At 42.8% G+C, this 144,179-nt stretch overlaps 4 protein-coding genes and 1 long non-coding RNA gene across 17 annotated transcripts in view; 4 read left to right on the top strand and 1 right to left on the bottom strand.

Moving 5' to 3' along the window:
- The first annotated feature begins 23,303 nt into the window (after nucleotides 1–23,303).
- LOC126543121 (venom metalloproteinase antarease-like TserMP_B) lies at nucleotides 23,304–50,381 on the top strand. The gene is made up of 11 exons (XM_050190268.3): nucleotides 23,304–23,390; nucleotides 28,591–28,729; nucleotides 31,120–31,259; nucleotides 32,257–32,331; nucleotides 32,407–32,540; nucleotides 34,673–34,722; nucleotides 37,318–37,426; nucleotides 38,452–38,619; nucleotides 39,748–39,883; nucleotides 45,661–45,771; nucleotides 50,240–50,381. The coding sequence occupies exons 3-11, from the start codon at nucleotides 31,152–31,154 to the stop codon at nucleotides 50,330–50,332; spliced, it is 984 nt and encodes a 327-aa protein (XP_050046225.2). The 5' UTR covers nucleotides 23,304–23,390; nucleotides 28,591–28,729; nucleotides 31,120–31,151; the 3' UTR covers nucleotides 50,333–50,381.
- Nucleotides 50,382–53,026: 2,645 nt separating this feature from the next.
- Nucleotides 53,027–75,428, top strand: LOC129388257 (uncharacterized). 3 transcript variants are annotated; one of them, XM_055078399.2, is made up of 7 exons: nucleotides 53,027–53,273; nucleotides 54,190–54,293; nucleotides 58,379–58,571; nucleotides 59,788–59,940; nucleotides 63,246–63,331; nucleotides 68,892–69,108; nucleotides 75,307–75,428. In XM_055078399.2, exons 1-7 carry the CDS (start codon nucleotides 53,175–53,177, stop codon nucleotides 75,325–75,327), a joined length of 873 nt encoding a protein of 290 aa, XP_054934374.2. In that variant the 5' UTR covers nucleotides 53,027–53,174; the 3' UTR covers nucleotides 75,328–75,428. The 3 variants fall into 3 exon arrangements, with proteins under 3 accessions (XP_054934374.2, XP_054934376.1, XP_054934375.2); XM_055078401.1 differs by lacking the exon at nucleotides 68,892–69,108; XM_055078400.2 differs by lacking the exon at nucleotides 59,788–59,940.
- Nucleotides 75,429–78,944: 3,516 nt separating this feature from the next.
- On the top strand, nucleotides 78,945–97,631 carry LOC126543138 (uncharacterized). Of its 2 annotated transcripts, XM_055062269.1 has the most exons (8): nucleotides 78,945–79,070; nucleotides 80,699–80,851; nucleotides 85,206–85,370; nucleotides 92,772–92,921; nucleotides 93,659–93,814; nucleotides 94,305–94,469; nucleotides 95,443–95,580; nucleotides 97,360–97,631. In XM_055062269.1, exons 1-8 carry the CDS (start codon nucleotides 78,998–79,000, stop codon nucleotides 97,419–97,421), a joined length of 1,062 nt encoding a protein of 353 aa, XP_054918244.1. In that variant the 5' UTR covers nucleotides 78,945–78,997; the 3' UTR covers nucleotides 97,422–97,631. The 2 variants fall into 2 exon arrangements, with proteins under 2 accessions (XP_054918244.1, XP_054918245.1); XM_055062270.1 differs by lacking the exon at nucleotides 85,206–85,370.
- Nucleotides 97,632–102,116: 4,485 nt separating this feature from the next.
- The window catches only part of LOC126543115 (uncharacterized), a 72,465-nt gene continuing 30,402 nt past the window's right edge, over nucleotides 102,117–144,179 (top strand). For 3 of the 9 annotated variants that reach the window (XM_072284829.1, XM_072284831.1, XM_072284834.1), the window contains exons 1-17: nucleotides 102,117–102,248; nucleotides 105,642–105,794; nucleotides 110,274–110,438; nucleotides 113,473–113,583; nucleotides 114,872–115,030; nucleotides 116,966–117,115; nucleotides 118,397–118,546; nucleotides 123,382–123,531; nucleotides 125,238–125,402; nucleotides 128,945–129,100; nucleotides 129,628–129,783; nucleotides 130,989–131,144; nucleotides 131,671–131,826; nucleotides 132,356–132,511; nucleotides 133,730–133,885; nucleotides 140,069–140,224; nucleotides 143,185–143,265. In XM_072284829.1, coding sequence (XP_072140930.1) covers nucleotides 102,176–102,248; nucleotides 105,642–105,794; nucleotides 110,274–110,438; nucleotides 113,473–113,583; nucleotides 114,872–115,030; nucleotides 116,966–117,115; nucleotides 118,397–118,546; nucleotides 123,382–123,531; nucleotides 125,238–125,402; nucleotides 128,945–129,100; nucleotides 129,628–129,783; nucleotides 130,989–131,144; nucleotides 131,671–131,826; nucleotides 132,356–132,511; nucleotides 133,730–133,885; nucleotides 140,069–140,224; nucleotides 143,185–143,265 — 2,449 coding nt within the window. In that variant the 5' untranslated portion in view covers nucleotides 102,117–102,175. The remainder of the gene's footprint in view (nucleotides 102,249–105,641; nucleotides 105,795–110,273; nucleotides 110,439–113,472; nucleotides 113,584–114,871; nucleotides 115,031–116,965; nucleotides 117,116–118,396; nucleotides 118,547–123,381; nucleotides 123,532–125,237; nucleotides 125,403–128,944; nucleotides 129,101–129,627; nucleotides 129,784–130,988; nucleotides 131,145–131,670; nucleotides 131,827–132,355; nucleotides 132,512–133,729; nucleotides 133,886–140,068; nucleotides 140,225–143,184; nucleotides 143,266–144,179) is intronic. The other 6 variants (XM_072284828.1, XM_072284832.1, XM_072284830.1 and 3 more) reach the window with 5 other exon arrangements.
- The window catches only part of LOC129380637 (uncharacterized), a 42,096-nt gene continuing 15,451 nt past the window's right edge, over nucleotides 117,535–144,179 (bottom strand). The window contains exon 3 of one of the 2 annotated variants that reach the window (XR_008608815.2): nucleotides 117,535–117,699. This is a non-coding gene — a long non-coding RNA (uncharacterized lncRNA). Of the gene's footprint in view, nucleotides 117,700–143,684 lie in introns of those variants that run through there. The other variant, XR_008608814.2, reaches the window with a different exon arrangement.

Genomic DNA, 144,179 nt, shown 5'->3' on the forward strand with positions numbered 1-144,179 from the left:
TCTGTGCTTGTAAACTGGGTATAGAGATATACAACGTTACTGCAAAAGAAGACGACATTCAATGTTAAAGGCTTCCTGGAAGTGGTAAGGTGATGCAATCAACAAACCCCGAACAGCCACAATGAATACGAATATCAGCAGAAGGCAGAAGAAGCTTGTCATATAACCTACCAATAAATACAGACCCCTAGTAGCCAATTAGCTAATACATATTTAATACGGACGACAGCGGCTTCAGGAGGCGTCCACTGTAGTGGAAATTTATGAGCATTTGAATAAAGTCTGTGAGTTAGGGGCTTAACTGTCTTACGGAAATAAAAGTAGAGTGCTTGTGACTACGCTGAGTGGCACTGGTCTACTGCGAGCTTTTGATTTCAGAGGTTAAAGGGAGCATCAACAAAAGTACACTATTGCTCTGCACTTCTGGAGCAGACGATATAGCATTGCATGGAGCAGTGATAGAGGAAATAAAACAATGTCTAGAAGAACTAACATACGGAACCAGACAATTATCTTGACTACCAATATCAGTAACGACAATTGACGGCAATCTTACGGCATTGCGAAAGTATTGGGTACTAATATAGTCGCATCATCGATGTATCAAAGTTCGTCCAGAACGACGCCACAAGGAGGACTAGCGTGTCGCATGCAGGCGTTCAAGCTACGCGACGGCGCCATCTATTATTGCGAATGCGAAGGAAACGATCTGCTACAGCTACGCACAGGAATGCTTGATGACGCAGCCGTGGCCGGAGATGATGGTACTCAATGTCAGGCGAACGCTACGCAAAAGCTCTGTGACATTGTTCCGCCTTCGCAGTCCGCCCCTGTGCAAAATGTTCTAAAGTTTGCTCGATGGAGTATGAACGTCATTGTCGTTCGCAGATAGGCTACGTGACATACACACACGCTTCTACGATTCTGTAAAACTCAGTCGCAGATGTCGCTTCTCTCACTATTGTTAGAAGCTAACAATTGCACATGTCGTAAACTGGTGCGGAAAGGCAGAAAAAAAAGCATACCGCCGTCTCCGTGCGATCGCCTCACCGCCTTTGTCGCCTTGCTGCTGTACGTAGGCTCGAATCAAACCCGCAGCTGTTCGGTTCCAGAAACGTTCTTTTTGAAATCTCGTAATGCTGCGCTGAACCACAAATGATGTAGGCTAGCCAGCTAATCGCAAAATACTTCGAATAACTTACATAGTCACGGTGCGCCACATTTGCATAATACTTAGCTCTTCAATGCACTCGTGCGCGTCAAGGCTCCTCTGGAAATTAATTTGTGGCCACCTAGTCCCCTCCTATATTGCTAGCAGCGATACTGGTACTATTCGGCTTCTAACGTAATAATTTCTCCAAGGGACTCGCAAGTACCACCCAGCTTTTTTTGCTTAAATCAAGTGTTATTATGAAGAGTTGGTTGACACCCAATTTTATAGGGAAGCCGGCCCCGCGTAAGAAAACAGTCTAAACGAGGGCTGTGGCAGGTGAGCCCCGTCTGTTATTCGGCAAACGTGAAAACTCAAGAAATGTAATTCGCAGAAAATTAGGCCGCGATTGATATTAGTACACCGTGAACTTATAACAAAACCTAATGCGAACATGAAAACGGGAGTACCAGCGAAACACAAAGGACGCGCACACAAGAAAAAGGTGTTAGACACGGACGGACGCTGGACTTTCAACTGTACGTCCGTGTCTAACACCTTTTCCTTGTGTGCGCGTCTTTTGTGTTTCGCTGGTACCCCCATTTTTAAGTTCATCATGCACCAACTGGCCTAACAGCTTGCGTTAATGCGAACACTTTTGTCTACTGCCGTTGGAATATAACAAATGTACCATATGTTCAATGTTCATGCACTCAAAGACACCATGGCCGAGAAAAAGTCATGGCAAGTTCCTGCATTTTTTGCTTGTTCTTTCCGTGCATCGCATATTCATAATTAAGAAGAAAAAATGATCAACTGATTGTGTGCTGGGCCCTCCTATTCGTATTGCAGTTGACCGTCAGCTTGTATATTTAGCTACTCTTGGAGACCATCACTGATACTAAAGTTCTATTCATAAAGAGGTCGTTTTATTTTCATGTTATCTTTTTTTTACAGTTTAGTTGTCCCGTTTCCTTATTTTGCACGCCTGCACGTGTTAGCCTGCGGAATTCTTAAGAAAAACACAGCGCGAAGAAGTTCAGTCACGACTTGAATAGGCAAAACTTATGAAGGTTGTATTTCTGTTATATTTTATGTATGAGAACGTCACTGAAGTTTTCGGAGTCATTGCACTATGTTCAGCTGTTTTACTACCGGGTGACCTGTGGAGTTCGTTAAGCAGAGAAGGAGTATCCCAAGCGGCCAATAACCCTATCTCACATTTACTCACTGTACTCGAACTCACTGTGCTTGCTAGTATTTCTTTCCTAGTGTTCTCGAGGAGGGCTCCCTCATTTACTATCAAACCAAGGCGCAAATTGCTCGGTCTACATTGAAAAAGCACTGAAACCAAACCAGTGTAAATAGATTTAAAATATATTCCTTTTTATAAGCAACCAGTTTAGCCAAATGTTGAAATGTAAAAAACAACACCTGAAAATTTGCTGGTATCCCGACTGCACAATGAAAACACTCTGTCTTGAAAAAATTCGTTTATTCAGTTAAGCGAAGCTTTGAAAGGATGGGCAGATATGACTGAGGTGACTCTCCCAGCTACATGAGAAGCAAATGTCATTTCTGTTGCTGTAAAGAGGTACGAGCAGCAAAGCCTGAACTGAGATTTGCAGCATTTGTGCGTGAAAGCTGTATAAGGTACTGTTTGTATTTTTTCTTATGTGTCTGGTGCCACATTTACTGCCACGTGTTTAAATTCGTTCCTCTTTGTCTTGGGTGATTCTGCTGATTCCTTGGTACGTCTGGCTGACCTGTGCCCACATATTTGTCGACAGTTTGGTGAGCCTGCCACGATCGGCTTCGCTATCTTGCCAACAGGAACGTGAGGGACGTCCCTGCCGACGCATACGATCTGCAGGGACATGAGCCTAGCTGGTTCCGCTCTCAACAGGTGGGTTCAAGCGCAACGCATGATACGATTACGAATTACTTCATGTTTGTTCGAAACATGGGGAAATGGAAGAAAAAGCTGCTGAACAGCAGCTTGACAAGCTCCCACCAGCCTTGTAGAAAGGGACCTCCACGCTAAAGCTCGTGAAGATCAGCTCTATGAATTGGAGTAAGACGAAAAGCGAATACAAGCCGAGGAACGCGTTTTCCATTTGAATCTAACACTATCTGGCACAGATGAACGATAGCACTGTCGCCCGCATCGAGACCGTAGTGCAATTTGCAGAGTGAAAAAGAGGGGGAGGAGCATGGGCTTCTGGTAGGTACTAACAAGTCTATCGTCAATAATATTGATTTTTGCAATAAACATCCTTTTAGAGCGTAGCTCTCTGACACCCGTTGCTGCGTTGAGCGTCGGCGTCCTCGAGGTAGCAGAGCAAAGGAGCATGGTGAAGGATGACAGAGCGAACGCGGAGCGCAGCGGGGGATGAAAGACGGTGATAGTGCAGAAAGCACTAGGGAGCGTAGTGCCGCGCAAGACGGCCTCCGTCTTGATAACCGCTCTGATATATCGCCAGAGTAGCGCGCCGTCGTCTGTTCACCGATGACGCTATCGATAAGGCATGCGGCGAGCACGTGCACCCGGACCATGCATGGATGGATGGAAACTTTATTTTGAATTAGGCAAATTTCATGACCCAGGCTCAGGTCTCCCATGAGGGTACTTCGAGGCCTTGCCTCGTCGCCGCCTCTCGGGCTTGCTGGACAGCCCACTCTTGTGTCTTGAGGTTGGAGCTGCGCAGAGCGGCGGCCCACTTCGACGCACGAGCCTCCGGAGCTACTGTCATTGTAGCTGATGTAACACGACACTCCCACAACATGTGTGACAGCGTCGCTCTAGTTTCCTGACATAATTTGCAAAATGCAGTCGGCTATTGCGCGGGGAAAGTGTGCTACAGTCGCACCGGGCTGGGGAATGTTTGTGGTTGCAATTGTCACCAAATGACTGCCTGGTGACGTTTCAGCATGCGGTGAGGTGGGGGCAGCAACCGCCTGCATAGCTGGTAGTGCTTCGTGATATCATTCTACCTGACCAGGCGTTCTCGCGTGTTTTGAACCAGGAGTTCCGAACTCGAAGAGGCGGTCTCCGATTCTGCGCGGCGGGTCAGTTCTCGCGCAGAGCGGTGTGCTACCTCGTTCAAGTTAGGGGGGCCCTCATCGGTGGGGAAGGCGACGTGCGCTGGAAACCACATAATCGCGGTGTTATCGAAGTGCTGTAGACCAGCTTTCCTTAGAATCTGGAGAGCTTCGGAGGAAATGCGCCCCAGCGCCTGGTTGCGAACTGCGGATTGTGAGTCGCTAAAAACTACCTCGCAGAGGAGGTCGGTAAGCGCAAGCGCAATCGCTACCTCTTCCGCTGTTTCGGGGTATTCCGTTGCGAAACTACACGCATGCGTAAGCCGGGAGCTAACGTCTACAACTACCACCATGAACCGGTGTTCTCGTGTGTATTCTGCGGCGTCTACAAAGCGCGTAGTCCTCTTTCCACCCAAGGAGCGCAGCAGTGTCTTGGCACGGGGCTGGCGTCGGCCCCGATTAAATTCGGGGTGCATGTTTCGAGTGCTAGGGGCGACAATCAGCGCGTCGCTGAGGTCGGGTGGAATGGCCTATTTCTGACCGTGTTGGACGTGGTAGTTGAAGTCGAGTTTCTGGAGGATGTACCGGCCCATGGCTGTCAGAGACATGCGTTCGAGTTGAGAGGTTCTTTGGGCATCCACGATTTCCTCAAGCGTGTTGTATTCCTGCAGCTGTAGCAGACGAGCAGTGCTTGTGGACTCCGGTAGGCGAAGGGCGATCTTGTAAGCCTTGCGCATAAGGGTGTTGAATTTCCCCCTTTCGGTGACATTCCACTTGTGGAAGGCAGCCACATAAGTGATGTGACTGATTGCGAAGGAGTGTATGAGTCGCATGACACTGTCCTCCTTCATGCCCATGTGCTTGTTTGTAATGCGTTTGATCAGGCGGGTAGGCGCTGTAACCTTGCCTTCGATTTTGCGAATAGCTTCTATGTTTGACCCGTTGGCTGTTATATGCATGCCTAGGATGCGCATCTTCGGGACTCGGGGAATGCAGGAGCCGTCTTGCGTACAGAGGATTATGTCGTCACATTGGCGCGATTCGGCTGTAGGCTGCATCGTGCGTACTATTCTTACCCGGACCATGCATGGAAAGAAAGCGCTGCGTGAGGGCAAGTCTGTTTGAGGCAGGTGCTGTGAACCGCACCCACGCGTCACCCATGCGCGGCGTCTCGCAATCTCTCGACTAGCGAGGCAGTCACACCGTACTCTGCTCCGTTTTCAACGTGCCGTGCGAGACAGATAGTTCGTGACGATTGTCCGTGCCAGCCAATATACTGGGAAGTGAAAACACATATATAGCTGCGCTTAAATTCCGCATCGGGGAGTATCGTAATCGTCGCTTAATATTTTGTGTGCGCTTTTTGGCATAATGATGTTTCATGAATTTCTTGTTGTAGGGTACACGTGAATGGTGGGCGTCCGGACTAGCAGATTTCGAGTCCTATAGAACGCTTGTATAAACATAAAATAATTTTGAAGGTCACTTCTAGTCTATTTAACGAGAGTGCATTTTATATTTCACAGTCAGTAACTGGTCACCACTAGTGAGAGAGCTTGTTGTTTATGAGATATTCACGGAAGGGTCAGTATAGGACCAAAGCTTTAAAACTAGTGTGAAAATGCCGGAAATATATTTTACTTACCCACCCATCCGCCGAAGACTGCTCAATAATTAGGAAGGAATCATGGTCACAAAAACAGCCCAAAGGGCACCCAAATGGTCTGCTTACCATCGATGAAGCCACCTTTTATGAAAGCCTTACGGTTTTCATATCCAGTGACAGAAATTTGATCAGAAGCAAGCTGAGTGTGGTGTAAATATTTGATATTGAAGCATGCTGGTTGTCTGATTCTCGTAGGTCGATCTGATGACATACGCTGGCTGAAACGTTTATATGGCATCTTTACAGAAAGTTCTTGACAGAAAAAAGTTTTTCTGGAGAGATGGTGATATCTAGAAACCGCATTATATGCCAATTCCCATTTGTTTCCGCGCGCCAGAACCTGTCCCTTTTTATGCATGAGCTCAAATTGTGGGTTAAGAACTGGCTTAGCACTGATTTTAGAGTGCATATAAATGCCTATTTGCGTCGTTTGCGCTTTTAAATGCTCAATTTTGCTACTAGCACCTGAAAGCGCTTTTTGAGGTGCATTTTAATTGAGGTAGGAAATATATATACACTCCAGCGCGAATTCTTGCCATGGGCGTCGGTGTCGCCGTGAGTTTTTGCACCACGCCCAAGTGCAATAAGATCATCGCTACGCGTTCCGTATGCTGTTAGTGTGAAACAAAACGTGCGCGGTTGAGCCGAAAACGATGGTGGCGCGATTCATGCCGTCTACACGCACGCGCAAGGGGGGGGGGGGGAGGGAGCGAGGGGAGCGTGTGAGCGCGCGTTTCTTCTTTTAACCTATTCAAGGCTAGCGATGGTGGACATGAGCGTGCCATGAGTGCGCGCTGTAATGGAGGTCGGCACGGAGGGGAGTTCCGTCACCGCTGCTGCCGCTTTTCATCACGCCACCGTTATGACAGCGAGTGTTCACGGTCATTGAGAAAGACATATTCATGTTTGCCTTTGCGATGATGATGATGATGTGTGGTGTTTTGTGGCGCAAGGGCCAGGTTTGGCCAAAGAGCGCCATGACACGTGGTAATGTTGACGACGAATTATGGAAGATGTGACTTGGCTGTAAAGTGGCCTAAAATTAATCGCTGTAAAGTGCGTAAAATCTACGTGCTATAAAATTATGGCGATGAATAATGACGAATACTATGAACATTAAAATCCATCGTAGAAGAATGATGTAAAATCAAGCGCATAAACGCTATATGTAATAAAGTTATAGCAATGACTAGTGAGTACTACTAAGAACACAAAAGATACGTTGTGATAGAATGATGCTATTTAAAAATACATGAAGGTAAACGTTTGCAAGAAGCACTACTGCCTAAGAGAGCCCTTGGAACAGAAGGGCCTGAAGGCATGTGCTGTACAAAAATATTTTATTGCAGCAGCATCCTCTGGAAAGAGGATGTGCTACAAATTCGTAGGGCTAACAACATGTAAGACAACATCGTTTAGGAAATTTAGGACTGCTCTGGTGTCAAACAACGGTTCGTTACTAAGAAACATTACAGGATGAAGGGGGATGTACTGCCGGTATGCTAGCGGAAAGTGTTTCTTTCTCTCTGTTTCGGCTTCCCGACACTCCAGGAGAGCGTGGAGGACGGTGAGCCTTTCACCACATCTACCGCAGGATGGTGGTTCATTTCCAGTTAGCAGAAAACTGTGTGTGGCATATGTGTGTCCTATTCTGAGACGACAGAATAGGACTTCTGTTCGTCGTGTTTTTGATGCGGGGGGCCAATAACCCAGTTTTGGCTTAATCAAGTGAAGCTTATTATTTGTTTCAGCATCCCATAAGCTCTGCCAGTGGCTTCTGAGTTTCTTTCGGATGAAAGGTTTTAGATCTAAGGCAGGTAGTGCAGTGGTAGGATGGATATCTTGTGATGCAATTGATGTGGCTATTTGGTCAGCCAGCATATTACCCTCAATGCCCCTATGTCCAGGTACCCAACATATTATGATTTGCTGCTGGGACATGTACGATGTGCAAATGACAGAATAAAGCTCGGTAAGGACAGGGTTTCGATGATTTCGGAGGAACATTAGGGCTTTTACGACGCTTAGAGAGTCCGTGTATATAATGGCTTTGTGCAACTTTGCTTTCTTGATTTGTTTAACAGCTCATAGAATTGCATAAGCTTCCGCAGTGAATATGCTTGTTTCCGGATGCAGTCCGCCGGACTGGGAGAAGGATGGTCCGATTGCAGCATAAAACACGCCGGCATGCGACTTAGAAGCGTCAGTGTAAAATTCTTTGCACGAGTATTTAGATTGAAGTTCCAAGAAATGCATTCGAATATGTGCCTCTGGGGCGTGTTTCGTCACATCTACGAATGATATATCGCATTCTATGGGCTTCCACTGCGTATGGCGGCAATGGCTTAGCTGGGGTCATCAGGTTTTGCTGTAGAATTGGTACTTGCATATTCTCAGCAAGCTTTCTAATGCGCCGAGAGAATGGTTCTGTAGTTGCAGGTCGGTTATTAAAAAGCATTGCAGATGCCACGTCGTTTATGCTTACATAAGAGGGATGGTCGCGGTTTGCGTTCACGTTTAGAAAGTACATGAAACTGGAGTATGACCTTCGAAGATGAAGCGACCACTCATTAGCTTCAACGTAGAGACTTTCTACAGGACTTGTCCTGAAGGCACCGGTCGCCAAGCGGATACCTAAGTGGTGAACAGGGTCAAGCATCTTCAAAGAACTTGGGCTGGCAGATTGATATACTATGGCCCCATAATCTAACCTTGTGCGTATAAGACTTTTGTACAGGTTCATCAGACACTTCCTGTCGCTGCCCCATGTTGTATGTGATAAAAGTTTAAGAAGATTCATTGTTTTTAGACATTTCTGTTTCAGGTACTTTAAGTGTGGAATGAAGGTCAGTTTTGAATCTAATATGATTCCTAAAAATTTGTGTTGTTTGACAACTGGTATGTGCTGTCCATGTATTTCTACACTGAGCTCTGCAAATAATCCTCTTTTTCGTGTGAAAAGGACACATGAGCTTTTAACGGGATTCAGTTTAAAGCCGTTTTCTTCTGCCCATTTACAAACTTTATTCAAGCCAAACTGGACATGTCGCTCACAAATAGAAAGATTGCATGACTTGAAGCCTAATTGCACGTCATCGACGTATACCGAATAAAACATGCTCTGCGGTATAGATGAGCGCAAGGAATTCATTTTGATTATAAAAAGGGTGCAGCTTAATACCCCTCCTTGCGGCACGCCAGTTTCTTGTGTATATGGCCTGGATAGAGCGTTGCCCACCCTAACGCGAAATGTACGGTTTGATAGGTAACTTTCAATTACATTAAGCATATTCCCTCGAATACCCATTTCTGATAGGTCTTGCAAAATCCCATACCTCCAAGTCGTGTCATATGCCTTTTCCATGTCTAAGAAAACAGAAAGAAAAAACTGCTTATGGATAAAGGCGTCGCGAATGCCTGCCTCAATGCGCACGAGCTGGTATGTAGTCGACCTACCCTCTCTGAAACCGCATTGATAAGGGTCGAGCATTTTATTCGATTCAAGGAAATGTAAAAGACGACGATTTATCATTTTCTCGAAGAGTTTGCATAAGCAACTTGTGAGTGCTATTGGTCGGTAACTTGAAACGTCGGATGCGTCCTTGCCTTGTTTCAAGACCGGTACTACGATAGCTTCTTTCCAGGAGGATGGGAGGTATCCAGCAGCCCAAACGGAGTTAAAGAGTGCCAGAAGTGTCATCTGTGTATCAGTGTGTAGGTTTTTAATCATGTCATACATGATTCTGTCAGCTCCAGGTGCAGAGTTCATACACGAGTGCAACGCAGCTCTAAGCTCGGCAATATTGAAAGGACAGTTGTACGGTAGATTAGGTCTGCATTTCCGGTTTATTGACCTAAGTTCAGCTATTTGCTTATATTAAAGAAAGTTTGTGAGTAGTTTATGGAACTAGATATACGAGCAAAATGTAATCCAAGGGCATCGGCCTGGTTTTCCAAGGTATTTCCTCGCTCATCAATCAAAGGTAATGGATTGATCTGCTGCCCTTTTAGCCTTCTCAGACCATCCCATACTTTAGCCTCTTGGGTATAGGAGTTGATACCTGAGAGAAACCTCTCCCAGCTTGCTCTTCTAGCCTGCCGTCTCGTGCGCCGTCCTTGCGACTTGACATGTTTAAATGCAATGTAATTTTCCGCCGTAGGGTATCGGCGCAATCTGCCCCATGCCTTATTTTGTCTTTTTCGTGCATCTCTGCACTCTTCATTCCACCAAGGAACTCGTTTCTTAGATGAGTGACCATTTGTTGGTGGAATGAACGTTTCAGCTGCATCAATAATAAAATCGGTAAAATATGCTACAGCGTCATCCATGCTAAAATCGCGTATAAAATCTTGTGATATGTAAGTAGATTCCTTAAAACCCTTCCAATCAGCGGAGTCAAGTTTCCAGCGACGTACCTGTGGGCGAGTGTCCTGTCGTGTTAGTAAGTTTATTGTTATCGGAAAGTGGTCACTCCCAAATGGATTTTCTATAACATCCCATTGTAAGTAAGAGAAAAGTATCGAAGATCCAAGGGCTAAATCTATGGAGGAATATGAATTATGCGCAGCATTGTAGTAGGTGGGTTTTTTCCTATTAAAGAGGCACACGCCGGACGTAACAAGAAAGGATTCGATCAGTCGACCCCTCGAATCAGTCCTGGAATCTCCCCAGAGACTGTTGTGCGCATTAAAGTCCCCGGCAATAAGAAATGGCTCTGGAAGTTGATCAATGAGTTCGTGGAATTCAATTTTACTCATGTGTTAGTTGGGAGGTATGTAAATAGAGCAGACGGCTACTAACTTATTAAAAAGAATTGCGCGAACCGCAACTGCCTCGAGGGACGTCCGAAGCGGCAAGTGTTGGCAAGCAACAGTCTTATGGGCAATTATCGCTACACCACCGGATGAGGTGTTGACCTCGTCACGATCTTTACGAAAAATAGTGTGTGACCGGAGAAAATTTGTCTGTGTAGCTTTTAAGTGCGTTTCCTGAACACACAGTACCTTTGGATTAAGTTTGTGTAGGAGTTCTGGTACGTCGTCAAGATTGTGGATGAGACCTCTCACATTCCATTGCATAATTTGTGTATCCATTTTGATGGAGTTGGATACTGTGTGTTCTGGAAAGGAAAGGTTAGTTCACCGGCGCTTTGCAGGTACCGTGACGGGAGTTTTCTCTCTTTTGGAGCGATCGAGAGATCCTCGCCGCTCCTTAGGCGCTGGTGGCGCCGTCTTGCTGGTGGTTGTGTCCATTGCCTCTAGCGACGCGCTGGACACGCGCTCTTCCGAGCGCTTTGCTTGACGTGAAGGCCTCGGCACGTTGGACGACGAGACCTTCGAGGTCACCTGCCCGGAGGTAGATGGCCCAGTCTGCTGGGGTGACGGCGCAACGCTAGCTGCAACCGCCGCGGGGGCAGGTGGCGTAACTGCCGACTCACTGCTTGCGGGTCGGACAGCCGCCGGAAGCCGTTGTGTCGCTGCCCCCTTACGCGCCACATGGGCAAAACTGCTCTTAGACAGGTATGATACCCGCCTACGTGCCTCCTTGAAAGATATGTTTTCTTTGACTTTGACTGTCACAATTTCTTTTTCTTTTTGCCAAGACGGGCAGGACCGCGAGTAAGTGGCATGCTCGCCATCACAGTTGACACAATGTGGAGTTTTCTGGCACGTTTCGGAGGAATGTTCATTGTCACTGCACTTGGCACATGTCAGCCGGCCTCGACAGTTCTGTGAACTGTGGCCAAACCTTTGGCACTTGAAGCATCTAAGAGGATTGGGCACGTACGGCCTGACACGGAGCTTGACGTACCCGGCCTCGATTGACTCGGGCAGGACACTCGAACCGAAGGTGATTATCAGATGTTTGGTTTGGATTTCTTTGCCATCTCGTCTCATTTTAATTCTTTTGACATTTATAACATTCTGTTCACTGAAGCCCTCCAAGAGCTCAGCCTCAGTGGGCTCCAGCAAATCATCGTCCGAGACAACGCCGCGGGAGGTATTCATCGTGCGGTGCGGGGTTACTACTACTTGGGTCTCCCCAAATGATACTAGTTTAGGCAGTTTCTCAAATTGCTTCTGATCGCGGAGCTCCAAGAGGAGGTCACCGCTAGCCATCCTCGAAGCCTTATATCCTGGACCAAACACTTCGGTGAGAGTCTTCGATACAAGGAACGGTGAGATTGTTCGCACTTGTTTAGCTGGTTTTTCTGAATGGATCACGTGAAAACGAGGAAAATTGTGGACTTGCCGTCCGAAAAACTGAAAGACTTCTTCGGTGCGCCCTCGTTTCTGAGGGCGATCAGGGAGTTTAGGAAACGCGTTTTCCATAGGTACAGTTGGGTTTTCGGCCGCAATGCCGACCACCCACCATGGAGCCCAACAGGGGGACGTGACAGAAGTTCCTGCTAGAGGAACCCTGCCAACGCCAGCCGTACATCGCTGCTATAACCAAATACAGCATAACCAAGGCTGGCTAGCTACACAAGGTTAACCCTTGCCGCCGGGAAACTAGGAAGTGAGGAGAAGTGATGAGAAGACAGGAAAGATGAAAAAGGTGAGAGAGAAAGACGAATACTAGAGAGGAGGAAAGGAAAAGGCGACTGCCGATTTCCCCCGGGTGGTTCAGTCCGGGGGTGCCGTCTACGTGAAGCAGAGGCCAAAGAGGTGTGTTGCCTCCGCCGGGGGGCCTTAAAGGTCCGAACACCCGGCATCGGCTCAACCTCCAGGATCACCCTTTCCCCGGACACGGCTAAGCCGCGCACGGCTACACGCGGGAGGGTCCAACCCTCGTGTGCTCGGGTCCGTGGTGTCGCAACGCACCAAACGCCTGCTGACGCAGACGCCCCTGCGGGGTGCCTTTGCGAGTGGTACATCCTACTTGGTAATTTAATTTGCACGCGAATGTTTGCAGGAATTTACACGGCCGACAAAATTCCGCCCCATACCTCAGGTCGTTGTTCAATTCTTTGCTAGTGCAATCAACCTGTCGCGATTTGGTGAAAATTTTGCCTTTGTCTTTGTTTAGAAAGCAGTGGCTTACATATTTCCACAAGAACTAGCAGCATTAACAGACACTGCTGCTAATGGCAGCGCACCTGGCAATCTGACCTAGAATATAAGCGCTTGCGCAGACCAAGTTTCTGAAGAACGCTCACCCTCTTCCTCATATTGGCTGGTCCGCACTGTCGGAGAAAACGAGAACCAAAATATCCTTATTCGACAGTGGACGCGCAAGTCTATTTTATATCGCACGCGGGGATTCGATAGACAAGGGTTCAGAATTGAGAAATGTGTTTCGCGGACTTTTGCTTGGGAACACTTTTGACGTAATACTGCACTATGCGTGTGTTTGAAGCATGGAAAGTTCCCTAGAACTACGGCCGACCATGTTTATGTGGTCGCCCTTTTCGGTTCCTCCACTTCTTTTGTCGTTGTGCAGATATAACTCGCCAGGACGGCTCATCTGAACTCTTTATTACCAGCGAATTACTGGGCTAAAATTAACTCGACTACAGCATTATCTGCCTTTCACCTGGCTCTGCCTTGCCATTCGGCCGGTTTCCTACCGTGTTTCATATTTGGTGCTTGCTCCACTTGCTGCATCAGTATAAGCAAGGATGTTTGACATTACGCTTCCTCGTGATATCAAGAGAAACGTATTAGGCGTGTTGCCTACAGCACGCGGATTGGCAAAAAGCGTCTGCTTAGGAGAGCCCTGTGAAGCGATGGCTTGCAAAATATTGCAGCTGCTTTCCAAATTTCCCATGTGAATGCTATGTCAATTTCCTGACTAAAGAAGTGGGCTACACGCTTTCAATACATAAGATAGGTCGCTGCTGGCGAGCAGTTTAATGTCCCGCTTTCGATCCCTAGAGCACCTAAAACAAAGCTTTAGGCGCCTGTCTTATGCCCCCAACACCCGCATTTTAGTGGCAAACATCCGCGCTCTATATATAACTTATGCAAAGTGAACGCGCCTGTCCCTCATCACAAACACTCCCTCTGCACGCAGGGAGGCCACACGTTTCCTCTTACTGGTTCAATAGGTTTTAGTTACACACTCGCGTACAAATCTCAACCGTTTCTCTGCCTTTGCGTTAAGAATAAGCTGTTGCTGCAATTTCATAAGGCTGATATTGCACAGAGCTGACCCCAACAGAAATGGTCCAGACGTGTTTGCGACTTCGTTAATGCACTTTTAAGGACAGTTAACCAGATTGCCGGCCCTTTTCAATATCGACACTTCACACTGAGCATAAATGGTTTAGTGAGACACTTTCTCGCTAGTGATTATTTCACGCCACCCTAATTAGTTACTCTGTCATAGCCACCTGGAGTACAATTATTTGTCATTGTGACACTCTTTTTGGAAAATTTCGATATCGAATTTTCCGGGCGCCTTAAATATGCAGTTCACGCACTTGCATTGAAAGAAAACATATTCAGAGCTTTTGGATCTGTGCAGAGTCTGAACGTGTAGTTTTGCAAAACCTGCTAGCCGAAGACTAAATGCCAGGAAAGATACACACACACGCATACACACGTATAATATATATATATATATATATATATATATATATATACATACTACTGTGATGTTGTCTGACTAATTTAGAAAAAATAGGAGCACGCCGCCTTGAAGAGATGTTGATGTGACAGCAAAATATTATGAGCGAACTGGAAAGTGCGTTTTACAGAGCAACATCTGCTATGAGGAAATTTGTCAGCCTCTGTCAGATTGGAAAAAGGCTTGGACGTGTCATTTCTGATATAGCACAGGAATTATGGCAGTTTCAGGAAAAGGGCCATCAGTCGCCACCGGCATATTCATATAGTCATCACAGCCTCTTTTGTTTGACGTTTCTGTACACTGTGACGTTGGCGACAACCTTTGAATTGCAACACTTGGCCTTTTGATACTTTTCAGACTTGAGGTCGTAATTTTGTCTCAGAAGATAGCTATATGAACTCATAGCCACCACAGTGCACTTTGAATGTAGGAGTTCAAAATCTGCTCCTGACAGGATGTTAGCCAGTGTGTTTTCTGCTTTAGAAACAGCATGAAACCCAAAACAGGACATCTTGAATTCTATCTACCGAATGTCTTAAAAGTTGAAAGCAAGTATAACTCAGGCTATGTTGGAGCCAAAATGGACAGTAAGCATTTGCGCTGTAATTCTACAGATATCTGTAGTTCGGTCATTCTCAACAAGAACGTTCATTTCTCAACAACAAAAATCAAATAAGTTTCCGCATTGGCTAGTGAAATATCGATAAATTGCAATCAGTATGAGTTACATGACATTTTACACACGATGGGTGAGTGTGAATTATTCGCCGTTTAACTTTACAATCTTTATGGTAAACAACGGCAACTTTTCTTACAAAGTTGGGCCAAGTAACAGAATACACATGGCAAAGCCCTTCCAGCAGAGACTTTTCTCCGAAGGCATTTGCATTTAACGTTTCAAGTGAAACCTTAGTAGACGGAGGTATATGTCTGCACTCGACTTAAAGTGCATGAGAAAAAAAAACTAGACAGCTATGAAGAAACAACAAAAGTAGTGCGAAATAGTCCTTAGGAACAACGGCGTTTTGATAGAATACAGTTGTTTTTCACGGGTACAACCATAAGTCGCGACAGGCAGTGCTTGGTTTGAAACCTTGCAAATGTGTAACGTTCAAGAGAATAAAAGCTCCGAACAGCTGTCTATGTGTATAGGTTCCTGCATAATAAACACGACAAATCCTTCCACTTTGATCGAGATATAGCAGGTTGAAGGTTAAATGGCGCTCGAGAATTTGATGAATACCATGAGCTGTGTAGTCACTTAATTTCTCAGTCAGCTGGGACCTTACCGCAGCGCTACGCTGAACTGCCACGCAGAATTTTGACTCAAGAAGTTATTCTTCTCAGCCTCCGTACTACTGCTAGACAGTTTTTTTTTTCACTCAAAGGACGACAGCCGTGGGTAGTAGAAGGTTGCTTCACACTCCACTCTCTCGAAATGTCGGCGCTCATCCACGAAGAGACTTGCAAAATATAAATTGCGATACTTCAGCCCTAAAGGACAGCTCCGGCTATGTTCTTCGCTGTGCTGATATGGTTCCTGCTTGGAAGCGTGACAGGTAAGCGGTGCACAAGCCAACTTACCCTTACTGGTGCTAAATAAATTAAAGTGGCAGTCAGATGCTAAGAAGCGTTCAATTCTTTTGAGAGGGGAACACGTATTGATGCTCCTAAATATCACACTAGGAGTTCGGACCAATACGCGAAGAAACAATGCTGACTGTGGCTAGAACATCATAGATATATGCGAAGCTGGGCTTCTTCAAGTCGCGGACGTTAATGTTTTAAGGATTAGTAGTGATAGTGGCGTACCAAAACGCAAATAAATTTTCCAAAATCGGATTGTTGGGATAATTCGTTCGTTGGAACAAGAAGCAGTCCCAGAAACCACGAAGACTAAGCAAAAAGACAGAAAAAATAACATTGGTTATGTGCCTTGTAATCCTCTCAATCTCCTCGCTTGAGCCCAGGCTGGAGCACCGACACTCCTTATACCTTTATCGAGAGTAGACTCTGCAAGAGAGCTTTTCAGTCTCGCCCGTACCATCACGTTCAGTTACTGGCGTACACCACAAAACTCCACCTGTCGTTTATACAGCCTCGATCCTTCACTGAAACTGAAATAACCAGCAATCCTTTCACGACGTGACGCAACACTGCTGTGGCGGCTGTGGGTAGGAGCAGCATTCACTAACTCCTACAGCTATCGTATTGGAATGGAGAACTCGCCGATGTGCGCTAAGTGCAAGTGTGAAGATGCCATCAGTGATCTTCCGTGCCCCTGTTCCCGCTTTGATAACCAACGTCAGACTTTCCAGTGTGCCTTGAATAGACCACACGATAGGCCATTCACAGAAGCAAAGACCTTTGGAGCCTGGCCTCACAGTTCATTAGTCCAGAAATCAATTCGAGCGCTTCCTCACTACTCAAGACAACGAACTTGAGTGCTTGACTGTAGGCATGCTGCACCTTAGTGCATGTGAAAGTGGGGTATAGACTCAAGTTTTCTGTCTAGTTTTCACGCCCCCTTCCCCTCTCTACGCGTTGGGTAGCAAATTGGACTCAGCCTGGTTAACCCCCTTCCTTTCCTTCCTCCATGCTCTCTCTCTCCCCTTGGTTGCCGTTCGGTTATTCTAGCACGAGCTTCTGCCAACATAAATGAAAAAAAAATATTACCTCCAGTAAGAAAAAGACTGTTACAGCTGCTGCAGGGCATTTGATACTAAACCTACTTTCCTGGAGCAATCTCTAACGCAACGTAGCTGTAAAAAAACACACACATTTAGACGATTTCGATAATTAGAATACACATTGTACACGCCCTTCTGTCCTTAACATTACGGCTTGAGAGGGGCATTTTCCGAGTAATGAGCCATGAAGGAGAAGATAGTACGTCCATTTTATATCACCCCTCGTTTCGCAGGAAAGTACCATGTGCGAACAGTCTACCCGATGATCCTCGAAGAACGCAGTCACTACGGGTCTTTGGTACTGCGCATTCACCACAGGCTGTCACTCCGCCTCACTAAGGTTTCAATTGCAACTGAAGCGCTTCACCTTAGAAGCTATCTCAACGGCAAGACTATCGACGAAATTGTAAGTAAAGGTTTTTTTCTTACAGACATGACTTTCGTATTATTTCTTTATTTACCTTTCTGTTCCCATATCTTGTTCCTATTCAGATTCATTTAAGATTTCTCACATTTGACACTCACTAACACTATTAATTCAAGTTTTAAAACTAGTGCACTGAATAAAGAAAAATATGTTTCAAACAAAAATTTATTACCACCCAATTGGATCGATGAACGAATAGCAATGAAGCTTACGGTTTGAAGTTGTTACATAACCTTTTAAAAATCAACGTGCAAGAAACTTTGGTGCAGAGGGAAATTATTTAATGCCAATTGGCAATATTTTGCTGAAGGTCTATTACATATATAATGTACATGTCACCCACAAGCGCGACTGTGCTGGGTTTTTTATTTTTACTTTTTTTATCAAATTGATCTGTTTGCTCCTTTTTTATCTGTCGAGTATCCCCTTCCTTTTTAAGGAGTCTTACGATGCGTTCCTTTAATTTGCTTAATAAATGCGTATCTGCAATTAGCTTCGTGTGCGGAACTTTGTCAGGCGCTGGGGACATCAATTAGCTTTTGCTTCTGTCCTTTTTTTTGTGAATGTATGGAAGTAACAAAAACAGCACTACTACAACTACTACTACTGCGACTATTACTTCTGCGCCTAGTCCTTACCACAACTTTTACTACTACTACAGAAATCAGCGATTTCTTCAGGCATTGCGTCTTTCCTTCCTATCACGCCATCATCTTCATGCGGCTACGGCTTCGGTCATCAGCCGATTAGGCCACCAGCTCAACCCACGCTTCACACTCCTCTGCCGTGGGAGCTGTAAAACAATTTTGCTTACCACTGTAATTTTGGATGTCACTCATTCCCAGCAGTACCGCACACTTTAGAGATGGAAGTGCTAAAAACTGACCAACTGCAGAGCATGGTCAGCGTTATTTGTGCACCACTTCGAGCGAGCACTAGGGCACGAAAGAAACAAGAGCAAACTGTCAACTGGTTTGATTGGCAGGAAGTCAAGTGGTTACATAGATATGTTAGGCGGAACGACAGACGCGCAGGCCATTGACATGTGTATCTTTGGTATGATTATTTAGAATTTATCTTGATATTGCGAATAAACGTGCGCAAATATGTACACTTGATTGCACGTGCATATTTTTTTGTCTTTTAAGTTACGTCACATTTATGTATGTATACAAGCCATTTGACTTCCCACCAATAAATTAAGTTGAAAGCTTGCGTTTGTGTCCGTCGTTCCCCAGTCCTCGTTCCATCTGGTGTGCAAATAACATTGATCGCGAATTTCTACCAACTAGGCTAACCTAGTATCCTTCTAATTGCAAAGCATTGGCCCTTAGTCATTTGTGCAGGGTAGTGCTCCTCATGTAGCCATAGAGATATAAGACTTGAGGATGTATTTCAGAAGTCAAATCAGGAAACCGTAGCGGAAAAAAGTGGGCTGTCAGCTTCCTAAAGAAGAGCATTGTATATTAAAACATGTTAGTGTTGCTGGTGAGACCCTGTTGTGGCCCCAGTAAGCGTTTTCTGACTCGGTGGAAACACTGAAGTTTATTTTTACTCCAAAAAATTCTTAAGGCTTATCCACAGGTCTTCGGTTTCCTCATTGGTCGCCGAGGTAGCCGCTGTACCGCAGCCTGTTGTATTATGAGCATATGTCCCATTTGACGTCATATGCATTATTCTTTGGCATCTGGAAGATTGCGCATCGAGCCTAGCCTTTTGTGATCGACGCCACATTGCGTTATTTACCGCAAGGCACTTCTTTTTTCTTACCGGACAAAATGGCGTCCGCGAGTAAGTTTGTACTTATTTCGGACCGCTTGTGACTGCTCTACTAGGTGAGAGTTGACGCAAGGCCTACCAGCGTACTAGTCTGTTGCCCTACTCAATAAGCCTCTGGCGCCCGAATGACATGAGCGACAACCTTACGACTCCTTCCTTCATGGAACTGAGCGCTATGAGATGCTTGGTGTGTGGGTCGCATCAAATAGTAGCAAATTACTCACGAAACGTGAAAACGAACAAATTTCATGCATAGTTCATCGCTGAAGCAGCTAATACTCTGAAGCGCTTATTCGCATTGTGCCTTCAAAGGCAAGAAGCCAGGTCTCAAACACGTTGTATCGATTTTTCTCCGAAGGCATATAGTCCTTGCGACATCATCATAGCTGCCACAATACCGTCGTCACTGTCATTGTCGCACATCTGCTTTTGTCGCAAAGATGTTCGCTTCGCTGAACAATTGCTTGACTCACACATGTGTTTTTCTCTTTGTGAACTGCTTTTTCTGAAAGCCAAACGATGCTTAGTAGCAAGAGGGCCGCAATTTCTTCAACGTGACATTGATTCTGGCGGTGTGTTGGCGCTGCATTATTTGTGTGCCTGTGTTTGCGTTGTCTGTGTGCCTTGGTTACCTTCTTTTGTCCTACATGCTATTTCGCGCTTTGCCTCACGTACTGCAGTACCAACTAGCCTACCAGTCACTTGTCAAATATCTGATTGCATCAAATATCTAATGTCAGGGAGGTCAACCATAGCTAGCTCTGCCTTGCTACCCTACACGGAGGAAAGGCTATTAAGGAGAAAGAACAAAAGCAAGTACAAAGAAGGCCTCGAGCATATGCCAGCGATATCAGGCACCGTTCTAGAACTATTAAGTAGGTCTCCAGACCTTACGAACTTCAAAAGCGGGGACACAGCGTTCTGTGTCATGTTACCTGACGAGTGTGAACCTGCGACGTTTTTGTGACCTTGAATGACTGGCTCACTAATCGTTGTGCGCTAAAATGCAATGGAAGGGGTCATAAGTGAGCTCATGTCTCCCCTTCTACCCTAGCCAATACTGCACATGGCGCAGTTAGCACGGTCCTATTCGGCCTTTCCTGAAGGGAATCTGAAACAGACGCAGACGCTAGGGAAGTCAACATGACTTGTGTCTTCGTGTGCACTCAGGTCTCGCGTGCCCAGTGTTCGAGGTTGCGTGATCACTTGTGTCGCGAACGCGCTCAAGATACAGACAGCACGAAGGACAATTTAAAATTATGGGGTTTTCCGAGCCAAATCCACTTTCTCATTATGAGGCACATCGTAGTGGAGGACTCCGGAAATTTCGACCACCTGAGTTTCTTTATCGTGCACCTCAATGTAAGTACCATGGGTGTTTTCGCATTTTGCCCCCATCGAAATGCGGCCGCCGTGGCCAGGGTTCGATCCCGCCTTGTCGTGCTCAGCAGCCCAACACTGTAGCCACTGAACAAACACGGGAGGGGGGCAAGGGCAATTCGCTCGCTGCTGTTGCCTCTCTTCATCGCGCGAGTGTCCGCGGTCTGTTCATATGTCCTTGAGCACGTGCAACACCAGGCTTGTAATTTAGTTAGTAAGAGACTGTACGCTGCGGTTTATACTGCAGACAGAAGTGTGACTAACTTCGTGTAGTTGTCCAACCACTGCCTGTAGGAATGAATTGTTAACCTTTCGGGCGAAAATTTAACTTTTCAATTATTTTTTCATGTGCACAATGTACAGCTTCAATAATATCAATCAGTGCATAGTAGTATTAGGTTACGGAAGTCACACTTAAATATATATTGACAATACTTATAAGAAAGGCAGTGATACACAAACTAGATGGCTTCTGAGACCGATTTTATCTCGACATGTCTAATTTTTTTAAATTTTGGCGCCACTCTTGGTTCGGCGATTACATCACCCCTGCCTGTAAAGGCGCCGTCTCGGCGCTAGCTATAATGGAAGTGAACTCGCGGCAAAGTCAGGCTTAAGCTGAAACAGACACACAACGTCGGTGATACGCAAATGCAGCGGATTTATCTCGTAGTTAACATCATCAAGCGGACTCAATATAGCGTAGGGCCCTGCGTATTGCGGAAGCAACTTCTCAGACAAGCCGATGCAGCGACATATTGCCCATGTGATCACAACGGATCCAGGAGGAAAATGGACGCCCCGATGTCGGCTGTAGTACAGGGTCTTCTGCGCGTCCCGATACTCAGTAAGCCGGGAGCCAGCAATCTGTCGTGCCGTGCTAACACGGACGAAGACATGTTGAACGTACTCAAGTGTTCGTCTCGGAAGGAAGCAGTATTTCAAAAGGCAATGTAGGGTGGCGGCGGAACAGGAGGCGAAGGGGAGAAAAACCAGCGGTCTTGTGGCGCGACGAATTGTAGGTGACGGTCACGACGGGTAACGTGTTTTCCTGATCACTGTGGCTGTCACAAACGTACACAGACAGCATTTCTGATAACTTGCCATTGAGGTGCTCTACGAGTCCGCTTGTCTTCAGGTCGTTGGCAGCGGGAAGCTTGTATTCGGCAGAAGAGGAAGGAAGTCCGTCTTCAGGAACTTGGGACAACATTACAGTGCAACGAATAATTGTATCAGAATATATAAATATAAGAACATAAGAACATTATGAATACATCTTCTTATGTGCCTTCCGTGGCGTAAAAATATTTTCATAGTCACTTACCCACATGTTTTATTTCAATAAAAACCTGCATATCACGCTCAGAAATATATTTATAAGTAAAGCGAGAAATGAGCACTGTGAGGCTGACTTACCTTATCTTGCACAATGCTTTTAAGTCAAAATATCTGCGTTGCATAAAAATGTGTCTTAAATGGGTAAACTACCTTATAAACATCTGCTAAGCCGCCTACAACGCGGCATTATTATGGGCCTAGCTTCAAGCTTGGCTATGCGCGTTGCAAGCTCAATGCCTTTCCTCCGACAATTGATGATTAACATTTATCATCCCCTCAGTCGGCCTTGGGTACTACTTTATCGTATTTTAGAAATCATTAGTCACAATTATTTTTCAACTTCTTACTGCACAGTATCCATATTGTGTATTTGCATGCGTTGTTAAAAACACAAAACCAAGATGTGATATTTTTAAATTTGCCTTATTCTTGGTGAAAAATTTCACTCTTCAAGAAAAGCCCTACAAGTAGGCTCCAGTGCGCTCAATTATTTAAAAACAAATAATGCCACTGCAATTCTACAAGGAATTCATTGTCTCAAACTGGCTTATCACGTAAATGGCACATGATGAAACGTCATTTAATAATGCATGTGCCCAGAGAAATTATGTGCTTACTGAATTATGAATTTAGTGGCTTCATTTTACTCTTTCATAGCTGCAGTCAGGCGGGATTGCATTACCTTCTCTATTTCAAGCAGAAACAATTCCAAAACTACCGGAAGCCAGGTTAACTTACATTTGTAAAAGAGAACAAAGTCACGCTCTTACAACTTTGCTTGAGACTACTAGATGCTCAGAAACAATCTACAGATTATTTGCACGTCGCAGTTAAACGTAAATAGGTGGTATAGGTGTTCCAGTAAGATAGTTCCTGTTTTGGTTTTACCACATGGTGATGGCAGACGGCGTGAGATAAATCTTATTTCTATCACGCCGAATTTTCATTTGCCGTAATATTTAGCTATGATAAGAAGGATGTAAGAGGACAAGTTGATGGGCTCCTCACGAGAAAATGGTGCAATACCCTATGAATTTGGAGAAATGGTCACTGCGTAGGTTATTTAGAAAGCCTACCATTTTATTCTTAGCTCCTAACTAAACCCCTAGTACCTATAGAAAGTAACGTTTGGAGAGAGCAAATCAACTAAAATATGAAGTTGACACAATCTATTGATGTACTGTTTTGATATTTATTCGCTCATTTCAAATCGTCTGACATTCCGGCGTTCTCGCTTGCCATTACTTCAGGTAAATGGATCTGAAGTCCAAAAAACCTTGTTCGAAGATAAAGACAATATTGCTACGGTGTCTCTCATCAAGACTTCTGAAGGCGTTAGAGTGGTAAGGCTGGGTATTTTCAAATCACAGTAGCCGTTGAATTTGAGTTTCAGAAATTCTATTGAACCATGTCGTGCCATCGATAAATAAATGTTTGGTAGTAAAAGTCCCACTAATCCTTATTGTCTTCTAAATCACTAGTCTGCAAATTTTGCAAAACAGGAGGACTGTTACAGATGCTGTGCTCTGCATTACAATTTCGGCAAAAATTATTAAGCTCATGATTTTGGCTTCTAGCGCGAAGTGAAACACGGACACAGAAAGGAGCAGACAGGACGAGCGCTAACTCTCAACTAAATTTTTATTAAAGCGAAGAACATATATATAGGTGATTGCAAAAACCGTAGCAAAAGAACATGACAAGGTAAAAGGCATCAGTTTAACATATCAGGGGGTATAGAAGTCAAAGAACAAAAATTACTACAGATTAGTACACGTATTGCGAAGGTACTGAAATTCGCAATCTAACAGAGACAACGAAGCATGACTGACGCAAGTGTCTCCTAATCTTTTTATGTGGAATGCCTCGATAATTTCCGGCGTGGTTTGGCATCTGTGTCTAGAAAGAATTTTCGTGTCTTCAAAGAAAGGTTTGCAACCACACTCGAAACAATGTGCCGCTAAATGTGATGCATTGGGGTTGTTTAGTGAATGTTTGTGTTCTTTTAGTCTAATGTTAATGCGCCTCCCACTCTGTCCAATGTAAGCTTTCCCACACTCGAGTGGAATCTGATAAACTATACCCGTGTTGCAAGGCACTAAAGGGGACACATGTTTAACTCCGCAATCATCTTTTCTTTTTTTGCCTTCCTGTTCAAGTCTCCTATTTATCAAAGGGCACATGTTAGACAACTTGCGTGGGGCCGCATTGCGGCACATTGTTTCGAGTGTGGTTGCAAACCTTTCTTTGAAGACACGAAAATTCTTTCTAGACAGAGATGCCAAACCACGCGGGAAATTATCGAGGCATTCCACATAAAAAGATTAGGAGACACTTGCGTCAGTCATGCTTCGTTGTCTCTGTTAGATTGCGAATTTCAGTACCTTCGCAATACGTGTACTAATCTGTAGTAATTTTTGTTCTTTGACTTCTATACCCCCTGATATGTTAAACTGATACCTTTCACCTTGTCATGTTCTTTTGCTACGGTTTTTGCAATCACCTATATATATGTTCTTCGTTTTAATAAAAATTTAATAATAATAATAATATATGGGGTTTTACGTGCCAAAACCACTTTCTGATTATGAGGCACGCCGTAGTGGGGGACTCCGGAAATTTTGACCACCTGGGGTTCTTTAACGTGCACCTAAATCTAAGTACACGGGTGTTTTCGCATTTCGCCCCCATCGAAATGCGGCCGCCGTGGCCGGGATACGATCCCGCGACCTCGTGCTCAGCAGCCTAACACCATAGCCACTGAGCAACCACGGCGGGTAATAAAAATTTAGTTGAGAGTTAGCGCTCGTCCTGTCTGCTCCTTTCTGTGTCCGTGTTTCACTTCGCGCTAGAAGCCAAAATCATGTTACCGTACCAACTCGCCCAACTGTCTATCCTTTTGCATCATTAAGCTCGTTTTCAAGATTAAGCAATTGTACAGTAAAACTTGTGCTTCGAGTTCTTATTATAATGGATAAATAATAAATAGGAGCAACACAAGGCAGGCCACAAAAAGACCCCTTCTGTGCTGCATGCTTACATAAGCCAGGAGTAATGCATGCACTGTCACCAGGATTACCTTTCTTTTAGCCTGTAACACTTGAGGTATTTTTAAGTATTTCGTTCAATTTTTATTTGAGCATTCAAAATACGTTTAAGCTAAGGTATGTTTGCCTATTAAGAAGAGAGATATTAGTGGAAGATCCTAAGTTTATTTGTACTATGGGCTTTAAGTCAATGCTTTAAGACTTTAAGACTCTGGACCTAAAGTCAATGCTGCAATTTCTTTCAGAAATAAAGAGGCAAGTAATGCTGCAATTAGTTCGTTTACTTAGAATGGCGTTATCGTGCTTTATTTCTTTGGAAACATTTTAAGTTTGGCCACTTCTAGCGTTTGTCAGAAATAAGTTAAGCGTTAGACAAACGTTCATCATCATCATCAATATCAGCCAATTTTATTTCCACTGCAGGACGAAGGCTTCTCCCTGCCATCTCCAATTAGCCCTGTCCTGTGCCAGCCGATTCCAACTAGCGCCCGCGAATTTCCTCATTTTATCGCCACACCTAGTCTTCTGCCATTCTCGACTCACCTTCCATTCTCTTGGTACCCATTCTGTAACCGTAAAGTTCCAACGGTTATCTAACCTGGGCATTACATGAGCTGCCCATCTCTTTTTTGTTCTCTTAATGTTAATTAGAATATCCGCTATACCCGTTTCCTCTCTGATCCAAACCGCTCTCTTTCTGTGTCTTAACGTTATGCCTAGCATTTTTCGTTCCATCGCTCTTGGCGCGGTCCTTAACTTGTTCTCAAGCTGCTTTGTCAGTCTCCAAGTCTCGGCCCCCAATGTACGAACTGGTAAAATGCATCGATTGTACATTTTCCTTTTCAATGATAGTGGTAAGCTTCCAGTCCGGAGCTGACAATGTCTGCTGTATGCTATCCAACCCATTTTTATTTTTCAATGAATTTCCTTGTCATGGTCGGGGTTCCCTGTGATTAATTGTCCTAGGTAAACATACTCCTTCACAGACTCTACAGGCTGAATGGCGATCCTCAACTTTTGTTCCCTTGTCCAGCTATTCGTCATTATCTTTGTATTCTCCATCTTAAACTGCAACCCCACTCTTGCACTCTCTCTGTTAATGCACCTCAATCATTTCTTATAACACGTCTGTAGTATTGCTCAATATAACAATGTCATCCGCAAACCGAAGGTTCTCGAGATATTCACCCCCGATCCTTAGTCCAAAGCCTTCCCAATTTAATATCTTGAACAATTCTTCCAAGGACGCAGCGACCAGCATTGGACAGACATTAGAATTGGAGAGAAATGTTACTCAAGCGCAAAGACGTAAGAATGAGATATAGTGTACATGACTATATCCAATACATGAAACGTATTTACGCATCTCGCTACGGAAGCACCTCTAAAAAGCGACCATCCATAATTTAAGAAGCATTGTTAATAACGAAGAAATAATACGACAGGTAGGCAGACACACGTGTGTCTAGTTTCGGTAGCGTTTATCATTTTAGTGCTGTTTAGTGCCCTATAATCGGAGGCCAATATGCCAAACTTTACGTGCTGCCGGTGCTGTCCTATTGCGAAAGTACTTAAGTCACTGAGATTTCACACTCAATTGTGCGACTGTATTACTCTTGCTTCAGATAAAAGCCACGGAAAGGTTTCATTTCTCTTTGCTCCCTACATTATAACTCTGGGTACTTTCTGAATAGATGATATCGAGTGCCCAATTCGGCTTCTGGCTTAGAGGAAAAGTAGGTTGCATTTAAAAAGAATAGCTTCTATGAAAAGCTCTCATAGCCAATGTATCATAGGCCTACAAGAATAACGCCCGCATGTAATGGTGGAAATTGCACACATCCTGAATAGGCTAAATCTATAAAATAATGCGGTTTAAGTTGGCCGATAAAGGCAATGTTAGGCAATGCATTTGCAATGCATAACTGCATAGGAGTCGAAAATATTGGGACAGGCGATTTGCGTGGCCAGAACGGCGTTATAAATAGTTGAATGAAATAAATATGCAGACGTAATTATGTCAAAAGAACCCGAGTCTGGCCGTCTAACCAGGACAACGCGACTTCTGCTACATCCAAGGAGTGAAAAGAAAATTGCTCACAAGATAAAAACAAATAAACTATGAATTTCTCTTTAAAAATCGACACTTGTACTTCTTGAGGGTACGGCAGCTGCTTGTAAACATCTCTTAAATATTGTGGGGCTGTGCATATTTACCAGTAGGGTGTTTATTTTTATATCCGGTGTCCATCTTTTAGCACAGAATGCGTCTAAACGAAGTTGTACAACATGGTTTACTGTACAGAAATAATTGCATCGACTAGATCTTGGTTACCCAAATACACTCAACGTAACGTAATTTTTGGAATAATTGGGCGAAAGTTAGAAAAATTGCGCTTCTCGACGTTTATCTTGCTGTTGATATAATACATGAAATATATACAGTTATCTCATAAAACTAGGAGCACAGAAATTACATTCTTTATTCATCTTAAATTGACAACACATCGCATTTCCTAATTTTGCGGAACGTTTCATACTATATTATTAGGTTACTGTTCTTCGAGCAATGTGCCCTCGTATGTAACCTGTAGATAGATAGAAATTATGTTTTCATAAAGAAGGACGCTTTCTCTTCTGAATGTGACAATACAGTAATACTACCTGTATGTTCAAAGTTTATGTTCAAACTGATGCTACCTCTAACACTTTCGGAACCGGCAGTTTTGTGCTGCCAATGAGACACAACCTCAAATTTTTCTACCATACCATTATACGGATTTAAATGACCACTTCAGTAATGTTCTAGGAAACCGAACCAAAACACTTCGATAACAATAACAATTGCACTAGAAAACAAGAACACATCACCTCCCCCCCCCCCACTTTCTAACATACAAAACCACCACAACTACCGTTGTTCAGTAACTTGGCTTTATACCTTTCTTATACCAATTCGTATGTTGAGTGTATTCATGAGTTTATATTTAGTACATTTGATGCTGTAGGCAATCTTATTCAACATACGAAGCTACATTGCACATAAAAGAGAGTAGAATAGTGAGATTGTGCCTGACACTATGTAAGCATTGAATGGTTTGTGTATTATTACTTGTCCGGAATGCTACAACTAAAATATTCTACGCAGTGGCACAAAAATGAATATTTGTTGCAATGATCTGGTTCTAAAACACATCAAAGCCTGCGTGACTTAACCGTGTCTTGCGACTACTGTTTTATTTCACTCAAAATTTGTAAAGGAAAACTTTACAATTCTGTGGGCAGCACACTAGCAAAAGCTCTTGAACAATTGTTTTATTATTAGCTGAAACTGCATTTTTTAGCCTGACTAATATAAAGGTATCTATGAACTCTGGCTATTGATGGCATTACTTAAAGAAGACTTTTGCCTGTGTTGATGTTACATTAAAGCACCAGTAGAACAAAACTGATCAAAATATAACACGTAATGACAAGTCTTGTTGGGGGCGTGCAGACCGGATTGCTGAACCCGAGTGAAAGAATAGAGCCTGCTCCCTATGAAGCGAGACATGTTTCCGGAGGTCTACCGCATGTTGTGCAACGAATTCAACGACCTCTAGGGTCAAGAGAGGTTACACTCGAAGAAAGAAAAGGTAGGTAAGGTGTAGTGATCGAAGAGCTGCTTCCGAGATGAGAAATAAGGCATTTAAAGAGATCGAACCGAGCAATGAGCAACTGTTATTTGTTGCACAATGTAGGTAGAAGGTAAGGTAATATGCGTCAAGTGGGCATAGCAAAGTATTGCAGTTACACACAGACGTTTTACGTTGCTTGTCTGTTCGGCATGTTTAGAGCTACTTGCACGATTGCTGGAAATACTCGAAAATGTTTGTATCTTGCGTGTAGGTGCTTGGTGGATGCTAACGCTGGAAGTTCGTAGAATAATATAATACCTATAAATTTTCTATTTTCTAGATACAATAATTTCACAGAAAGCAATAATGCCCTAACCGCAATAGAAAAACCAGATGCACTACAAATGGAAATTTAGAAAACAATTATGAAAAGGCGAAATACTTGTCGAATTTTAAACGGCTTGTTATTTGCGAAATGAAGAAAAAGAAAGCCGGACAACTGTCGCACATGATAACTGAAGGCTGCATCACTACTCCTTGGCGTATGCGCCGCGCTATTTGTCGGTGTTACCTGTACGTGTATATTAAGATGAACATGCCAAATTTTTACCGAAACAAATAATTGATTTCGGGCTTTCTATTCTTGTGCTTCAACTGTAATTTCTAGAAATGCAGCTTCTCCGCGAATTGTGTTCGTGGTGCTTCAGTTGCGGTATATACTAAACTCTGACAAGAACTGTGCATCTAAGGACTATAATGGGACTCATGTCGATTTTAAATATTCACAACGCTATTGCTAATTCTGTTACCTGCAAGAACCATAGAATAAACACCATAAAAAGGCAATAATTTGGCGTTGGAGTAGACGTAGCATAATTTGTGAAATGCTCAACTACCAAACATTAAATCTCACTAGTATCGTGTGAGTCTTTCAGTGCTGCATGATCACCCCATGTGTCTAAAGTTAACTGTACGTTTGTTATGACATACAGTAGACCAGTTCACGACGTGCCAATGGTGGTAGAATAAGGTGAAGCCTCACTTCATATATTCTAGAAATGGCTAACTTAAAACCACTTTATTTATTGGATATAATGCAGTTTCATAACGTTTGCTTTCATGAAACTAAAAATTTGCATCTTTTCTTTCGCCTGGGAAGTTGAAAGTTGTCCATCATTCACGATATTGAAAGGCAGATGTGCAAAAGCGGACAAAAGTGAAAAATAAATAAAAGATAATGTGATTGGGTCGTCATTTTACTTCTACATGTCTCCGTTGTTGCTTAACTGTCTTTCGTGTCTACAATTTCCCGATGATTACAAACTGAATGTCTATTGTCACAGTGAACACCCACACGAATTTAAAAAAAAAATTAATAAATAAAAATTGTGATGCATGAAGGTAGCAGCTGTGGTAATAAAAAATCAAACAAACCAAGATGCGTATGTACACAAAGTTTATGCGAATAACTAATGCTTAAATATTTAACACAATGTCCACGATTGTGAAAATACCGCTAATCGCTCAACAGAAAATCCGCAGAAGTAACGTGAAGAATGTAAAAGAACGTGTAGTTTAAAAGCAACAATTAAAACATCTTCCGGCAATATGTTCACATCTCTCAAAAAGAATGCGACGTAGTTTTGAAATATCACCGACACAGCAATTTATAACACTGCAGGGTCGCAATTGCGTTGCTATTCATTTTTCGATGCTATTCCTTAAAGCTCTTTTTGAATTGCTTGAGTTGTCTAAGCGACGCTCCACCATTGTTATCAATGAGATCAGCGGGTCCGTAACGGTGTATGACAAGAGTACCATAAATCAAGCTGAAGGCATGGCTACAGTGCCGTGGCTCTTGTCTCTGTTAAGACATCATTATGGGGTAGCACAACGGGTCCTACGCCAATATATTGCAGCGACTCCTTTCGCTGAAGTCAAAGCTTTTCTTAACTACCACTCACGACCAGCCGATTAAAGTGACAACATAGGTGTTACAGCATTTGTATCACTGATGAAGCCCGAGGACAAAAGGGTTGGGTTAGAGTTGGGACATTATCCCGGGCCCCTAAAAATGTAATAATTCTTTGAAGCTTGACCCCCTTCACGTGCTGTAGTTTATTTTTCAGAAAGCGAAAATTGCTGTTGTGGTAGCTAGCAACTTTTTTGACGTCTTTCTTGAATATACTGGCCATACGCAATTCGTATCGCTGATATTTGTACAACCCTTGGTATTTCTAGAAAGTTTACAGAGGCATCTGTCACGCGTAATTACTACAATTACGTTCCCTACACTTCTCCAATATTCAATGCTTTCCAATGCTGTTTGTACGGTTTCTCGATGTCCAATTAGTTCGCATTCCAAAAGGGCATCATTTATTACTATGCAATCCTTGGCGTTGTTTCAGATACTCTACTCAGCGGGTATAACGACACGAACATGCCGGGCACAGTAACTGTTGAAGTCTACGTCGTGTCTGATCTCATCCACAACAAGAAATTCACGAACAATGACCTTTTGCTTTATATTTGCATATTCATGAATACCGTAAGCACGCAATGACTAATTTCATTCTGTACCTCTTCTCAATTAAGAAATTTTAAAGCGGGACGACGGTTCTATAATATATATTATGTCAAGAAAGACGAGAGGGATTTCATTGTTTTGATTGTAATCGAATGCTTTAATAAATACCGACATAATTAGCTGAAGAGAATGCTTTTCTTACATAGACTAATGAAAGAACTCGCAAGAAAAAGCTATGTGTGAGATACTTTCTGTGTCCCCCGGCCATGGCGGCCACATTTCGATGGGGGCGAAATGCGAAAACACCCGTGGTACTTAGATTTAGGTGCACGGTAAAGAGCCCCAGGTGGTCAAAATTTCCGGAAGCCTCAACTATGGCATGCCTCATAATCAGGAAGTGGTTTTGGCACGTAAAACCCCATAATTTAATTTTTATTGTAACTTTTTGTGTGTCATCGCAAGTTCTCTTTTTAAATTCTTAAGGTGTCAACACTATGAAGTTTGAAGTTCATTTGTTGATTGCTTTCTGTACATCAACAGAAATGAGACTGGTATAGCTATCATTCAGAGATATCAGCACAACCCATGCACGTGAAACGTATTGCTTCTCTATGTGACGACATTTCTGACAGAGTGGCAAGTATGTGCGCCAATAGGATCAGATCTGTTTTACTACGGGTTGGGAACATGGCTGGTACTACTGTTGGAACTCTTTAAAATGTGTTAGTGCCCTTTCAGATACTTGTGACAACCTTTTTCTCGTACTCTTTTACTAGGTAATTTCTACCACGTGCTATGCATTTATGCTTAATACGTTCGTGTATGTCAGCGCTAATTTATGCTTGATGATGTACCTTTAGTTAAATTTTTGTCCGTGATATTTTCTTTAAAAATAATTATGTGCCTAAATATTGTTTTTCTTCGTTCTCAGTATATTTAGTTTTATTTTATGCTAATCGGACCAAGACCGAAAGTTACAAGCGATAAAAAGTGCGAATTTTTTGAAGTATTTTTTCAGATAAACGCCATATTTATGAGCTTGACTTGCCCAAAGGTCCGAGTAGCACTCGTTGGAGTAGAAAAAAGCAGCCGGGTGAGCACAATATATTTCAATATCAAGATAATGATGATTCACAAACATACACTAATGAGGTGCTTAATTTTGCAGATCGATGAGAATGAATACATTTTTGGTAATGACAAACTAATGAACGACATGACCTCTCTAAACATGTTCAAGCAGTACGCCTGGAATAAGAAGAAAAAATACGGAAATCCGGATATTGTCCTATTGCTTACAGGGTAAACGTTCAACAAAACCACAAGAACGTTTGCTTACCTAATAATATTTCCTGTTTTCTGCTTCTTTTACTATGTTTGAGTGTACGGGGAGTGTCGCGATGCACATGGGTCCACGTTGCGCCAATTCAATATACCTGTTACAGACAAATACTTTCCGCAATAACCTCCCCATTGGTAAACTGAATGGAAGCTGACTTATGTATGAAATCTCCCGACACGCTGACAAAAAGATCTTGTTAAAGTGGTCAACATGAATTCAAAGGGGCTGCTCCGATTTCTTTAGTATGTTCGTTGCTGTCAAACTGATACCGAAGTTGGTGAACGGAAACTTTTTACACTGCTGAAAAAGTAATAAGGTGTGCACTAGGAGAGATGAACATTAGGCCATGACAACAGTGGCCATACCCAGGGTTGCGGAAAACATAAGCAAATATTTCTTTTTCCAGAAGCGTAAGCGGCAGCGTAGAGAACCAATATATGCACTTTTGAAGAAACGCCACTGCAGCGAAATACACTAAATATGTGCAAGCACGACGGCAGATGTACCAGAAAGTCATTTCTCGGTTCAGAACACCTAATTCCAGGCACTTTCGACATTGGGGCCTCCCATTTACCAGTCCTGTGTTACCAAAGCACAGCCTATAGGAAACGTAGCTAATCCATTGTATATCGTACGTTGTCAGTATGAACTCTGGCTTTCGAAGACAAAATAGAAATGTCAACCCAAGTTGTGTAATAATATAATAACTGCTAATTATATTTAATTATATTAATTATTAGTTATATGATTTGTTATGTTATGTAAGTAAAAATTATTTACCAGAGTGCTCAGAGTTTGTCGTAATACGAATTTTCCTGAATGTCAGAAACCTGGAACACCTGCGTGGGTAACCAATGATGATTTTTCTCCACCCGCAGGGACACTACACTGTCCCAAGGGAGGTATTTCGCCTCCACTTGTAGTTTCTAAGGCCAATTTATCAAAAGATTGCTGACGTTTAGCAGTACTTGCTAATAGCCACAAATCTCTTGATGTAGTAAGCCTGATCTTAACTGACTGAAGGCCTCCTAGGTTTGGTCTATCTAACTGCCTAGTTACCGACTTCTTACAGCGTTCGTAGTAATGGACAGACTCTAGCGCCTTCTCTTGGTAGACTGACGTACCTCATTGTTTAAGTGAACGGGCACGGCCGCATAAAAAACGCACTGCTACTCAAAACGAAGTAACCAGTTATGATATTATTTGATATTTGAAAAGGCCCCCTTAGGAACATACTCAAAAAGGCTGAGCAGTATGACAACGACGCTCCAGGCTCCCGAGCAGTTGGATCATTGCTGTTGTGTTTCACAGAAATAAAGAACCTGCTCTAAAACTCAGAACGTTTTTACGAGAGTGGTCGACCATTTTGAAGTTACCAAATATCTCTTTTAGAAACATTATTCAAGTTCTTATTGATAACTACGATTTTTCTAGAGATTCAACTGCTTTTACTGCTGCAATTAGTTCATGACGCAGCACTGAAAGAATAGAAACGAAAAAAAGAACTTATTTTCTTTATTTATTTGTATTTAGTGATACTCCAATCCCAGGAAGGGATTTTCGCAGGGTGGGCGTACAGATACAAGCACTGGTCAAATATTCACAAAAGAAGCTAGAAAAAAAGGGCCGCAAGTGATTAGCAAACAAACAAAAAGGATCAGCATTTGAGAGAACAAAGATCAATGATGGCAGTGCAACATAGGAGTAGACATAGCAGCACTGTAAGGTTTATGGCATACCTTAATTATTCAGGAACATATAAAATATTGAGTAATACAGTAATACAAAATGTAAGGGGCATTAAGTTGATAACAATACGAAATCAGTAACTATATAGAAGCACTAGAAGACGGCGTCTAGTGCGCCTTATGTCCCAAAATTTGGACATAAATTGACATGCTTATGCGTAGTATAACTCCGTGGCATGCTTAATAATAACGACTTAAAATAAATGAAGCAATTGCTGGTGTGCCTTTGAAAGACTAAAGCCGCCTGCAGACAGCAGCAATCTCTTTTCTTCACAGTCATTATTTCTGAAAGTACATTTGGAGCCACAACTCAATAAAATTGTAATTCAATACTCCTTTTCTAGGCGTGACGTTTATGAGAGTACCACTCAGGGTCTGAACAAAAATATTGCAGGTGGGTATAATAGTCTGTTTTCGTGAGCTGTGCTCGGATTGCTGAATAACAAATCTGAATGCAATTAACATTATTTGCCTACTTCACGCATTTTGAGGCTGCCTGCCTCCCTGCCTGCTATCTATCTATCTATCTATCTATCTATCTATCTATCTATCTATCTATCTATCTATCTATCTATCTATCTATCTATCTATCTATCTATCTATCCGTCTATCTATCTATCTATCCGTCTATCTATCTATCTATCTATCTATCCGTCTATCTATCTATCTATCTATCTATCTATCCGTCTATCTATCTATCTATCTATCTATCCGTCTATCTATCCGTCTATCTATCTATCTATCCGTCTATCTATCCGTCTATCTATCTATCTATCTATCCGTCTATCTATCCATCTATCTATCCGTCTATCTATCCATCTATCTATCCGTCTATCTATCCATCTATCTATCCGTCTATCCGTCTATCCGTCTATCTATCTATCCGTCTATCTATCTATCCGTCTATCTATCTAATCTATCTATCCGTCTATCTATCCGTCTATCTATCCGTCTATCTATCCGTCTATCTATCCGTCTATCTATCCGTCTATCTATCCGTCTATCCGTCTGTCCGTCTATCTATCCGTCCGTCCGTCCGTCCGTCCGTCTGTCTGTCTGTCTGTCTGCCTGTCCGTCTGTCCGTCTGTCCGTCTGTCCGTCTGTCTGTATTTGTCTGTCTGTCGATCTATCGACCCATCTGCCTACCTACCTCGCCGCCTACCTCGGCAGTGTCCCAAGTTATCTACCAGCTTGAATCACTAGTCATGTGCTCGCGGTCAGGATGGCGTCGTCGTCGCCTCGTTGACATCATTCCAGTTTCGTTTTTAAATCTTGTTATTTCGTCGTTGTGACGCCTTATAAACCAACTCAGTGGCCTAAGTTGTCTACTAGCTTGAGCGGTCCGACATTTCCTCTTGGTAGTGATGTCGTCACGATTGTTTCATCGTCGTTCGTCCTGCTTTATCGTCCGACTCACGTCGTGCCGTCGCCGTCACACCATTGTCGATATAGAATCGTCGGGCATTCTTTGTCACACTTTGTCGTGATGTGTTGCAGACATTCTACCGCCACCAATGCAGCGACGTCATTCGACTCTCCTCATGCCATCATCGCCACACCATAGTCCTTGTAGATTCCTTGAAATTGAATAGTCGTGGCGCTACCGTCATGAACTGCTCGTTGTCATCCCATTCTCCTCATATCATTGTCATGTCCTCTGCCTCATTGCATCTATGGCAAAAAGTCATGACGGTGTCAGTCTCTTTCCATTGCCGCCACTCTCGTCAGCCCTCTCTGGTCTTTACGTCATCGTCACGCCAACGCTATTGCACAGTCGTCATACCATTGTCTTCATGCCGTCATTTTCACGCTGTCGTTTTACCATACTTCCTCACTTCAGAAACGTAAAATTTGCCATGCAAAAGGATGGATAGGTGGGCTAGTTGGTAACGCATAATATTAAAAAAATGAGAGAGATAAAAACACGGAAGACGCAGAGAAAGCCACCCTTACCAAACCACACGAGAAATCTCGGAAGACTATCATATCTTCAAAAATGCCGCGCTGTGTGTAAGCCAACCATTCATATTACTAAATGATAAATAATTCGATTTCATGAATGGATATTCACTCGTGCGTTAGATGCATGCTGTTTTTATACCTTATGTTGACATGCGCGAAGCGTCCAATTTCTATATATGTAAAAAAAGCGCGTGTGGTGTGTGTTTCTTTCTGTGCGTTTCTCGTGTTTTTAGCGCTCTACGTTTTTATTAGTTGTCATACCGTCGACGTCATACTGCCTTAGTCGTTCCGTCGATGCCATCCCGTGTCCGTCATTCTAGTGTATGAAACTGTAATCATTGGACCTTGGTTGATCACTGTGCCGTTGTCATGCTATTGTCGCAGTCAATGACTACCTTGGTCATAACACAGTCATCTGGGGCTCATTTTCATAGGATGTATCTGATACTTTAGCGGTCGTTCTATCGCTGAAAATGCAGCTTTGTTTTCCGACATCCTCCCGCCATCATTGTCACGCCTTTTTTGTCAAGTGATCGTGGCCATAAAGCCTTCATGTTGCAGTGGTCCAGCTTCGTGATCCGCTTGCTCTCATATACTTGAAGCTATCCCATGGTCCTCATGCGGTCGTTCTGATGTCATTGTCATTATTTCCGAATCGTCATCTCATTGTCATTATACCATCTCTGTCACTTTTATCAACGCCGTTATTCGTCATTCAACGTTGTGAATGCGTTGCCTTCATACAGTAGTCCCCAAACTATTATGCTCATCAGCGACCGCGGCAAGCGAGTGCCATGCCAGAGAGGCCCGGTGCTGCAGACAGTGTATGTCGTACATAGGCGAAACAAAGGAAGTATATTTTCCCCCGCTTTCCAACATGTGCATAAATGTTCTATATATACAGTGAATTTTACATTCATAGGTTGCTGATAACTTGAAAACAACTTTTCAGGACGTACGCGCCCTGAAGTAAACATGCAATGATTATGGCGAAAGCCTCCATTTACTCTCGGTGGTTATTCTGCAGGAATTGCGTACGAAGGTGGCATATGCACCGACAGCTACGTGGCTCTAGCCGAAGACGTTCCTGGTTCATTCAGCGGCGTCATCGACACAGCACATGAACTTGGCCACAGGTGAGGAATAACTGTACTTATATGCTTACAATCACCAGCCACAGATATTATCTCTCATTATAAACTTACTGCACACTACGAACTGAGCGCATTCGCTCGATTCTAAGTAAGCGATTGCATGGGCTTAAACGCACTGAGTTCATTGAAAAAAAACTGGGACTGGCAATTTCGTTACAGATTACTCAAAGGGTACATAGCCCTTGTGAAGGCGCCTTCGACTGCTGAGTAAATATAACACCCTTTCACGTTATTAACCACATGCGGTTCACAAGGTCCTTCACGAAAAGCTAACTCCGTTAGGTCTGCCGTAGATCTCCCATAGCCCCACCAGCGATGTTAAACCTATGGATCGACGATAGAACGAGACTACAGACATTGTGGGGAATGGCAGCCTTCGCCATGTCTTGGCCACACCAGTGGCTGTCTCGACGTTAAAACTTAGCGTTGGTCACAGTTAGGCGTATAGTGTCAGGTTAAGATAGCCACAGTTAGGATTTGTCCTGTTCAATGCCTACGGAACGGCACCCACGTTATATATCCTACGGAAGACGGAGAAATGTACAAGTGCACTGTGAAACACATTTGGCAGGAATTTCGCTTTGTTTATTCACTCACAAAAACATAACTCGTCATGTTATGTCCAGAAGGCCCCTCAGCAACATGGACCGTTTGTCTCGAACAACAATCAATTATAACGCGAAGCCATGTTTCCACATTGGTATTTTAAATCATTATTATTTACTAAATGCTATATTACGATTTTTGCAAGAATTAATTATGATCTTCTCGCGCAGGAAAAGTAAAATAGACGGTTGATGCATTCATTGAAATAAAAATTTAACAGTTAAATAACGTCAGCGTGGTGCTTGACAATTGTTAAGTTCACCGTAGTCTTGAAATCAAAATGTGTTTATGATTCATAATGTATATTTTCGTAACTATTTCGGTGCAAGTTTGCACTGAGCACCACACTGACTGCTAAGGTCTTTAGGTGTGCTTTGCTATTTCTCATCTTTCTTCACTAGCCTAGGCGCTTCACACGATGGGAGCGAACCAAACAACCATATAAGAGGTCATCCTGGATCGAAAGATTGTTCTGCTTCCAGCGGGCACTTAATGACGTACGTCGATGGTGGATCCCTTCGCTACAGATTCTCTGAGTGCAACCAGAAAGAAATCCGTCATGTCCTTCGGTAAGTAGTATAGGCTGAAAAAAAACCACGCAACCGCATTCATACGCTGTTCTAGGATAGCCACTCTGGTTAGGGAGGATGTGCCCGGAAAGTTTGACCTGTGAAAGGCCATCTAGAGACTTACATATATACTGGATCCTGAATATTTGGCTGCGCATGTTCAAAAAAAGATTTTGCGTTCACCGCTGCGCTGTTGCTCAAATTTTGCAGAACGATCGGAATTTGGCGTCGACTTCATTTAGTAAACACTTGGCAAGATTAGTTGCCTGTTCTTAGAGAAAGAAATTAGAAACTTTTGTCGTCTATGGGAAAATGACGTATGAAAAGCCGGCCATGGCACAGACTTGTTTCGCCACCTGCCGCCGTCATCTGCTGAAAGCAGCGTTTCAGAGAGGGCTGCCGCGGGTTGCCCGCTCCTGGACTGCCCTCCCTGAAACGCTGCTTTTTGCAGGTGACCACAGGTGGCGAGGAAAGTTTATGCTAGCGTCGTCGCGGCAGCAGGTCGCATTCCCATGCGCAGGCAAATTTCCCCTTTCTCCTTAGAATCTAGGCAATTAACTGTGCCAAGTGTTATATTAAACGAATTCGGCGCCTAAATGCAATTATTCTGCAAACCTTGAGCAAGAAAAACGCCGCGATGAGCGCAAAATCTCTTTTTTAACACGCCAGTCAAATATTCAGGACCCTGTATAGATTGAATAAATCCAGAGACGGCCTGCAAATAGAAGAATTTGAAACAAGGCATGGGGCAAGGGTCGAAATGAGAATAAAGAAGAAGTGTGATAGAACAAAATGAAGTGTGTGTTGTGAAATTGCTACGTGCCGTTTTATTACATAGATATGAAACCGATGTCCTCTACTTTCTGTGGCCGTTGCAGCACACTACCGTGCTTAATGCTTCATGTTTCCCGTAAAAAAGAAGTTTCAAAAAGCTTCCGTTCATGGTCCCATATTCATAGGGCTTTCGACTGATCGACCGAAAACAGCGTTTGCATTCTTATCTCCGCAGTGAAAAGTAATTGTTGCGCGTCTGCACCTCAAAACAGGTATAAATAGAGTGGGGTGCTTATGTATGTTAAATTTATTATAAGCATCTAAGCATAAACATTCTTTAATTCTATGGTCCAGGGTACGCGGGCAGGAATGCTGGAAAATGAACACTGCAAAGATCTACACCGTAGAAGGCGTTTATCCAGGTTCTGTGCTCAAACCGACGGATTACTGCAAGAGATTCTATAGGAACAGCAAAGTATACAGTTCTGCGGTAAGACTGCATTAAGTATACCTTTATTTTAGGCATCACTTTCTGAAATGCATGTCAGAGCGTCAACCTATTCTTTCCCGTATTTCAATAAAACTTTAGTACTACATGTTGAATCAACCAAAAATTCCTGAACACACGAATAGTACGCCTAACGCACTTAATCAATGCCGTAAAATCTGACTGAAACTGACTTCTCCTGAACATTTTGCCCAAAGCCCTTTCCGTTTTCTAAAGTGTCACTGAAGTGACTGGTCATTCATAAAGACAGCGTTAATGTAACCCTGAACATGACTACACTACATAAGAAAGCAATTATAAGGTGAAAAATACCTAATATCTAGTTGTTCAAGGAAAATAGAAACACGACGCTAAGTCGTACAACAAAGACTTCGCAAGACAAAAGTGGGCAGTAAGAAAATTACATGTGACGAAGCTACTGCTGGGATTTTGAAACCCCTTCACCCGACGTGAAATTTTTTTACCACCTGTAGCATTATAGGCGGATACGTCCTTAATTTCTTTGGCTATGTGCGTTATTTGATTCCAAAACTCGCGTTTATATAAGATTGCGAATCTCAGACGACATGTTCACTTTACTCTCAATCCGTCATGCCATGATTCTACACCGATATGAGCGATTGGCCAACCATCCACAGGAAGATGTAGAATGATGAAACATTTGGCAGTTAGCATTCATAAAAATTTATTGTGCTAACGTTCCAAATTTGGAAGCAGTGATTTTGGTAGGTAATTCATTCTCATGAACATTTCATTGATGTTTTTCGCATGTGACAACGACCGCGTACACATGACGTTATAGCTGGTGAAAATTCGAAAATATATCATGTAAGTGTAGAAGAAATAGGTCTAATCATCGTGTCACCTGTCAGGGACAACGTCCATGGCATCTCTAATGCGTTATGTACCAGACTAAACAAAGTTTTGTATTAGACCTGTTTTCTATTTTTTATCATTCTTACGTAAATTTACGCAGTTGATGATGATGAAATCGATGAAATCGATTCAGCATAATGTGAGTACTTGACCTGATACAATGTCCCTGCGTTATCATTCCGTACATAACAATATACCTGGTGTGCCCTTTTATGCGGAACACATTTTCGAAAAAAATAACTGTCGTAAGTGCAGATCTTTGTGTAGCCGTACCTTTCCCGCGAAAAAAAAAAGATCAGTGGATGTTTTGGCAATCATTTGGACATGCTAAATCACTTTTTTTTGCCAACTTTAAGGTACTGGCTGTAATTCGAAAACTTAAACAGAGGAGTAATGACAATATGACTGCTTAGCAGAAATCATGAGACCAGCATCCATATCAACATATCCGTCCCATAACTCGACTATGGAATGCCTCGTCGTTAAAGTTACGATCGTTACGAACTGGTAGTGTCATGCTTTTGGGAAGGTGTTAACTGCAATATCAACGCATTTATATAACCAATTTTAAAGTCACATCTCAAACACTGCGCTAGTGTTAGGACTTATGCTACGCAGTAAATTGCCTCATTACTGCACTACTTCAGTTGCATAATTAAACTTGCGCCCTATAGCTAGTAACAAAAAATATTTTAACGTTTATTTTAAGACTTATAGTGGATAATTTTCTTACCTACTGATGTTCATCTAGAGACGTAGCCTATCAGCAATATACCGCAGGGACCTAGGTAGACCTTTCGAAACGTTTTCTGCTAAAAATGAAACATTCGGTCTAGCTGCAAGCACCAGGCGCAACATGCTCTTCTTAACCGTCCCCCAACTTAGCGCAAGATATAGACCCACAGAGTGCGCATCGCCGCAATTCTGTCACAGGCTGCGTGTAATGCGTGGTTACGAACTTAGACTTACAAGTTCGTGCGAAGAGGTACAGATAGAAAAACAATGACATTTTTGTTGTGTATGGCATTGGTAGAAATTAAAATTTCGGGTACGTGTAAGCTGCGCCTTTAAGAGCGGAACGCGATAGTATTCAAAGATCCCTGAGAGCTTCTCAAGCTTCCCGGCAACTGACGCGTACGTAGTTGTAACGTTCACCGGGAAACGCTGGCCACAAACGCTATGCACGAAGGCGGGCTGTGTGGTAGAAACGCAGGCTTTTGCGTGGGCCGCGATACTGCGGAGGCGAGCGCCAGCTGGAGGTATTGCAAGGAAACGGGCGCAGCGCTCCGTACGACAGCCGCGCGCTGGCACATGCCAATGGTAGACGCCGCAGCCAGTCTGTGAATTGCAGAAACGCTCGCAAAGGGGTTTCTTTGAGTTTTTGCGTCACAGAATTATGTTTTCTCCTGTAATCAAATTACAATTCGAGAACTAGCATGTGCGTAGGTTGTGTGTAAATCGTACTTTACAATTTTTTCGCGTATGTTAGCTTGGAAATTCAAATATATCAGTAAATTCCTTGCGTCACATGGAGGGCCTGGGTATGGGTGGTTCGAAAATATTTTTCTGCCTAAACGACATCCGAAGCCGACACCGGATTTTCTCCGAAACGAAGTCCTTAACGCTTTGGCGTTAATAGTAAACGCGCTACAAACGAGCGAGCCGTTGAGGGCTGTCTGTCGACTAGTATAGTTCTTCTTAAATGTGTAGAGTATTTTATAGAACACATATTTGTAGGCGGATTACATGGTGCCGTCATCTTGCTTATAAACACGTCTGGTTCCTGACTTGCAGTGCGGCAAAGTGGACCGTAGTTTTAATGTCATCTTATCGCTCATTAGCAGAAGAAGAGATTGGCCCAGCATCGGGAGGACAAGGAACTAAAATGGGAACAACTTAAAAGAAATGATATTGTACTGATTGCCTAACTGAAGCGATACTTCCGTAGTGTAAACCTGTTGGATTGTATAGTTGTGTCCGACGACAATGATGAGAAGGAGTGAAGAAGGCAAGGTGGCCAATAAAACAACTATTACATAACGCGAAGGGAAGACGATAAATATGTGATAAGGCGACTGCGGAGACAAAGGGATAAAAAATAACGGTGTAAACAACGAATTAGTAACGATGACGGCTTACCGACAACGACAGCATGAGGGAATCATGATGAAGATAAAATAGCAGCCATGAAGTCACTTGCTTGTCACAGTGACAATTGCGGTGAAGACCGCAGCAACATGGCAACTACGAGGACGTTATTTCTCGGTTTAGATGATTTGTTCAGGCCTCCGTCCCTTTTGTTGAGCGTGTTTCTGAGGTGTTAATGCTATCGCCATATGCTTGCCTGCTATGGGGCGTGGAAGCCAGATGGTCTGCATTTTTAAAATCCAGTTTTTGTGTAAAAATTTTGACACCAGATTATAAGGAAGTTGTCCTACAGACTCGCGTCTTTAACACTCGATGGCTTGTTGTTAACGTAATGCCTAAACTTTCTGATAGACTAAACGGCCAGTGCATACAATCAGTGCATTTTACCGGTGCTGACATACGGCGCAGAGGCTTGGCGGCTGACAAAGAAACTTTTTCTTTTTTATGGGGTTTTACATGCCAAAACCACTTTCTGATTATGAGGCACGCCGTAGTGGAGGACTCCGGAAATTTCGACCACCTGGGGTTCTTTAACGTGCACCTAAATCTAAGTACACGGGTGTTTTCGCATTTCGCCCCCATCGAAATGCGGCCACCGTGGCCGGGATTCGATCCCGCGACCTCGTGCTCAGGACAAAGAAACTTGAGCACAAGTTAAGGATCTAATAATAAAAAAAAATTATCGACGTTACGTGTGATCAATGACAACGTCGGTCGCTGTCAGTCTAACATAATCGACAGAGAGGCGGATTTAATCGACGGACGAACAAAGGCAAGGTAAACCAAGTTTATAGCATTTAACTGCTCTCGCAGTAAAAGGAGAAAGAACAGAAAACAGGTAACGTTTCTCAAAAAGTTAATGTTGCAGTACAAAAAACTCACTGATTTCCGAACTTGTAGCGCCGATGAAAACAAATACCTTCGCAAATATTACTGACCATACTCAGGTGCGCGTTGGTCATTCTTGATTTAGTACAGTGACACGAACATTCAGAGACCCAGAGCGATAGTATGAACCACACGCTTCAGGCGGCGTGATAATAAATGACAACACAGGAAGCCAACTTTAGCAGTCACGAACACAGTTTTGATTTCTTGAGAAAGAAATAGTTTTTTCATAAAACATAATTGCTGGGAATACGACCAAACTTAAACGGCAATGGGTGTCACTAACTACGCGCTTACATTCTGACTCACAAAACTTCGCAGAAGAAGGTCTTTATTGAAAAGCGCATTTCGTGTTAATGCCCCATATAAGCCGCAGTTATCATACAGTAGTTCATGAGAGCAGTGATGTAATAAGACGAGAAATTTAGGAGATTCAAGATACCCGTACGTGTAGGTATGACTGCGTGTTGTGAAGCTTTCAAGAACTATCCAATGGAGGAATGATTTGTATGATCATAGTCGGTAATTTAAAGTGTAAGATAAGTAGCACTTCAATAGAGACGGTTCAGTGCTGTATAGGCCTAAATCTTCCCGCTATGCGACACTTCTTGGCGCAACCTGGCTGAAATTATCACCACGCATGTCTTGCCTATCTCTCAGTAGTCAAACTAAACCACCAGAATGAAATAAGTCGGTTACATGTGCATTACCTGCCAATAGGCCAGCACACGTTTTTTTTTAAAGGAAGTGATTGACGCCAGCCAAATCTTGAAGAAGACGTTAGCCTAAGCATCGCCGTAGGTTCCGAGCAGAATATCTCAAATTTCGGATCCGTCGCCCAACGCATGCTTTGCTCCTTTATACGTGTGCGTCAAATTTATTCAGTTTCGAGGTAAAGTAAGGTATTAGTATAATTTTATTTTCGTGTTTTGACTTTGTATAGTGCTTTTTAATTTTGATGGTTTTGTGTTTCGCAAAGTGCACTTGTACTTGGTGGTACCCGGTATTCCTTTTACCATTCAAACAGTTGTGGCTCGGATGTGTTTGTGACGTGGTTAAATGTAGCAAGAATTACGGCGACATTTGAACACCTTTGCGCCTGCACCTGCACCTTTGTCGATTTCACCGAATCCCTTCGAGTGGCCTCTGGTATATAACTTCTAATGCGACCTGGATTCTCATGTGGGAAATGCCTTGTTTTATTTATGGTGTTGAATATATGTCTCTACATGAAGCAAGTCACCATATGTTATGTTCTATGGATGTCGTTCAAAAAAAAAATATGCGCTAGTTTACCTCACCGCTGCGGTACTCTGAGCATATGCTAGCTCTCATTGCTTTTCAAAATTTCGTGCGAATTAGGTAAGTAACAGGCCACGTCCCCATCGCACTTGACATGTAGGCGCGGCTGGAAACGGAGCTCTGAATCGTACAAAGACAACTTCTTCTACTGACTGCTAATCCTGGCATGAGTACTGCGCTTCAATTCGTAATACCTAGCTGATGTACGGCGCACCTTCTGAAGAGGAAGTTCATGCCGCACTGGTAGATGTCAAGTATAAGCATCTTCAGTTGGCAGGTGAATGGAGAGATCAGAAGTTGCTACCTTCAGCAGCCCCAAAAACACTATCCTCAAACCTGCTACGTTTCAAAGGCATGTGTGATGGAGTTAGTGCGCGCGTTAATTAGGTGCTGAGATAGAGTGCTAAAGGCAGTCTTAGCAGCTATCCGTACTCTAGTAAGTAATAGCGAGCACCATGTTCTTAAGGCATGCGGGTTTGCGTAAGGTATTTCCATCACTAATGTAAACTTGGATTACCTTGTCTGCTGTGTCGTCTTTTGTACAGGACTATCGTCTTAAAAGCAACTGTAAAATGAAGTGCTGTGCTTTGCTCTCAAGTGGATACACATGTGTTTTCCACCCAATGCTTGACTACATGTCTTGCAGTTATAAAAAGGTAAGACAACTCTACTTTACGGTATGAAAAATATGTTTGTAAAGGATCAGAATATCTTAACATAAATTTATAACGTGCATGTTATAAAGGACATGTGTGAATATATATCAGGTGGAATAAACTCTAAAGTTTCCCAATTAAGCAAACCATTTTCAAGCAGAAGGAGAACCGCCAAGAAAAATAATAAAACCACTACGAACACGTTAAGGCGAATTCTCAAAATAATCAGAACAAAAAACACAGATGCCACGCAATCTTCGAATCAATATGATGTGAACCACTTTTCGTGCGACTGACACCCTTCAGCAAAGCGTTACCAGATGGTCGAACGCTTCTTTCTACGTCATGCAATCGTGTATATGTGCGTGGATGGGACACACCAGCATCGCACACACAAGCAGACTCCTTGGTTAAACGTAGTTTTTTCTGGTGAGAAAACTTCCCCGCAAACTTCTTACAAGGGCTGAAATCGCCAGGAGGGGCCCTGGCCTCAGTAGCATGGTATCAGTTTGCCGCGCAGTGACGGCTGGACTGCGCAATTACACGTAACTTTCACGAAGAAAGGTGTGTACGCGCCATTCATTTCAGCGTGTTTGGAAACTATGTGAAACGGCAGCCTAAGGCAAAATAGTTTAGCGCGCGATAAATGTGCTCTCGTATTAAAAACAAAAGCTGCGTTTGTGTATGAATATGTGCGTGTGTTGTGCGTTTGCCTTCTCTTGCGCGCGCATTTGCAAGGCTCTATACTTTTTCTGAGATGAAATCCCATCAACTAGCTCAACTTTTTGCCGATGTAGGCTTGCTCCCGGGTGCGCGTTTATTATAGCTGTCACGTGAGAAGTCAAATCCAGGTACTCCGCACGTTCGGCTATCTTTGCACAAGTGGGAGAAGCACGTACAGAGGCAGCGGTCGTTCTTAGCAGGAAATGTATTGATTTTATGCTTACTTTCAATTGTACGAAATGATCCTCTATACGTGTTCATCGATGATAATTGTCCCAAAATTGAGCCACGACAAACCGCCATATACGGAACAGCTTCGCAACCCTAGATCTTGTGCCTATTAGCAGAACGGTGTAGCAGATAAAGAAGTGTGCAGTAGTTGACCAGATGAGGCTGACTTTCAGATAAATAAAATATAGAGCTTAATAAAATGAATTGATATAGTTGGGAACGGAGTTGAAGTAGGAAGTAATTATCTTAATCCTCGTTGGGCAGAAATTAATAATTAAGCTTGTGATGCATCCCACTGCAACACCACCTGTTTGTTTAACGAAAACTTGAGGTGGGAGGTGGTACGTTCCAACACCTTGCGGTGTATATTGTGAAACGACTTCCGGTGAAACCTTGATTACATGCACCTGTACTAAGGGTCTCTGCGTGGAGCGCACGATTAGCCACACTGCGAACTCGCTCTGGACGTCAGTTCCCTTCCGCGCCGTGAAAAAAGATGATCAGCGAAGCTGTGAATATGGGCCCCTTATTGGTGAATTGTAGCTCCACCGCCAGTCAGCCCGCTATTGTACTGTCTTCGGGATCGGCCCGCGTATGAAAAAAAGCCGGCCTATGTCCACGGAGACTAGATCCGCCAGAACATAGACATAAACAGCTTCGGTGTAAAAAAGGTTGCATCTCAAATCACTAGTTTGATGGTTAATACCAAGACGACACGATAGTTGTCAATAGACGAGGCTGATTTTTTCGGATTAGACAAGCAAGCCGGCAGCCCTTCGAAAACTCCCTTAATGGCGTGAGCATTGACCTTGGTTTGCTAACGTTGCAGCCGCGCATTTACGTTCGGTTTTCTGGAGCCGCCGCCAATGATGTCATCGGCATTGAAATGTTTTTTCACGCTTGCAAACCTGTTTCTTGTCAGAAGTGAAGCCGAAATTTTCTCGTCTCCGAACGGCTCGCTTCCGCAATTATCTAGTATAGGTCCGCGTCGGTACCCGTTCGCCGGTGCACATGGGTGCCGAACTAGGCGCAGGCGCACAATTAGGAGGCATTCTCACTATCACGAAGTATAGTTTTCACGACATGGCTGGAAGTGTACAGGACACGTACACTAAAGCGCGAAAAGCCGCAGATATCCACAAACCGATTTTATGCGTAAATGCGTGAAAAAAATGCGTTTATTCTCCCCGTAACGGGCTTCTCAGCCTGGAGTAGTCACAAGTGTGTTTTCTGCAGTATTGAAGGAATCCGCTGTTGCAAATGCAGATGAATGTCGCAACAAAACAACGCAATTGCGTAGTTTTCCCACTGTTCTCCTTTCAATTTTTTTCAACACTGTACAGAAAGGGAGCGGCAAATTGCAGCTTGCGCAACGGCCACACGTGAACGCTGCATCATGCATTAACTGCTGCGCTTGAGCATCGCCGTCGTTGTTCCGACCATGTTCACACGCCACTGATGGCCAGCAACTATCGCGAACTCGTCGGCACACGCAGAGAACTCTTCTGGAGCGTCTGCCTGGCGTCGGCTACGACGACCTTCTCTCCGCGCTCATGCAGTATCGCGTACCTACTACGGGCTCTATGCGCGAATCACTCTCATAGCGTTAAGCAAGGGTTTCATGATCAGAAGGAAAGTATTGAAGGGTTCTTGTATGACGGCAATGGCTTGACTGATTTTGTAGCCTGGCGAAGAAACGTTGCAACTTACTTTGTTACTACTTGGGCCGATTCTGCTGGCGGTGCGGTCTAACGCAGTGTCTCAAAGTGCTACAAGAGAGAGAGAGAGAGATCGTAGACAGAAGGCCTAAGCAAGGGGGACTGAAGCCCTTCCATTAATATAAGTAACTTGCCGATAAGCGATGCAATCAGTAGATAGTGACATACTTCACTGTCAATCACGTGTTTAAATCCGAATATTGTTTCCGCTTCCACCGAGTATAAGGGAACTGAAGCTTCACTTAGAACCTATGCCATAAATCTGATGATAGGGCCCAAACGGTGAATACATGGTGAATCAGTGGTGCACAAGCTCGTGCTTAAATATAAAAACATAGCCTAACAAAAAAGACGCAATTACGGACTTCTAAAAAATTGAGAGTGTGCTGCACTTCCATAGAAAAATAAAATTGGTTTGCGGCTTTCTTCCTTTGTGGAAGAAGCCGCGAGCTCTTGTCACGCGATCATGCTGAGAACGTTATGCCGACAAGAGGGACCGCATTTCCATATGCCACGCGCACCACTGTTTTACAAAAAATCTCTTCCTTTGAACGATGACGGGTTTGAAGTCATACTGCTTCAGCGACAGATGGTGAAATTTTTATTAGAAATTTTTTTTTTTGTTTCGGGGTAATTTGACAGCTGCAGTTCACTGCGAAAGTTTCACTTTATGTTTTATGTAATAACCAAGCCCAAAATGAATGACATGGACGGTTTCCGCGGATCAATATTGACGCGTGTACTTATCTTTATCGGGCGATCACGTTTCGCCACCTAACAAGTGTTATCGCACAGCACCGGACGTGCCTGCATGTATCCGAAGTTTCTAGAAAGTTATCGATGCTTCTATTCGCTGTTTGTTGTCGCCGAACCTTATGTTATGTTATTTCATCGGCTGCCACAAATGGTGTAGAACTTTGTGGAAGGCACGCGGGTCCAACGATTAGTCTGGAACATTCGACGTCTGTTATATAAAAAGCCGACGCGCTTGACCCGCTGATCAGATTTTCGACGATCGCCGACCGTGTTCGCCGCTATCGTTGTGCTACAAGTGTAGCCTGTCTTGTGGGCACAGGTTCGCCCAATAAAAGTGACTTTGTCGTTCACAGTATTGCTACTGTGTTCTTCTACGTCACCACCACGTGACATCTGGTGGAGGTGCTTTGCGTTCACGTACCGGACGCCCCCACAAAGCCGTGACCCAAGCCCTCACGCGGAAGACACCAACGTCGCCAAGAACCAGCGAGGTAGCCGTCCATGTCATCGTGCTCGTATTTACAAGAGACACACTTTGTAGAAATACGGCATTGGGTATATAACAGAAAAAATAAGGAATATATTGGTTTGCCGGAGTGCACAAGTCAGGTGGTTCGATTATGAAACGAGTGTGTTTGATTGTGGATCTATGGAAGGTAATACGAGAAAGTCTGAGAATGAACACATATATGCAGTATGATCGTGGTTATAACTACAAAAAATTTCCACTTTCATACCAATGTCTATAAGATGCCATCAGTTTGCTGCATTGGTATACAGCAAACTGTATACCAATATATTGGTAACTTGGCCATTTGGGTTATGCCCACTATGTAGCACCTAGAAGAATACACACAGAGAGGAAGAGACAACCTAATTACTTAAACCAACTCTTCTTTCCCTGTGTGCGTCCTTGTGTTAGTACATTTTGTTATCAGTATTCTAGTACAAAATACATGCTAACATTTTATTATGATAACAATAACATAACATAACATTAAAAAAAATTATTGCCACCAATCGCGCACTTTCTTTTTCAGAAATGTTTCCAGGGTGTTTGTACAAGTGAAAAGGACCTGCCGAAGTACCGCTTTAAGAATTCAAGTATGAATCAGCCAAGAGTTGCTGCTTAAATAAAACTGTGCACAAAGAATAGAGCAATAAAGATTTCTTTCAATTCAATGAATGCCTTCGTTATATTAGCCTTGCCCTGAGTATTCACGCTCTCTGTGTCACACGACCTCCACCACTTCATTAGTTGCTCTTAATATTTTTTTGTTTGACGGTGGGGCGTATCGGTCCCTCCCTTGACGGCAAATTGACTGCGTCTTTGCAGCGCCATATATTAATTGCGATCATGGTTGGCTGCAAGGTTATATTACAGGAATGTTTTGACATTTTTTTTTTCATTACCTGTTCACCAAGAAAAGGCGGAAGAGTTACTGTGTTTGCTTGTGTCCTATGCATTTACATTACCTTTAGTTCTTTCCTGCGGCTTTCCTCAACCCAATTTCCCAGTATAATAAACGAGGTCAATTCACAGGAACTTTTTCTTGCATTAAAATAGACACAGCTACACGCAAAGCCCTTCTCCACCAAATATCGGTTATCATGAAGCAAACTTTATGGGGACAAATCATAGAGGTCGACGTAAATTTACAGGTGCTAAATGTGACTGCCACCATATGGACAAGGCACAAAGAACAAAAATCACTGGCTCTCCCGTAATCGTGAGTAGGTGCAGGCATGAAATGGCAACCGGCAAAGCAGAATCGTTCCATATGATACTAACCACAATCTAAAAAAGACTAATGCATGTTCGCAATGGCACACCACACCCTGCCATATTGTGCACTGGTCCATGTGGACGCTACCCAGTTAGAAGAACAAAACTGTGTGAATGCTGTGCGTCAGAGAGTCAGCGAGAAAGAGCGCACTGCCCAGCTGGAAGAAAATCGCCTGAAGGAGGCGCCTCGCAGCATGGCGCCATCTTTCGAGGCGACGCAAAACCCGCGCCGCGGAACTCACGGACCGCTGACGTTCAAAGGAACAGAGGCAATCCTGTCTCAGCGCCAAAAGATGACAATGAAATATATGGTGCCCTGTATCTGCCCTTTCAACGTCACTATTTGAAATTAGAAATAAAATTTCTGCGTACCTGAAGTTACAGCCTGAGTAATATTGTGAAGGAACATTAGGAAGAACTCGGAATTAACATTTTCCGTAAGTTGTTTCGCCAGTCTCTAGCGTATGTTGCCCAGTCCTGTACAAATGGTTCAGTGGCCAGAGACCGCATTTTCTTAAGTTCAGACTGGTTGCCCGGATGATCTCGTTGTGTTCCCGCAACTGGCCCGGGTTTTCTCATTGGAGGGCCCGAATAAAGGCACAATATTTTGGCTCGAGCTCGCCTAAAGGTCGCCGACAGCGGTACCTAAACGCATTTCATGCTTAAAAAGGGGACGGGGAAGGGGGTGGGGGGTGGGGGAGAACGACAACGAAGGGTACATGCGTGGCGGGCACGCTGACTGTGCGTACATCGTGAATCCTGGAGCGACTGTGTGAAACACATCTCCTCAAAGTGTCGGCTGGTCACCTTTAAACTATAACGAAGCACGATAGGACAATTGATCGACTTAGAGACAAGTTTGGCTCTGCGCGGCTCTTGCAAGTAGCAGAAATAAATATGAAGTAAACTATTAAATATGAAGTGCCCCTGATCTATTCCTCTAGAAAGGATGCATGCGCTACAATATTTATGGCTACCCTTACCCCGCAAGTCGAAGCTACTCTTTATTTTACCACGCCGTTGAATAGCGTTGAGTGTGCTAAATGTATTGCGAGATAAAGAAGCATGCGCTCACGTTAGGCCGCAATTGTTTTATGACAGAGAATAAAGAGCACAAGACACTGCTTGGAACTTTGAGAAATATGAGCGCCAGAAAGTTCCCACATGATATAGACAAATGCACGTGGTCGGCACTGAGAGAGCGAAAGCGAGAGAGAACAACTTTATTTAAAACAAGCCCGAGTCCGGGTACCGACATAAAGGGCCATGCACGGCTAAGATTGTGATCTGCGACAGACAAACTCACTTTAGAAATTTGATTGTAAAGACGTATAAAGAAGTTCATCATGCACCAAATGTATTTCGTTGCAACCTGCGCCGTAGCGAAATAAGAAAATAAATTCAGTTTTTGTGATGGTGGTGCGCGTTTCCCGTCGCGAGCCTCCATGAAATCGGTATTTTTTTTCAAAATAATTCTGCAGAACATTTCTGGAACATCCACGAAACTGAATACGCAGTGAAGGTCCACGTTATAATGTTTGTTTTTCGCTCGCTTTACTCAAGGACCCTTCCATGGAGAATACAGCAGACCGCAAAGCAACAATTTGGCGTTTCTGTGTTTACATTGGTTTGAAGGGAGTGCTTAACGTATTTATTTTTTCTCCTGGGTTTCCGTCATTCTGCAAGTTATCACTCACTTTTCAAGCCTACCAAACTGAAAAACCCTGCCATATTTAATTTTTCAGTTACAGTAAGCAGGGCGTATTCAGTGACGTTTTCTACGAAGGCGCTGAAGCTGCATCATGGGCACCGTGCAACGTAGAAGGCTACACAGGCTAGACACCAGGCTAAAATAAATTATACCTGCAACTTCGATGGCATCACAGTTGGCTTTTCTTTCCTCGAACCGGGCCATCTATTCAATGTGTATTGCGAGGTGATGCGCATAGATTTATGAATATATGGCAGCACTCGGAAAGCTCCAACTGCAAGAAACACCTGCGCCGGCCTGCCTAAAAAATTATTATTGCATTGCAGAACGTACCAAATATCGCCTAAAAGTGCATCGCTAGCAGTAAGATACTGTTTTGCAGCGATCACTTAGGCATCCAGGAGTTTTCTTAGAAATCCATTGAACCACAACATACAAGTGAATATTTTCACTTTACGCGCTCCAGAAAGAAGAATCAATGGCTAATTTTCTGACCCCCTTGATGAAGGCAACAACGAAGCAATGCGAGTACATCGTGAATGCTAGAAACAGACTCGGAGCCCACGCTATCTACACGGTAAGCAAGGAGTTGGGACATGGGAAAGTAACGTTTTCAAGTAGGATTAAAGACGAAAACTTTCGTAGAGTGGTTTTCTTCTATTTATTACTATTATAAACTATTGGTAAAAGCTCTGACAATACAGCTTCGACAATTACAAATTCTATATTACTTATTAGCAAATGAAGCAGAAAAATTATCCCATGGTAATCTAAGTAAAACATTGTGTTTACTTCCAGTCTCTGCAAACGCACAAAACATAGAAGTACAAACGAAGGCAACCTTGTGTGCGCAAGGACCAAAGTTATTGCTAAAGAATGAGCAACAGTTCCATAAAAACCATAAAGAAAAACTAAATCTTGGGGCCTAAATTCAAAATGGATCGCCATTAAAAATAGCTTGAGCATGAGCAAATGATAGACATACTAGTAAATCAAACTCTGCGTTTCTATGTCATCGCTATGTCATCGCAACAGAGAACGGTTGTGATGGTTTATTTACCGTAGGAAATATTCAGTGCGAAAGAGATAAGCACCAGGATGGAGACACACACTCGCATAAACTTAATGTCTATCCCCTATCGTCATTATCTGTCGGGCGATCTATCTATCCTTCATCAGAACTGTTCGATAAGTCAGCCATAAATTGTAATTTTCTCAAGAATTAACTTAACCTGAAATCTCACATCAGCACGCCTGAAGTTCTGTACAGTGCAGCTGACATAAACAAAGTGAAAGTAAATAAAGTGGAATGATGTAGGTGACAGAGAGGACTACAATGCATAGCACCCATTTTTCCATTTCATTCTCTTTTGCCTTCGGCTGCACTACACTTGTTTCTAATTTTGTAAATCAATTAGACTACAGGAGAACGGTAGTAGTCATGGCTGTAGATCACAGGTCCTAAACTAACACAACTGGCGCACTTTTTCCAGGGTGGCTTCAACGCTGACAAGGAGCGGTTCAGTTTATACCTTCCTTCGACCTTCAGCGCGAGGTTCGCCTTTACTGTCGTCTTTCAGTACGACGGAGCTGATCTGTAAGAAGCCTTTGCTGTACTCGTTAAGAAGTAGATAAAATACTGCTGCCTTTCTTCCGTATCAAATCATAGAATATTATCCACACGACGTGTTACATATACACGGTGCTTCAGCAAACCTGCACCAAACCATAGGAAAGGCACGCGAACATTAAGCGAATGGAATATACTCCCCATAATTTAGCAGCCTCTGAAGTAAATAGACGTTTTCATGGTTGCTCTCACTGGCTAACTCACAAAAATAAAGAAAAAATGTGAGTGCTACCCAAAAAGTCAAAACAGCCGTCCTAAACTCAAATTAAAGAAAAATTTTTTAGAGCGTATATTGAAACCCCAGTATGTGTTTTTTTTTAAAAACAACTTTGTGGGTTTACTGGTTTCAAATCAAGCAATGGTATCATTGGCTTAATCACAAAATTAAAGAACAAATTTTTGAGTGCTACTCAAAAAGTCAAAACGGTCGTCCTAATCTCAAGCTAACGGAAAATATTTTGCAACGTATTCCGGTATATTGATATGTGTTTTCTTGAAGGTAAGCTCATGGGCCTGATCGTTTCAAGTAAAGGAATGGTTATATAAATGCTTCGACGTGCCTCGCGTACTACGTGCCACCACTTTAGTACTCTAAAATGGGTTTTCAATTTTTCCTACATGCTGATTGAAAGAATACCCGCCGTAGCAGATTAGTAGTTCTGGCGCTGCGCTGCCGATCCCTAGGCAGCAGGTTTCATCAAGACTGCGGCAGCCGCATTTCGTTCCGGGCGAAAAGCAAAAACGCTCTAGTACTTAGATTTGGGTACAGATTATAGAACCATATAGTTCTTTTTTCTCAAATTAATTTGGAGCCCCCTCCCCCCCGTCCCCCCTATTATGTGCCTCATATTGTTGCTACGCGTCTACTGAAAATTGAAGAGCCGTCGGTGAAAAGAGACCACGAAGGGGATGATGCCGTTCTTCTTGCGTGCTGTCCCATGTTTTGTTCAAAAGATTTCCATATCAGTGTGAGTACACCCTGTATATAATCAGACCTCGTTTCTTTGTTTTTTTTTACATAACATTTGAGGTGGAGGTACGCGTTGTTCCCCGTACAAGCATGGAGCTCCGCAGTGGCCGCTTCATCCCAATGACGAACATGTCTTCCGGTGAAGAAATGCCGCGTTCACCGCCCGCACCTCCCGTCGCTTCCACTTGCACAGCTGTGCCTCCTGGCCATGACACAGGCGTGTTCGGCGGCTAAACTGACGTTGACATTCACGACGGGATCAACCTTTATAAACGCGTCAGCGCAAACCACACGTGGGAGCCGACTCAGCTGCAGTTCAGCTGCGACTTCGTCATGTCGTGCTCCCCGGCTGCCACCCACCTTGTCCGTCATGTCCGTCATGAGCTTGTCAGTCATGAGCTTGACGCTGCCTGTCCCGCACCTAATAAAGCGCCCGTTTTTCCATCGCACATGCGGGATGTACCGATGCCTTGGTATCCTTGATTGAATAGCTAGTAAGAGAGGTATTAGCGAATCTCGACCGCCCATCCATGTACCCAGAAGCTCGTCCGGATGCTCGGCCACACGCCACGGTAGCCACTCGTCGTCCGCAGACCAGGCATTCGTGCTTTCGGAATGCTCCAGAATGGAGAATACCGGATGATCAACCCATCTGTTCTTATTGTTACCGCGTCGGACATAATCGTCGTCGTTGGAGCTCCATTACCGTTCACCTTCCGTGTCTGCCAGCATCGTATGCGTTCTCTACGTTCATCCGCTCCTACGTGCCACTCTTCGGCCGAAATTACGGGTTTTCAGGTGCCGTAACCACGATTTCATTATGAGGCACGCCAAAGTGCGTGACTCCGAAAATTTGGACCACCTGGCGTTATTTGACGTCCCCCTAACTCTAAGTACACGGGTTGTTTTCGCATTTCGCCCTCATCAAAGTGCGACCGCCGTGGCCAGAATTAGTTCCCGCGACCTCAATCGTGCTTAGCAGCCCAACAGCGTAGCGAATAGGCAACCTCATTGAGCCACTTCTTGAGTAGCTGTAGAGCGCAATCGAGTTTCTCAAATCTCTGCTTAATTAAAAACCGCTGGCAGTTTTCGAACAATAACAAAATTAGGACGTGCGCAGGCGGAGTGGCTATAGCTAATGGCAACAAAGACAGACATACGCTTTCTGCTAATGGCTAGCGCAGTGATTACGTGACGTAAACAAAGCTACTATAAAAGTTAAAATAATGATGCATATTTGGAAATCTACCCACAAAGCCACGTTCAGCGAAGGACTAGCATAAAAACAAAAGAAAGCCAGAAATACCGACCATCAATATTTTTATTATTCTTTGATGGCAGGGTCCGTCGCAAAAGCGAACAGAAGAAAATAAAAACTAAAGGAAGCATTTTTGTGTGATGTACGTACTCTATGAATGATTTGGAAGATTTGTTGCCCATTATCCTTCCTAACATTCGGCATTAGTGTGGCCTCCCTGAGCACGATGTGCCTAAAATCCTGAGCACCAGAGCTCAGTCTCCAACGGCGACAAATATGCCGTAGACACAGGTGCCGGGTACTTACGACATGCTTTAGAGTAGCAAATTAATGATCCCCAGGCGCAGATTACGGACAGAAGTTGTCAGGGACACCCTCACCTCAACGCTCCGAAAACGAACACCCTTGTCTCTACGCCCAATAAATGCGTGGACAAAAGGGTGGGTGTTTTGGTGCGTTCCTATACACTTTACAAGCCGCTCTCTCGTACGCATGTTGTAAAGAACGCCAAGACGTAAATAACGCCACCACGACTATAAAGAGAGGGGATTTTTTGGTCTCTCAGAAATAGCTGATCTATGTACACAGAAATACAAAGCGCGTGTACACAAGCTAAAACTTTTGATCGCGACGTTTCCGCCGTGCTGTGACGTTCATAAAAAGCCCAGCCTTCGTGCTCTTTTCGTGATTTTCTACTTGCGCCTGCTTTGATTTTAAGAAACATCGGATTCAAAGAACTACGTCCTCACACATGCACGTCCACACGCATACACACAAACACACACATCATACATAGACACATCATATATATATATATATATATATATATATATATATATATATATATATATATATATATATATATAGGAGAAGTCATGCCGAACAAACATTGACGCACAGAAGTGGGCCTCGGAGAAGCTTCAGTCATTGTTACTGCGAACTGATGTCGCAAAATCAAGTGATAGGACGAGCGCTGACGTGTATGTCCCTCGGGCTCAGAACGGTGTCATCCCTTTTGACATCCAAGAAGGTTATTGAAGGGCACTTTCGAAATGGCCGAAACAAAAATCGAGCACGGCAAGGCGTTTCGCGGAATGCGCCATGATGCTGCGCACGACTTCCCAGACCTCTCCCAGGATACACAAACGCGCCGATTGTTTCTCGCTGAAGGGTTTATTCACCCATACTGCCTCTCATTGCGAGACATCGCAGGATCGAGATGATACTTCATAACCACATTATGTTATAAATCAAAAGATAGTCGGTGAAAAATGCACATTGGAAAATCCTGACTCGTTCCTTTTGCGCGAGGCGAAGTGGCCGCTGCCATGGAGACCACTGACAGCATGCGAAAAAAAAAAACACGTTATATTCATGTCACGTACTGCAATATCATCTGAGCCACGTTCTGAGGCCCACAGAGAGAGAGAAACAACTTTTGTAGTGAGCCTTTGGTGACAGTTGGTGCGCGCTGCAACCAGATGGGGTGGAACCTTCTTCTCAGGTCCCATATGTGTCCAGCAGTTCCTGGCCCCTAGCCCACAAGTATGAATGAAATATGAATGAAATTTTCTTCGGTTGGTACCAACACGGTAGTCGCGTTGCAGCACCATCACCTTTTTATTGCTGACTTACATTTTCTTTGGTATGATATTATTTGGCGATTTGTCCGGAAGCGTAGTTTGTGAGAACTCTATGCTGAGCAGCTTATGTTACCGCGACATTTGTCCGTAATGACAATTTACTTGATGTGAAGAACGGAAACTGCGACGCTGGCTGCACCTGGCTAACAAATGTTTGTTGCCCTTTCCCTCCTCTTCGCAGAGACACATGCGCCTTGTTCCTCGCACACGAGACCAACTTGACTTCGACATACTTGAAACTCGTGTTTTCGACTACGTATGATGTGGAGTACTACCGCAACAATCGAAAACAATGGATAAAATTATTGGATATAAGGACACCAGTGAAAGGGTTTCATGTGCTCGAATTCGAAGCCGCCGCTTCTCGCTTGCGGGTAAGACTGCCACCTGCTCAAAACAAGATGATTTCTTGGGTAAAGGCTAAGTGCACAAAATCTGGCACCACGTAAAAGGCTCTTTTCGCATAGTTTCGCTATTAGACATTTTCCGTTGTGAATTTAGCTTTTGAAATGCGAGAGGATGCGTCAGAAGTGCGAAAATATACGTCGCCGACGCGAAAAACAAACAGAAGAACGCCGCAACCACCCCTCGTCGTGAGTGATGCGTAACTTAGAAACCGTGGCTTCTCTGTACGACATGAAATTTATGGTGGCGCCTGCGGGCAGCTCACAGTATGCTTCAAAATCTCTGAGCCAATGTTCTTGACGCCACATATTGACGCCACATCCGCTTGTACTGACGCCACATCCGCTGACCGCCAAGTGCATGTATTCTCTATTAACGCGCTATTTAGATGCAGGCATTAAAAAAAAGACAACCTTGTAGCTTCACTACTTCATTTTACCAAAATATACAAATAGTAGTCACAGAGAAATTTAGTCGCATTTGGCCTGATATGATTGCATGAGTCAAGACATGGAGATTCCCCTACAGGGTTCATAAATCATTATGTGTAGACATATGCTGAAAAATTGCCTTTGAATCAGTTTTAGATCAGTGTAAGCCTAAGGCATTTTGAGACATGTTGCTAGGTGCTAAAAACAATTTATGACAGGAGGGTAACACCGCTTACATTACAAAAGAAATATCAGTTGATAATCATGAGAAAAAATTAACTGAAAACATAAATTAGCTCCACTTCTGCAACGAGAAATCGTTAATAATTGTGTTTAGAACTACAAAAGGCTCTTAAGTCTATACGTTGTTCGCACTGATGCCACAGTGAAGGCAATGACAAATACAAGTATTGCAGTAAACATATATCGTTCAATCTGGACGCATTGTACAGCATTAACAAATACCAGTGAACAAAAACAAATCTAACGCAAAGATTGTTCAACCGTATTGTCGAAATATCCGCGCCCTTTTTTATGAAATCTAAAAAAAACACAAAAAAAAATAAATGAAAGCATGCACGGATGAGCCTCATTGCACTGAATTACAACACTTGCAGGAGCCCCATAGAGAGAAAAATACATGGAATACCTAGATATACCTAGAAAACAATGCAGACTTGTTTCAGTCAGGGTTATTCTTGCACACGGTTTCGTCTTGAAGCAAATAATAGCGCGGTTTTTATCACGTTTGCAGGTACAGATCGACGGCGAAAACATGTTTCCAAAGGAAAATGTTTACGCAGAACTGGACTCCATGAGGTTCTTCCATACAGGGCCAGTAGGAAATGCCCCATTTGTATTATGGGAAAGTCACTTTACGGCAACCGATTATTTCGTCCGGTTTGAGGTAATAACATGTCTTTGTTTCAGTACGCAATAAAAAAAACCCGTTGTAATGCTTTTGAGGCGTTTGCGTATTGAGTTAGAACTTGTCGCGCATATAGGATGTAGAATATTATGCAGTTTAAGTTTTAAATTGTATTGAGATACTAAAAAAACGCCTTTAGAAGACAAAAATTTTCTTCTTTGTGCTGGATTAGTCAAAGAGCCAAACATTATTTGCAGGGAAAAAATGAATACGTATTCAAGTATTCGGCAAAACTTCCCTGATTCAGCTACAAGCTTATTTTTTCACGACACACAATATAATGCACGAATTGTGGCCGGCGCTATCCCAAGGAGTTCCGCGTGTCCAATATCAACGAATTCTAAGGATGGCACCTGGTTTTGGTGCCATCCTGGTACTGGTAGCCACCTGGTATTGGCTCCCAAGTGTGCGTGGAGAAGCATTGGTATTTGAATTCTTTTGTGTTTGAGTGCCTAAAACAGTGGTGTCCTGATAATTTAAGTTTAAAACCGTGCATCGTTGCAGCAAGTATTACGGTCCATATTTCGCCTTGCAATATCACCGCCTTAAATTCATTCATAAATGCATATATGCGATTCAGTGCAATTGGTTATGAAACTTAATTACATGAAATTTGGTATTTTGTAAATTTTAATTTATTATGCAAGAAATCTCCTCCTTTTCTAGAATACTACTTTAGATGTTGAAGCGCAAGAGCAAAGAGAAGTCACACTGAGACTTCGCCAGAACACTTGCTAAGCTTGTATAGGCAATTCGTTGATTAACATTTGATAACAATGATGATTAGCATTCTGATTCACCCATGAACCCACCAGGCTGGCTATCGCATACTTATTGCATTTTACTGCTTTTCAGATGTGAGTTGTGGAATTCCCATTCTTGTGTCCTAACATTTGGTTAAATTTGTTAAATCATAGTCAAACGAAACTTGTTTTTTGAAAATATAGCAAACCTTGACCCAAGAATGTGCGTAGTTAACCTCAGTTAGAATCTGTGCAGTAGCATTGGTATTGTGTTTACTAAAATTACCAGAACATTCTATTTGAAGAACTGAAAAAATTGGGTTTTCGGAAAGAAGCAGAAAAAAATAAGTGCTTTCATTCAAAAGTTGACTTCACCAGCCGTATCAGACGCCTCTGTTGGAAATTTTCGGCTCTCCAATAAATTGGAGCTTTCAACAAGAGCATGATTTTGTTTTAATGGATTTCTGCGGCCAACGCAAGCCTATGTTTAGTTTCTTTCGGGCAGCATTTCCTAAACAGATAAGTCGTATTTCTGTCTCGTGGCGTCAAACAGAGTAGCCTTCTAATTCAGCATACATCGTTTCGCCCGAGGGGCGAAACCACTTAATGCTTCGCTGCGCTATATGTACTTGGAGTCAACTTCAAATACTTAGATATTTCTACCTAACAAAATTGGTAAATATCTTGCAATTCGAAATTGAAAAAAAGATCCCTACCAATGTAAATGGCCTGTACACTTTCTGCAATTATACAGAATTGCTAATTTAACTGGGTATTAAACGGAGAACGCTGGGGTATAACTTGTGCCAAAATGCATCGACGTATATGTGATTGCGATAATTGCAAAAGTATCTGGCAGCCACTGGTTTCAAAGCAAAAAGTTTTTTGCCTCTTCCTGTCACTTACCTGGTCGTGTTGCCCAGAGTAGACGAATGTTTTGTTGGTCAGATACCTATTGCTTTTGGCTACAACTGGACGATAACACGAACCTGTCAAAAAAGACAAGGTTCCAGTTTCCTGGTCAAGTTGAGATTTGCGTATCGTACTTACGTAAACGTTAGCCGCTTAGGCTCGCGAAGCGTCCAGTTGGGCCGAGTAAACCTGACTGCGCAAAGGTACGCTGACCCAGCCCGGTTCAATGGAGGCTCGCACGCAAATGCCCATGCGAGTCGGGTCGATGGTGCGCGGCCTGCAGTGAGACCCCTCGACACCACACAAGCTGTCGCGCAAGATTGACTCGAGAAGTTGAGTTCATGCACATGGTGTCGAGTCGGGCTGGATTAGCCCGAATTATTATGCGAAGCATATTACTAGAGCTCAACCCAGCTCCTCAGGCGCGGCGGTGTCGCCTTCAATACCACGTGACACCGTGACGTCACGACAGAGGAGAAACGGGGCTCCAACGCGCGCCGTCGCTCGCGGCGTCGCGGCAACTCTTGCAAGATGGGCTGGGTGAGAATCGAAGCAGGGTCTCCGGAGTGTGAGACGGAGACGCTACCACTGAGCCACGAGTACGATGCTTCGAAGCGGTACAAAAGCGCCTCTAGTGAATGCGGTGTTGCCTTAGAAACGAGCTGTTTCTAAGGCTCAGGCGTGCGTCGCTTGCTCAGGCGCACATTTCGTTGCCGCGCCGAACGCTGCGTTGCTCGACGCTCACCGCGTCCAATGCGGGGCGCGTAGTCACTGCGCCGTAGCCCATTGTCTTACACCCCTTGGCGGGTCGACGGGAACGCTGTCGCGTTCCACTCTTGAAGGCGAAGCAGAGTAACGCATGAGTTGTTTCTTCTACTAGCCGAACCAAATATAGCCAAGCAACAGCAGTTCACCAGGCTAAACAGTGGTTCAACAACTAAAATAGAGGCTAGTATGCTTCGCATCCTGGGCTTAACCTTAGCTAAGCCACAGCCATTTTTTTATTCCACCCACTGCAGTAGATTTCGCGTGACCTAACCATAAACATGCTGGACATCCGCGTATGCGCAAATAAGCTTGTGGTAGTCTGTATGCGCCCATTGTTGTTTACTGCCCCAGGCGCTTACCCTGAGTGCCCACCTCAGCGTTCGATCCGTCCAATTATTCGTACTTACAAGGGAGCCGAAAATATCTGAAAAAATTGGTTTGCACAGCCCAGGTAAAATTGCGCACCTTAACAAAATCCCAAAATTACGATGTCAACAGATATTGTGCTTTGTATCAGTTCTAGCACAAACTGCGCCTAAATGCAGATATTGCCAGCGGCTCCACTCCAACAAAATATTTACAGCATAACAAGGAGCGTTGTTACGCTTTAATGCAGATGTCTCTGCTCCAATGGTGTGCTATAACGGTAGTCGAAGCATAAAACCCTTATTTAGAGACGTGCGCACTTGCATATGTCAATTTGGTTACCGCGTTACAGTGCGCAGGCTGCTTCATTCATCGCAGAATATGTGAACACTATTTTATCTTATCTACAGGGGGGGGGGGGGGGGCATGCAGTACGTTGCTGAAGAGTGTGCTAATTATATTTGACTAACATGCCTTCAACAAACTGTGTTTCAGCCAAGGTTTGCCTTCGAGCACGGCAATTTGAGCATCAGAGCAGGAGGATATGCCTTTATACACGCCAAATGGCCCAAAGATATTAAGTAAGTTTGTCTACAAACTACCTCTGTCTCTCTGCAACTTCTTTTCACATGCCGTGAACTGCTGCACGATAAAACGTGTTTGAACGCTTGTCGACCATAGGCTACCGGATCAGAAGCTCCACAAGTAATATATGCGTCATATGCGCGCACATAAGTCAGAGAATGTTTGTTGGTCCACACAAAGGTACAACTAAATTTTGAGTGTGCCTTCGTCAACGTCTCCTTCGGTGAACGGCAGAAAGCAAGTACTAGAACACTCCTAGCGCTACACAGACAATGAATTACCTGATTGAAATATATGATTGGTGTCAGTGTCGTCTTGATTTGGGTTCAAATATTTTTTCCTAAGACCATCCATTTCCTTTGAAGTGTAGTATTTGCTTCCTAGAAAATTGCAGCGTTAAACAAAATGTTTCTCTGCTCCCAATTAACTTATCCTCCCAAGTATGCTAGATTTTGCTCACCTGACTGCATTGTGACGTGTGTGCCCAGAGGGATCTGTACGCATTTGTAACGCGATTATGAAATGTCGATGGTTATTCTTGTACAGCGAAGGCTTATTTTTTGTCACATTAGTTTGTCAACTTTACCTTGCTAACTACTGCTATTATCTCACACCGCGTGCCCCTTTTTAATGAGAATAGCAATTTTGTCATTGTTAGGCAAGTTTGATTTCATGATATTTACCCATAGCCAATGGCTAGTCCTTGACCGTTTTGTTATTTGGTAAGTTCAGTCTGAAGTGCGAATCGATACCGAAAGTAGTTTATACTAAAAAAGGTGGACCTGACATCATACTCAGCATAATGACCCTAACAAAATTTCACCGGTGCAGGAAGGATTTGGACAAGCATCAGAAGGGATCCACAAGTGGAATAGCCGACGCTTTAGCGTGCTCGGCCACGAATGCCCTCGGGGTGGGGTGGAGTAATTCTCAGCGTTCGCAAGCATCGACTCGCGATGCATATCGAAGGCTACGCCCCGACATGGCGAGTGCTCCGCCCGATGGCTAACCGCGTCGCAGGAGACTCGCCAGAGAGGGACCCCTCATACACGGCTGATACACGGCTCGTACACGGCTCGTACACGGCTCCTACGCATTCGTGCGCCGCTCGTACGATGACGCAGGCCGAACAACGAACGTCGTGCGGAGTTCGTGGAGGAGCCGCTAGATGATGGAGTAGTGTTCACAGGGTAGTGCGAACACGAGCGCTGCTGCTGTACATGTGTCATACATTAAGCGCTTCGACTATGTGCATACTTCGAGAGGCAGAGTTGTGGTTCAATTTTTCTGGGGAACCAAGATAACTGCCCGAACCATTTTTACTGCTCGATATCCGTTGACTTGAATGCATAAAGATACGTTTCCTTTCCTTCGCCTGCAACTAGAGCAATATGTAATGATATGTTACGAGGTAAAAATGAATTTCCCTTGCAATATAATACACATACAATCTGCTAATGCCGAAGCATTCTTTGCCTCATTTTAGGCACCTTCACGCGTGTCGGTAGGTAGATAGCAAGGCAGCTTCCTACGACGCCTAGCTTTAATAAAAACTTACGGCGTAACCTGTCTCGCTTTTACGGTTGAAGGTGATCCGACTAGCAGTCAAGCATTGTAGTGACACACTACATTGTTGAAGTCACAGTTCTCTAAAGAAATGGTCATTCTGCGACTTCCCTTGCTTCGGCTACACGCGCAAGCCGTCCGAGGTGTGGCGCATATAGCTGAAGTTATATGATGCTTATAAGCTGTTTTAATTTTTCACAGCGCTTGCCAGGGATCGCCCATGAACATGACGGCATGACGTCGACTTTATGCTGACAACACTTTGATGACTATGGAATCCCTAAGAAAGAATCACATTGATGCAACGACAAAGACACAATGGCGACAATCAGATCACGATTATGAAGCGATGATGGAGATACAGCGGCGTCAGCCTGACTAGGACGATGACATGGCGAGAAAAAAATTAGGACAACTCTATTACGACGATGGCGGGATGACGGGGACACGACAACCGGATGACGAAGCTGGAATGAAGATGATGGCATAACTGCGATATCATCATCGTCAGCCTAGTTACGCCCACTGCAGTGCAAAGGACACGCCCATACTTCTTCAACTGCCCCGGTCACGTACTAATTACGGCCATCCGGTCCCTGCAAACTTCTTAATCTCATCCGCCCCACCTAACTTTCTGCCGCCACCTGCTACGCTTCCCTTCCCTGGGAATCCCGTCCTTAACCCTCCATGACCATCGGTTATCTTCCTTCCTCATTACATGTCCTGCGCATGCCCATTTCTTTTTCTTGATTTCAACTAAGATGTCATTACCTCGCGTTTGTTCCCTCGCCAATGTGCTCTTTTCTTATCCCTTAACGTCACACCCATCATTCTTTCCATAGCTCGTTGCGTCGTCCTTAATTTAAGTAGAACCCTCCTCGTAAGCCTCCAGGTTTCTGTCCCGTAGGTGAGTACTGGTCAGACACAGCTGTTATGCACTTTTCTCTTGAAGGATAATGGCAACCTGTTCATGATCTGAGAATGCCTGCCAAATGCACCCCAGCCAATTCTTTTTCTTCTGATTATTTCAGTCTCATGATCCGGATCCACGGTCACTACCTACCCAAAGTAAATGCATCCCCTTACCACTTCCAATACCTCACTGCCTATCATAAACTGCTGTTCTCTTCCGAGAATGTTAAACATTACTTTAGTTTTCTGCAGATTAATTTTAGACCCACCCTTCTGCTTTGCCTCTCTACGTCAGTGAGCATGCATTGAAGTTGGTCCCCTGAGTTACTACGCAAGGCAATACATCAGCCAATCGCAAGTTACGAATGCATTCTGCATTCACTCTTATCCCCAATTCTTCCCAATCCAGGTCTCTGAATACCTCCTGTAAACATGCTGTGGATAGCTTTGGAGAGATCGTATCTCCCTGCCTGACGCGTTTATTTATTGGGATTTTGCTGCTTGCTTTATGGAGGACTACGGTGGCTGTGAAGCCGCTATAGATACCTGAAGTATTTCTAAATACGGCTCATCTACACACTGATTGCTTAATGTCTCCATGGCTGCTGAGGTTTCGACTGAATCAAACGCATTCTCGTAATCAGTGAAAGCTATATATAAGGGTTGGTTATATTCCCCACATTTCTCTACCACCTGATTGATAGTGTGAATATGCAGTGGCGTAGCCAGCAATTTCGTTGGGGGGGGGGGGGGGCTCATGCTGCAGCTCGGCCTCCTCCTTAAGAGGAAGCTTTAGCTCGAGTGGTGCTATTTAAATACATGTAGGAGGGCAATTCGTTTTTCTTCGCAACAACTGCACCAAATTTGACGATGTTTGTTGAATTTAAAAGAAAAGCTTCAATTATAGTGACTGTTCGTGTCGAATTTTTCATTTAGGCGGTCAATTCTTTATTAAAAATTGGCCAAAATCGCAAATTTTTAGAAAACAGAACTATCAAGTTTAAAACTCAGTAACTCAACAATGAAAAATGATAGCACAATTCTGTGAATTGCATCTAATAGTACACCTACAGCGGACAAAATAGATGTTAAACATGAATCTAAAAAAATTGTATTATGGAAATACGACTTTTGCGGAACCCTTGTACACGATGTAACCAATTCACGCAAGATACAAATTGACACACCAAATTTGTCCTCATTGATTGTCCTAATAGTTGCCGTTTACAGAACCGAGATATCTGTTCTTGGTACATAGCTATTATTTTGTAAACGTCGTGCGTCTATATTTTCGATATTTCAAATTTTTCAAAATATTTTATGCGAAATTCAGGCCATAAACTGCAATTCCGTTTCCAACAGACACTATGATTTACCTTCTCTCTCATATGCAACAAATTTCAATAAAAGCGATTAGCAGGATTATCTCAGAAAAGCGTTTCTGCGTTTTACATGCATTTGAATAGGCCGCGTCGGATTGGGCCCCAGCTGAAGCTTCCTCTTAACCAATCTGTCGAGGGATGAAATACATGAATAATAACTGCATTACCATTGTACACGAATTCTTGAACGCTACGCACTGTCCCAACAAGTAAAATGTGTATTTTTTCATAAAAGAATGGTGTCGTATGTGGCAAAAATTGTGCCCAAAGTAACTGATATCAATGCTTCCATGTTTTTGTCTATTCATTAATTAAAGAAAATATCACACGAACTTTAGAACTATAACAGTTCGAAACCAGGAAGGCAGCGCATGCCGCGGATATGAAAAATGAAAAGGCCATGAAACGAACAAGTTGAGGATAAATATGTTAATGAAACTTTGTCATTCAAGAACCGTGTTTACATTCTTGTATATATGCAATGGCCAGTGAAAAATCTCCATGACGCTGTCATTTGTTCCAATGTACTACGGAAGAGCAGCTGTCACCGGTCGTGAATCGTAATTGCCCCGAAATTATATTCGCAACAGAGAGCAAGAGCACGTATAAAAAGCAGGAGTTCTGCAAGCTATACGAGGGCGAGTCAAATGAATGTGAGCCAATACGAATGTATGACAAACGGGGTACTTTATTAAAAGCAGTCTTCATGAGAATTTAGACATTTGCCCCCATTGACTAACGAGTCGCGTGTGGCCGGAGTAGAAATAATGCAGTTGCCGCATTACGATCATCTTATACGCTGTCGCCTTGGTGCTGCTCTTGATACACACAGAAGCTCACGACCCACACACGCACAACTAATGAATTTACGCACACGTCGGTCCTGCTGGCTTCGCTTTTCGGAACCTTAAACAATGTTTGACATCCATGTACCTGAGAAATTACTCACAACAAATCCATTCTCCCAGTGCGCTGTATGTGCTAAATTAATAATATTTTTGATATCGTAGAGATGTTATTACATGACAACCAATCACTAGTAGTGTAATTCTGCGTGTCTAAAGTTAAAAATTTATTTAGGCAAATTGATGTTCATAAACATGAAATCTCCAACAGCCTATCCGAGTCAAGTAACGCGAATCAGTTACCAGCATGCTTCTAAAGTTGAGGCTTTAAAGTCATTAGTATGGATGTCTGGCCACTTTAGATGGCTGTCATTGTAATTAAAAAATGACACACACCTTTTTTAAATAAAATGATGTTCATGAAATTTTTTTACAAATCGGTTCCCGCATGGCATATACTTGTTGCATGCTTGCACTGTCACTAACCATTTAGTATAAGAGGCATGGCCTTAAACATCGCCTTAACCAGCGTTTTGTGGTTTTTACATTGCTGGAAGTGCATTGGTGAGATTTTAAAAATTGTAACTGCATATTTATTCATAGATCCCCGACAAGTGCAGAAATGATCAGCATGTGGAAGATGTCACCATAGCACAGTGATGTATTCAAATAATTTCGGTGCAGATATTCCTTTTTACTGAACCGGAAAATGCGGAAAAAAAAAATCTAGAATTGATCCGGTATATTGTGGCGATACGTAGCGCGAAGCATTCCTGAATATTGCACAATCGCGCACAGATAAATTTTACGCGCGACTTTATTTTGATATTGAAACCTTTTTCTTCTTTCAGCATAACATTGAAGCTCAAGATGGGTGTTACGTCTTTAGAGGCGACGATTCCCTCCACCGGTGATACGGCTTGCTTGTTGAAAGTGTACAATGATGGATTCGCATTTGGTCATGCAAACACCAACACCGGGGCAATTTTGAACCGAAGTACGAAACACATAGCGCTGAACGGAATGCACATAGAACCCATGCCCGACAAAATTATGGAGTTCACAATCGTAAGTTTCACCAAAACGCAATGCTAAACACTCGGCTGTCTGGATCCTGTATGTATTTTCCATTCCAAATGCTGTGCCTTTTGAAAGATTACAATACGTAGTTGTTCAACAATGGAAGCTTCACCTTAGCGGCAAGCACTGGCAGCGGGTCTACACGCCGAATCGTCTAGAAAGTGCATTAGTGTTCTCAAGTAGAGTTGCCAACTTTAATGCAGGCTGAGTGTGTTTAAAAATAGCAACAGGCTCGAAAAATTTGATACATTCCCCCAAAGAGCAAAGCATTGACCACGGTGCATGATTTACCGTTGTTCTTTAACTCCTGAGATGGTTCTACTTATACACGGCTATATGCTTCCGTCCACCTTCAATGCACGCGCTTCTGGAAAGCGTACGTTACCTACGGGTCGCACTGCGCGAATACCTTCGCATTCCATTAGGATGTGCGGAGGGGTCTCCTTGTCTTAGCCGCAACAGGCACATGCTTCATCTTTATCCGAATATTTACTGCAGTTCGTGCCTCAAATAGCAACGCACGGCCCTTTCTACTATCGTGGATTTTCCCTTCAAATCTCTTTATTCGTTTTCTTGTATATCCCCATCGTCTTTCTTCGTTTTCATTTGTTGCGCCCAATTTACTGGGCATGCATCTCGCACTTTATTTTTGATGGCTTCTCGTTGTAAACGCACGCCTGTACTTCGCTGCCAGCTTTCTTCATCTTTTGCTCCATGCTGTGTCAACGCTTTTCGCGTACAGACAATGGCACAGTTTAGTCACGCATTTTAGTCGCTTACTTATTTTTCACCCATGTTTCTGAGTCCTTCTTCAACGTCAATGTTGTTTTCCGCTTCTCCGACTTCAAAAAACAGCGGCCTAAACCAATGCCAGCTTGCACTGCTTCATTTCAAGTTTTACCGTGTGCTCCCAAAGTCTACCGGCCTACCGAGTTTTGGTTATCTTTCAATGCCGACAATACATCGATTGTAAGCACAGAATGTCAGTGCGGGCGTTAGCGTTGGTACCATTACTGCTTTCCGAATTCCAGGCACCGCTTGGGATTCATTCTAGCTCTAAAGTGCTCTATCTATCATTACGGCTGTATTAAAATTCCTATTTATTTTTAGAATATCTTGGTAGGTGCTTAAGTGTTTGCCTAAATAGTTTATGCATATGACGTGGTATAGTATTGCATGATTATAGATATGACTTGCTGATTCGTTACCACGTAAATACTCGTCCGTTCAGTGAAGATCATAATTCTGGATTTCTCTGTGCTAACCTTGAAAACTGCATTTGCAGCTGCATTGCCACACATATTTGCAAGTGTCTGTAACTCTCTCTTGTTGTTCTGCAGTATAACTCTGTTGTTCGCATGCATCAGTCCAGAAACATTCTGGTGCACCCTTTGGTCATTATGAATCTACGACAAATCCAATTCCATGGCTTCCCTCTCGTATTTCCATGGCCTTAGCATAATGTATGAACAACAATGGCGACAGGTGATATCCTTGCTTTAGTCCACGGGGAATTTCCACGACTTCGTTGCACTTCCGGCTTTGCCATACATCTTGCAATCGTTAGGACGGAAGACTGAGCAAGTTGATATGCGTTCATGGTGTAGTTTGTGCAGCAATCACAAATGAATGAAGGACGAAGAGAGTATATAAACGACATGTGTCTCAGATGAACTTATATTTTCAAAAACAAACAAACAAAGCAAACGTATATCTTATAGCACATGACGAACCCCCGGTAACGTTTCTGTTTTCAGGGCACCTTATCAAATTGTAAGCGCATATGTTCGGTGCTGCTGACGCTATGACGACATGTTCTCTGAAACAACTTATTGGTCATTTTGTTGATTCCTGTTACGACTAGCTTAAAGTGCACTCAGTGAAGTTTCACAGATGTTTAAAATAGTGAAACTGACGGAGCAGCTTTTGTCGGAAATCAACTTTAGAGGGCAGTTGTGGCGATTTTTCGATGTCCACTGAACTCATTATTATTTTGAATATAGGTTCACCCGATCACCTGAGCTAAACAATATGACTGCAAATTATAGTGAAGAGTTCGACGAAAGTTCGTCTGGTCAGGAAACATGACGATGAAGAAATTGCGACCACTGACCGGGTACAGTCGGGTCTTGAAACGTCTGTGTTGTTTCACCTTGACTTGGTCAGTGGCCGCAATTTATTCATCAGTGCAACTTATGTAACTCATGCCCACGAATGCTTCATATTTTACTGGCAACTGTGTGGTTGTGACGTCAGAGACTACACCGCCAAATCGTTCAGAAACGGCGCAGCTCGGTCTTTTCTTCTACGAGACAACGGCCAATCATCATTGTTTTGAAACACGAGATGGTCGGTGCTTCGCCTCATGTTGCCGCTGCACAACGTGTTAGGCTTCGGCACGTCAGCTGCCTCGCATGGTCGCGGCGGCTCAAAAGCAAACGGCGATCCTTCAGCGCTCATATTGTCGCTTAAATTGCCGCTGTCTAGTTCGATAGAGCTGCAAAAGTGAGCCGTGTCCTGTGAATAAATTGTCCGCTTCGATTTCTGGCATTGGCACTGCGTGTACTGCGTGTTGAGCCCGAGTTCTGCTTGTTTATATTAAGGTAATGTAATATCTGACGTCATCAACTCATAGTGACTCAACACGCAGAGCTAGCTGTTTCTGTTACTATGCCTCGTTTAATCGTTACTTAAAATTACTGATGAGTTCCTAAGCAAACTGAACCAACCTAACCGTAACAGGACTGTCAATGCCATTTGAAAGTCACAATCGCCTAATATGGTTAACAATCACCGGAGTAATACCCTTTAGTGTTCAGTAAATGAGTCCATAGTTCGTTTCAAGGTGCAAGCAGTTCACAATTTGGGCGCAATTTGAAACGGGTTCTCAGCCGCGGATAGGAATACTGCTAGCCTGGGATGTTAGAGTACGCGCGTAAGGTCTATTTTCTGCAGCCACTACTTGGTAATACCATTTGTTGTAAGTTATCGAAAAGCAGCGCTTTTCTATGCAAACTTGCATATTTCAAGCTTGGACCCGTGAGACGGCATTACTATTTGATAATCCTACTTCTGATGCAGTACTCCCAGGCGCCAACGGAAAGGTTTGCCCCTCCGTGTAGCAGTTTAATCAGCCACTGTTGCTTAGACTTTATCGGCCGGTATCTGTAATACTGATTGTGCGTGAGCTTGGGCTGTATTAGAGTTGAGGTGAAGGCTCTATTACTCTAAATTCTTATTCTCTATTACTCTAAATTCTCCTCCTCAAAGAAAATGCATCACCTCAGAGGTCTCCTATCAACACTACTGAGGCAGAATTTTATTTTAATTACAGTTGCTCTAAAGAAAATAGAATGCGGATTGTTATATGTACGACACTAATATTACTACACGAAAAGTTACGAGAATGTACTTATTTACCCTTTTTTGACCAAAAGTTAGCCCAGATTTCAAGATAAGGAAGCCTAGCAACTGCGCAATAGATTTTAATGAACCGATTCCAGTTTTCGTATGTCCAAATAAAAAAAAAGAGGCAGATTTTAAAGAGAGCGTCTAAAGGGAAGAGGTTCATCATAACATTTTTAATCGGGAAGAACTACAGGCTAAGCTACGTGTGCTTTGCGAAAATGCTAGCCATCGCACATATGTGTGATCTCCAATCTCTGAGACGTGAAAGTGGCCCTATGAGGGCCTCGAGATTGATGTCCAAAAGGGTTCATCTGTTCTTACTGCGCAGTTAGGGGATGCACGTTTTTCAAGAGCTAATTAGTTTTCGACAATACTTATCTCCTGCAGCTCTAATCTGCACTGTTCAGAAATCAGTTTTCTAGAATCCGACAAGGTAGAGGAATGTTCCTGAATGGAAAAATGTTTATATAGCTCAGGGTGCGACGAAGCGACAGACGAAATCAATAAGAAGTTTTTTAAAAGGAAACCTCCGCATAGTAGACAAAAATTTGTCCTGCTTCGAGGATTGAACTCAGAACCAACGTCTTTCCGACACCGTCCATCTACTATCAGCGCCAACCAGGGGGCTACGAGATCGCAGAGCGAGGTCTGATAACTCGAGACTTCGAATAGGGACAGTGAATGCGGCAAATGGTTTCTGCAGAACACCGTACAAGGAAAGAAAGTTTATGGCTTCCCGCATTTGTAGCTTCATGCTACTGCCCGGCGGATAACAATCTTTCCCTTTCACCAAGACTAATGCTTAATCAATCATCTTTCACTATGAATGATAAGAGATAATTTAATTGAAAGAAGGCAGAGAGGTCGGCCTGAGCTAAGGCGCTCTAGCCTGCTACTCTGCACAGGGGGAGGGGGAACGGGGACATAAAGATGTGATGAGGGATGATGATGACATAGCAAGAGGGATGCGCAAAGGTGAAAGCAAGTTCAACACTCTGATGATAAACATTCACAAATGTCATCCATGAAGCCACAATGAGGTTTCGCATCAAGTCTGTAGTCAACGATTTGAGTGAACTTAAAAGTAGAGGCGCTAGGACGAAGCTGGTGTGGGCCTCCCCTGCGTGAACAGCACAAGCGCCAAACAAAATCTTTATAGCATATAAAGAGCTGCGATAAGCGGCTCTAGCACGGCGAGCACTTGTAGGGCACTTTTAGCGGCCGGAGTCTCGAGACCACCGAGAATCACGCGCATTGATTCTACTAGGTGCGCCAGCATTTTTTGTACACTCTCCTTCTCCTTGTGTTCATCTCCTTGCTTGCCCGTAGTGTCATCGGTTTCATTGGCCCTATAACTCTTGGCTTCATGGCGCAGAGGACCGCTAGTGCCCGCTGGCATGGCAGTGGGCCTAGAGGGCAGCAAAGGCCATTCCGTGTCTGTATCAGCCGGTGAAGGCGAATGTTTGCCGCGTGCTCTCGTCGACCTTGAATTATTAGTAGACGCCGTTACCGTCCTCGATGCACGCACAGGCAGAAGTGGTCGTTGTACCTGTGCCACGCTGGGTAGTTCTCCTGAAATGGTTTTGCGATGCTTCTGTCGCGAGCGTTGGTCACTTTGGCGAACAGATTGAGCAGCCTCTTTACGTGAAGAGTGGTCTCTTGCCATTTTTCAAAGAATACGAACCTCCTGTTTCATCTTCGGGCATTCCTTCGAAGTCGCTTCGTGAGAGCCAGCACAGTTGGGACATGTAAATGAGGACGCCTCACAGTCGGTGGTATCATGCTCTCCGCCGCAACGCGAGCAGGTGGCTTTGCTTCTACAAACAGCGCTCACGTGTCCTATCTTGTGACATTTCCGGCACTGAATAGGCCTCGGAACGAATGGGCGTACTCGGTGTATAACGTAGTCGACTTTTACACACGCTGGTAATGTCGAAGAAGCAAACGTTAACTTGATACATCGGGAGGGTCCCAAGCGGTGAATCTCAAGAATGCGCACCGATGACCTCAAAAGACTCTTGAGGTCCGCATGCTTGATTTCAAGCTCCACGTCGGAAATCACACCACTTGTTGTCTCCTTCCCGTAAGTAATAAAGGAGCGGACGGGCATTGCGCTTAACTGTGGAATGGTCTTTAACTTCTCAAGTATTGCGGAATTTTTCACATCTATTGTCAGGATGTTCTTGCGAGCGTTGATCCTGATCTCGTTAATTTGCCCAGGGGCCACACTTTCAAAATATTCGGTTAGAAACTGCCTGCTAAGGGAGTTCATGCTGTGTGACTTCGAGAGCGGCACGTAAGAAACCATGAAGGATTCTTGCTCACTCTGATGCGATGAAGACGCCTCAGTCGACATACGGCGCATCTTCTTCATACGGCGGCCCATGACTACGGTGTACTCGCTGTCAGAGTCCATGGCTTCTGGCGTTGAGCTCTCCCAGGAATGGAGCTGGTCCGAGCTTCCGAAGGCACGTCGCCCAAAAATGAGCGATGAAGTAGACGAGTGGCCTCGTTCAGGTGGTCGTGGGAACATCTTCTTGCTCATCCTTGATGAAATGGCTCTCACGAAAATGGCAAGAACGTAAAAAAATGCATAACAGCGAGAGGCCCAGAGCACCAGTGAGCTGTGGGCACTTCTTTCTCTTGCTGACAAGGAACCGTATTGTGTAAAATGCACCACGCGACTGATCGTAATATTGCTTAAGCAATGGCTTTCAATTGAACGCACTTGCATTTACGTATTATTGTTTATTCATGATTTCTTCCCTTGCCTTACAGGTTACCGGAGACATCCCCTGAAGCACACCTGCTGACACTTACTAGTAGAAACTGGAATATAATTTTCAAACATTTCTAGTGTGTTTTGAGGGTATTAAACACTGCACAATGACGAAACTTCAGTTTCCGCATTCAAGTGATGCAAGCATGTTCCTCCAATATTATTCCTATATAGCGAACACACGTGCCTCGGAACCAGCCGATGCGACTCGGCGGCTTTGGTGTTGCGTTGTGAGGCACGAGGTCGTGCGATCAAATTCATGCAGCAACGGCAGCATTTCGACGAGGGCGAAATGCCAACACGCCCTTGTCCCGTGCATTTTGGGTACACGCAAGATCCCCAGTTAGTCAAACTTAATCCGGAGTACGCCACTGTACAGCGTGTCTCATAATCAAATCGTAGTCTTGGCAGATAAAACTCCCGAATTCATGCACACGTGCTGCTGAATAATTTTTTTTCATAAATTTTCTGAACCTATGACTTGCTCAATGTTTTCGGCGTGATACAGCCTACTTTCGAAAGATGCCTGGATAGCCCCTTGATGTGCAGAAATGTTATGTGTAGCAGGTGGGTCGCAGCGGAAAGCAAGGGCGATGTAACGTAAAGCTATTCAAAACTGTTTCTATTCGATTCCTGCAATCAGCCCCTCATAACTGGTCAACAGCTTTTCGGGTCAGCCCTACTTCGCCTCTCTGTCATGCCACACCATGAAAATCACTAGAACTTCCTATCGTAATGATCAGTAAACATTGATATCCATCATGGCAACAAAACACAATTTTTTTTTAATTATATGACTTCTTCGCCATTAGCACACCGCTATTTATCAAACTTAATTAAGCCCCTTCACCTGTCTGCCACGCAGAGTAGCATAACCAAGATATCCCACCGCGTCAATGTGACTTGTAAGCATTAAAAAGGCGGTAATATGCCGAGTAAAACTGAATCTTCGTGATAACCGGAGACCATACCGTTCCGAATGGAGCGTATTATGGCCGAGTGCTGATCACTCTGGCACTGAACATTCGCAGCTTCCAGGAATACTGGATTTATTTGCGTGTATGATTAATTTCTTTTCGTGACACAATAACGTTGGCGAGTCTTTTCGGCCGCGTATACTAAATAACTATGCCAACGTATATTCGCAAAGGATCCCTTTTAGCGGCATATTTATCCTTGCGTGGCACGCTGCCAAGATTTCCATCAGCCACCGCAAACAAAGCAAGGGGAAGAGGACCAATCGCATACGCCGGCACCACCCTCCTCCTACTGTTTTCTACTTTCGCTGGGCTAACTCGTTGTCACGAAAAGGCTCTCTACTTGTACGAGCTCCTCGACTCTTGTCAGGCAATTAGATAAGAAACACCAGTCAAGGAGCCACTGCTGTTCGCTTTTAAAGCATGCAAAAGTAACTTCCTAAGACAGAGGAGAGGGTTTGCCTGGCCTGATCAAACAATGCTGCTGGTCCACGTCCGCTGCTTGAGTAGGAGGGTAAGTAAATTTGACGTGAGGAGATTTAAACTAATACCGATCGCGGTAATTTTTTTAGGTTAAAAATGCCTCGATTCTCCGCGGAACTGGAAGAAATATGGGCATTTTCAACATAATCATTTAATAATATATACGTTGCGTACTCGCAGGATAGGACAGGATAGCAATAAATTTTATTTGTCCAACGGTTATTGCTGTTGGTGCTCGGGGCTAGGCTGCCAGGGGTCCATCACCCGAGGAAAATCTTTCGAGATTCTCGGCAATGGCCCAACTCGCTGGCACAACTTGCAACGCCGCTTATACCATCTGAACTAACAGAAACCTAAAATGCACAGTGAATCTAACGTTTCAATGAACCCAATAAAGTTGTGGCGACTTCCAAGAGTACCCTTGTCTGTCAATGCTTGGACATTTTCTCAACTTGTAGACAAGGACATAGGCTGCGCTGCTTGACGTACGCAATATGTTATCAGGAATTATCGTCAATTCTAGTGAGTATAAACACCGCGGCCATTACACCCCGATAGTGAGGCAGTGACTGAAGCGCATTCTGTCGATCTTTTAGTACTTTCGCAGATAATCTGTGCACCCGAATCTAACTATTGTGCTGTTGGGTAATAATCACTGTAAGCATTCTAAACCAACGTAGCAAGCGCCACTGAACGTACCTCTTTGTGTTAATGCATATTTTTATCCCCCTACGTGTAAATATGCCGCAGCATACTCTCTGAAGCCCCACTGCCGCTTAGTTCACATAGTGAATTACAATTTTTTTCAGCAGCACATAAAGTAGAGAGCGTAATAACAGCTTCATTTTAAACAGAAGTAAACAAGAAATAAACAGAAAATATGTTACTTCCTTTAGGTCTTCGAATATTGCGATCTACCATACTTGTAACGTCCCTATGTTCAGGTAATTAGTCAGCACAGGCACTTGAGTTTTAATATGTGTTTTGCAAGTAAAGGTAAGTTGTGCGCAGACACCGTGAAATTATTACACATGAAGCCTACTTAGCAGGACAGAATTGGGTTCTTCAACCATGTGTGAAGCTTGAGTAAGAACATTGTAACCAGAGAACTCGGCAAGTATTACAATTCACACGAATACTCTGTTAGCCATAATAAATGCTGTCATGCTTTTAATTTTAAAATGATTTCTCACGCAGCGAGGAACATTGATAAGCACACCTTACGTGAACAAATTTACCTCAGGACACATTCTTGTCAATATTGACATATCTTGCCAATATAGCGCGTGTCGGTTGCAAATTAAAAGTGCAAGTACTGCACTCTCTCAAAAAAAATCCTTCTAGTGCAAAACATTCAGCCAGATACATTTAGAGGACCAGATTATTGTTCAGTTCAACAAAATTCATTACCCCATATTTGCCAGCCCCTGATGTCAGCGTCGATTTGCTTGCCCTGGTACCATTCAGTTGATTTCAATAATCAGGGCTTTGGCTCCCCTGCGCACTACCTTCTAAGGAGAAATATGCCGTCCTGTTGAAAGGTATATTTGTGCTTTTATTCCGTTTACTTCGCTAGCGTCTTACTCCATCGTAAGATTACGTACACCATTTTCCTTTCGATACGCTGGCGCCCGAAGTTCAGCTGCCATTCCAGTTTCTTTGCTGCTATGGTTCCTTAGAGTAAATCTGCCCAACAGAAACGGCGCAATTTTTTTTCTAAGAATATTGACCGGCAGCTGTTAAAAAGAAATTTAACTCTGCGAGGGCTTATCCCATAATCATTAGATACCGCGTGTGAACACCTGTAGGCTTCCGATATACTCAGGAGAGCAATTTATCTAGCAAAGCTCAAGGATCGCATACGATGAAGGCTACACTTACAAACCGGAGAAATCGTTGTTGGAAATACTATGACTCTAAAACCGTCAGCGAGATCTCCAAAACTTTGTCAACCAGATGCTAATACCAGAAAGCCTATTCCCTGGCTGCAACGTTCAGCAAAGACATGAGAATTTGCCATCAAGAATACACAATCCGGCAAACCATGCCTAGCTTGCGAACAATATGCGGGAGCAGACATACAGAACTTGCGGCAAGAGAACAATTGTATTATGTTGGCATCGTCAGCACAGGATAGCGGTTTCTTTCTTTGTGTTGATGTTGAGTACGCAGCCAAATGGGAACGGGGACAGCCACGTGCTATGTGGGCCGAAAAAAGAGTGCAGCCGTCATGAATATCTGCGTAGCGTTGTCTTTTTTAATATTTGTGGAACTATGTGACTCATCGAGGCCTAAAGCGTATGGTGAGTACTATAACTCCTCACACTTTATTAGATAACCTCATTTTCTAGAAATTCACAATGATGAAATGAGCACCACATATTAAGGCCAATAAATGTACCCTATACTTGATCAAGATCAAACAATAAATATTGGTATAGGTAATAACATTCAGTACAAGTATTAGCTCTACTTGTATTATGCTATTTTCTGACACAGTGTATTCATGTGAGCAAGTTCTCTAGCTTACTGGCTGTTCTCTGATGATGCAAAGACGAAGAAAAACAAGAACACATATAACAGACGACTACTTGTTTGTAATATTTGTATATTATATTTAGTGCTCTGCGCTCTAAGAACGCCCTCATTTCGTTCCTGTAACTTGAAAAATTATACTGGCAAGAGAACAAGATTTCTCTTGCTGGTCATATTCATCTTACTTCAGAACAATAATTATTTAGTGATGTGTCACGGTATTCTCTTAGTATCCTGTGCTAGCTAGCGCTCATTAGACAAACACATATGGCATGTTTTCTGCTAGCAACCATTGCGGCTGCTGCTTTATTCTAGAGCAGTGGGTACTTTTACGAAAGCGCTGGTTTTACATTCAGAAGTCAAGGGGTTACTACGCATTAAACTAATTGGTGTAGCATTTCATCGGTAATAACGAAGCTGGACGTGCAAGCAATCAATAAAAAGCATTCTAATATTTACATAGAACTTGTGTTAAAGATAATCTACCTAGTCTAACGGGTAAACATAAAGAGCATCGGCCATCGGCCCGAGAACATGAGAAGCTTTATGTGTGCTCTATTGCCAGAATCAGCAGCTCAGTCATTATTCGAACTCGTTCACTACTACATGGAGCTCTTTAGCAAATTTCTCACAGAGGACACCGACACCACTAAAATTGTAATAAAGAAAATAAATTGACTTAGACTTCGAGCATGAAGATACGCGAAGGCCCAGTTGCTAGAGAAGTTATGAAAATAAGTATGCTGCGGCTCGACGGATATTATGCTACAATCAAAGAATAATTTAGGCCATATATGTTCCTATCCTCTCCGCAACGACGACTAAAATTTAGTCAAGCTAATAAAATATTATATTTTTGTCCCTGTTTGTGTAAAGGCGGATTTACTTTTGGGATATCTACTGGCCACATTTATGGCATCGAGTACCAGAAAAAAAGTAGCAATTTGTAGTTTAAGTAACCATATCCGCCCATTAGACACACAGCAAGCAATAAAGGGAACCGTTACATTTCAGATCTTTACGGTGAAGCTGCTCAGTACAAAGTTTTCCTTACCGAATGCATCACAGTTCTCTGTCCACCAGACGATAAAGGTCAAACGAAAGGATTACGAAACATTTCGGTGGCTTCAGGGCAGTCCCTCAGCGCGGATGCTCGGTATAGCAATCGCCGTTCGCTTTCGTTACTTCAGTGCCTTCAGTGCTGTCTGCCGGGTACCTTCGTAAGGAAGAGACACCGGAGAAATCATGTAATAAATCTCTTCTATTCATAAAGAGTTAAAAACATTTGAACTATATATGTATAGTAGTTCCAAGTGAGCAAAGTGTAATTACTGTCTTAACGCTGTCTTAATTCTGTCTTAACGCTGTACCCACCTTTCTCATTTCTTCGAGTCAGATGACCGGTGCAAAATTATTCTTTACGCATCATCAAGCGAATGTCCTCGTCAGCGATGGTTCTATGATTGGAAAAATAAATTCTGCCTTCCCAGTTGCAGCGCAACAGCACCCTTTTCAAGCAAAATAGAATGCCAGGGAATATGCCGAAGTGGTGAGCCAATTTTCATCCAAGCATTTCTTTATGTTTTTTATGCTGCTTTATTTTGGAAATAAATCCATCTTGTTCTTGCGACACACTCACATGCCTTACGCGTAATTATTGGGCATCAGCATTACTTGGCACGTACCAGTCAAACAAAACAATATATAAGTCTATAAAAATCAGCATTATAGTAAAATAAGTGGTCCATTTAAAAGATTTAATTACTTTAGCAGCACTCCTGCGTATTCTTTCAGACGTATGGGTTTCAGTATAGCATCGTTGTCTTGAAGTACCTCATGAAGCATTCGCGAGTGCCGTAAAACGATCGGACGGTACATGTCAAAAAGATAAAGTGCCCAAGAATACGTGCCGGGGAGAACCTCAGTGGCTGTGACGGAAGAAGCTGGCTCCGCAGGTCAATGACTCCAAGAGCCTCTTCTTAAAGAAGATCCAGTTCTACTGGTGATCCAGTAATTTGGTGTGTCTATGGCATGGTTTTCTGAATTGTTGTGGCTGGGTAACTCAACGCTGCAGATGCGTCGAGGTCCTTGTCCCACCGGGGCTTTGGTTTGTTGATACAGTCCTTCCCACCTCGGTGGCCGTGTGTTCTCTACTGCCCCATGGCCTCGGGTAAGGACCAATTCCTGAGTGGTACCTGATGGGGGCATGCTGCTAACCCCAACATGGAGCACTTACACACCTCTTCTGCCTGCCGCAAAGAGTCCTGGCCTTAGCCAAGTTCACAGCAAGTTACGTGCGCAATCAACCACAAGCCTGAAAGCGAGAGGAACTTTATGACGGTTTTTTGTATACTCACCCATTTAGCTTTGTTGAGAGCACGGAATCTGGAAGTATAAGGTGTTATGTGCACGACAGTGAAGTTTTGTAGTGTCTGCGTGACGTCACAATACAGATTGTGTTATGCGTGCTCTAACTGATGTGCCGAATTTGTAACGACCGTCTGTAGAACAGCCCAATTCAGTCCTACTGGAGTTCTGTGCCGTTTTATTGCGACAGCTCTAAGAGAGACACCGAAGGAAAATTTCCGCCGTTGGCGTTGCCGTTGCCATGAAGTTCCGTCTAATGTTCAAGGGCAATAAGATCATATTGCGCCCGGCCCGCCATATGCTGTAGGTGTGAGGAAAAACTTGCTCAGGTGAACCGAGAATGACCATTACTTTATTTGCGCCATCTTCAACTAAGCCAGTGTTGTGAGCGGAAGGGCGAGGACGTTGTGAGTGCATGCCAATGCAATAAAGTGCTCCCTAAAAGGGGAGGAGGCGGAAGGTAAGCAAAGGAGCGCGTCCCCATTCTAGCACTGCCATGGCTGCCAATGGTAGTGCAGAGCGTGGCCCTGAGCGCCATTTCCTGGACGTAATCTTCGGTGCACGCAAAAGCTAGGAGAGCCCAGACGGCTGGTAGCTTTGTGTAGGACTGTTTTACTGCGCGCCTATTCTTCGATGTCGCGTTATTTCAAGTTTGGGATATGCGTTGAAGCCAGAGGTAGCACGACACATTCTGTCACCATTGCTGCCCCTTTTCATCAGGGTATTGTCGTGACGTGTTGTGCCTGACGGTTCTGCTGGATGAAGGAAGCTTCACCACCAGACCTGCAACTTTGGAACGCTGTTATGACATCGCCCCTGCAGGAAATTACGCTCCGACCAACGAAGCCTGTCCCCGTCCACTCCCCCCCCCCCCCCCCATCAGCCGCCGAAAACGACCCGGGGAAGGAAATAGCGCACCGCACACAGGCAGTCTCCCGTCTTCGGAGTCAGACTCTGAGCAGGTTCAGAGAACGTGATTTTAACGTACGGCCAGGTTCCGTAAAGAGTTTCCAGAGTTGGCGTCGGTTGTCAGCGCCCGAATTCGCATTCCTGATCCGTCAAACGACACTGACCTTTGAGAACGAGAAACGCATCCTTTCAGTCCAAGTGCAAGTGCACGTTTGTGAAATAATATGACCCAGGTCCCATGCATTGGCGCGATCCTGGTCACCGCAAGGAGAAAGGGAAAAGGGGATGGACCCCAACCTGGCAAGCCGGTAGACCTAGGAGTGCTGCAGTCTGTTGACTGAGGTCCTCGGGTGATGCAAACGCCTGTAAAAGATTTTCTTCATTCCCTCAACCTGTACTGATGAGAGCCGCGGCCGGACACCAACTCGAGATCACATCGGCCACGCAACCCCACTCCGAACAGACAGCAACTGTCAGTTGTCATAATCTGACATCTGTCCATGCTTGCTTGTGTGCACGTGGCACCACGTGTTGACTTAACTTGTAAGTAAATGTTCGCTGAAATTTATTATTACTACAATTCTTCGTTCGTGCACTTGTTTAAAGCTTTGCTATCACTATCAATCCATCTTCAATAGGACGAAAATGTTACTTTTTTGTTTATCCAATCGACGCTCTGCAATGGCCCACACAATTTAAGAATGCTATACAGTTGTGCAATTGCATAGAAATATCTTCTATGATATTCTACACCCCGTTTCACTGCTAATTTTGATATTATTGTGTGTTTTCTTGATTTGCTACTCAATTGCAGAAGCGTACGTGCACCAAAATTATCGAACAAGACCCTCATCACATTTCAATTCTGAAATATGAATGTAGTTCCTAAAATCTTATGCAGTGTGATAAGTACTTCATGATAATCATTTAGAAACATGCTTATCCATCGATTGCGTAGTCGACCCTTACCAACCCTTCTCTTTGAAACACCGTGTTTGGTTAATGCATTTTAGAAACAGGCCATTATACCGGGCACTTTATGTTATAGAATGGCTAACTTGGGACGCCGCAAGCTTGCAAAGCTGTACCGCGATGCTTTAAAAGATCCCAGTTATTGTATTTTGTGCACACAAAGTGTCCAATATTCTGCATAATTATTCATGATGATATTGTTCTTTACATTAATATGATGCAAACCTATTGTTTGCGTTGTCCAATACGTTAAACTGAAACAATAAATTGTCAAGTTCAAAGTGCCTCAACTGAGCAGTCAGCTGCTGTTGAAGGCTGCTGATAATGTTTTAACACCTGGGGTTCTTTAACGGGCAGGGGAAGAAGTGGGCTACATTAGAGTTCTTGAATCGTGTTCATGTCAACGAAATTTTGCGTTGGTACGTGTAAATTGTGCAATATCTAAGTAAATTTCTGTGGACGTGTATATAACTACACCTGCATTCGTTCACTCGACGCTTTGTTCATCTTGCGCATAACTAGTAAAAAATATGGTGGTAGCCAAACCTCATCGTGTTCGAGAACAGCAGTTGGTACTAGCATAATACCTAAATGTGGGTTCTCTAGAATCAGACAGAGCAATACGCAGCTCCGTCAAAAAAATAATAATCTATTTGAGCCATGCATGTTTTTGTCGCCTTTATTTTAATCTGGCACATTTCAACACACTTGCCTATTATTCACTTCATCATAATTATGAAAAATACATACACTTAGTAGTCGTACATCACATGACTGCAACGAGGTTCGTTATGCCATGTGTAGAAAATTGATATAAAAGTTCGAGTAATAAAGCATAGATATTTACTCGTTTTTTCAGTGTAACCTATGTTGAAAGATGATCTTTCAAGCTAAGGTTGCTGCTCTTCGAAGTGTGTCATGTTGCTGTGGTGCAAACATGGATCCGACTATTTCATGACGAAAAGGAAGCAAATGTGGTATTTTATTGATTATATGCGGATGTCCTGGCCATTAAAATTTAAAATTTCTGCTTTTACGCTAAACAGGGTGGAGGGCATTTCGTTTAAGACCTCTCATTACTTAGTGAACAATGAAATTGAACGTGACTCAAAAGCTCTCTAAGCGAAATGCAATTTCCCAAAAGTTAATATTCTGGGTGAGAATACGGTTTTTATTATGTACAGTCGCGGACAGAATAAAATGAACCACGGGATCTCCGAAAACGTTCAATTCCCGAGCATCCTGTAGCAGTAACCAGTAAAACTGCCCACGACAACGTTGTTAGCATATTCTAGTCGAGGTCCAAAATGCAAATACCAGATTGCGTTGTGAGGTTGCGGAGATATTCAGCTTTTTCTTAGATTTCATGGTCCATAATATTCTGTCCGCGACTGTACATCTCTTCTAAAATTATCTCTCCGAACCTCTATATTTTGACACTTCCTACATTCTCTATATTCTTACATCGAACAAACTGCGTTCAAGTTAAAAAAAGTTTCATGCATAATGGCGGTGGCCATCAATTTCGGATTGTTACTCATTTGTCAGTCACTTTTAACTGGTAGGCCCCTATTTATTACTGACATGAAAAAATATTACAGCGATTTTGGTGTGTAGTTATCTAACAATTTTTCAACATGCCTTCACGAATGCAGGCGATGTTTGCGATTTCCCGGTGGCAAGTGCCCTCTGCTTCAACCATGTGTTTCCAGTCTACGTGTACAGTCCCAAAGAGGAAAGATGTTTCCTGACTTACGATTGCACATACTTCCTAAATAAGTTTCCTACTTTAGGAGAATGCCTACGTACTTGCGGGCAGCGTAAGTAAGCATGTTAAAAAAATACGCGCTCGTCTTTCTTTTTGTTGTGTTAGCATTGTTCAGCAATGCCTAGACTCAGCTCTATAAGCTGCCTCAATTACTAGAATCGTCATCTTCATTTATGTTCATTGATCACTCTGTAGGACAATTACAGTTTTAGTCTAGTGTATTTGGTAGCATCATATTTCGAAAATAACCTCACTGGCTTGAATTTGAGACCTATTTCTGTGTTATAAGTTACACACAGTATTTTCGTATTTACGAGAATAAAGAGTAGTTTGTTATGCCGAAAAAAATCACCCTTTTATGTTTTCGACCATGCCTCTTACTTAAACCCGAAAAGCATGCCTTTTCGAAAGCTTTACTAGTTAAGCGAGACTCCATATCAACTTTGTTCATTGGCCAATGTAGATGAAAGGTCCATGTGGATCCCCTGTCGAGAGATGAGGGCTCACAGTAGTCAGTATCACTTCAGCATAAAACAAGCTGGTGTTTTACTGCGCAGTCTTACTGTTGTGCCTCGACACCTTCATTCTGATATCGATGACTTCATTTTTTCGAACTTTACTCTTTGGGGATAAATTAAGAAAGGACGGTCAGTCTTTCAAGGTATCTGCGATTCATTAAAGAGGTTATATACACATCACCCGGTGGCCGCTGCACATCTTTCATCGAAGCGGGGGAATGTAATACATCACACTCTTTCCACATACAGCTAACCCGTCACAATGGATAACGCTCCACTCATGCCACTTTTGCCACTTTTAGTCCCTGTAAAATCCCTTTCTTTTCCAGCAGTTTGTATTTATCCTCAGACTATAAATCTTTCTGCAAATCAAGCAATATGAAGTTGCTCATTGGTAGGCATGCATTACTTGGGTTCATTATCTGTCCAGTTTCACGTGGTAATTACTAGAATAAGGTATGAAAACAATTGATGTTTAATTTTATATAAGTAGGCGCACATTATTGTCTTAAAGGGACGTTTATAGGGCCTTTGTTCCATTCTTCGTTTGGTTAACAAATGCAAAACAAGTATTGCATGTTAGTTTTCTTTGTTCAAGCCTTTTATTTTCTGCCGCGCTCCTTTTGGCGCAAAATAATCATTTGAACCACATTCGTTGGTAACTCGTAATACTGATTACAGCGTACCATTTTTTTACCTACTGGCAAACAATTTCAATGCATCTAATTCTAACGATTGTAACAATACAAAAAAGCAACCGCATTCTGCTATTTATAGAGCACGCTAAATATTAGCAGAGTGCCATCATAATGCTTCAGCTGTACCGTTTTTTGTTAGCATACTTCAAGAACTTACACATTTTCAAATGCGAGGTAATGGTCTTTAGCCTATGGCAAACCACCGTTGACAAAACGCCTATGGCAAACCACAGACGCTCCTGATTTTATATTAGAGCTTGAACAAGTATGCACGTCACATGTGCTTTTACATAACCTATATGGATATGTTCACCAGAGAAAATTATTTCCAACTGCCACACGAAACACCCAGTCCACGAACCCTGCAACAAATATACAGCCTCCTTTGCCCCTTGGTCAACCAAACAGTATCAGTTCAATGCCACCGACAAAGTCGAAGACGAATACTCGCAAAAAACTTCCAATAGTCCAATTACCAACTGGTGAGTCAGGTTAAGTAAAATTTATGCGCATATTTCTGTATTTTTTGTTCGTAACTTCTCTCCCCAAGCAAAATGTGCGCAAGAAAGTGGTTGGCTGCTTTGAAAGGTTTGGCGAAGCCACTGGCCAAAACACGCATGCGCATCTAGGGTCTGTCACTCAACTTATAACTTCTGGGTTTTGCCACAAGCAGAATATCCGGACAGGAAAGGCAGCACACGTGGATGGGTGCTCCGCTACTACGGCCATCACTCTCGCCTCGACGAAAACGAGGGGGAACACAAGGAGGGATGCGCGCTCGCGCTGCAAAAATCTACGCGTTAGTGCACGAGCGCTGCGACCCGGAAATCATCGTCTTTGATCGTATCGGGCACAAAATCGGCAGCCTCGCTCAGCACACCAACCAATACATTCGCGGCACTATACTACAGGCACAGGAACAACTACACGGCCTCAATGCTTTGGTCATCGCCTCTGTGCAGTGTTATGTTGCACTATTTCAGGAGCTGATAGAAAAGAAATCAAGACATTGAAAATGTAGACACAACTTGCGAAAACACCTAGTGAGGTGTTCGAAGCGCGCAGCCACATTTTTAACGCGACAGCATTAAGTAGCTCGTGTCGCCGAAAAGCGGATGTAGGTGGCATTGGCCGTGAGCGAAAAATCCCGGAAGGCAATTCATAAATAAAAACAACTTGCAAGATGTGCTGGGTGGGAATCGAACCAGGAACTCCGGAGTGTGAGACGGAGACGCTACCACTCAGCCATGAGTTCTTTTTTGTTTTTTTCTTTCTTTCATGGTATTTATTATAGTTGCATTCAACCAGACGTTCACCAGTTCTGCATAGTCAGAGAATGGAGGGCACAATAAAAGTCACACACAGAAAAGGCAGCGTTCATACTGTGAGTAGAAACGTTCTTGTCACTTTAGAAGGGTGGCAAGGATAAGCACCTCACCAAAATAGGGTACCAGTCCGGTTGTACACCGAGTCCATCATAAACCTGCTTTAGGTGTAGTGTCATTTGGATGAAATTTGCCCTTGTAGGTACAACCCTTTCGGCGTTTCTGTCCATCATTCGCGTTTTCCACAAACTGTGCATTCCCATGACAAAAAACATATCGAAAGGTGCACTATTATCAGAGGTTGGCAGCAGGTATCGCACAGTATGAGCGTTAATTTCAAAGTCTTTCTTTAAAGTCCGTTGGAGGACATACCAAAATAGGATGGCGTCAGTGCAGCTAATAAAACAATGTTCAATTGTCTCTGGTACATCACAAAGGCGACAGTTAACAGAAGAGACAAAGATACCCTTTTTTTGTAGCCATGTTTTAACCGGTATGGTTTCACTATGAACTTTATAAAAGAATGTTTTGCAGCAAGGGGATAAATACATTTTGCGAACTCGCTTTAGCACATCGTGGCCTGGCAATTTAATGTATATTGATCGGTAAAGTGGAGGCGGAAATAGCATGGATAGTAAGTCTTTGTACAACGTTTTGCGCGACACAGAATACAAGTATTCAGTGGAAAACCGAACTGTCAGGAAACGAACCGCCAAGTAAACTTCTTGCATGAACCCCCGCAAGCATAAGCGCGAAGAAAAACTTGAAGAAACAACTAAATCAGGTAACGCATTAACAAGTGTGACTTGCATGTATGAACGAATTACAGGATGGGAAGTATCGCGAAAAAAGAAGAAACGAGACACTATCTGCCGCACATAAAGATGTACTAAGCCCAGCCCACCTTCACTAACAGGCCTAAAAATATTGTCTCGCCTCATGGGCTCAAAAGTTGAAGACCATACGAAGGTTGCAAAGATACGGTGAAAGCGTTGGATGTATAGCCTAGCACAATGGATAACTTGCAATACAGAGAAAATTTTTGTTGCCAAGAACTTATTGCAGGCTTCGGCTTTCCCAAAAATAGAAAGTCGTTGTGGAACGAATGTCTGGGCGTAACTTTGTAGTACCGAAACCCGTTCTTTCCAATAGTGTGCGCTTAATTTATATGCGTCTAGCGGCACGCCAAGATAATTTGGCGGGACATCAGTCCACTTAACGCCTACAAACTGTTCTGGTGTATAGCACCATGAGCCAAACCATAAGCCTAAGCTTTTTGAGGAGTTCATTCGCGCTCCTGATACGCTGCCAAATTCTTCTATTTTCGATACTACTTTTTCAACACTGGACTTATCCGTGCAGAAGAACGCTAGATCGTCCGCATAAGCTAAGACTTTAACTTCATTACCCAGTATATTGAAGCCATGGATGTGACTAGACTGAATTACGCTTAAGCATAGCGGTTCCAGGTAAAGAGCGAATAGTAGTGGGGACATCGGGCATCCTTGTTTTACTGATGAGCAAATAGAAATGGGTTCGGAGAGTTGGCCATTAATAACTAAACGAGTAGTACAACATGTGTAGCAAAGCCTAACGCCTTTAAGCACAATGAAGCCAACATTGACATGCTCCAGAAGGGAAAATAAATAGGAGTGACTGACACGATCAAAAGCTTTAGCAAGGTCTACCTGGAGCATTGCAAGCTGCTCAGTGGAACCATAACAGTATTGAAGAAGGGTACGGGCGATATGTATGTTAGTTTGAATTGATCGGCCCCTGATTCCACACGTCTGATGGGAACCAATTAGAATTGACATCGCAAATTGCAATCTATTGGATAGAACTTTCGCAAAAATTTTGTAATCCACGTTTGACAATGTGATTGGTCGATAGCCTTCTACGGAACGCAGTTTCTCTTTATCTGAACTTTTGGGAATTAAAACTGTGTGGGTTTTGCAAAAAGACTGCGGAAGGGCGTCAACCTCTAAACTTGTAATAAGAATATCCAATAATACGGGGCTGATAATTGATTTGAAAGCTTTGTAAAATTCACTTGATAGTCCATCGGGGCCGGGTGTTTTCGACAAAGCCAACTGATCAATAGCTAACTCAATTTCTTGAATCGTAAGGCTACCACTGATGACTGCACAGTCATCATCCTGTAATGGTTTGACAAGAGATACAAAACTCTCTAAAACTTTTGCATCGTGATCGTCCGGAGGTGCACTAAACAACATAGTGCAGAAAGTTTCGAACTTAGAAATTATGTCATTAGTATTTGTTAGAAGACTACCTTCGGAGTATATTTCCGGAATTACTTTGGAAATACCGTGACGTCGCTCGTCAAGTAAAGCTTGGCGTGTTGGTTGCTCAGATTGCAGAGCACGCCTGTTTCGAGATCGAATTCGCGCACCTCTGTAACGTAGTGCGTAATACTTTTGTAACTCACATTTAATGTTTTCTATGTCGGCAATGTAAGTGCCTGGCATTTCGCATTCAATCTCATAAAGGCTACATAGGCTCTTAACAAGCGTTTTTTCTTCATTCTTTCTATAGAATGATTTCACCGATCCAATTTCTATAGCCACTGTACGAACCTCTTGTTTAAAGAGTTCCCAAGCAGCAAATAATGGCAAGTCACTAGAAAGGGAATTGGTTAGAGCCATGCGCACGCGATTAATAAATTCCTGATCATTTAGGAGCTCAGAGTTAAGCTTCCAGAGTGCCCACTGTGGTCGGAAATTAGTTACAGATTTTTCACCAATGTTTGCGATAACCATACAATGATCAGAGAATGAAACGGGGATAGTAATGCAGGATAGTCCTCGAGAGAGGAGTGATGAAGAAACATAAATCCGATCTAGGCGGGCGTAGGAACGACCTTGAATTCTTGTATAAGAGCGAGCTCCCTGTCCCGACACTCCTACATCAACGAGCCCTGAATTTTCTATTATGTTAGACAAAACTTCACCACTCCTGTCCCGCTGAGGGTTAAAGCCGCTTCGATCGTTCGGACCACACACAATTGAAATCTCCCATTAAAACAATGCAGCGATCACAGTCCAATAGACTAGACACAGTATCAAATAAAAGAGTTCGTTTTGCAGCGTCATTAAATGCATAGACGTTGACTATGCGCCATGGCACACCCTGCAACACAAAATCACAACATATATATCGACCTTCAGTGTCGACATGATAACTAAATGCTGAATAAAGTAGGCTCTTTTTCAGAAACAGGAAACAGCCCGCGGATAAACCAAGAGCGTGTGAAACGCAAACATTATACTCAGTCAGAAAAGGTCGCAAAGCCCTTTCTGTCTCGTCGTCACTCGCAATCTTCGTCTCCTGCACGGCGACGAAGTCGAGGCGCCTCCTAGACAAAAGCCGGCGAAGCTGCGCCTGTTTCTGCAAAGACCTAAGGCCTCGTACGTTCAAGGTTGCGAATAGAAGTTGCTGGGACAGGGCCATGGTGACTACCAACTATTTGGACCTAATGATCTATGTGATCAGTCCTAGAGGGCAACGGTGAGGCTCCCTCCGAAACCCCACCTGGCCTTCTGGACCGTGATCGTCGGCACTTTCCTGAGTGTTTCGATGTTTTGCGGCGACGTGCTTTTCTTGTGGTACTGGTCGTCTCGCTGTCTGTGCTTGATTCCGATCTGTTAGTCGCACGGCGCTTCGGAACTGAAGTATCCGCGTTACTTCGTCTGTCCTCTGCCGGCTCAGCGCACGTGTCGAGATGCTTGGGTGCATCAGATGAGTCACCTCCGGCTCCCTCATTCGCTTGCTGGGCAGAAGCTGGCTCCGTGGTAGCGGGTGCTCCTTTGGGTTGTTGCTTCGGTTGGTCATCTTTCTCTTCGCTACTACTCAGCCATGAGTTCGATGGTTCAAAACGCGAGAAAAGCGCTTCTAGTGAATGTGGTTTTGCCTTAGAAACGCGCCGTAGAAAGTTATACTGCGGTGTGTATCGGTAGTTATGAGCATGTAAATTACAGAAGTCGCAGTTAAACGAGTAGCGAAGTACGTTTCCGCTACATTTCTTTTACGCTTTCTTAAACATCTGCCTGAGCCGAGATATGGCTCCCACTTTGGAAGAAGAATACATCATTGTCGAGGCGAAGAATGGCTCGCGATTTAGATGCCGCGGAAAATTTGGGCCGTGGCTACGTTGATTTAGAATATGCTTTCAAAAATTGAGACACTAGTAGCGAATAGGTGTTTGCTTATGATAGTTGTACTCAATATCTGCGGCACAGAAATGGATTCAGTCCGACAGTGCGGATAGACGAAGTATACAGGTATGCAAGACTGACACTAACCTCGTTGTGACCGACTTTTTAGTAGTACAGCGACGCTTTAGAGGTACTACTCAAGCACCGCTATCGATCTTGTAGTCGCTATTAAGAGAGACAAAGATTTGACGTTACCGTACCGCGCAAACGCCAGTATATGTCAACATGACAGTGGACTGCGAAATTCAAAAGCATAAGTTATACAACGAAATACCAGGTGCAATAATATAAGAGAAAATAAGTTTGCATTGCATATAAATTGATACGCAATTTCTTGTGTCACGTAAGCTGTAAATTATTCTTTGTTTGGTGTAGTTTTTTATTTATTGAAGTCACAAAAAGAAATTATCGCTTTTGTTTAATTGCGTTATACAACTTTTACTTTGGATCCATGCGTACATTCAACGCTTTAGTATAGTTTTTTTTATTGTGGGTATGCTATGTATTACAGTAAGCATATTGTCATTTTGGGAATGGCTGCATTTTGGCGGACACCCGCCCTGTCAGGATTCCATGCTTTTCAACGGTATATGCTAGACCTCTGTACATCTCTAGTTGTCTCGTTGTCTGAAATGAAGCAACAGAGAGAACCTCAAACGTTGTATTTACTCACGCAGGAAAGCAAGATATCAAAACTCCTGAAGTAAGGAATGCTCAAGGAACCGGCCAACCAAGCTATTTTGATATACTGCAGGGCGAACAGGATCCTACAGCGTCAATGATACCAATTCTCAAAATACAAATAAGGCATGCACCACCAACTAGGGGTGAGCGGTTGTTATGGTTTCAACCATTAGGAAGGCTATCACCTTGTGAACTTATTAGCGAATGTTAAATCCATGGATGGTAATGCAGGTCGTATGAAGCATGAGTCGTTTGCTTAAAGTGTATGAAAGAAACGTGTTTCTATCGCTTCCGTGTAGCCCTAAGGCAGCCGGTGTCATGAAGGTAATAAGGCAAATCTCAAGAGAGGCGATGTCCTGTAACTTTCTTCCGGATGTTCAATTTAACCGTTTCAGTGTTGTCTTCACACAATGAATTAAAAAGTCGAATAGCTGATCGATATTCAGAATGCAAGCATCACACAAATATGTTATTTGTATTAAAATCACATTTATGTGATTTGTTTGTTACACAAGTATAAACTTGCAGAGCTATATTTCTAGCAATAACGAGAAAAAACAATGCACCGAGAGCAAGTGAAGTAAACACCAGAAAGCCGCCAATACCCTCTCAGCAGAACGTCCTCGTTTCTTTTCGTTATTATTTTGCGTCATTGTTCCCTATATCCTTGGACGTACTAGACTAAATTACCTCATTAACATTTAGAACGCTTACGGAAACTGTTCAAACGTAACCGAGTTGCTTGCCCTGAAATTAATAAAACGCTCGTAACGCAAATAAAATATATTTCGTTAGATATGGACGAGGGCAAACTGATGATTGACGCTCATTTTTTTTCTTTATTGCTGTACTTCATCTCTAAAATTTTTTGAAATCTCAGACATGCGATGCAGAATGCATGTAGCCGATACATTGCTAAATAAATGCCACCATAGACGATGGTACTACAATGAAATTCAGCGAGTGTGCCAACCCACCTGCAGCGAAGAAGCACCATTCCTAAACAAAATGGTTTGCGATGGAGTGTGTCGAACAGGTAAGTGCATATTTCGTTTGAACACACTTCGATTCACTAATGAAATTAACTTTTACAAATTTGTGACCGGGTAGGACACGTTCTTCTAGGAGTTTCTTAAGCAAACATTTCAAGAAATCTCAAACCTTCAGACTATTTATGGCCACACATTCGCTACGTACCTCCGGAAATATGTTATGTCTGCAGTGTTTTGTTGCTGCAGAGAATGCAAACAGGATGGGAGTCAGCGTGAACTTGACGAAATATGTAAACATATCTGATTACAAGTGATCCAGTAAGGTTTCAATAAATGTAAAGGGCTTTCTGGAGAAAGTAGCTGCTTACTCGGACTTTGAGGCATCGACAATGTATTTCATTGCTTAGACAAATGAGTCCCTCCCTACTGTTATTGCCGTAATCATTGTTTTATATATTGTGACCCAAGATGATGAAATAAACTTGCCAGTATCAAGAACGTGCAAATTATACTAATATTAATTTGCTCTTACAGTTGATGTTTGCGGTTTCCCCGTGGCAAGTTTCCCCTGCTTCCACGAAGCCCATCCAGTATTCATTTACAATCCGAATGACAAATCATGCTTCAAGTCGTACAGCTGTTCTTATTTCGGAAATAAATTTCCTACCTTGGAAGAGTGTCGGCGAACATGCAAAAAGTGTGAGTAAAATACCTCAATACTAATGCAATTCTATCTTTGAAGTAGTTAATTTTGAAAAGTAGGTACACTGACATACGTGGCTATAGTATAAAATCTTTGGTGTCGTTTAGTCACTGTTCTATAACAGCAGCTGGAATTATTCGTGACTGATACAACTTTTTATGCGATTATGTAGTGCTAGTGACGCTAAAATTCATCTCGTTAAGTTTCTTCCGTAGATTGATTGCCTGTTTTTTGAACAAATAACGTGGTCATAGGTTCACATTGTTAAAACCTAATCAGAATGTCGCTTACCGTTGTAGATTAAATTTCAGTGGTCATTGCAAGCATAAAGGTGATAATGCATTTTTATACATCTATATAAATTTTGAGTGCATGCAATAACGTCTCTAGGGCAATCAAATTTTTCTGAGAATATGAAAAAAATATACTGATACCAAATAAAAGAAATAAGTAAGACCAAGGAGTGCATAACAACTTGAGGTGGATGAAGGACATATGAACTAGGGAGCACAATACCGGCACTGCCATTCAATTGTTTATCTTTGTAGCGAAGTCGAAGAATACAGCAGGGGCGCCGGCGTCTAGCTGTCACGTTAAAATCAGAGCAATGAGTCAAACAGTTGAAAATAGGTACCCGTGAAATTATTAAACAGAATTTGAATCAATATGCTCACCAAAATCTTTTAGTGAAAATAAATTCTATTTATGCTATCGTGCGTAAGAAGTGGCTGCTCATTTGTCATCTCAAGTCCAAGTGAAGTTACAACTGGACGGCTAATACAATGACTACATGTGTGCGTCTAGGTAAATAAGAGACATTGGGCTTGGTTTTAAATTGGCGAAAAAATATTCTTAATGGTACTTGAAGTACTGAAACGAAGTTTCGTGCGTTATAAACTGTATCATACAATACCAATGTATTCCAGCACCCCATATAAGCATTTCATTCCGATCATCCGTTTTTTACAGGCGCAGCAAACGATCAATCGAGAAGTCGTACTGCAAGCAGCTCTCAAGGAAACGGCCAAATACTCAGCTTTGCTTCAAGCGCTGGGAATCAAATAACTCCTTCGAGTGCGGGTTTATCTACTGGAAAGTTATTGGCGAGTGAGTTATATCTCTCACGATTTCTTCACACTAGCATTCACTACATTGTTAGTCACAAAATTTTACCATCGAAGAACACGTCAGGAAAAGGGGCCTGTGACGCACCCACGCAATATTCTTTAGTAGCAAAACGTCGTCTAGTGCAGTGACATTTTGCTGGAGTGCAAAATATTGTTAAGGGTAGCATTTCTTCTCTTCATTATTTTCGTACAGGAATTTCATTTTTTATTGTGTACATAATGAATGTTTAAATCAATTCAGTCTTCGAATGTTGTTACTTCGCAACCAAACGAAAAACATTTCTCGACCGTAAATACTTTATGCCGTTGTCTTGGTAGCGTCTGCACTGTTAATTACGCTATTTTGACAACCTACGCATGTGGTTATTATTCTTTTGTCAGAAGCGGCATCCTGAAGTTCAAGCAGTGGTAGGCTAACTACTAGTGTGCTAACGAAAACTAAGTATACCCGATGTTGCGGGCATAAATCCAGGTCACATTTCGATACCCTCGAAATGCTTCACAACTAGTTAGTGTCTGTACATTTAGCTATAGCTTTAATGCGGACCACTTTAACTTTACTGATGTATTTGTGTTCTGGTACGGATGTATCCGACGCTATCATGTATGTAGGTTGTGTGTAAGTCGTACTTACAATTTTTTCTGCGTACTTTAGGTTGAGAAACTCCACTAGTTCAGTAACTTCTCTGCGCCACATGGAGGGCCTCCGTATGGGCGGTGTGAAATTCGCGGCACGTCCACGCCAGACGTCCTTTGACACGGGGCCCTTAACGTTATCCCGTAACGAAGTCGTGCATTCTCCAAGCAAACTTTGTCTCGTTGCGATTACCTGCAATCTATCACCTCAGTGAGTGCAGAGCTGGGTTGCTTCAGTATGATCACAGAGCCCATGGGTCGTACGTCATGTTATGACTACAATGGGATGCGTCTGTAATGTGGTAACTCGAATGTTTAAGTGACGGCAGGTCGAGGTGGCGGCTGTATAAGCCAAAAAGTGCTAACACTAACAGCATAAGTGCTTATTTGACTGCCCGTTTTGCCCAGTTAATCTGCAGTATCTCACAGGTTGCAATCACCTACGTGCTGCAGCTGTGCAATGACACATTTCACAGATGTTTCAGCTCTCAAATGGTACACAGGTGTCTCATGACACAGTTGCCTAATGACTGCTGCGTAACGGCACAAATTTACGTTAAAGAGGACTGTGTAGATTAGAGACACCCTAAAGCTGTCGATATATACAGGTATCCTGTCACAATTTGGCGTTTGATACTCAACAAAGAGAAGCCGTCACTACCAGTAGCGACGGGGGCCAAAACGTTGTGCTGTATGGGACGATTTTCTGTGCGCTAGTTTTTCCCACTACGTCGCGCAATGCTTTCCCACGGATAAATTTGATTGTCCGTTTGCGCTGTGCAACTACATCAGCCATGCACGTCTTTAGTACTTCGTTCCGTTGAACATTCACGAAAATAAATATACTTCAATCGAGTGTGCAAGCTCATGAATTAAGATATGTAATGTAATGTTCGCATCATGTGTACGCTAAACCTGTCATTGTATGACTGAACAAATAGCAAAGACACGAATACGACCCAAAGTAAAGGTAGGACACCGCGCAACGTCCTTGTATTTGCGTTAACCGTTGCCGTCCCGTATAAGCCACTGACACAGTTAACTGATTCATGGGGATGGTCATTTCTTAGTGACTTGCAATAAACCACTTGAACTTAACAATAATTGTACGTGCTTCTTTCAGATCCTTACACACCTTTTGACAGCCAGGAGAAACCTGTTGCCCAAGCTACCGGAGGCAGATGAGCGCGGCGTATTATTATTCCTGCTGAAGGAAAACAATGCACGATAGCCGATTCCATGCTATTTCCAGACGCTGAATGTTGCATACAAATGCAGGTGCTGTACGGTAGCCCAGTCGGGAGTGTTGTGTGCTTGTCGACGTGTTTACTGAAGAAATTGCGCAAATTTACAATGCCCATAATATAAAGTGCAATAAATACATGTTCAAAACTCGAGTGATGCGCTCAGGCATATTAACAATTCTTGTGTGAGGGCGTATGTACCCGCCTTCAGAACTAGACTAAGAATGATATCACATTTCTTTAGGGCCGCCTATGACGTATACGCAGTGTAAGTAGGGCCGAAACAACGCTTACGTGTGTATAGACGTCATTTGAAACGAAGCGCACGGGCATGACGCCTATTTTTTATTCACAGTGTTTCTGATCACACACACTGACATCAAAACAAAAAAAGCGAGGACAATAGTCCTGCTGTATTCATTTTTTTTATGGCGCACGAAGAAGAAAAATTGGTGGATCTTTTAAACACTACGAGGCATGCTTTGTTATGCCTCAGCACGCATCCCCCCCCCCAATTTTCTTATATTTCAATAAAATAAAGCAAATATGCTTTTAAAACTGCAACAGAAACAGGAAATAAAGATCGGATGCGGGCTACATAAGAACAACTACTCATTTTTCCATTTTCGACAGCATATACTTGGATAAGAAAAAAATGGGCACGACTATGATAATGAATAAACAGAAGTAAGTGTACTGACAATCGTTGGCCAAGCACACTCGTAAATTACTTTCATGGTTAAGCATCACGGATGATTACAGGGTGGTTATAATTCACGTGCGTCACATGAACCTTCAGGCCGAGCTAACTACGGTTATTTAATAAACCACATATATAATGGCAATAATACAGCTTTAAGGTCGACTTCTTTTTAAACTTGTAATCTCATCATATTCCATAATACAATTCAATTTCAATGGTATGGACATTTCTATGCAGGCATTTATTAGGCTGCGTATTTTCGGTTTGGTGTTTGTTCATATGGTGAATTTTGGAAGCATGCTTTTAAAAACACTGGCGCGTATTGTTATTATTATTCGGCAGGTTATCAGTGCTGCTAATAAGTACATTGAGAATACTCGCCAATAGGATAAAAAACGAAATACGAAAGCAAGCACAAAAAAAAAACTTGTAACAAAAATTAGCGCATACGAAGAAATTACATCCTGCAGCGTGCCAGGACTAACACGGATACAGAGAACAGTAAATTATATGCGTCATGACAACCTATAATGTATGAACAAGGTCCTAGTCTATACATAACTCTTTCTGCATCCAGAAAAACCCGTCACTCTCACCCTCTCGCTCTCTCTCCTTACGTTGCGAGGAGAAACCTCTTTACATTTTCTTTCTTTCCTCGAACTACAGAAGAATGGAACCTCATCCCTTTCCATCATGTGAACTCTCTGGATCAATTCAAACTCATATTATTAGTACTTTCTAAGTAACGATGCTTTGTGCTATTTTGTTTCCTTTCCTAAGTTTATATTTTGCGATTCTGCCTTTTGCACGCGCATTTTTTGTCTTACCTTGCCCCTGCTGCTTGGGCCATGCGGCCCGCAACATGATGTAAATAAATTAAAAAATAATAATAACGCGGGGGCAAGAACCGGCGCTCAATGTAACAAGTATATAAATATGTGCGCTGGCGAAAATTGTTCCAGACCATAGAAATGAAAGCGTAGAGTATCGCTATCGCTCATGAACTATTATATATAGCAGAGCGCAGACACTGATGGCATGTGTGTTATGGTGTTCTGGGCCGAGCTTACACTAAATCATCTGGTTCTGGTTTAGTATAACAATAATCAATCAATCTATAGTCAATGAATATTCTATTTACCATGCCCAGAAACAACCCTTAGGTCCCCGACTTCTGGCCAACAAATAAACAACAAAAACAAAGGTAGAAGAGTAAAAGCTGCAACGAAAATTTAAGGGATAAAATAATTAGAAACAAATAAACTCAATAAACAACTCAGTGATCAACCACGATAGATCTTTACCACACAATTGGGAGGTGGGCTACATATACAGAAGTAGAAAGAAACTATGAAAAGACAGGAAAATAATTGTAGCTAGAAAGAAGGATTATGAGAACGTGCGAAGTTCGGAACAAAAATAAACAAAAGAAGTCAACGCGTATTGAAATATATGAGGGCGGAGAAAATGACAGTTTCATAGACTTTTTTCTAGTTCTAAAGACTGCATTTTGTGTACAGGCGAGTGTCCGCTGAAAGAGGCACAAACGTGTAAGGGTCTATGCTCCCTGGCAGCTATCTGGAGTACTTACTGTGAAACAGGAGCTAGTAGATCCTAACATATCATAATTCTTAGAATGATATTGTATCAATATAGGATGTCGGCACGACTACGTCCGCCTCTGAAAGACGGAAGTGCAGAATCATTATTCAGACTTGAAAAGTTGTTGGAGCGCAGCTTCAGAAAAGGTTGTTTCTGTATTCTCGAAAACTTTTTTACAAGCTCAATAGTTCGCTGTTTGAATCGCTCGTGCCTTTCTACGCCATTAAGGTCTATTCAAGCAATGGGAGACATGAGAACAATTGAAACAAGGGGAATAAGGCATGGAATTCTCTTGTGAGTCAGCAGATGGAACCGAGCATGCGTAAGCCTAGTGAGGCCACGCGCTTAGATTTGGTGTAGATGCTTAGCGTGTTACAAAAAAAGCATTCCCATATTGCTTATTTGAACAACCCTCGTCAACGCTACAAGTTGTTCTAAATGAGGGAAGAGAGTATTATGAGGTGTATGCAAATGAGAAAAGTTTGTTTTCAGATGAAGTTAAAGTTCTTGCTACCATTAGAGAATGCGGCCAACTTGGACTACAGATCACCGAAATCCTCAGTGCTTTGCATCTACTGTGTCAGCGTGAGTACACTTCTGGATGACTGGCGAAACATCTTTGAACAAAATTAATATTAAAAGCGGACGTCACATGGGTCCTTGAGGCATAATAGTCGATATACACTATATAGAAATTAAGATTATTGATTGATACTTCTACAGAAAGACCTATCGAGGAGATAGCTGCAAGGTATACGTAACAAAGCAGCTTCAACACAGTAGTGCACAAGCTCCTCTAACAATATCGGATGATTCACTGTTAAATGCTTTACTGAGGTCAGAGTGCGCCGCATCGACATGCCACCTTGGCATGAAGGACAGGATAGCTTGCATCATAGGGGGCTGATGTTTCTTGAGTGAATAGAAAGAAATGGAAGCTCATACAGAAAGAATTGTTTTTCACGCTGACAATCCATTCTTAACAGTTAATTTCGAAAACTTGGAAATGACCGGGAAAACATAAATAGGATAATAATAATAATAATAATATTAATTATTATTATTATTATTATTATTATTATTATTATTATTATTATTATTATTATTATTATTATTATTAGTTTGAGTTTCATGGCACAAAAGGGACTGACACCATTCTGCGCCAGTCACAGAACAGTACAAAACCAAATCTTAAGGCAGCAATAGTTCCGTTACTTTAAAGTCACGTAAATACCGAGTTTCATCTAAAAACTCGAACAAGTCAGTGAATGGCACTAGCGGCTGATCTGCCAATACAAAAGCAGGGTGTAAAGGTATATGCAAGTGATACAAATCATTGAAACATTTCCGCGTGTTTCTTTCAGTATTTAGACGTGACATAGTAACGTGGTTCACGAGTGGTTCGCGTGGTTCATGAGTGGTTCATGAGTTCTAAGTGATTCGTGGAATTTCTCGTAAGATGGCGGGTTTTCTTTTCGAAATATAAAATTATGTGTTAGACGCATGTGTCCAATTTGAAGTCGACATAAGATCACCTCATGGAACCGTTCTTGTTGACTGCATGAGTTCCAATCCCCAAGCAGGAGTTTAGTCAAATGTAGCTTATTTACGCATGAATCCTATTCTAGTTGCCACCTTAATGCTTAATCGTCGAAAGCTGTCGTTTCCTCTCTTCGACCAAGGGGGGGGGGGGGGGGGGGGGGACTAGATGTTGGAGCTTCCGAAGCGGTTGCGTTCAAACAAAACTTTGGTTCGTGCTTAGCAAGTAGCGTCTATTGCACGCATAGAAATCGAGGTCTCGGTAAAACATATGGTCCTCCCATTGTACATAAAACATCTTGCATCCATACGCTTCGAGATAGCAAGTTATGCCAACGTGTTCAGAAGCAAGCTCTGATATATCTGCCCATTGTCGAAAGAAGACATTGCTTGCACAAAGGCCCCAATATATGGAATTTCTCCTTAGCGTTTTGTTAGTGACTTCATATTTTTGCATGCTTACGGGTGCTGCGAATTTTCGTACACATAAGAAAAACGCGCCGGGATAGATTATCATTAAAAACAAGATATACTAGAAATAATGTCAGCAAAAATGATGAAAAGCACCTGCAAATCCAACTAAGAACCACCGTTACTGTGATAAAACAGTGGATAGAACGGCTTTCACTGTATGAAGTTATGACAAAAAAAATATACGCTGCCTGGATAACTTGCATACAACAGGAGGAGCAAATTCTACTAGTTTCCTTCCAAGAACACAATAAAGTTATTATTCTATTGTGAGCTCGCTTTTTTCCGTTTTTGGTTTCACGTTCAAAAACGTGGTCAATGCAGATAAATGGAGAGTAGAAGCATCCAAGCCCTTTCGGCGCACAGGCAACCCATTGGCCATGAATATCTTGGCGCCTCTTCTATTTTTATTTCTTATTTTAGCCTGCAAAGCACGGAAACCAAAGGCACATGGTGAGTATAAAATATTTTCTAGGTTTCAGTTAAGTTGGTATGTAGAAAAATTCATAGAGCTGCATTCAGCGCTTTGATATTGTTTACTAATATATTGTCTAGATGAAAAAGAAAGGATAAATTATAAGGGCGCGAATTGGTAGGTGTTCAGTGAATCGCTGTATTCTCAATGAAATATAATGGTTTAAAATAAGTCTTTCGTCTAAGGGGTTGTTTTTGCCGAGGCCCCGAAATCCAGCCCTGCTTGTTCGCGTAGAGCAGCCAGATGGCAAGGCCTGACTGCTCGAGGAAGTCGCATAGCGTTTTCCGAGCTGGCTCCCGCTTGTTATATGAAGGTCACGGCAAAAAGAGCGCCTCGGCGGTCTCTGTACGAGCGTGAGGTAGCAGCTGAAAAGTTCCTCCTGCGGTGACACGAAAGCACACTACCGTAAGAGAAATTATTCGAGAGTCTCCATTTGACCAAAGTCATTAGAACTTTTTCGTAACGGTGAGACCTACGTGTTACCTACGCGGTTGCGTACACATTCACAAGACAGGCTACGACCGCAACGCTGCCCGCTGCGCTCGCAAAATGTTTTGTGCAGAGATCGTGGGTCACCTCTCTGAGCCCGATGATTGTGTCGGGGTGGAGATACGAGAACGGTCCTATGCCGCATGCATAAAGCCGTATGTCTTCCCACGTAAGAGGAATGTCAGCCTGCGCTACCTGGCGGCCGTCTTCCGCAAATTCGTTAACAGGCTAGCGGCCATTGCACGTCGCAGCGGCTTGGGACCCACCGCAGTCGGAACGAAGTTTGCCACTCACTATTTGGAATATTAACGCAAATGCATTGTTCCTCGAAACCAATTCTACTTAATATGAATTCTATTAGTAAAACTCTGTTCACAGCGTGTCTAAAGATTACGCTTCTAAGCAAGAAGCAATATAAAAAATGAACAACTCTGCCCCTACCAGAAAATGGGGATAAGTGAAGCTTGTCCTGTGTGCCCCTGAGCTTCCTAACGGTTAAGTAACCAGCAGGCAATAGCCGAATTGCTTCGGTCTTCCGCTCCCTCCGCTCAAGAACATCATATCGTTGCTGTCGGATTGCATGGGCTCGGGCTGCTCCAACGGCTAGATTGGTGCGCCGATGGCGAGCCCTTACACGGGCGAGTTCGTGTCGCCCCTCGTCAAAGGCAGTCCTTTATTCGGAGGAACGCCCAACGCGTGAAAGTCCCATCAGTTTTCAGGGACTGGACAGAACGGAAACGAAGCCGGCGTAGCACGCGCGAACCCCTTCCCTGCCAATGACCTCGCCGGCGGAAGCGAAATGGGTCTGATTGGTTGCGAGCGTGGCATCAGCGCGCACCTATGCAGCTGGAATTCTTGGTAAAGGATTCACTCACGCTCCACCGCCCACGCAGCTGTCAATCATCAAACCGCCCTTTCCGGCAGTTGCTCTGCTCTGAGAGCAACTGGGTTTTTACGTGCCCAAGACAACGCCACTTGGGAGCTAATACAAGTTTGTCTTGAAAAAATGTTACATCTGGCATCGCTTCTGCTGCTTGCGTTATGCCGCTGAATGAGCCTATATTGTGCACCTTTCTCCTCCCTAATACTGAAATGCCTCCAATAAATTTGCCATACCACTTGTCTTGTTTGGCAAATCCTCCTGCATATTGAGCAAGTTCTCAAAATCATGCCTGGAATTCGGTATAAAAAAGGCCTTGCGGCAGTTTTATACCTCTCTGAATCAAAGTTTACTCTTTATGTTGACACATTTTGGAAACTCATCTACCTGGCAATATCATATGCTCAATTTCCCGCATTCCTGCTTTTGTTATATCCGCATCGCACCGGTTTCACCATTTACAGACTGATCAAAGTTCTGCGACAGCACTTAGAGGAGCCAAAAACTGAGAGTGCTGGATCTCTCAATGTGTCTACGTGTCCATGCTCGCTGTTTGATTTCAATGATGGTTTATTCCCATTAATAAATGAACGCATGGTAAGGAAGAAGCCGCAACGAGACGGCTTGAGAACCCTGAACGACCTCAACACCACCATCTTCATATCGTCTATGTTGTCGGGTTGGCAGACCACGTGTTCATCCTGTGGTTCACCCCGCCGAATCGAACAGAAAAAAAAAATAAGCCGACTGCTCTACGACACATTGGTACACTACCCACTGCTCCCGTTAGCATCTTGCCGTAGAAGGCTCCGCAAATGGTCAGGATCAGAAGGACAAATGTTGTGAAGTTGTATGTACGGTAGGATAAATAGGATCAACCGCGAAGGAGCAATGACAACTCAGACATGCAGAAGTTTTTAGCTGGCCAAGCGATACAAACTATTGATAATTGGTGGGTATAAATTTATTCTTGTCTCGCGATTATTGCCCAAGCAGTACACAAATGCCTAATAACGTAACTCCGAGAGCTAAAAGAGTAGCTCATTGGCTAATATAGCAGCGTCCAAAAAATCGCACACAGTCATCACGGACAACTGTTTGACAACTCTGAAGGTGTTTTTCTGTAGTAGATGAAAAATGTACTAGGTATTGTATTTGCGCTTCATCGGTACGTCACGTCGTAAAAACAACAAAACAGCAGAAATTGCACAGCTCGCTGACAACGCCCCTTTAGTAAAGTGCTAAGACCGATCCTTCCCTGGAGACTGCTCAGCGATACACACTTCTTTTCCACCTTAGAACGTTCTGCGAATACAAGACGCAGCTTCGTTTTCTTTTTTTTTTTTTACTGCGCGCAATAGTCATCCTACCTAAGCGTGATATGGTGAGAGATTTTCTCATATTCTATTGATGTCTCTTGCATATGCAAAAGTATAATTGCTAATTGTAGAGATTTTCTCACAAATATGAAAAAGAAATGATTTAGAATAACTGGAGCTCGGGCATATGGCTTTCTTCTTTGTCTTCTCAAATGTTAGCGCACTCACGCATCAACCATTCACTGTTTCTAAGTTGTGAAAGTCGCAAAGCGTGTAAGTGATCCTTTAGCAAAATTTCTATCGACAGAGTTATATCTATACTCTTAAGAGTCAGCCACTATAGTATGCAAATATTTTAGTAAAATACCTGGGAAACATTAATGATCTATAGTAAGTTGGTTGGATAGTTTACCCATAGGTCGAAACGCCGGACCACTAAAGAATGCCAGAGTTGCAGTGCAGCCTCCATGATATCAAGCACGTACATAGCAGTTAGGGTGGTCACGAACAATTGAAGAAAACTTTATTCATGCACCGCTTCAGTTTACCAGCAATACACAGTGTAGCCAGTAAATACATTGCAAGAGCTATGTCTAATGAAATGACAACTGAAAATATTGATAAAATGTTTTTATGGAAAATGACTTGGCAGCTGGGCCACCTATTTTATTTGTTCATTTCAGATGACCGATGCCAGATCACCTTTCAAACGTCCAAAACCAAGTGCTCGCAGCAACGATGGTATTTAGATCAGAAAACCAAACGATGCCTACAAAGTTGCGACCCAGCAGCGCCCTTTTCAAACAAAATACAGTGCGAAGGCGTATGTCGAAATGGTGAAAATATTTCGTCAGTTATATTTTTTACTGTTTGCTGTACTGTGACATTCAGACAACGTCAATGGACTTTGCAGCATGCCCAGACGCTTGCTACACAAGAGCAGTCAAACTGGCAAAGTCCCGTGTTCAAGCAATCTTCAAGAGACAACGTTATCGACAGCCTCAATTCCTTACAAACATTTGCTTCCTTGAACGTGGAATGCCTTTTTTTTTCTCCATGCGTTTCGTTTATTTGTGTAACGCGCATTTTTAAACTATTTAAACAATTTCTCTCAGGCACTTTGACCACTGCCTTAAAAATGTCCCAGTGCGCTATCAGACGGCGCGGATAAAGCAAGTTATCAATTCGGCTGAGCTAGCCACACTACGTGCTTGAATGCCGCACACCGGCATTATCACTCATTGATTTTAGTCAACTACAGTTTTAATTTACAGCACAGCTTCGCGTGAGATGTCGTAGAGGGTTGCGTCCTGCAGGCGCACTTTTAACTTTCTTTTTTGTTGCAGTAAATTCGTTAGGTAACCAAGTGAACGAAGAGTGTATATATATATATATATATACATACATACATACATATAACTCAATGAGAAGTTCTGTAGGTCCGGTGCATAGGTAGTGTTAGAAACGGAAGGTGCACACTTACGAAAATTGCATCTTTAATGTTTTTAACGTTTCGGCCGTGGCACGGCCTTCGTCAGAATGAACGAATATGTATATATATATAAAAGATGAAAACAAAAAATCATACCGAGGGCAGCATGGAGAGAAGTACTTGTAGTTCTTAAATGAATTGCAGAAACGAATCATAAATGGAAATGAAAGCGTATGCAAAAACAAGCAATACGTGGGTTATGAACCCACATCCTCGCATGACGCGCGCGAAGATGTTGGTTACCAAATGAGCTACAGTGGCGTCGTCCAATCCAAAGCTTCCAGTAAAATGTTGTAGAGGATTACATCAGATAACAACCGTTAACTTGCTATCCCATCCAAAACGTTGATAGGCAAACCTTGCCGCGGTAGCTTATTTGGTAAGAGGTAAGAGACGCATAATGCAAAAACGTGGGTTAGCATTCTACGTGCGGCAAGCAGTTGTTCCTCCCACTTTCATTTCCATTTATTCACCATTCATTTCTTCATTTCGATTAGGAACTACAAATAATTCCCCCTATGGTGTCGTTCGTGTCATCGTTAGTTGGCTTTTCATATTCTATATATCGGTCACTTTTCCTCTCTTTCCCTGTCTTCTTTCGATCTCGCTCTCTCTCTCTCTCTCTCATATATATATATATATATATATATATATATATATATATATATATATATATATATATATATATATATATATATATATATATACTGAAGAAAACACGTGAAATGCATTTTCTGTGGTGCAACTCTAATCCTCTTAAAATGCGGCATATAAATGAATAACTCTTGTAATATAATATTTTGCACTAAGAATGTGAGATGGTAGTTAGCGCGACGTTGGTTTCTGACTTATTTGCATTCACACTCACGCACTTGTACATCCGCACGTAACGCATAAAATATGAACTGGCGCTTCAACATGATTTGCAGGACTAGCGTTCAACACATGGGGGCATATTACGAAACACATACATCAAGCCGAAGGAGACGGGGGTGGGGGGGGGGGGGGAGGGGTCGTTTCATAAATACAAGAGCATGAGTGTTTCTGGCACGATACAATGAAGAACGCAAAATAGCAAAAGCACATAAGACTCAAGAAAATACATCGTGGTGCAGGAATACGGCAGCGGTAGTGTATTTTTTTTTTACGAACAAGACACGTAGGGAGTGAAACCTTTAAAGAGAACGCTCAAAACGAAAATTGGAATAGAGTTGCGGGAACGAAGAGCTTTGGTTTTGTTTAGAGATTGCTGTGATCGCTGGGAATGTTTTGAGAGACATCAGCTGTAATGTTGAATGCGTTTATGTTGGCTTGATACCACTGATTTGGAGAAAAGTGGCACAAAGAATGCTAGCTGATAGGAGCAAATTTAGAGTTCTGCGAGTAATATACACGTTTGTTGCACTATGGCAGTTTGTGACTACATATTAACTCGTCATGCACCTTGTAGAAAGTATTAGCTGTCCAAAACCGTCTCTTCTACGTATGGGTACCAGTGATATCACGCCAGATTCTCACAGAATTACCATGCCGCTGCTTCCACCACATGACTGTGACGCTTCTAAGGCTCGATCTCTTCTTCAAGGCCCAACGCACCATAGAAAATGCGAAAGGAACGATACATATTGCAATAGTCGCACCAGTAAACGGACGAGACTGCTTTAAGGCTGCGGAGATACTTAGAGCACTGATATCATGAAATATCTAAATTAGTCAGCAAGAAAATTACAACAGGCAATTACTACTTATTTCGTGCGCATGCATCTCCCGTTATGTATTTCTAAATTGCTTTTATGAGCTTTATCAGTAACTAAGATGACAGAAACTTCTGCTCAAGCCTAAACAATATTTGAAATGCAATTACCACAAATAAAACTGGAATGTTTAACATACAGCTGTATTCTGTGAGTTATGATATAATAAAAAATATCCCTAACACATATCCGTTGGACTAGACTTCTCACGTGCTACTTTAGAAGATCGCGTCTTGGAATTTATTATTGTTATGTCGAATAAGAACGAGTATCATTCCGGGAACATAAAAGCTGTATTGTGTATAAAGGGCATGTTTGCTTAATACTTCTAGAAAGTGTCGCGCCTCAATATGATTAAACAAATGCATAACTAAACGTTGCCACCAAAGTACCAGTGCTGATCCATTGCAAGTCGCGTTACAATGCCCGCCGTATCAAAATGGCGATAGCGTAAACGTTAACGTTCACCATTAGTTAAGTGTTACACCGACGCTTTATGATCGTTTCACATTCGCTAAGTAAGCCCTATGGTAGAATTAGTTGTTTGAAAGCCCGATTGAGAAAATGGCTGTCGAGAGGGAGGAGCGCGGGTTCGAGCTCACTTCATCATCATCATCATCATCATCATCATCATCAGCCTGGTTACGCCCACTGCAGGGCAAAGGCCTCTCCCATACTTCTCCAACTGCCCCGGTCATGTACTGATTGTGGCCATGTTGACCCTCCAAACTTCCTAATCTCATCTGCCCACCTAACTTTCTGTCGCCCCCTGCTACGCTTCCCTTCCCTCGGAATCCAGTCCGTAACCCTTAATGACCATCGGTTATCTTCCCTCCTCATTACATGTCCTGCCCATGCCCATTTCTTTTTCTTGATTTCAACTAAGATGTCATTACCGCGCGTTTGTTCCCTCACCCATTCTGCTCTTTTCTTATCCCTTAATGTTACACCTATCATTCTTCTTTCCATAGCTCGTTGCGTCGTCCTCAATTTAAGTAGAACCCTTTTCGTAAGCCTCCAGGTTTCTGCCCCGTACGTGAGTACTGGTAAGACACAGCTGTTATAAACTTTTCTCTTGAGGGATAATGGCAACCTGCTGTTCATGATCTCAGAATGCCTGCCAAACGCACCCCAGCCCATTCTTATTCTTCTTATTATTTCACACTCATGATCCGGATCAGCAGTCACTACCTGTCCTAAATAGATGTATTCCCTTACCACTTCCAGTGCCTCGCTACCTATCGTAAACTGCTGTTCCCTTCCGAGACTGTTAAACATTACTTTAGTTTTCTGCAGATTAATTTTTAGTCCCGCCCTTCTGCTCTGCCTCTCCAGGTCAGTGAGCATGCATTGCACTTGGTCCCCTGAGTTACTAAGCAAGGCAATATCATCAGCGAAGCACAAGTTACTAAGGTATTCTCCATTTACTCTTATCCCCAATTCTTCCCAATCCAGGTCTCTGAATACCTTCACCATTCTTCACTTCACCATTCTTGCATCGTTAGTGCAGCAACCATGAAATGTGAGAAAAAGTCAACAAAGAAAATGTAGGGTCCCGGAAGCTATTACTCTATACATTGTGTAGAATGAGAAACAACTTGACATCGAACTTAATCATTAAGCCCAATTTACGATTTGTTTGCTTAGGAGGCGCCAAGAGACAGAGCGCCATTGGCCGCATTCTGATGTCTTCTAGCAGTTTTAGCAACTTCTTTGTACGATAACTTGTCCATGTCATCTGGGAATCCAGTTGAATAAAACAACATTAAGAAATCTAGTACATTACGGTGTTGTATATAGCGTAAACTTGCTTCGTTCTAGAATAGAACGTCAGATATTTTCTAATTAATTTTCCGTAATACCTTGTTTATTCGATTTTAAGCGCAAAAAAAAAAGAACAAGTACACCAGAAAGGAAGACCAGACAGGACGAGCACTTGTCCTGTCTGGTATTTTTTGTGTTCTTTTTTGTTTTTGCACTTTGAGTGAAATATTCATTGTTACGAATTCGCCCAAATTTCAGTTCTTGCAGGACCATGTTTACGCGTAATTGTCTCTTTGCGAATGCAGGCGAAGTTTGTGATTACCCGATGGCGAGCGTAATCTGCTTTGGCGAGGTGTTTCCTGTGTACATTTATAATCCCAACAAGGGAAGATGCTTCTTCGCATACGACTGTTCCTACTTCGGAAACAAGTTTCCCACTCTAGGAGAATGTCAGCGCACCTGTGGAAAGCGTAAGTAAACCTGTGTTGAAAAAAATCGCTGCCGAAACTGCCTAGCAAGAATTAGCGTAATTGTTCGAAGCAACACTGCTTGTCAGTAAGACTAGCGTGCTGCCATCGTTCGTTGCGAGGCATTTTTCACGGAGCTATTTGAGCTATTTTTCCCGGCCGCGTCACTTTTTTTCTACAAACGTCCACCTCTACACCATGCGCGGCTCCTTGCCTATCAAGCGAGAATGCTTATGCACGTGTAGCGTCGTCACGATTTTGACGATAAGAGGGTACATGGCCCCACAGGTAATCTTGCGATCCCGAATTACCGCTGATAATACTGTAGCACACTATACGCCCACTTATAATATGCTGTTGCACCCATATCTGGCACTAAGAATCAAAATGTGTCGCCTAATCTCACCTACGTGCAATCAGAGGTTTAATCTGTTCCAGAACATTAAAGTGGGCATTTCTTAAACGTGAAATTGACTACCACATAGTCAAACCGTAAGTTTTACGTATTAGGCCCGTCTTAGCGGCTCAGCAACGTAAGGTGGCCCTCTTCATGTTGACCGAAAGAAACCACCTACAGACACCCGTAGTTGTAGTAGTAACTGTTTTATAGTAGTGATGCTTTTGCTGGAAGGCGAAGCACTATAGGCCGGAGCAATATTTAGCATTGCATTCGAGCTACACTCGCGTGGTGCTTTATTAATACACGGAAGTGACGTGGCGTGATGCAGCACGTGACACAACGTCTGCTTGGCAGCAGGAACAGCATCGTGGGAACACCTATGAACACTTCGATGAGGAACACCGGCAGAGGACTGGCAAGCGCCGCACATCGATAGCGAGATGTGCGGAAGCGGGATTGGAAGCGGGATTGTTATTTTCGGTGTACAATTTTTACCGACAGTGACAAGGATTGCAAAGCTGTAAAAAAACAATAATACAAACTCCTAACTGAAGGCCACAAACAAATACTGGGGTTCTGCGAAATGCACCTGTTCGATGAGCTGTACCGAAATTGATTTATTCTGACAGCTTAAATGACAATAATTACAACGTCCGCACGAGTACTACAAAAGTCCAGCTCTAAAATTAGTGGCATATTTCAGTGGGGTGCACGTTGTACAGGGTGCTTCACGTAAGCTATGCCAAGGATTTAAAAACAAATCATTAGCGAGAGCTGAATGAAACGAACGGCATATGGTTTGCCATCATTTGACACTCCTTAGAATAATTTTTTATATTCCACTTGACAAGTTAATTAACTACGATCAATTAACTAAGATGACAATACTGTGTCAGAAAGCACGTCCTAGTCGAAGGAATCAGCTGGATCAGCGTCTGGAACGATCCGAACAGCAACTGGTGAGGATACTTTGTTCATATTGCATACGTACTGGTACATGTGAAAACCTATGTTAATGATTCGGGCAATGTTGAAACGGTGAAGTGTGTTTCCAACTGAGTGGATAGATTGTTAGTGGTTTTAGCAGGTCCAGAATATTGACAGGGCGAATTAGCAGTTCATCAAGAGGAAGCTGTGCAGTTGAGGACGAAAGGCTGCTATACCATTTGCAGTTGATGAGGAGCAGGACCAGAGAGTGCCACGCTTCGCAGTGTCGCTTATTTGCAGGGCGAAATTCACGGGTGCATTGTTTCAGCTAAGAATGGGCAAGCCTGTCGGCATGGCGCACTACAACTTCAGAAAGTTGTACAGAGAAAGAGTACATTAAAAGCAATGTCCATCCTCCATGCGAAAGGTGTTGAGCGTTCGACGCACAAATTATATTTCCTGCAGGTTAGGGGGAGGTTTGTTGTTACTGTATTTTTTCATTCAACAATGAAATAATGAGACCTACACTAGCTTGGGCATATCGGGTTCACAGGCTGCCGCAGTTTGTAAATACACAAATGACGGCTACATTATTTATGCATAGGTTCACGCGCATTCAAAGTATGCCTTCTTTTCTTTGGCAGAGTAGTACGTAATATTATAAATTTATTATTACATTAGGCAATAGTTCCCCATCTAGATGTACTCTAAATATAAATTTTATTAGACAGCGAGATGAAGTTGGAATTTTTGAATGTGTAAAAATAATTGACCAATACCTGGCTACGTGGTCAGATTTTTAAAGCATGAAGTAGCATAAAACAAATGGGTTGTAAATTAGTGTATTATTCGACTGGTATGACGTCCCGTCTTTTAATGCCACACTGTTTATTCATAACTTCGTCATCTGAAAACTAATTGTCAGCAAAGGCTATGTGCTTGGGTAGGTGACGAGCAATTTGCTGGTCGCAGGCGTTCCGCCGAAATGCCTGTTGCCATAGCGTTGACGCGTGAATTTCCGAACACTTTGTGGTGGATCAGTGAGTGCTGATTGCAGAGTCAAAGGCTGAAATTCAACAGACCCCTTGTGCGGTATATATTCACCTTTACCGGGCTGAATGCTCCAATGGAAATAATGGCAGAAAAGCTCCTTTTGGTCGTGGGGGTGGCTTGCAATGGCAGTACGAAATATTATTGAGCGCGCCCACCAACCTATACCTCGAATCGGATCATTTTTGTTAGAGCTGTTGCCAGCGCTGTACATTTCTTCTAAAGCAATACAAATCGGAAATGCTGGCCCGTATTCGGAACGAACTCTTATGCTACAATTTTTCCTAAGAGAATATTTCAGCCAACCATGGTGCTGGACATATCAGTAATGAAGGCCGATCACAAGTAGCAAATAGCGCTTACTGAGGAAAACTTTGACATGCCGCCCCTGATATGTAGTGACCTTTTAGTAACGAAAACATCGTCAATATGGTACCCAGATATTTATATTTCAAGTATTGCCACAGCAATGCCATTGTTGGAGTATATCCGTTACAGGCCTAACCAAATGTATTCGTGGAGAATAGCTGCATATTTTGTTGTCTGTTGTATTTTGTTGCACTTTCACCTACTCATGACCATGGAGATGACATTTTATTGCCTAAGGATAAGACATGTTTATTGCAGCAGTTGACGCACTGATATAATCGGTGATTTCAGGTACCGGCAGCCGCCTACTTCCAGGCCTAACCGACAATTTGGTTCCGCAAGTTGCATTGCAGTCTACAATAGCTGCTGGATCAGGGCTAGTGGCACAACAAACAGGAACAGGTAAAGTAACTTTGTGTGGTCTTATTGCTAATGTCCATAAAACCTTATATGGGTTGATGGCCACGTGCTAGAGACAACGTCAAAAATTTTTCACTGGTATGATTCATAGGGAAGGTAGGTGTATGATGTGTCAATATCTCAAAAAAGTGTTGAAAGGATAGATTAGGAAGTTTCTATGTTTTTTATACACTATCAGTGTTTTGTACCACTAGAGAGTTTTATAACTGAAGTGTTCTTTTAGTACACTATCATTTACGGGGCGATTTAACAGCACAGGGCAAGTCAGAAGTTTCTAGTTAACACTCTTCCACCAGCACTGTACGCAGGATATGAACCTGAAAGAGACAGTATTAGTCTGCCGCATGTGTGAGTAGCGCGCGAGGAAATATTTTGAGAAATGCGCAAGCGTAGAGGAAAGCGAACTTCATCACTTTGCAAGGATGAGCGGGAAAAAACGGGCTTGCTTTGTTTTCCCTTGGAAGACGTACAACACAGGCGCTATGGTAGTCTCTTACCGAAAATTGTCACTTAGTAGTGATTATCGAGATGGCGTCAGTGTCGTCTGGTGAGAGTGCTGATCGCAAACTATACCCCCAAAAAACCTTGCATGGCATTTTGCACTACCAAAGAAAGTAGTGACTGCACCACATGCTTCTATAAATATTTTCCTAAAATTTCTCAGACGTTCTTGTTTTCTCTGCTTCCATCTCATTACTAGGCAAAATATATATCTCCTGCGCTTGCGTTACGCTTGTAAGAATGTATCGTGTGAATTTGTTCATTTTTTATCCGATAAAATTTATCTGTATACTTGTGCGGCATTCTGTGTCAATAAATTAGAACTCACCCTCCTGCGTTTTATCTTTCCCCAAACTTCTCCTGTTGAATGCACCGCAATTCAATAGCTACACAATTTTTTAAGTTCGCACGTCATACGAAATGTGGTTTTTGCTGAAGCTGCTCGTGGACAAAGTTTACTGCAGCGGAACTGGTGTCTACCTTTGGAAGGCGCACACGTGTATGCATGAATAGCCAGGCTCATATTTTTAGACAACCTCTCTAAAATTCTAGAGTACGCTAAATAACAAATTTTCTGGGCGCGCAACGGACAATGATAACTTTGACTTCATGTAAAATACATAGAATAGCATACTAGTGAATGGCACTAATTACTTTTTGCTAGGTATATAGCTAGCTAAGAATGTTGCATCAAATTTGCGCCATGCCTGCCTTTTTGACGTATTTTAGCCAAAGAACGTTTCTCTTCAAAAGCATTCTTTTTCTACAGCTGCAGGGGAGCAACAATCGGAAGGCATCACAGCAACCGGCACCCACGTTGCCGGCTCTGCAGCCAATTTCAGTCAGTCTGCAGGCGTAGGTCAAGCAACTATGTTACAGTCGCAGTCGAGCCTTGGCACCGGAAGTGGAGTAACCCAAACAACAAACGGTGTGTTAGCTTTGTTGCTTTTTGTGCACGTTCCTACAGCTATCAGCCTGTGCGAGCTATGGTATTTCTACGGCATTGGTAATGTAATCATTGCACCATTACACAAGCTACAGCGGAAGCTTGATTTTATTTGGTAAGACTTCTTGTTACATTAGCAAGACAATTTTACAAGAGGGAAATAGCGTAAAAACTTAACATTCATATGCCTCAGGCCATAGCAAGAAAACATTTGAGGAACAAAAGAAATAGATACCTGGGTGCGCTTCCATATGCCACATAGTTAAGCATTTACTTTAACTTAGTGTGTACAGTTGTTTTATGAACAATAATTATCAAAACTAACATTTTTCAACTTTTCTCCTCATTTATGTAAATGAAAAGTATTTTCTGTTTATATTGACGTATTCAAGGTACTTTCAATTATGTATTGGTGCCACCATGCAACTTGTCACTTGCTTTCTCCAGAACGTCGACATGCATGCTTATAGAAAATAGCGTCACCAGCTCCGATGATATTTATTCTATTTTGAACCTTGAAGACAAAGATTAAATAGAAAGTCACCCAGCAGCCTCTAAGTGGAAGAATGATTAGCTGAAAGGTTTAGTTTTTGACTGTCGCTCTCAAAAAGCCCACCATTATGCACAATGGAAAACGCAAGCAACACTACAGCAATCTTTATTAATAACCGGATCTTCAGTTAGACGCGCACAAGCGTTTGTACTCCAGCTACTGCGTTAAAACACCGTGACAGCAATGTTCATGATGCGGACTTCTCTTGCAATTGCGTCACCCAGTCTGTCGCACAATCCTAATCGATCAGGTATTTTAAAAGTGACCCAGACCCATAAGAACTCAGTAAATAGTGCATATGGCAGTAACAAATTCGGGTATAATCATTCTGCATTGAATGGACTAACAAAAGAAAGGGTATTTGACGATAACTAGGATAGTCACTTTTTTTTCAGCAGACGAAAACAGGCCAATTATGGTAAGACTCGCTTCTCAGGATTGGATGCACAAGTAATACATGTAGGATCCTACCAAAACAATAAATATTCTAAAAGTAGACAATAGAGACCAGTGTTGGCCAGTGATTTTATTTCTGTTTGAGCAGAACATATTATTTCTGTGGTGTTAGACACATTTATTTGGATATTTGTTGCCAACTTCAGACATTGTTTGCTTTCTGTGTACGCTCTACACCCTGTCAGTGGATTTTAGTGAATGTAAATGAATGCAATGGGCCAGTAAACTTGTGTACGACAGAGTCGCCAAAAGATGTGTCTTCTGAACGACAACTCGCTTTCGAGCAGTGTAAGTAATGCTTTATCAAGCGTTTTCAGGAAGAATATGTGCCTGACATCTGGAAAGCAGATCACCCATGTATGATGTGAATAAAAGAGGGCCTTCCGACACACAACATCTCACGTGGCTGAATGGAACGCTTCATTATTGACTTGAACAAACTGTGAGCGCCTGTTACTCGTCAACTGAATCAACTGTTAGACATGGCCCCAATGCTGACTAACGATTTTAAATTTTCTTGTCGCACACGATAAAATGTTTTCACAAGTCTATCTGCATTTAGTTTTCTATTTCGAGTGGATTATAATAACTGTGTGACGATTTCAGAACTTCAAAGGTGACAGAATAGACTTTTGCTCAAGTTCTGTGGTTTAGTTTTTCAGGAGTGCGTTGAGAAGTATACATCAAATATGGAGGCTTCAATAGGAGATTGTGCATTTTTCGAGTGCTCTGAAATTTTAAAGTGGGGACAACTTCATGAGACTTTATTCGGTAGACGCACTACCTGTTCATTAATAAATGCGTAAAATAAGAAACAAGGTTGTAGCGGTGCCTTCAGAATATGCCTTCAAAATTAGAACATATTTTCATGCTTGTCTGTAGCGATCTAGTTTATTTCAATACTGCAGCAGTCCAAGGCTCAACGATTCCGGCGATGAGCAGCAGTCAAGTCTCTTCCCAGACAAACGTTGCCAATGCATCTCGGCCCGATCAGCTACTTCTGCTGCCACCGAAAAATCCACCGATTGTGCAAGTAACATTGCAGCAAATAGCAACTGGTGAGTTCAAGCCTCGCATTTAGTGAGTCAGCATGAACTAGCCGTTTGTGAACCTTTCCTGCCATTAAAAAAACACTAATTTTTTCAACAACTCATCAGCTCTATCACTGTGTCTTCTAATGAAACGTATAATCTGTAGCCAACAATGTAGTATGGTCTGGTACCTTCGTTTTTTATTTCTGCTCAATACTTGGCGTAGTGAAAATGATTCTTTTCTAAAATGTGTTGTAAAGCATGATATATGTGGCTTACAGAACAGTTACCACAAGAATGTGTTTTCCTACATGCTGGTGGTAGTTTTGATTTATCGTTTAGACATATATATGTTGACAACATACTACCGGCCAATAGAGTTTTGCTTGGCGTAAAAGACGCGAGAGCTCCATCCACGTAGAGTTCTTTAGGAGTTCACGAGAAACAGAGCCAAGAACTCTCCCTCTTGCGGTCCATTTGTAGTGACTTGAATATGCGGGATCGCAAGTCTCGCATTGTGTCCTCGGATAGCAGCTCCTCTAACTGGCTGGCGGACTTTCGGAGACACTTTCGTGTGCGCTCCTGCTCACGTGATTGCATCTGCTCCACTCCTGTTGTGGAGAAGTACAAGCAGTCATACATTTCTTAGTCCATTTCTCTTATACAAAAAAAAAACCATCAGCTGACAACTTAGACAAGAATCTCAATAGTGGCTGACTGAGACAATTGAAGCCGTCTTCGTTCCGCGGCACAGATGGCGCGTCGGGTGCCATTATCTGTGCTTACAGCACCACCTTAGCACCTGTGCTGAGGTCGATGTTTTTTATCTGTCTGAATTATTCCACTGTTTGAAGTATCGTCGTTTAGATGAATCGTTTCGGTAAGCAAAGGTTTTTCGCAAAAGCTGCAATAAGCAAGCCTGCTTGTTATTGGAAATATTTCCCATAAGGGAGAGAACGAATGGCTGCTTTAGTCAGCTTTCTATTTGTTTGCACGTTAAATAAATCAGGCTCCTCGAGGCCCCTATCATAAAGCTTATTTTAAAGCTTATTTTATCATGGATGCATCTGCAGATACACATATTATGGATATATGTTTCTTGACTAAGTTGCGGAATAACCAGTAGGGAGTAGCGCTTGTCCCTAGTCCACCCCCACTTTCTTCGTGCTTTATTTATTTCTTGCGCCTAATAATTACTTGAAGTATGCATCAACCAGGGCTTTAGGAAGTGACTTTGAACTCGAACAGTCACTTTTAACAGTCATATGAACTTTATCCCTCAATACAGTTTCTTACCGACTGTTTCAGAACAACAAGAAGTGACATTTTCGTCAGGGATTGATCAAGAAGCCTGCAAGCCACCCTGCATGTTCAATATGTCGGTTCCACAGCAAGGTAACCTACAGCCGAACTTAACAGCTGTCAAGATACATGAAAAGCCAAAACGCCCTAGGACTGGTGAGCTGCTTTTCTCATATCGTTTAGAGAATAATGTTTCCGGTACATTGTAATGCTTAGGTGGTATTGATCCGGATTACATTGCGTTTTCAAATGCTTGAATGAAATGCATATAATTTGTGAGATTATCACGCAAAAACTACGAACCGACACTATGTTAAAAAATATGGTCTTTATTGATACATCTTTCATCGTTCAAGCAGACCCTATCGTATTTCTTAACGAGTTCAAATTGATGTGAATAAATCTTGTTACCGCAGTGGATTATTCTATTATTTTCAAAGGGTTACTGCGTTATTGCCTAATTACAGGCCTATTGTGAATCCACTCGCAAACAAACAATAAAGAAACGTTGCTTTAGTAACGTACGTTTCGCGACAGCCGTAAGGCTTCTGGCTGTTTCGCATGTAGAACTTATATATCAGAAAGTTGAATATGCAGACAAAGGTAGAGGCCACGTGCGTTCAAATAAAAGAAAAGCGTACGTTCAATTCAAAGTTGCAGCACATATAATCTCTCAGAGCTACAAGCAATTCAATTGTACCCGTGACGGGGGGTCCTAAAAGTGCACCTTATTAAGCCCTAGGAGATCGACCAACATTATTCCGGGGCGAAACCGCAACGCAGCTTTTCTAATAATATCAAGAAATCTGACACAAAAATTAAATTTCCATGTGAGCGAGAAATGGTATTTCTTTTTGCGCATAATTACAAAACCCCCAAAGAAGTACTTGCATTTTCGAAGGTAGCCCCAAAACGTGAACCCTCAAAGCTGACCAAGCCACTCTTCACACGCGTAGTGCGTTTTGAATATCATCCTGCTTGCGAAATATCTGAAAGATAGCCAGCGTATGTGAGAGGGCTTGTATATGTCCCACCTAAACTTATCCAAGTCTTAAATAGATTCGAATCATCATAAGAAAATATAGCATGCTTTTCGGTATTGTATGGAGACAGTTACGTTGAATGTTTGTTATTGCTGATTACATATTTAGTAAACATTATTTCCTTGATATCGCAAGTAATGGATGTGGCTTGAAATACCTAATGAAGACATTGTAGAGCAGTATATGAAATATATAAATGAGCTAACCCAATTTTCTGCTTGTTTCGCAGTCATTTTGCGTGGTGCCCAAAAGAAAGCACGCAAGATTTAAACAAAGAACAAGAAATGCGAAACACGTCCATTTAGCGGTATCGATTGCGAGTCTTCGCTAACGTGCTCCGTATGGATAACTGGGCATATATTAATGAATCAATCGATGTCTATTTTGACAGAAAAAAAACTAAGAATCTCTGTCAAAGAGATTCTTAGTTCCTTACTATACTGTGTGCGCGTGCATAAAAATGAAATCGCAGTTACGAGGCAGTCTGCTTCTGGCTCTAATGAATAGTCACGAGTGAGCTATGGTAGACACATTTTATTAGGTTGAAAACCGGCCTGTTTCCGAAAGCCCTGAGAATGAAATAAGTTCAAGTTCGACCGCTCGTGCTCTTCGCAATGGGGAACAAAAATTGATAATGGTCCACGAAAAAAGATAAAATATTACTGTACTGCTGATTACAACTGCTGAATTAGCGATACTGTTTTGGTCTTCATTAGATGATTGGAAACCTTAGACGAATTGTAGCTGAATAGGGCTCATAAGCATTCATACGAGACTGTAATTTGAAAACCTAAATTGAATTCTGGGGTTTTACACGCCGCAGCCAAAATATAATTATGGGGCACATCATTCGAAGGACGTTTGCTCAATTTGACCACCTGGGTTTCCTTCGCTCTCACCCAATTCATGGTGTGAACAGCACCAAGCAGGAACAGGGCCCGAGGAGATCCGCTGCATGTGCTATGTCTAAATAGATGTTTATAGCACAAAGGCCTCAAGATATATAAACAGAAGACCAAGCTGCAGCCTGTTTATGTGCACAGCAGGACGAAGGCATTTCCAAGTGATCTGCTGTCGCCAGGGTCTTGCACCAGCTGAATCCGTGCACGTTATACCCAGGAATGCCCGAATTTCAACACACGAACGAATTCAATGCGCGTCCTCACCTGCTCTCTTCGTGTCTTGGCATCCAATCCGTAATTCTAATAGACCTGTTACCCGTTACCCGTTACCAGCCTGTTACCAGCCCTACCCCTCCATGGCCTGCCCAGATGCATTTCTATTATATTAAAAAAATCTCTCGTGGACTAAAATCATAGAATCAGCTAAAATATGAACATCGATGTATACCAATTTCATTTTCATTGTGCCTTTTACACGCAGATACATATTCCCTTTGCTTGGAAAGTGGGAGCGATGTGAATAACACACGACCTGCCGAAGCCGAAAGGTGTACTGGCTTCAGAAATTCACTCCACAGAACTAATCATTACAAGTCTCTTCAATATGACCGTGGAATTAATATTACACCGAAACAATTAAAATAGAACAATTAAAAAATACAAATTCAACACTAAACGTAATATAACGTCGTACGAGGACGTATTGTGACAATGAGCGTGCAGTAGTGATCAGGTGGTTCCGCCATATTTTGGCCAACTTGTAATTTGAACCCGCATCAAAAGCCGGGGCCGCTAAGGCGTCGCATTTGTTTCCCATAAAAATGACGCTATTTCAGCGGGCTATCTAACTAGCGAGATTTCGCTTAGCAGGTGAGCACATAATCGCTGATCCAACACGACGTTTCCCCAAGGAAAATCACGCGGGTTGCTTAGAAGTTGAAGATTGCACGAAGCATGTGCTATCAAGGTTCAACGACGCGAAAAAGAAAGATGACATACATTAATATGCAGGTCTCTGCACCCTCCGCCCCCGAGATTTTTTGCATCGTCGGTTACCGTGTGTAAGTGCGCACCAATTACCAATGCACTATATGAATGCAGCTCAAGGCGTATATATATATATATATATATATATATATATATATATATATATATATATATATTACAGTCCCTATGGTGGCAATGTGTTAGGGGGGTTACAAAATCAAAGGCATAACAAAAAAGTAAGCAGCCTTCTGAAGTCTGGTACGAAGGATACGTCCCAATGCAGGGCTCTTCAACATTACTAGAAAGATCACAACATGAAAGAGTAAAAACTGAAGTAATGAAATGCCACAAAATAAACAACACGAGTTAAATTAACGTAAGGCACTAATAATAAAAAGTACACTACAGGAAAAAGGAACAGATCAAGGAATAGAATGCTTCAAGGGATATTTCGGGGAAAGGACGCAAAAAAAGCAATAATATATACAGGGCATACAAATGAACACGCGACGCGGCATAAGATACCAATTGATAAGAGCGAGATAGCAATGAATCAATTGAAATAAAAAAAATGGCAAGAAGTTCGAAGCACATTGCCAAGTACAAGAAACAAGATAAAGTGATTTGGAAGTGCTATTATAAAAAATGATCGTGGAGGAGCTGACGAAATTTTTCTTGGTCTGACTCAGAAGCAATATTATTAGGAAGATTGTTCCCCAAGCGAATGGCTGCAGGGAGTGCGGAAAGGTCAGAAGCATGTGTCGTGCAAAATGCGCGCAAAATTTAGGTGGTTAATTAATCGGCGAGACGTGTTTGAGGCGATCTGAATATACAGTGTGGATTGTGTGGCATTAAAAACTTATTTCTGAAACAAGGATAACAGAGCGCTATTACGGCGAAGAACCAAAGGCTGGAGGGAATGATCATGTTTGATTTGCGCTACGCCGGAGTGGTGGCTATAATTACGTGAGATAAAACGGGCAGCTGGGTTCTATAAACTGCAGCGCTTGTAGAAAAACAGATGTGGAGAAATCAATAAGCCTACAAAACCTTAACAAGCGACCGACCGATTTGCTGAGTGACTGAAGCAGAACCCACAATTTTTTTTGTTAGCCATCTTTACATTTATTAAAAAACTCCTACTACCCATTCTAACTTTTGGTTAGTGCTTCATTCACGCACAAATTATGGCAATTGGGTGCTATGCTGGTGTATTCTTTAAATCTTGAAACTTTAATTGTTTTTCTGCAATCATACACAATAGGGTCGTTGTGTATATATAGTTATAGTTTATACGAATTTCTTATTTGAAAGCCTTGAAAAAAGACAAGTCCACTTGCAGAATCGTTGGCTCCCGTTACGTTATTGTCGTTTTGCTCATCGTTTTGAATTTACATCTCCCGCGTTCCGATTGCTCTCCATGGATTTATTATCCGTAGTATTTTAGGCATACAGATTTGCTTTATTATTAACTCATTCTTGAAGTCCTTCAAATTATTTCGTTTTCAATATCTTTATTCAACTATTTTCTACCACGCTATGGTATAACTTAAACTTTTCATAATGCTTGGTAATCATTCATAATAATCTTTCTTTGGTACCATATAGCTCTGCTTCTTCTATAATAATTGCCGTCGTTGCTTTGCCATCATTGCTTAGGTGGTGATAGCTAAATGAATGATTTAGTGGGACATTTTTTAGTATTCTTTAAAAGTAACACAAAAGGTAGGAGAAACCAAAATCAATTGCACACGTCATGTAGCGGCCCAAAATAATAACTGTGTACTATCATTATGATTTCAGAGTATATCTCCGTGGTTCTTTTTTCTATTATTACCTCGCGCTTTTGTATTTCGTGCTAAAAACCGGGCACATATGGAGGCATGAAAGCGTTTGACGCGGTCAGCATTAACGAAATTCGCTAAAATGTTTGCCTTGAAGCAAGAGAGTACAAAAAATACCAGTAATTTTCCCAAGCTCGCCATACATCAGATCAATTCTGCGAACATTCTATTGTTATATATAGTTAACTTTGACTGTCGCCGTTTCTTTACTCCAGACAAGCGATGCAAGGTTATTGCCACTATTCCAACATACAAATGTCGTGAAAGGTGGTTTTTCAATAAAAAAACAGGAGCCTGCCTTCCAAGCTGCAGTAGAAGGGCACCTTTCAGGAACAAGATAGCCTGCGATGGAGTTTGTCGATCTGGTGAGAACTTTCGCCTGCTGCTTTATTATCGCGAACGATCTTAAAGAACCTGCGGGAGTGATTACAAAAGTTGTCAATATAGATACATCCACCAGCAAAGCAATGTCGTTATAATTCGTCGCTACAAATTACCCAACTTCATTCACCCGCACTAGAGGCGAAAATTTGGCTCCTCAGATGGGTGCACTGCAAATAATAAAAATCTGCATTACTCGATGTGAACTTAAAATGCCTAGTCATCTGCTGAAAGCAGACAAAATAAGGAGTTTATACGCACACCTTGTAATCTATGCGAAGCGAATCTCTCGTGAAGCGGTTATTCAAATTTGCCCATTTTATTCCTGCGTACTTGACACAAAGGAACATATATCGCGCTCACGTGCCACAAAACACGCATGCTACGCAGTGTGACACACACGGCGATCCTCACAAAGCGCTAGCTGGCGTTGTAATGATAGACATATGCCTGAGATTGGGGTCTAACAGTTAGAGCATCGACTTGCCGTGCCGGGAAACGGAGGTTCTATCCCAGTTGAGTTGAGTTGAGTTGAGTTGTTGTAGGCTACTGGTGGGATTAGCCTTGCAATTGCTGCCGGCAATTGCTCCACCGTAGCGACACTTAAAATAAGTAAATCACATAATCAGACACAGTCCTCACAAAATACAAATGGTCACTCCTCAGTTCACCATGTGGAGGCCAAATCTGTGTCCTGTAGGTAATTTAAATGAAGGCGAGAGACCTCCTTCCTACACAACCGGTTCCCGCGCGGGAAAACAATGTCTTGAAAAGAGCTTTGAGGAACTCCTGTCTTCTTGAGGGACCCGAATAACACCCTCCTTTCCGCGTTATACACAGTACAGCACATTAGGTAATGTTCTATCCCACCACCGGGCATGTAGTTCAGTGTTTTAGTCAGTAGGTGCTACTTTGCAAGACAACAGCACCGAGCCGTAGCCACGGAAGGTGGCGAAATCTCGCAACGAAAGCTTTGTTTCCACACACAAATAGAACAAGCGATGGAACGATTTTCACAAATTGGCGGCCCTCTCTGCTCCTATAACTTTCAGCACACACTCTTTCTGACAGAACTATTGGTTTTAATGCGATTACTAGTTGTTCATTTTAAGCACCTCACCGTGTCTACCCATCCATATGGATATTTATCTGTCAATTTATAGGCATGCGTTTTACGGTAGCTCAAGTTCTGTAATAGCTTGGGCTACAAGATGTGTGCTTGTGCCCGCCCCACTGTAGCGGTCTGTGTATCGTAAACATGCCAGCTTTCTCATCCGAAACTCGCTATGTCGTCGTCGTCGTTCATTTCTTGTGCCGTCGCTTTCGTGTCGTCGTCATTGCAATGTTGTCTTACCATCGTCACCATTTAAAAATATCTACCGATAGATGCAATGCCATCGTCATCATACCACCGCCAACGTTTTATGGACGTGATGTGTGAGCGGGTACAGCTGCTTGCGCAGAAGCATTGTATGCTGTTTAGGTAAACTAAGAAGACCGTAACATGAAAGAAGCCTAGCAAATGCTTTCTTCCAAAATGTTTCCTATGCCTTGGAAATTAGAATGACTGCTTTTAGAGGCAATAAAATTTATAAAATTATGATTTTAGAAGTCGCACTACAAGAACTACAGAAGTTCGGCATATGAGTATTCGAGAGTACTCGATAATTTTACAAATTTTACTTTTCAGCGGAAGCTTGCGATTTCCCAATGGCAAGCATTCCCTGTTTTCGCCAGGTGCACGAAGTGTTCATTTACAATCCCAACCAGAATTCGTGCTTCAAGGCATACGACTGTTCTTATTTCGGAAATAAATTCCCTACGATGCAGGAATGTCAAAGAACTTGCAGAAAGGGTAAGTTACGTATTTTTCATTCTTCAGTACAAATTGCAAGTAACATTGTGACCAAGCTATTGAGCGTGCGATTTTTTTGTGGTCAGTTATGGTGGTTTAATGAACCTAAGTTATTTTATATGCTGCTATGTGATAAAACACGTGCATTATTTTCCAATAAAAACAGTGAAACATATTAAAATAAATTTTCTAAGTATGATTTTCAAGCGCACATTGTATTAGGTGACAATAAAACCAAGTTTTTTTTTCCTGCACTTAGAAATCAGCATAATATTAGCGAATGCCTGATGTGTAATGTACTCCCATTTATCGGATCTTCTTGCCACCATGGTTGCCTAATTTATGTATACTTTCACATTCACTAGGGCTCCCCCAATGGTTTGCGTTTACCATACCTTTGACGCTACTAAATATACAACCCCCACCCCCTGCGTCAGACAGAAGTTATGCACAAGAACGAATCTTGCTTCACATTGTCTCGGACATTCAGCCATTTTTTATTTCTTTGTGTTTTATTTTTTCTGACGCGGTGGTAAGTACAAATAAATACTTGGGCAGGTATTTTTGACTTCACAAGTTTTAAACTATATCAAGAATTCTATAAATTTACGATAAATGCTGGGAGATATACCCCCCCCCCCCCCCCGCCACTGTACACTGCATCTATCGTTCCTCAATCTATCCAGTAGGTCATATAAACCAAACAGACTTGATGATTAGGTTTACAGCCTAGGAGATTTAGTTACTAAGTTTGCAATTGGGTTCTATGAAAGTCCCACTGGCAAAATAGCAATATTTTTGAGGTGTGTATATTACATCATTTTTTCTCGCTTTAGTTGTATTATTTGGCGTGTTTAGAAATCTGTTATTCTGTTTTTCATTTCTGTGTTATACAGGCGTAAACTTTATACTTTCGTTTTTCAAACATTTTATTATTAGACAATTAAAATAATTTAGCGGCCTAAATGGAAATGACCTTTCAGCAGTCACTTGAATGTAAGTTTTTCATCAAGATGGGGGTACAAACCTAATCAATTATGGTGTCATTGATGTCTAGAGAAACAATATCTACGTTCCCATATATATAGACACCAGTCACTGAACTAAAGCTTCTTCCCCACGCAGTACGACGTCAGCAAAGTTCGCTCGGTGTCACGCCATTCCAATAGTGCCAATGACAGGGGGTAGCATGAAGATACCTTTTTATGTAGGTTTCACAGTAAATTTCTTATATGTCTTTTTCAAGTGTCTAAACTGCAAAATCTGATCTGTTCACATGACAGAAGCGTGTGTGTATGATATTTCAGAGACATCTGCTAGTACTTCTTTGAGACTGCAATAAAGTTCGATGTAGCGCAAACTGTCTTCACTAAGAGAAGTTTGGGCATATTTATTTGTAAAAATGGATTCGCGAGGAGACTGCGCTACTTGATTATATTTTAGTGGAATAATACATTTTATATGAGCAATTTAGCTTATTCTGCGGATTACATGCAACACTAATATATTGTTGTAGCGATTTGCTGCTAAAATAACTTTCTCAAATATCCATCATGGAATTATGTCAACCTGCAGACATGAACACACTAATGTCATCAACTTCAAGTTACATACATACTACTGGCGATTGGTGAACCGCCAGCTTACCAATGAATTTTCGTTGGTGAATGGTGTAGCCGTATGCGTACCAGAAGGGTGCCTTTCCGATCTCGTGTTGTACGTAGCCATTTACTCCACTGTTTGCTGTTTTAACGATGATATCACGAGACAAACACGGCATGGCCATACTACACAGAGGACCCGTAGCAGATGCCGTAGGAGGTCAACCCAGCGCGCCTCCGCTTACCTTCCTCCTCCGCGACGCTTCTCGTCTTTTCTCTTTCCCCGTTTCGCTCAACGTGGCGCAGACTCTCACAGAGGTGGCGTTGCTTTGTAGTGCGCTCACACATTGATTCCCAGTGGAGGAAAAGAAATAGGAAGCTTACCAACAAGTGTGGGACCGGTATGGTGAGAAACAAGGGAACAAATAACGGCAAGCAGAAAGTCAGAAGGGCTGAGATAATACCACGGATGGCGGCGCTTGGAAAGACACCTGTAATTACTAACTACTTAAAAGGAGAAAACGAAATGAAGACAGAAGCAATTGATGATAACAAAGCGGAAGCACATTACTTTTTGTAGTGAGATCACGATGCCTCAGAACACGCTCTTATAAAGCTAGATCTCAGAAGGAAGAAGCATTTGCTTGCTGCAGTAAAGCTAGGGATGTGATGGAGCCTGTTTTTTTAGAATGAGAAGATATCTGCCCACGGTCGATATAGGCACCATTGGCCTCCTTGGAATCCTTGGGATCAGCAAGAGCAGGGGCAAAGGAAATACAGAGATTAGTAAGAGGCGATTGGAAGATTGGTTAAAGTAGCGAAACGACAAGCGACGGAGGCATACAAAAACAAAGTTAAAAAAGGGGTACGGAAACATTGCTGATGGTAAGTCATCGTGAGTTTTTTGTTTTCGTTTTTTATATAGGTAAGACATTAGGCAACTTAATAACATGAGCTTGGTGGCGCAACTCACCGCCCTGTTCCAAAGGGGACGCCCATAGCATCCATCCATCCATCCTAAGCGCGCCTGCTTCGTGCATTCCCCGGCGCACAATTCTCTTCAACTCCAGGCGCCTTCCTCCTGGTGCGCTCGCTTCCTTCGCGGTTTCAAACTTTCATCGACTTCACTCGTGGGCCACTTATGCTTGCGCGTACGAAAAATTGGTCACCTTTAAAAGCACAACTTTGTTTATCCTGCCATTTGTTCGTCTATCGTATGCAATAACCTATTACCGCAAACTCGAGCGCGTTCTTTGCAGGTGCATCACACCAGCACTTGGCAGGATCAGCAACGGGCACCTCTGTGCCATCGACGCAAATACGAAATACCGGATCTAGTGTGGGTATCCAAACAGCTTCGTCAAATTCAACTGCACCTGTTGGAGCGGGTCTTGTTGGCAACGGAATAGGAGCAAGTGAGCGAGATTTGCGAGGTTAATTCTGGTGCGTTGAATTCTAATGTGCATGTTACCATGACGCAGTGGGCTAGTTTGAACTCGTATTCATGAGCATTGGAGAGCCCTATAATAAAAAGCAGTGCTAAGAATAGTGGTCCGTGATTGACAGTCAAAGTGAACGCAATAAATAATGTTATTTGAACTAAAAAGGACCGAATATAAGAAGCATATATCCGATACAATAGAAATGCCGTAGAATGAAAGCCTATCCTTCGCATGCTTAGTTGTTGAAACAGTGCCATATAATCCTTGATGAATACCCTAGGTCAGAATACACATTGCGTGTTTCTGCCACAACCACATCAGATCAGTAATAACCTGGTGATCGAAAAAAGGCATTACTCGCCCTGCTTTAGAGCAGTGAATAAGGCTCCGCGTAAGAAAAATTGGTAACCTTGACAAAGCATAGCTTTGTTTCTCCTGCCATTATCTCGTCTATCGTATGCAATTACCTTTCACTGAAACCTCGAGCGCGTTTTTGCAGGTGGATCACAACAGCACTTGGCAGGATCAGCAACGGGCACCTCTCTGCCATCGACGCAAATGCAAAATACCGGATCTACTGTGGGTCTACAACCAGCTTCGTCAAATTCAGCTGCATCTCTTGGAGCGGGTCTTCTTGGTAACGGAATAGGCACCGGTGAGCGAGATTTCTGAGGTTTATTCTGGTGCGTTTGATTCTAACGTCAATGTTACCATGACGCACTGGGCTAGCTAGAATTTGGATTCAGCTGCATTGGAGAGGCCTATAAAAAGCTAGTGCCACGAATAGTGGTCCGTGATTGACGGCCAAAGTGAACGCAATAAATAATGTTATTCGAGCTAAAAAGGTCCGAATATACGAAGCATATATCCGATACAATAGAAATGCACAGGAATGAAAGCCTATCCTTCTCATGCTTATTTGTTAAAATACTCTCATATAATTCGTCATGAATGCCCTTGGTTAGAATACACATTGCATGTTTCTGTCACAACCACATCCCTTATGTACCAATCTGCAGATAAAAAAAGGCATGTTTATTCGCCCTCTTTTACAGTTTTGGATCGGTTTGCGCGTAAAAAAAATTGGTAACGTCGACAAAACACAGCTTTGCTTCTCCTGCCATTTTCTCGTCTATCGTATGCAATGAGCTTTCACTGAAACATCGAGCGCGTTTTTTGCAGGTGCATCACAACAGCACTTGGCAGGATCAGCAACGGGCACCTCTCTGCCATCGACGCAAATGCAACATACCGGATTTACTGTGGGTCATCAACCAGCTTCGTCAAATTCAGCTGCATCTCTTGGAGCGGGTCTTTTTGGTAACAGAATAGGCACCGGTGAGCGAGATTTCCGAGGTTTATTCTGGCGCGTTGGATTGTAACGTACATGTTACCATGACGCACTTGGCTAGCTTGAACTGGGATTCAGCTGCATTGGAGAGAGCTATAAAAAAACCAGTGCCACTAATAGTGGTCAGTGATTGACGGTCAAAGTGAACGCAATAAATAATGTTATTCGAAATAAAAAGGTCCAAATATAAGAAGCATATATCTTATACAATAGAACTGCAGAAGAATGAAAGCCTATCCTTCTCATGCTTAGTTGTTGAAACAGTGTGACAATTCTTGATGAATTCCCTTGGTTAGAATACACATTGCGTGTTTCTGCCACAACCACATGAGATCAGTAACAACCTGCTGATCGAAAAAAGGCATTACTCGCCCTCCTTTAGAGCAGTGAATAAGGCTGCCCATAAGAAAAATTGGTAACCTTGACAAAGCATAGCTTTGTTTCTCCTGCCATTATCTCGTCTATCGTATGCAATTGCCTTTCACTGAAACCTCGAGCGCGTTTTTGCAGGTGGGTCACAACTACACTTGTCAGGATCAGGAACGGGCACCTCTCAGCCGTCAACGCAAACGCGAAATACCGGATCTACTGTGGGTCTACAACCAGCTTCGTCAAATTCAGCTGCATCTCTTGGAGCGGGTCTTTTTGGTAACAGAATATTCACCGGTGAGCGAGATTTCTGAGGTTTATTCTGGTGCGTTTAATTCTAACGTCAATGTTACCATGACGCACTGGGCTAGCGAGAATTTGGATTCAGCTGCATTGGAGAGGCCTCTAAAAAGCTAGTGCCACGAATAGTGGTCCGTGATTGACGGCCAAAGTGAACGCAATAAATAATGTTATTCGAGCTAAAAAGGTCTGAATATACGAAGCATATATCCTATACAATAGAAATGAACAAGAATGAAAGCCTATCTTTCTCATGCTTATTTGTTAAAATACTCTCATATAATTCGTCATGAATGCCCTTGGTTAGAATACACATTGCGTGTTTCTGTCACAACCACATCCCGTATGTACCAATCTGCAGATAAAAAAAGGCATGTTTATTCGCCCTCTTTTACAGTTGTGGATCGGTTTGCGCGTAAGAAAATTTGGTAACGTCGACAACCACAGCTTTGCTTTTCCTGCCATTTTCTCGTCCATCGTATGCAATGAGCTTTCACTGAAACATCGAGCGCGTTTTTTGCAGGTGGATCACAACAGCACTTGGCAGGATCAGCAATGGGCACCTCTGTGCCATCGACGCAAATACAAAATACCGGATCTAGTGTGGGTATCCAAACCACTTCGTCAAATTCAACTGCATCTGTTGGAGCGGGTCTTGTTCGCAACGGAATAGGAGCGGGTGAGCGAGATTTGTGAGGTTAATTCTGGTGCGTTGAATTCAAATGTGCATGTTACCATGACGCAGTGGGCTAGTTTGAACTCGTATTCATGAACATTGGAGAGCCCTATAATAAAAAGCAGTGCCAAGAATAGTGGTCCGTGATTGACAGTCAAAGTGAACGCAATAAATAATGTTACTTGAACTAAAAAGGACCGAATATAAGAAGCATATATCCGATACAATAGAAATGCCGTAGAATGAAAGCCTATCCTTCCCGTGCTTAGTTGTTGAAACAGTGCCATATAATCCTTGATGAATACCCTAGGTCAGAATACACATTGCGTGCTTCTGCCACAATCACATCAGATCAGTAACAACCTGCTGATCGAAAAAAGGCATTACTCGCCCTCCTTTAGAGCAGTGAATAAGACTGCGCGTAAGAAAAATTGGTAACCTCGACAAAGCATAGCTTTGTTTCTCCTGCCATTATCTCGTCTATCGTATGCAATTACCTTTCACTGAAACCTCGAGCGCGTTTTTGCAGGTGGGTCACAACTGCACTTGTCAGGATCAGCAACGGGCACCTCTCTGCCATCGACGCAAACGCGAAATACCGGATCTACTGTGGGTCACCAACCAGCTTCGTCAAATTCAGCTGGATCTCTTGGAGCGGGTCTTTTTGGTAACAGAATAGGCACCAGTGAGCGAGATTTCCGAGGTTTGTTCTGGCGCGTTGGATTGTAACGTACATGTTACCATGACGCAGTTGGCTAGCTTGAACTGGGATTCAGCTGCATTGGAGAGAGCTATAAAAACACCAGTGCCACGAATAGTGGTCAGTGATTGACGGTCAAAGTGAATGCAATAACTAATGTTATTCGAGCTAAAAAGGTCCCAATATAAGAAGCATATATCCGATAAAATAGAAATGCAGAAGAATGAAAGCCTATCCTTCTCATGCTTATTTGTTAAAATACTCTCACATAATTCTTGATGAATATCCTTGGTTAGAATACACATTGCGTGTTTCTGTCACAACCACATCCCATATGTACCAATCTGCAGGTCCAAAAAAGGCATGTTTATTCGCCCTCTTTTACAGTTGTGGATCGGTTTGCGCGTAAGAAAAATTGGTAACCTCGACAAAGCATAGCTTTGTTTCTCCTGCCATTTTCTCGTCTATCGTATGCAATGAGCTTTAACTGAAACATCGAGCGCGTTTTTTGCAGGCGGATCACAACAGCACTTGGCAGGATCAGCAACGGGCACATCTCTGCCATCGACGCAAATGCAACATACCGGATCTACTGTGGGTCATCAACCAGCTTCGTCAAATTCAGCTGCATCTCTTGGAGCGGGTCTTTTTGGTAACGGAAGAGGCACCGGTGAGCGAGATTTCCGAGGTTTATTCTGGCGCGTTGGATTGTAACGTACATGTTACCATGACGCAGTTGGCTAGTTTGAACTGGGATTCAGCTGCATTGGAGAGAGCTATAAAAAAACCAGTGCTACGAATAGTGGTCAGTGATTAGCGGTCAAAGTGAACGCAATAAATAATGTTATTCGAAATAAAAAGGTCCGAATATAACAAGCATATATCCTATACAATAGAAATGCCGTAGAATGAGAGCCTATCCTTCTAATGCTTAGTTGTAGAAACAGTGTGACAATTCTTGATGAATTCCCTTGGTTAGAATACATATTGCGTGTTTCTGTCACACCCACATCACATCAGTAACAATCTGCCGATTGAAAGAAGGCATGTCGATTTGCCCTCCTTTAGTGCTGGGTATATAACATCACAATTGCTTCCATCAATTGCCAATAAAATGTTTATATACCAGAATTTTACAATTTGTTTTTCAATTCAGGTATTACGTTGGAACCGTACAAATGGAACAGTGAAAACTATGATGCTTCAGCGTGGAGAATGACCTATATTCAGGACTATATTTTATTCCTTTAGCCTTGCCCAGCATGCAAAGCTTGTTATTCCGCAATAAAAAAAATATTTCTCGAAGTGAAATGAACCAATGCTAAAACTATAGATATGAGCATGAAGTTTTCTGCGGTGTAAGAGCTACAGTGCAGTTGACAGATATATAGAGAAATAGGTATCGAAAGTCTGAAGCAAGATTGTCTAATGTACCATGCATTTTTTTTTTGCTTTGCTATCGACAATGCAATGCGGATAAGTGTTAGAAAAAACAGCTATTCATTTGCAGCACAATTCGAGATCATACTTTTGACTGAGGAATGTTGACTGTTTCTTTTTTTTGACATTTCGTTATGGACGAAGCTCTAGTTTTTCCACGCAATTTTATTCCCACTGGTGCATAAGAGTTATTATATTGCATGCAACGAAATTGATAGGACGCCGCATTTAAGGTAATGTTTCTTTTGCGAAATGTTCATTTAACTCGTTATGCGCAAAATGTAATGAGTACTACAATGTTTTATAGCTAGAAATCTTTTTGGAGCCCTAATTAACGCTAGAATGTTTTACAATGGCGAAGATTGCTTCTAATTGCGGGAACAACAGGTTCGCCGGGCAGCTGCTATTGGAGATCGTAAGCGCTTTCAAATGTTCCCTTTACAAACAGGAGCAGGTCAAGACGGGTCAAGAAGCACCATATTGAGTGGCAGCCACGCAACAGGCGTAGCGACAAGTTTTAATGCATCTGCTGGCCAGCAAGCGGGCCCTTCAGTGCCAGTGAAACCAAATGACGAAGGACGGGTGATGCCAACACCAGGAACCGGTGAGCATAAAGTCGTACCTGCCTTAAGTCGCCTGGTTCGATTTCAAATGCTTCGAGGATTATGATAGGACACAAAGAAATCGACAATAACATTAAAAATGCGCTGGCGTATTACTTTGATTTACCATGTACGCGAATCTATGATATATCCAGAGATCTAATATCGTCGGTGGATGAATACTGACGTTTCTGGGATCATCGCGAAACATCAGGCAACGCTTCAGTCAGAGATAACACGTTAACCAAATTGAATATCTATTGTTAAGCATGCAGGATTCTTGTTTTTTTTACTGCATCACTGATTATTACTCTTTTCATTTGATTGTGTGTGTGTTTCAGGACGCATGCTCGTATAGATACATCAAGCATAAGTAGTTGGAAGCTTGCGCTTTTCCTGCCCAGTTTGTTTGTTGCCTTTATATAGTGACTCGACTTAAGAATTGGCGATCCCCTTCCATGGACAAACTTCTTGTTTACTCATAAGACTTTAGGGAGCGGCGTGGGTGTACCCACGCCGCTCTAGAGCAGGTTGCAGAGTGAGAGCGTGAGATCCGTCGCACGCGTGAGGTGGGTTCGCGTAAGAATAAATTTTGGAGCAAAACGTAGCGCGCTCACGCTGACAGATGGCGCTGGCAGAAACTGAGATTCCCATTTTCTACGATGCAAGTAACTGCTTTTAAAAAGATTCAACATGAAGATACGAAACAGCGCCGGAAGACTAATGTATTCCACAAGGCCTATCATACATTTCATTAACATCCCTATGGGTCTTATAATGACGACGAAGTTTATTTGGTGAGACAGAAAAAATTTGTCATTTCACGTCTCGTAACAACACAACGGTTTACGCGAGACAGCGGAGTATAGGACTCCGACACTTATTCTTCACAACCTGTGTCTCTTTAACGAGCACCCAGTGCGCGGCACAGTAGTGTTTTTAAATTCCGCCCTTGCGGTCGCCAAATAATCACATGACATTGCGCTGAGCAGCGCAGCACCATAGCTTTTAGGCCATCATGGCGTGTACGAGTTATCGAATGCAACATGAAATGCCACTAATCGGTTTATTTGAGCACATCATGTAGCTGCGGAATAAACTTCCCCCACACACTTTTTGGACTCAGAAAAAATGACCCAGCTGGTGGTAATAACGTGTGTTGGAAGTGATCCCGTGTGCGTGTTGTGCCACTTACCTTGTTCCATATTTAGCGCTGTTTTGTTCAAGAATACTGCCTTACCTGCTAGCTCGGATTCAGACTTTAGTGTACTTTTGAAGTGGTTTCACATCAGATGTCCTACGATCCAGTGAGACTGCTCACAGTAAAGAAAGTACAATTTCTACCTTAAATATACTTCCCGTTAAAGCCTTGCCCCATTGCACCTTGGACTTCATCTGAACGCGTTCATATTTTTGATAGTTTATGTACGCTCGTATCGCACGTACTAGATCTTATATATTGCGATTTATTTTTGATAGAGCTATGCATCGGCCGCTGTTTGTCTTAGGTAACGTGACCATATGCATCGCACATGAAAGCGGAGTGGGGCACGGGCTCTAATATAAAAACAATAGTCAACATTATTTTCACGTTTTGTTTATGTAAAAGGAATTTCCTATTCAAGCTCTCCAGTAAATGTGTACTTCCCTTTCAGCATTACTTCACGTGCTCGCAACCAGAGTTGCGAAGAGGCAACACCGGAGTTGAATTGATTCTGGAGTCGTTCCGCATTTCTAAACAGGCTGAAGTGGAAATGTCATGGTGGCACCAGTTCTACAATGATGGCTCTGTAATGGAAAAGCTATTCCTGACTTTTCCAATTCTGCAATCAGCGATCCACAAGCGGTCAAAAAGTTTTCGGGCCAGCCCCACTTCGCCTGTCTGTCACACACTGTCCTGAAAAGCACAAGAATTCTACAACTGTAATGATATGGGCACACTGAATATGCAAAATTCGACTAAACCCGAAAAATTGTTGCCAATTTAACAACTTTTTTTCCATACTGGCCTGACATGTACGCGTTAAAGACGCATTAATATGTTAAACAAAGCTGGGTTTTATTCCTGAATAGCCGCATACAACCCCGTTCCAAAAGGAAAAACAATGGCTGCCCGTCAATCGCGCCAGGAAGCTGCCAGGGAGCGTGAATATTTTGCGCATAATGTTTTGTACGTGGGAGTAAAACGTTATCGAACCCTTTCAGCACGTATGTGACATCACTTCACCAACTATTATTGGGGGAGGATCCACTCAGCCAGAAATATTAAGCTTCCGTTGCATGCCGCCGCGATTTTTTACCAGCCACCAAAAACTAAGTAAGGGGAAGCGGACGAATCGCAGACGAAAGCATCACATTCCTCATCAGGTTATCTACTTGCACTGTGCTGACTCGGTCACATCTAAGCCCTCCCCAATTGAGCATGCTTCTCGCCTCTAGTCAGCAAATTATAGGTAAAAAACGCTCAATATAGGCAATGTTATTCGCTTTGAAAGGAAAAACTATTGACATTCTATAATGAAGGAGCTCGTTCCATTGTGCTATTCAAACAAAGCTGTGCGTTACCGTCCAATGCTTGCTTCGCTGGTTACCGAATTTGACGCCATGTGTTTCCAATATAAACGAACCTAAATAGTTCTACGTTATAGGGTCCTTGAAAAAAAGGAATGGGAATGAAATGGCCAACGATGCAAGGTCGTTCGTCCTCCCTCTCGAGGGTAGAGATATTTCTTCTCCACTAGGGCGTCCGACGCAGAACACCAGGGCTGTTCTACGCAAGTGAAGAATACTGCCGCTAAGGATAGGGGCCGTAGGTTCGCTGGAGACATCAGGTAGATGGAAGCAGACACAGATTAAGCATGAAGACCAATTGCATTTACAATTCTTTGAAAGGAATTACATTTATAAACACAAGGTGGAACTAGAACACATAAACCGACCCTATATCGGCAGAGCCGATGGTGCATAGTACCGCAAGTTCAGTACCGAACGCTTGGTTGGGCCATCGGGGTCCTGTTTTTACCCCATGGTTCCCCAGCCAAAGCATTTACAGCCCATTCACCACCGAATGGCTCTCAGGGTGGTGCGCCAGTGCACCAATCACCAATCTTGTACAACGATTGGTGTGTGAACGGTCCACCAGCTATCCAAACATACCACTTCGTCCATGCACCCTTTTCTTTACTACAGTTTAGGGTATTCGGTTCTCTCCATAAAACAGCCTAAAATAACGCAACAAGGGAGAGCGTTACAAATGCATAGCAATCGTACCCCGCGCAGTGCCACAGAGCCCAACACAATGGGCACAATGAAATGCTAACAAACTGACGGCACCTGCAAGCAAAAACGACAGTATGATTGACCTATACCGTGTCGCCCCGTCCCCCGCTGGTAACTGCGCGCACGCTTTGGAAAAACCGACAGCGCAGTAATTGCGGACCATTCGTCAAGGAAAGCAGCCAACGCGGCGCATTAGGCTCACATACATCTGCAGATGCATACATTTGCAAGGCTTTTGAAAGAGACTCCCCTAATTGTCAAAATGGGCACGGTGTGCGCAGTGCATAATGAATGCAGAGTTTGCTCGTTCTTTGCTGTCACCGCGATAGTCAAACGCCGCTGCCAATCAATTACCTCATTGTGCTTCGCTCTTCAATCAAGGACCATCGGCAGCATGCCTCCAGTGGTTTCTTTTCGCGTACGTTGCAGCTCATGCGTTTGGCGAGACCAGGATGAAGGAAAACGTCGATCGCAAGCTTTCCGAGCTAAAATAAAAGTAACTTGCGATTTTCCAGCAGCAGGCTCATAAAACAGGAGCCCTGTTTTACCGAATAGGCTTAGAGTGTAAAGGCCGCGTTGTCCGAGAACCTCAGAATAGTGGAATTCCGCGCATGTTGGTGATGCCTATTTCAGTACCGTGAACGCGAACGACGGGACAATGTGATGCGAGACAGACGGCGCAAGCCTCTGGAACAATAATTGTTGGTTCTCAGTGACGTAATCGAACCAGTATATTGTGATTTGGACTAAACTAGCATGGACCAATATAATGTATTTCCCTTACCGGTTATATTGGTATGGACGAATAAGCGCCTTTGTCTACTTGCCGTGGTAGTTATAGATAACGCTGTATTCTGCACATCTTATATTTCTGAGCACATGAAGACATTGCTGCTTCACGAAAAAAGCAGTCAATCTAAAAACAGCGGCTTCTAGTTGTCACGAAACATGATTCGATTTTGCAAGAGCGCACTTAATGAAAACAACGCTAGGGGCCAACAACTACCTAAGAAGCTTCTTACTCTGCACGGGCCTACGATAATTTCTAACGCGCGACGTGTTTTGGCAGACTTCCCTTAAGTTTCCAGTGTCTTTTAACAACTGTGGCAGTGTGTTACCTTGAAACAGGGAGAACATGTATGGGTGCAGCACTACAAGAACCTTCAAGTCCCTTACTTAGCCAAACCCAGCCCTTCAGCCAGACAGAAACCTTGGTGACGCCGCATCATAAAAAAACTGGCTCCGCACTTCCATCTATCGTTGAGTAGTTTTACCGTACGTGGCCTTGTCTGCCCTTTATTTACTAGGCTTCATATCTTGGTTCTTTGTTCTTTGTTCGTGGAACAATGATATAGTGAAAAAGACAAGTATGTAGTTGAAACAAAAATATTGGCAATGAGGAAATAAATATCTTTAAAAAAAACACTTGTGACAAGGAACCTGACACCAACAACAGGAAGGCCAGTAAAGTCACTGTTTAACACTGTCCAACAGTCGAACCCATGAACCGACCGCGATGATCTTGCGTGCAGTCTAGTAAAAATAAGAAATACTGAGACTTGCTATAGGACGGAAATTCTTGGAAGAAAAAGGATGGTTCTTTTGCAAGAGCGATAACATGTTTTTTCCTAAACCAAGAATTTATTGAAGCTGTCGTTGTTTGGTATTTATGATGTCCCAAGTGCGCTGACGCCAAAGGCGCAGCATGCGTAACCGGCTTACGCATTCTGTCGAAGTGTGTTTCAAAGAGCTACATTACGATGTGTAGCTGCCTGTAATTGGAGCATAAACATTAAAACGTGTTAACCATATAATGTTTTCTAGCATTTCAAAGGGAATTTTGTAACGACATGTTATTGTCCGTAGGTTTTTAGGTTCTCCGGCAAATGAGCCGTAGTAGTCTTCCCCTACTTTGCCAACGTTGTGTTCGTTGGCTGGTGCAGTTATTTAGGCACGCTGTTCTGAAGACCCACTGCTAATGTCCTCAGGAACATCCACAACAAATTACTGCAAAAGTCATAGTTTCCATACACCTTCAATTTTACGTACTTATCAGCTATAATACTTCTCTTATTTTCGCCACTCATAAAACACCTGAGCTGTTCGGTTCACTTAAGCACATTGGGAGAGCTCTTACGTTTACCGTAGAACTCATTAAGGCTAATGGAAAACGAGGTTGGAGTAATGATTTCAAAAGCTAATAATTCGGTAACAAGCGTGAACGTTCAGCCAGCCTTCGCAATCACCATTTCCCCCACTTACTGTTAAAGTGAAATTCGTATAAGCCTATGTTTTTCATATGCAAATCTGGAAACATTTGGGTTAACAGCATGTAACAGTTTGGAGCACTTGATCTTGAAATTTAGGTCCGGGCTTGAAGTACTACACGCTATTGAAACTGTTCACTGGTTACCTATACGATGCACCATTTCCCCTCAAAATGCCAACTTTGTGAGTCATGAAGTACTCTCAGGTCACTTAGCAAGCATCATGCACGTCTCGCACAATACGCTTGTAAAGCTCTGCAGGCATTGTGTAATTTTCAAGAAAAGTTACAATTATCTACAAACTGTAAACTTTTTTTCACAATTCCCAACATTTTCTCCGAATATGAATCTGCTGCTAAATTTCGTTTTAAAAGGGAAAACTCTGTAATTGTTTATTATAACGGCACTAAGCTGGCAAGAGAGACGGCCCAACAATTTTTATTTGCCTGCGAATTAGCCAACATATCTCAAGGTTTACCAGTGCATCACCCCTAACATGTCGCCTACATCTTGTAAAGATAAAGTGTAGAGTAATTCTTTCTGGACCCCGTAAAGCTTGTATATGGCATTCTCGCAGGCCCGTAGTCGGCATAAAATGTTCACTCTAAAAGAGCAAGAAAAAACGCAATTCCTATACAGGCGGAGCAGAACAGCAAGTGCGAAATGACATCACGAACATAGCCCACGTCACCGGCCAAGCGAGCAATTCCGACACAACGGCGAATCAACAAGCAGGTCCCTCGCATCCTGGAATGTCCACTGGATCGGGTCTTGAAGGTCACCAACAGACGACAGGTGAGTCAGAGATACCATGTTTTGTCAACGTTACGTCGGTCCTAATTCTGAGGTTCACATAACAAAAACGCAGTGGGCCAGATAGAATAAATACCTATGTAATGTCAACAACAAACGTTTACGGAGCACATATCTGAGGAACCTCTGAGGAATTTCTGAGGAACCTCTCTAAGTAGCATGCCAAACGACACATGCCTATGTTGTTCGCATGTAATAGCAGCGTCTGTAAACGCGAACACCAGGCTTCGTTATGTGGCAGCGGATATAGGAAGTTGTTTCTCAGATTCCGTGGTCCGTAAAGTTTTGTTGGCGACTGCACATACGACCCGATTTATTTAAGCAATCCAGAAATTATAACACATTTCTTGCCCGCATATGCGCTTGTTGTGTGCGGACGGGTCAAGGAAGTAATAATGTATTAGCTAGCTGCTTTCTAGAAACGAGTAGAAAAGCGAAAAAAATCCAGTCTGCTGCAAAAGAAGAAAGTAAGCAAAAAATATTTTAGTGTGTTAGTAATCAGAGCAGAATATGCTTTAATCTTTTTACTTGGCTTCCGTATCGCGTTTTTTAATTATATCTTTGGGCAACATATTAGCAGGAAATGCAATATTCACACATATTTACTGTAGGTTGTAAACAGGGTGCCCCAGCTAACCTCAGCCAGAGTTTAAAAATATACAAATGCCGCGTAGCTGGGCAGAACAAAGGTAATGTTGTTTGCCGTCGCTGGGAGATACTCAATTATGTTTTTAATCCGCCCAGTTAGAAATAATCAACTTCCCTAATATTATAATTGTGTCAAAGAAAAAATTGTAGAGTGACATGAAAACGTCCCCATACAGCTTTCTGTTGCTCAATGCGTTCAACATAAAATTGTTTTTCCGAGAGAGAAAGACAACAAATGGTAGGAAAATTGCTGCACTACTGGCTGCTTCCCGTACTTTGCGTGTATTCGTGGGCTTCTCTAACGCTAGGAAAAACACTGTTATGTAGCGCGTATTGAGTAACAAAGCTGTATCAGGTTTTTTCATGTTGCTCTACAAGTTTTTCATCGATACTTTTCTCCTAATTGTAATATTTGAGAAGTTGAATTAATAATCACGACAAATTATGTCATTACGTAGAATGAAGAAAATAATCTCAGTATCTCCGAGCTACGGCAAACAACATTACATTGATTCTGTCCGGCTACGTGTCATTCAGATATATTTAACTGTGGGTAAAGTTAGCTGGAACACCCTGTATATGTAACTTATGAAGTTGCGTGTTTCACAACGCGTTACGCTTGATCTTTGCTGCTTCTATTGAGCAAAAAATTGTCAAATATTATTGCGCAAATAGGTTGGAAAAGGAGAAAACGCTTCAACTGGTATTTTTCGCATCACGGAGCAATCATAGTTCATTATCGCACGCATGCGCGCACATATCTAAGGGAACAGCTTATACAGTCGATATATTTTTGTTGGGGTGCAGTAAACATGAAATGGAAAGTCACACACGAGCACAGACTGATCCAGAGCTCTAATAACTAACGTACACAGATAAGTGCATCATATAAATTAGGCATGCATAGCAGCGCTGCTACAACTCATTCTCATTTACGAGTGTAGTCAGTGTAGATATCTCACAAAATATGGTCACCAAATTATAGTGTGAGATACTTCGCAGAAGAGAACAATGGTAAGGACACCTAAGAGACCACGAATACTGGATACCATGTACTTGAATGGACTAGTGTGGGTTAGCATTCCTATGAACATTTATAAAATATATTAATGTATTTTTAAATATATTTAGTTTGCATTTCAACAATTAAAATAACGATCGGGCCTTTTTGAATTATTTGTGGCTTCAATATATCAGTCTTATGATATTATCAGTGCAATATCGTCAGTATATTTAAATATCGTACCATTTAGCGGTATATTCGCCAAATTGTTGACAAAAACATTAAATTTAGCATGTCAATAAACCGACCAGGGACATACATGACATCTAACTGGAAAAATATTTCCATGTCGGTTTTATTTACAGAGGCCATAGGCAAATGGTAAAAGAAGTAATCGGAGAAGAATTTTAAACAATGAGCTAGAAAACAAACACTTTGTAGTTTCATTAAAACAATGTCACTGACAGTTCAAGAAGTTCTACAAGAATCGAGAAAAAGGCCAAGGGCAATGTTATTTCGATCAGTATTGTTGCATACTTAATTCTTCCATCCTGCAGGTTGCTTAATTGTCCTCTACTGTTAATGAAAATTATAGATCAGCAACACACCTCAGTCCGAGGCATTCGCTGGCCTAAGAGCGCTCTATAAAAGTACCTGTGAGATTACAACTATGGAAAATTTCAGCAGAATTCAAAAGTGAAAATTTCAGAACAGATACAAGCAAAATACTTTTGCTCTTCTCATTATTAAGCATTTGATCAAGGTTTACAACCAGTCTGACCACATTTCATTAAGATATTGTGAATGCTGAAAACTCCGCAAAGCATGTGCGCATGTTAAGCAGTTTTTTGCAGCGACAACACAACAGAAATTAGCGGTTTCCGTGCAAAAGAGCAAACAATACTTTTTATCACAAATTGAGCCTTCCCTGCCCACAGCTTCGGATTATTACCATCGAATCGTGTTTTGAACAAGAGGAAATATATTTTTCTTTATATTTATGCACTGTGATATCACTTTACGAGTAGATCGGTATAAATTTTTGAGGCGCGAATCTCTGATGAAGATATGGTCACCGATTCCTTTAGTTGCGCAAGTTTTCAGCGTACGTGGTATGCTGATTATTTGAAGATATTTTTACTTTACCATTCAAAACGTTATTTTCCAGCTTTGTGAAGATAGGGTCCTTCTTTATGGGCTAGGATTCTCATCATCATGGCCGTATATGATCGTCTACGTGCAAATACTGAATATATTATCTTAGCTCAAGTATCGACCACTTCCTTTCCAGGCAGTACACAAGGCTCCGGATCCGCCTTGCTATTGCCACAGCAACACAGCCAAACACGGCCAGCTCAGCAAGCAGCCCAAAGTATGCGGCGATACTTACGTAAATTATGCAGTATTATTACTTAATGCTCGCTCTTTCTACATCTACGTTGCAAGATTTGCTGTGCCTAATTAATGAATGAGGGTTTTAAGCTGAACTGTTGTAGCATATCCGGCGAGTATAGCTAAAGGTAGCGCTGTAGCGCCGAGTGGATTGCAACAATGCAATTGTTCTTTTGGGAAGGTGGTGCAAATTCGTGTTATTCACGGTCGTTTTTTTATCCCACTGACGCGACAACTTAAGCACGTTGTAACCAGTGCAAAGTGTGGCATATTACACGACAAGGTCACATATCGCACAAGGACCTCATTTGCCTGCATTATTTTCATGCGCTTTCCTCAGCGCTAGAAAGGTGCTGTGCGTAATAAGTACAACACGATGGGATGATAGTGCGTGCATCGCCATGGAGGCAAATTTTATTTGCGCTCACTAAGGCCGCAGACCTAGGTGGGAGGTTAACCGAGGGAAGCTTCGGTTTGGGTAAGGTTTACTTTGAGACAAGTACCTGTATTGCGATTAAGTGCGTGATTGACTTTACAAACTTAAGGCCTTGTTTGTTACTACTTTTACGTTCCTAATAGGCCCATAATGAACAGCTGAGAACTTTAATATATGTGAATGCAGGAGTATTACTAACACCAGCATGCATGACATTGTGAATGTAGTGAATGTTCTTTAACAGTGTGCTCACTCTGCTAGGCTGGTGATATCAACTAAAATCGTAAGTGTAGCTCTGAAATAGTAGCTTCCTTTCATCTGCCAGTGCATGTGCATTATAAACGTCATGGAGAAATTCACCCACTTTCAGAAGAAATTCACTGGCGATTTTTTGTGTATGTTTGTGGTTTTACACGTAGCAACATAGTTGGTATTCACTGTCTCCCAATAAGGTCCAG

This window comes from Dermacentor andersoni, chromosome 10 (assembly GCF_023375885.2).
Source record: "Dermacentor andersoni chromosome 10, qqDerAnde1_hic_scaffold, whole genome shotgun sequence".
Taxonomy (NCBI): Eukaryota; Metazoa; Arthropoda; class Arachnida; order Ixodida; family Ixodidae; genus Dermacentor; species Dermacentor andersoni.

Excerpts from the sequence above, each read along its gene's own strand:
- LOC129388257 (XM_055078399.2), top strand. The coding sequence starts at position 53,175 with ATGGCTAATTTTCTGACCCCCTTGATGAAGGCAACAACGAAGCAATGC. Across the intron at positions 58,572-59,787 it reads CCGCCGCTTCTCGCTTGCGG|GTACAGATCGACGGCGAAAA; the intron begins GTAAGACTGCCA and ends TCACGTTTGCAG. Across the intron at positions 59,941-63,245 it reads ATTATTTCGTCCGGTTTGAG|CCAAGGTTTGCCTTCGAGCA; the intron begins GTAATAACATGT and ends ACTGTGTTTCAG.
- LOC126543121 (XM_050190268.3), top strand. The coding sequence starts at position 31,152 with ATGCCGGGCACAGTAACTGTTGAAGTCTACGTCGTGTCTGATCTCATC. Across the intron at positions 32,332-32,406 it reads GAGTAGAAAAAAGCAGCCGG|ATCGATGAGAATGAATACAT; the intron begins GTGAGCACAATA and ends TTAATTTTGCAG. Across the intron at positions 38,620-39,747 it reads GAAATCCGTCATGTCCTTCG|GGTACGCGGGCAGGAATGCT; the intron begins GTAAGTAGTATA and ends TCTATGGTCCAG.
- LOC126543138 (XM_055062269.1), top strand. The coding sequence starts at position 78,998 with ATGAATATCTGCGTAGCGTTGTCTTTTTTAATATTTGTGGAACTATGT. Across the intron at positions 92,922-93,658 it reads GCATGCACCACCAACTAGGG|ACATGCGATGCAGAATGCAT; the intron begins GTGAGCGGTTGT and ends TTGAAATCTCAG. Across the intron at positions 93,815-94,304 it reads CGATGGAGTGTGTCGAACAG|TTGATGTTTGCGGTTTCCCC; the intron begins GTAAGTGCATAT and ends TTGCTCTTACAG.